General features: G+C 50.9%; 4 protein-coding genes, 3 long non-coding RNA genes and 2 pseudogenes across 21 annotated transcripts; 3 read left to right on the top strand and 6 right to left on the bottom strand.

Annotated features, from left to right (window-relative positions):
- Window positions 1–541: 541 nt before the first annotated feature.
- Window positions 542–14383, bottom strand: serinc4 (serine incorporator 4). The gene is made up of 11 exons (XM_085907943.1): window positions 14264–14383; window positions 9484–9651; window positions 7786–7964; window positions 5528–5607; window positions 5268–5361; window positions 4146–4357; window positions 3575–3670; window positions 1510–1636; window positions 1283–1395; window positions 953–1106; window positions 542–827 (listed from the first exon to the last, which is right to left on the bottom strand). The coding sequence occupies exons 1-11, from the start codon at window positions 14381–14383 to the stop codon at window positions 620–622; spliced, it is 1551 nt and encodes a 516-aa protein (XP_085764069.1). The 3' UTR covers window positions 542–619.
- A 5334-nt stretch (window positions 14384–19717) lies between these two features.
- On the top strand, window positions 19718–21436 carry hypk (huntingtin interacting protein K). Its single transcript, XM_085908173.1, has 4 exons — window positions 19718–19930; window positions 20293–20348; window positions 20635–20686; window positions 21224–21436. The coding sequence occupies exons 1-4, from the start codon at window positions 19769–19771 to the stop codon at window positions 21317–21319; spliced, it is 366 nt and encodes a 121-aa protein (XP_085764299.1). The 5' UTR covers window positions 19718–19768; the 3' UTR covers window positions 21320–21436.
- A 54-nt stretch (window positions 21437–21490) lies between these two features.
- On the bottom strand, window positions 21491–25602 carry mfap1 (microfibril associated protein 1). The gene is made up of 8 exons (XM_085908172.1): window positions 25364–25602; window positions 24456–24672; window positions 24224–24368; window positions 23754–23941; window positions 22785–23054; window positions 22460–22619; window positions 22229–22318; window positions 21491–22015 (listed from the first exon to the last, which is right to left on the bottom strand). Exons 1-8 carry the CDS (start codon window positions 25443–25445, stop codon window positions 21836–21838), a joined length of 1332 nt encoding a protein of 443 aa, XP_085764298.1. The 5' UTR covers window positions 25446–25602; the 3' UTR covers window positions 21491–21835.
- Window positions 25603–27702: 2100 nt separating this feature from the next.
- Window positions 27703–48536, bottom strand: hddc3 (HD domain containing 3). Of its 5 annotated transcripts, none has more exons than XM_085907773.1 (6): window positions 48423–48536; window positions 48119–48197; window positions 29261–29371; window positions 28437–28492; window positions 28092–28332; window positions 27703–27847 (listed from the first exon to the last, which is right to left on the bottom strand). In XM_085907773.1, the coding sequence occupies exons 3-6, from the start codon at window positions 29325–29327 to the stop codon at window positions 27717–27719; spliced, it is 495 nt and encodes a 164-aa protein (XP_085763899.1). In that variant the 5' UTR covers window positions 29328–29371; window positions 48119–48197; window positions 48423–48536; the 3' UTR covers window positions 27703–27716. The 5 variants fall into 5 exon arrangements, with proteins under 5 accessions (XP_085763899.1, XP_085763896.1, XP_085763897.1 ...); XM_085907770.1 differs by having other exon boundaries at window positions 29085–29371; window positions 48423–48535; XM_085907771.1 differs by having other exon boundaries at window positions 29085–29371; window positions 48119–48200; window positions 48423–48534.
- LOC147058788 (5.8S ribosomal RNA) lies at window positions 34545–34734 on the bottom strand (annotated as a pseudogene).
- On the bottom strand, window positions 35822–37118 carry LOC147058787 (18S ribosomal RNA; annotated as a pseudogene).
- A 98-nt stretch (window positions 48537–48634) lies between the features above and the next one.
- LOC147058785 (uncharacterized) lies at window positions 48635–53970 on the top strand. Of its 5 annotated transcripts, none has more exons than XR_015065661.1 (8): window positions 48635–48783; window positions 48881–48950; window positions 49377–49556; window positions 49658–49755; window positions 49892–49978; window positions 50224–50348; window positions 50497–50764; window positions 51097–51571. It is a non-coding gene; the product is annotated as an uncharacterized LOC147058785 (long non-coding RNA). The 5 variants fall into 5 exon arrangements; XR_015065663.1 differs by having other exon boundaries at window positions 48636–48783; window positions 49503–49556; XR_015065660.1 differs by adding an exon at window positions 51624–53970 and having other exon boundaries at window positions 48736–48950; window positions 51097–51390.
- LOC147058784 (uncharacterized) lies at window positions 50894–56595 on the bottom strand. 6 transcript variants are annotated; one of them, XR_015065658.1, is made up of 9 exons: window positions 56411–56595; window positions 55805–55984; window positions 55606–55703; window positions 55383–55469; window positions 55013–55137; window positions 54597–54864; window positions 54184–54273; window positions 53862–54007; window positions 50894–53672 (listed from the first exon to the last, which is right to left on the bottom strand). It is a non-coding gene; the product is annotated as an uncharacterized LOC147058784 (long non-coding RNA). The 6 variants fall into 6 exon arrangements; XR_015065655.1 differs by having other exon boundaries at window positions 50895–53672; window positions 53862–54273; window positions 54597–54743; window positions 54801–54864; XR_015065656.1 differs by having other exon boundaries at window positions 50895–53672; window positions 53862–54273; window positions 54597–54728; window positions 54801–54864.
- A 240-nt stretch (window positions 56596–56835) lies between these two features.
- Window positions 56836–60140, top strand: LOC147058783 (uncharacterized). Of its 2 annotated transcripts, none has more exons than XR_015065758.1 (2): window positions 56836–56944; window positions 57170–60140. It is a non-coding gene; the product is annotated as an uncharacterized LOC147058783 (long non-coding RNA). The 2 variants fall into 2 exon arrangements; XR_015065759.1 differs by having other exon boundaries at window positions 56855–56944; window positions 57167–60140.
- The last annotated feature ends 61920 nt before the right edge of the window (window positions 60141–122060 follow it).

The raw sequence follows: 122060 nt of genomic DNA, 5'->3' as shown, positions 1-122060 counted from the left end.
CAAGAATAAAACATTTAAGATGCAGCTGTTTTTATGTCAAGCACATGAGCAAAAATATTGCCAATCGTGTCAAGTGTATAAAACGTTTCATCGAAAACATGATGATCAGTTGTCTTAATTTTTTTTTTAAATAAACAGGTGTTCATATTGTACATCATATAAGCATGATAATATGTTATCACCAACATCAGCTTGGACCAATATCTAGCTCAAAGCAAAAATGTGACGCTATTGTCTTTTTAAAAAGGATAAAAGAAGACAGGTCGTGCGACAGTGGCCAAGTCTTGTGTTGCATTTCTACAATGATCTGGAATTTCTCTTTAAGTGACAAAATGTGTGTATTCTAGTCATCAATTCACTGTATTTTCTATCACCATATGGAGTAACAGTTCACCACTTCTGTTCACTTTGGCAATTTGTACAGTCAAGTCTTTCTTCATTAAGTTTCTGACATCAGGCATTAACATGAAGTCATATTGGTCCACTGATTAAACCATCTCACAGCAATGTGAGTCTTTGACCTGTGAACCATGTGACCTCCATCCCGTGATACCTCGACGGGGCATCCCTGAAGAGGAATGGACTCATGTGACCGACCTCGCGTCCGCTGTGCTGTTTATCAGACGCTGACCGTGACGTGACGGGAGGATGGGGAACGTCGTTTGATTCGGGATCGGCGAGGTCTGGAATCATTTTGGCAGCTGCACAAGGGGGCCAGCAGCAGCCAGAGGTAGAGGATCACACAGGCCCAGCACGATGACATTTTCACCCAAAAAGTAGACCAGCTCCCGTGGGTGAAGGTGGTCTCTAGCACTGCCGACTCATAGCTGGAGGAGGAAAGACACTTGAAAGCTACATAGCAGCTCAAAACCCACATTTTGCTTTGTATATGACGAAGCAGTGGGGCTCAATAAAGGTTTTTCACACATTATAGTAATTACAATTGACTAACCTGAACCAATTGGTGAGGGTCATCATAACATAGAGCGAGGCCAAGAAAAAGACAAAATGGAAGAAGAAGTAGCTGTAGGCCACTCTCTGCGTCTCATTATGAATAACCTTCTGACAGCCTTTGTGGTCATCATCAACCACAAACTCTTCCTCAACTGAAAAAGGATAGACAGAAAAGGACCAAGTTGCAAAGCAGAAAAGAGCAAAATAGGACAGTGTGATCTATAGTTGGCAACTTCAACAATATGTTTGCACTAAAATGTATAGCTAGTGCAATTAACAGGATTCTGTGAAAGTGAGGTATGAATAGCAATGCTGCCCCAATACAAACCTTCCTCCTCTTCGGGGCAGCAAAAACAGCAGGTGGCTTTCTGGAACTCATAACGGTAAACTTTGATCATCCAAAATGGACCAAACACCTCTGCAAGGTAGGACGCTTCGTTGCTGAGGAAACAGAGTGAATTCATTTCCCGTGACTTATCTTCCTAAAGAAATGCTGAACGTGTACTAAATTGTGCAGTGTTGCATGATGTCACGTATGTTTGATTGTGTCCTCACCATGCGAAAAGAACACAGCAGTACATGATTGCCGCGCCGATGATGGCCACAGCATTGCCCTCATTCTGGATGCCATCTTGTCCCACACTGGGGTAGCATACCGTCATGTTCATGCCCTGATAAACAACTAACACAAAGATAAACACACAGCATGGTGAACGCTTAGTATGGTGTCTCAAAAAAGGCAGATTTGTCTTTGGTCACTTTTTAGAGTCTGGGGAATATCAGATTACAATATACTGTTATGAAATGTAGCTTAAAGAAATAAATGTTTCTAGCTGTATATTTCAGAATAGTAGTCGTTCAAAACATTCTGGCACCACTTGATATGCATGTGAAAAACTCATCTGTTGTCAGTCCAGTATTTTTGCATGCATTGCACAAAATTTGACCTTTGCATTTTACATGATACAGAGTTGTCAGGACAGGGAGAGCACGTCTTTACTTTCTGAGTTGTCTTTTCCAATTCACCTCAGATGCATTGTCAGATAAATGTGTCTGTGTGTGTGCGTGTGCTTGTGGTTGTAAAGCACAATAAGCCTTCCAGGGACAGATGGGCGAACAAAGAACAGAGTGTGTGATAGTGCACATACTTACAGACATACTTCTATCAATAGGCATGGGCACACACACACACACACACACATACACACACACATACACACACACATACACACACACATACACACACACACACACACACACACACATCTTCACTGCAGCTTAAGTAAAAATCGTGAAAATGTCAATTTTGGACCATGAGTGCAGCTAAATGTAATAAAAAATAAGTACAGAAATGTGTTCCTCGACAGCCTTGTGTTGAAGCTGAGCTTTCTTCACTCGCATGGAGCTGACTAATTGCAGTTTTTATACGGCATGTAATGAGTTTTTTGCCTATGTTATTATGTTGTCAATGGATTCAAATGGAATGCGAAACAAATATCCGTCAGTCTAGTCTCGCCGCAGGCCACCAGCTCAGCATGCATGTCAGAGCACATCTCATCTCAGATTATCTGTATGTGCGTGTGTGAATGCTTGTGTGTTAACACCTAGGTGCATGCCACCTTGGTAAAGGGGCCCATGAGAAGAAGTTTTCCTCGTGTCTCAAATCTATACACTGACCGAGAGTCGTACAAACTAGTGTGAAAGCACACAATGGAAGTACGTATTGTGGGTTCTTTCCACTGACAACTAATTGAGAGAGAAGTGCCAACTTTAATGTAAAATGTCCGATCGTGTTGACACTTCATTGACAAAGGTATCTGAATATGATCCTAGGTATTATATCTCCAGCAACCTTTCGGCAACTCTACGCTTCCAATTTCTACGGAACACTTTGGAGAAGGTCCAATGTCACAGTCAGACCTCACATCGTCACAGCCAGAATTTTTATTGTACTGCACTGACTAAACTATTACAACTGCATTAGTTGAATAATCCCCCAAACTTCACCTTCTTTCACGATTGAAATTAGCTTCTTTATGTCTTTTACATATTTTATTTAATTACAGGGAGACTAGTAAAGCAATAATTTGATTGCTCAGTGCTACCAGTGTGTTCTTACCAGGGTGTGTGACAAATTTGAATCTTGAAGCAATCAATAATATAAAGGACTGGTCAAAGTCTGTGACTACTCGCTAGTCAATTGCAGAACCGAATCAAGACTCCTAATTGATATTTGATCCAAAACTGGTCAATGGTCTAATTGTTTATTGCTACACTATGATCACTTCTTTGTACTCACTATACACTAACGTTTTGTTTTTCTTCTTGTGTCTGTTGTGAGGTGCAAAGCAAGTTTGTTTTTTTGTACGCCGGTGATATGTTTAGGTCATGAAGGGGAGAAAGTATTGTTTGACTAACAGAGGCCCAAGAAAATGATGTTTTCAAGGCAGTGTGTGTGTTTTTGTGTGTGTGCACGCGTGTGTGCCTACGTGCGTGCGCGTGTGTTTTTGTTCTATTACTAGCCGAATATGATGGGTTCAACACAGAAGACAATGCAGTTGGTAAACGCTTGACAAATATAAATGATTCTTCTTCTCTCCTTCAGTTTAGTTGAGCTCACCTTTTTCAGGAGGGCGACTAGACAATGCAGAAAAAGTGAGATACATGACATAACAGCTGATGATGGAGGCCTGAAGGAGCCCCGATCGAGGTTGTTCTGTAATGGCAGACAGCATTTGGTCAGAATTATGTATGATTACAAAGAATTCAAATATAAAATCTGTGTCCTGACTTGACAGATGTAAGCAGACATATATCAATGCTACTGAAAAAAGATATACTTTATATCCAATTTAAAATAAATACTTAGATTACACTGTTCACCATAGTCACCATGATCACCAAATCATCAAATCACCAGATCATGATAGATCACCATGCCGCCTAAACACCAAATTATTGCAGATAAATGTTTTGGGCAGCTGATGTTTAAATCCAACATGTTGTGGCACAACAGGCCTGCTGTGTTTTTCAACAAAGAAACTGCTAATATTAGCCTGCGTCTAATTCATATTATCTACAACCGCAGTCGTTCCAGCGGGGGAGTATGTTTGCATAGCTGGAGATGGCCAAAGTGTTATTTAGCGACTGTGAGTTGATGACAGACGTCAAAGCGCATTTCATGAACTCACTCTGTTTTACGCATGGTGTGACAGCAATGAAGGACATGAGGCAGCAGAGTCCCACGTTGATCCACAGCAGGGCTTTGTTGAACGGGCAAGCGATGGGGTGTGTGTAGTATTTGTACATGAAGGTGAAGGCCATCGTGGCGATGGTGTAAAAGAAAAGGGTGGCGCACATCACTGCCAAATACCAACGTTTATTTTCTGCTGCTCCAGTAAGCCTAAAAGCAGGACAGAGTACAGTTGAGGTAAAAGATGGCTTTAAATACAGATCCTTCCGTTCACATCACAAAACCTATAAATCAATATCAACTTTTTATTACAAATACATGTGCATATTCAATAAACTATTATTTAACCCCTACATTCACTCACTTCCTTTGAAAAATAGTGTCTCTTTTGTAACTATAGTCATCCCAGATTGCCAGATTACTTTTCACCTTTAACCTTTAATGACCGGATTGGTGTGCAGTGCCTTTTTTAATAGCTTAGTTTGAATCAGGGGAAAAACTGTGTGTATTTGAGGATTTGCCTTGGGAAAAGTCCTGAATGAATAAATCCTCTTAGGTCTCGTAGCGATGACGCCATGTCACTGCAGAAGTGACTAAGGGTGAAGGACAGAAAGACGGGAAGAGTGGAATACAATAAATAGCATCTGAGACAATGGATGCCAACTGAACTGAATGAAGAACAAAAGAGACATGCCCTTCTAAACCAAGCATTGGAAGATGATTTCTTTGTTGCAGCACCAGATCTTTTTTTGCGAATGACCCCTGTTTGATGTTTGGTGTACACAAAAGTTTGTTTAATAATCAGGTGCTTTGAAAAGTCAAATCTGTGTCAAATCTTGTGACCATTACAGGATGGGCCGTGCCTCTTTCTCAAAGTCATCTGAGATAGGCACCTGCTAATTCTCCACCAACAGGCAAAATGAGGCAAAAGCAATTAACTGTAGGCAAGGTTGAAAAACACAATCCAGATAGTCTGAATGTGCTCAAAAAAATTATTCAGATTCAAACACTGCCATATTGGGTGCATAAAATGTTTGCAACTGTAATAAAGATAGTGTAATTATATTTTTCTAACTTTATTCACAGCCCACACTTTCACAATAAACCACGCCACACTCACCAGTTTTTGTTCCAGGTGTGTGCAAAAGCTGTGATGAGGATAAGTTGAATGAGGATGAAGGCAAATCCTCCCACCACGCCAACGTAATGCCAAGCTGAGTATTAAGGCAAAAGAGAAAATGATCATCCATGAGAATTTTTGACAAGGCCTTGGAGGCTGTTGCTATGCTCCACATGGCAGCGTGATGCATCAATTTACGACTAAGGCTTTGCTGGCCTCTAGCAGGATTCAAAAAGAGGTACGACGCATTTAGTTCTCACCATGGAGGAATGACTCTGTTGGAATGAAGAAGGCAGCAGCACACATTCCAAGCAAGGTGATAAGTTTCAGGAACCAGAAACTGGGTAATAAAATAAAGAAAATGATCCAATAAAGTAAAATTAACAACAGAAATGTGTTGGGTGCATGACATTGCAAAGTTCCGCACCAGAATTATGGGTCCCAGCATGCAATAATGGAGTCTTTTGATTATTTGATTAATTACTATTTTAAAAGACCTAAAAATCTGACATTTTCTGAGAACATAGTAACCTATTTGCTTACCCACCTTTAGCTTTACTGTTTTTTTTTTATTTCGAATGATAATTAGAATACTGTACCAGTAGCCAGCCTATAGTAGCTTTATTTTGTTATTGTTGTCAGTAGTAGTTTTTTTTTTTTTTTTAAAGACTAAAGTTATCCCTTTAGAAATAGTAAAAACTCAAGGTGGCTTTATCTTTCATCAAAGAGAACAAAACTGTTCAGAACAGAACATGGTGAGGCTGGTTAGTGAAGCTCCATTTATACTAATGTAATTATGTCAAAAATATATATACTACAGTTGACTAATGATTTCTATGATAATAAATATATATGCATATATAACATAAATAATAGGAATAATAAGAATAATATATATAATAATTTACATATAATATAAAAATATGGCTTCATTATAAACTTTGTGATAAACTATTTAAAAAATCCTTCATTAAGACACGCCAATATTATTGTAAAAATATGGCCTCATTATAAACTTTATGATAAACAATGTATACAATACTTTGTATAAGGGCACTCTAATATTAGTAAAACAATCCCTAAATATGGTATGTGTGTGCCCGACTTGATTTTCATGAAGTACAGTTTTTTGTTTCTTCATGCACTGGAAATTTGCATCTGAATCAATTTCTATGCCGTAAACAAAAATTTGTTAGATGTCAGCTTATACGAAGAGTTGGTAAACCAAATTATATTATTGAATTCTTTATTAGTACATATTTTCTTCGATCACATAATTGCAGATTGAACCTTCGTTTTATTCACAAATGGTGTGCTTATGAAAATACAACACCTTTTACCTGTGACCTTTTTTTTCCCTGTTGATAAGTTACCATCAGGGCACTAGGTCATTACCCTCTGTGCTAAATAACTTTGCCAAAGAAACTGAAATATTTCATCATGGCCCAGATAAGACAACTCTGAGCAGATTAACGGCACAGACGGCCGGCAACCTAGCATGTCAAAACCTAATCCGAAGCACGTCACAGCTCTAATCGACCGAGGGGGTGCAGAGAGTGTGACAACAAAGAGTTTAAAATAGACCAAGTGGAGGTCAGGTGAGTCGGGACAAACACTTTCCCCTTATAGACTGTAGTAGAACATACCTTTTCCAGCTAACCAGCTTACGTTGTGAGACCTGATTAAGAGGAATGGCACAGAAAACAAGACCAAAGTCCAACAGAGACTGCTGTTAAAATTCATAAAAGAATGGAAACTTCCTCAATTCCTAATTTGCTATTTTACCTGCTTAACGAGCTACATTTTTTACTTCATTACTTTATTTTCTCCTTTATCATACGACGTTATTTATCAACAGTATTATATCAAAAGTGTTTGGCTTTGTTCAAAAAGACTGTGGCAAACCAAGCTCTCTGCGATGGTTTTATAGCGGTGATGAAAAGGTGTTTGAGCCATGAATCGACCAATATATTTCTAAGGACGTTCACTTCTGTGACTTTTCCGGTTTCTCTGTGTCACTTTTGCAACCTGTTGTTGACACTCTGTGACACTGGTGCCACTTCCATCTGTGTCAAGCCAAGTCAAGTCAAGTCAAGTTTATTTCTATAGCCCTAAATCACAGGCAAGTCTCAAAGGGCTTTACATATACAAAAAAATAACAATTATTCTCGAACATCCCCTTATCTTAAACTGCTAGGAGGGCAAGGAAAAACTCAAAGCACCAATGGCGAAGCTGTATTGATAAGTGGTCAAGTCTCCTGATGTCAAAATCTGGCCAGCTTTGACAAAGAGGACTGTTCGGCAATTCTAATTGAACGAGCAAATTATTTGGTTGATTCAACGATCATGCACCGGCTGTGAATTTTGCTGCTTAGTTCTGTGATGGAGAACAGCAAATTAAACACATTGACATGGTCATTCAAAAGTTTAGAGAAAGTCCAATTATAAGTTGTCTATTTATTGCTTTTTTTGTACATTTTGAGGAGCCATACAGTATTTGAAGAACAGCATCACTGACCCATTGTGTATGAGTGCTCTGAAGTCCTGACTCGACTTCACATCTACGAGGAAGATGGCCATCATTAGGTAGAAACAAGAAGTGCCAAAGCAGACTCTGTAGACTGCTGAGTAGCCTACGAGCATTTCACAATGACCTCCACCATGTGCCTGATCACACACCACGTTGAAGAAAGGCACCTGAAACAAACACAAAGAGTGCATCCCTTTCCACATTAGCTCGTTGCCACAGTCTTGCATGTGTTGGAAGCTGATTCTAAAGGAAGCCACCCTGAATGAAACAAAAAAAACCTTGTGCAGTTGTTGGTCAAGGGCTTAACTGTAATTAGCATTCTGTTCCATCTTCTGTTTCTTGCCCTCCTTTTTCTTGAGGCCAACGTCAATGCGAAAACAAAACATGTAGGGATTCCCAATGAGGCTTTCTTTTCAGTCATAGTCAAATAATGTGACACTCAAAATGTTCCTGTACCTCATTTATTGGAAACATGATTATTTAAAGTGTCAGACTAATTATATGAGCTTTTTAATATGAGACACTGTTGAATGCTATGCAGTGTTACTCTCTTGCTGCTTTATGAAGCCAGTCACAGGCTATCATTGAGGTAATATTGTACTCATAAAAAAAAAAAAAAATACAGTGTTTAGTTACTCCTGCGTAATTCTACAAGAACAAGAGCTTTGAAGAGATCATAAAAGTCATCTTTGGCTGACAAAAATGTATTAAATTTATGTTGTACAGAAGGAGCGGCTCTGTGATGCACTGGTTAGCATGTCCGCCTCACAGTTAGGAGGGTTCCTCCCTGTGTGGAGTTTGCATGTTCTCCCCGTCCCTGCGTGGGTTTTCTCCGTGCCATCTGGTTTTCTCCCACATCCCAAAACATATTTGGTAGGGCACTCCAAATTGGCCCTGGCCACCGTGTGAGTGCGAGTCCGAATGGTTGTTTGTCTCTGTTTGCCCTGCGATTGGCTGGCAACCGGTTCAGGGTGTCCCCCGCCTACTGCCCGATGACGACTGGGATAGGCTCCAGCACGCCCATGACCCCCGTGGGGACAAGTGGTACAGAAAATGGATAGATGGATCGTTAAGAAAGTGTTCAAATCATTAGAAATGGACCACTTCAATGCAATTGTAAATTACAATGATCGCAGTATGCAAAAAAGCATGTGCCATCTGTGACAACTGATCACTCTGATTGGCTGTTAGCTAGCAAATCATTGCATGGGTTACAACTACGTATGAGATACACACATAAGCAAAGCAAGAGAAAAGTAAATGACATTAGTAAATTAAGATAAGCATAATGTTGCTATTTACACAGATGAGATCTTTTTTGTATTATAATGAATGTGTTTTGCAAGGTTCTATAAACAATTTATTTGTATGTGATGCAGGACTATCTAGTGAATTAAGGGTTAGGGGATCAGGGTGGACGTTGGGACACAGACCAAGAATCCTTTCCTCGTGAATGGCCCAAGAGCATCGCGTTTAGAAGGAGGTAACTCAATCACGTTTACAAGCCGAGATATTCGAGTTAAAAGAGAGACTGTGAATGCTAACATGGACTTTAAAACTTGAATACTGCCAATGTTTGGGTTTTAAAAGGATTATTGACAGCCTGTAAATATAATAGTGATCTGAGAATAGCTCGCATGTGAAACAATTGGTAAACAACACACCAAAGTCACACCCAATACTCACATTTTCCCTTACGAGTTCAGAGACGGTGCGTGACAGCATGAGACAGGACACAGCACAGCTCATGATATGAAAGATGGTGTACATGACCCGTGTGCTAGTGGACGATTTGACTGGAGGACAAAAGGCACAGCAGAGCGAGCAGGGAGCGGGCCCACAGCAGCAGCATATCTGGGGAGGAGAGACCACACACAAATGATCTATCACCCGCAAGATACTGATCTTCAATAACTAAAAACGACAGAAATTGTAACATAAATGAATATGAATACTGGATTTTTTTTCCCCTTGCCCTTACGTGGGTACCTACCCTCACATACGGTAATGAGAAAAAGATCCCCAAGTGGCCCTCCCATAGAGATCAGGTGAGAATCTCGGTCACCCAGAGTCTCAGAGTCGAGCCGCTGTTCCTCTGCATTGAGAGGAGCCAAATGAGATGGTGGGCATCCATCCTGTCAGGATGCCTCCTGGACACCTCCCTAGTGAAGTGTTCCAAGCATCTGAGGACGACCCAGGGCACACCGGAGAGACGATGTCTCCCGCATGATTTTTCAGAATACTTTAGGATCCCCCCAGGACGAGCTGGACCAAGTGGCTGGGGAGAGGGAAGTCAAGTCTGGGCTTCCATGTTTAAGTTGATGCTGATGGTAATATGCTAACTCTGTTATGTAGCAGTCTTCTTTCTATTGGGTCATCCTTGTGCCTAACACTCAAGATGAATCAACACATACTTGATCCAAATAAATTAATCAATTAGTCATATCTAATAGAGTGGGGCGCCTTCCTGAGTTTCCCTGGGAAATGAAGCCTCAGACAATTCAACTCCTTAGGATTATTAGGACACACGCTCCACCAACGCAACAAAGTGATGGCTCAGAGACAGAACGAGTTAATCTATGTTTAAATACAAATCTGTGCTAATCTGTGCATGCTACTAAGAAAATAGATGACAATAAGACACTTGCTATGCGTTCATCTACAGTTCATCTGTACCGATACCAGTTATGATCAGAATAAAATGTACAGAATATTTGTATGTAACCTTTAAATTATTAGAATTCCTTTTCCTTATGTTATTGACACTGCTATATAATGCCCAAAATTGTTATAACTTGTTTACATTACAGTTTACTTCAGTCTGATGTATAAAAAGGTTAAAATGAAAGTAGTAGCAACACCAACCTCAAACAAGTGTGTGGACCAAATTACCCATCAAGATCAATAAAGGCAGGCTAGTACAATGAGGCCAGATACACAAATCACGTGTCAGTCAGAATCTAATGGAAAAGGCAGAGAACATTATCCATCCATCCATCCATCCATCCATCCATCCATCCATCCATCCATCCATCCATCCATCCATCCATCCATCCATCCATCCATCCATCCATCCATCCATCCATGTATCTACCCATCCATCCATCCATCCATCCATCCATCTTCTTTCGCTTATCCGGGGTCGGGTCGCGGGGGCAGCAGCTTTAGGAGGGACTCCCAGACCTCCCTCTCCCCAGCCACTTCATCCAGCTCAACCCGGGGGATCCCAAGGCGTTCCCAGGCCAGCCGAGAGACGTAGTCTCTCCAGCGCGTCCTGGGTCGTCCCCGGGGTCTCCTACCGGTGGGACATGCCCGGAACACCTCCCCAGGGAGGCATCCAGGAGGCATCCTGATGAGATGCCCGAGCCACCTCATCAACATTATCCATTACCTTATCTCAGAAAGGAGGACTGCATTGAAACAGAGTTCTGATTGATTACTGGTTGAAAATTATTGGATTATGAAAACATATAAACAAACATCACTTAGAGCTGCCTTTATATTTTGCAAAGCAAATATTAACACAACAGTCAATTATCTTTTGCTGCGCTCTTTAATCCAGTCAGCCTAAATCATTTGACTGTATTTGACAATTTGCCAATCCACCAGATCTAACTACTGTCAGAACATTCACAAACAGTACTTGATGTTTTGATTCTTCAACAGTATGACTTGCAGAGTAAATATGGAAGGGTGGTTGGTTTTTTTTTTTGTTATTTTGCTGTCTTTGAAATGATTTGTCTGCGAAAAGCACCACATTCTAATCATAACAACAATTAAATGTGGCATTAAAGAGGAATCAAACTGTTTTGAACGCAAGAATACATTATATGGATTATACTATGCACCATACTACCATTTTAATCAATAATAGCATGGTTGAAAGCAAATTTTTTTACCATGTTAAATCAGCAATCAAATATAATTGTGTTATAGTGTTATACGGAATGTGGTGTGCAACAATGTATGATACCCATAAAATACCAATTTAAATGATGCAATGTATGGAAACTCAAACAAGATGGTGTATTTTGAGTTCCTAAAAAGTCAGGATTTTGAGGTAAGAATTTCATCTGACATGTAGCTTGTCTATTCTTAATATTTACAAACTAACTCTGTATGGGCCTTTTAGTAAATAAAGTTGCGTAATAAGGCAGAGCTGCAGAATAAATACCCCACACATGTAGAAATATGATGAAGAAAGTCTGCACATTTAAAATACAAAGTTTGGATATTTTGGGTTGAGTGTTGCTTTACGATAATTAACTTCGTCCCAGGCCAAACGTTCATCAAGTAACGGAATTAAAATCCAATTGTGCCTAAACCAGTCATCTCTGACAGACATGAGTACAATAATGGAAACATTATTTTTTTATATCTTCAACTTTTTCTTCAACAAAGTACCTGTCATTTTCTATGCTGCCTATCTTATTCGGGGTCACAGATAAGCAGCAACCCTTGCCATGAGGATAAAATGTGAGGTACCCATCCTGGACACATAAAAGCCTGACAAACATGATTGGAATGAAGTTATTTGGGCACTGTACTAAAATTGCCGTGTCGTCACTTTCAACTGCTTTAGTTGACCATAGAGTTGCAGCTTGACATAGTTAAATCGGTCACCCGTGTAGTGTTCTGTTATTGGATTTATACGTCCGTCACAGATTGTCAGTGGTTACGTTTACATGGACAACATTTCTTTAATCCGTTCGGAGTTTGGATTAAATTTATGAACGGGTACACTGTTTTCATCAAAACTAAAAATACTGATCCGGTTAGGACTAGCGTTTTCAAGCAGCACACTTTCGTTTGAAATAAATCACTTTGACATGCGCAGATATACAGGAAATAGTGAAAGACGAATATGACATGCGTGTTAAATACGACTTGTTCCAAAATGTCGCGGTAAGTCTTCTCATTTGTGCAGTTTGGATAATCAATCCACATAAACGACAAATAAAATCTCGATCAGAATGGGCTTGATCCGGTCAGAATATTCTGAATGGGGTGTGCACATAAAGCATTTTTTTTCAAATCAGGATTTTAATCCAATTAAATGCGTCCATGTGAACATAGCCAGATATTCTGGTCCACCATTCGACGTCTCAGAAGGACAAAGCGGTGTACCATGAACCCTGGGTGTACGAGTGGCGATTGGGCGCTCCTAACCACAACTCAAGAAGGAGAAGGCTTTGTAGGAAGCTCAAATCTCAGATTCGGGAGAAGCAGAGTGGTTTTTGTCCTGGCAGTGGAACTGTTAGAATAGGCCTCTTTGGCACAGGTGGTTAGCTAGGTAGCTTGAGCTCTGCCACGATCTGGCTGTGAACCTCTTGGCCTTACCTTCTCTATGATATTCTTTGCACATTCGTATTAGTTGATCTCAGTTAAGACCGCAAGGTCACACATTATCACACAGGCTAGTCACGCCCTTGCAGGAGGGCGGGCAAGAGGGGTTAGGCCTTCTTCCGCAATCTCACAGAAAAGGCTCCATGTCTGTGTCTCAATCTTTCTGGCATATAGTAAATATAGTTAAACTGAGAAGGCAGCCTCCTAGTAATTAGTGTTAGCACAGCGAGCATTAAATATAAAGAACTGGGTAAAAGTAACAGAACGGTAGACCAGCTATACAATCTCGGCATGGTCCTCAAAGGTGCATTGGAGTTCACCCAAGCGGGCCAAATGTGTTTTGTGGACTAGGAGAATGCGTTCATCCATGTTCCTCGTGAGTTCTATGTGGGTGTATGAACTTGATATATTTGGTCCCTGTACTACTGCTGGCACAATTTGGTCCGTATTGCTCGCAGTAAATCTGATTTGTTTACAGTGAGAGTTGGACTCCTTCATAGATGCCCTTTGTCACTCATTTTTTTCATAACCTTTATGGACAAAATTTATAGACGCAGGAAAGATGGTTTGGCGGCCTCAGTATTGCATCCCTGCTTTTTGAAGATGATGTGATACTGTTGACTTCATCAGACTCATATCTTCTTTTCAAGTTATTTTTTAACTGCATCGCTCATTATTCTCAAAATGATTGTTCTCTCTTGTCTACAAGTTTCACATTTTTTCTTGACAGCCTCAAACAGTAGTTGAAAAGTGAATACTGTATATGATCTGAAAAAGATAAGAAATCTAGAAAAGTATTTGTTGAAAGTCTGTCAAATATAGCCAACTATGTTTAATGGTCATGATAATAAACATTTGTAATAATCCCAATGAAACATTGTCACAAAACAGACAGCCTTTGGTGCTTTACATTGCATTACATACTGTAGCGTAAAGATATAGGGTACTGATGGAAAATATTTAAGTATTTCATGGATAAGAAAATATACTCGTATACTGTCAATCAATTAAGAATGTAGTAAGACAATATTTTGAGTGCATCACATTCTGTCCTTGATCAAACTTTCACAGACTCCAGCGACATTCCCTGCCAGTATTGCTGCTTCTCGCCAGCTCTCACCTGATAGGCCACCATGTTGAGGAAGTAATTGTAGACGCTGCGACGGTTCATGCTCTGGTTGGCAGACATTGTGCCTCCAAATTGCTTTTGGTCACCCACTACGACTCTGCATTTTGCCATGAATCTCCACCAAAACCTGTCTTGCCCAGAGTGTCTCCAAAGTTTGCACTGTCATATCCTTAAAGTAGGCAGCAATTAAAACAGGCCTGAAGCTCTTGATAAGAAAAAAATAATAATAGATAAAAAAAAGAAAGAAAGAAAGAAAGAACAAACATGCAGCTCTGTCCTGCAGCAGGTTTTGCCTGCGCTCTCCTTATGATGGATTAGCAATAAATCTAATTGGGCTACATTCTCTGCAAGTGAAAACCTCAGCATGAGTGCCACTTCAGATCACATCAGCACCTCTCTCAGGACAGCCCCACTTGGGAAGAAGTCCTTCCCCCCCCCCCCCCCACATCCTGCGTGCTTTGGCATTACGGCTCTGTTGGGTGTTGCCAGAAAAGAGAGAGAGATGGTGCCCAGTGCCCCTCCCCCATCCTCTCACTCGATTCTATCCAGTCAGATTAAATAGAATCTGCGAGGGGAGGGGTCTGAGAAAAGGAGGCTGACAGGGACCACGTGTCAGTCCCATCTGTCCCTTGCTTCCCTTCCCCCAGTGTCCACCTCCCCTCCCTTTGACAACCAAACTGAAAGAGTGAATGGGAATACTTCACCTTTTATCAAAATCAAATGACAGCCTCATTTTAAAATGCTAATGATGGACAGCTATTTACTCTGTGGGTTTGCTCCACAAGAATGAATGTCACTCAGATAAAGAGGATGCGCCCGTAATCCCACGTTTTCCGGTGCATTACGACCCACAAACGCTGAAGCGAACACCACTGATGGTCTATGTCATCACAAAATGAACAGTGAAGGCATGCATTAAGCAGAATGTTTGCAAAATAGGCCAATGACTCTCTGGGACACTTGTTGATTACACTCGTTAACAAATTTTCATCAGAGATGCCAGGAAACTTTCCTGGATACATTTTTTTTTTACATTCTTCTGACCCTGCCCTCATTGGTAGGTTTTATTATCCGCTTATCCTCACAAGGGTAGGGCGGTAGCGGGGTACACCCTAATCTGGTTGATAGCCAATCTATATTTAGTCATATTTATGATTCAAAGGCTAGATTCAGTAAGAGGTGGATTTTTTTCAGAAACTAAGTTACAATGCATGCTAAAATCCGTATTGCGGAAAATCTTTTATTTGGCAAACCTAAAAAGAAAATATTTAAAAAACCTGATGGGCTTGGAACAAAGGGTAAAGACATATTTTTTAAATCACCATCAAAATATTTTAGGAACACATAAAGCCCAACTTTTTTAGCTATATTTGCTGTGACCAATTGCCAGATTTTACATTGACAATTTAATACCATTTCGCTTGAGCATTATTGACCATTTTTACTGCATTGTCAATTTTATACTGTGCTATTGTTTGCAGCACACTGTCTGTCATGACGCTAAATTTGTGTACTGCTGTCTACAAGCAGACCACACATCAATTTTATTTTTTTTACCGCTGAGTTAATTTAAAAAGGCACTCTTTATTGTATCTAATTGAATGCACACTTTACGGTGGCACACTGGGTAGCACGTCCGCCTCACAGTTAGGAGGGTGTGGGTTCGATTCCACCGCCGACCCTCCCTGTGTGGAGTTTGCATGTTCTCCCCGAGCCCGTGTGGGTTTTCTCCGGGCACTCCGGTTTCCTCCCACATCCCAAAAACATGCTTGGTAGGCCGATTGAGCACTCTAAATTGCCCCTAGGTGTGAGTGCGAGTGCGGATGGTTGTTCGTCTCTGTGTGCCCTGCCTTTGGCTGGCAACCAGTTCAGGGTGTCCCCTGCCTGCTGCCCGATGACGGCTGGGATAGGCTCCAGCACGCCCGCGACCCCCGTGGGGACTAAGCGGTTCAGAAGATGGATGGATGGATAAATAAAGAAGTAAATCAATAAATAACTTCCCTTTTTGAACATGCACTCTATTAATAACATACTGAATCAGAACAATTTGAGGTCTTATGATAACATTTGATAGAACAGAATAGGAAGAACCTCGGTTCCAAAGTAGGCTACAGCTCAATTGATGGAGACCATGTATGGTGGAGGCATGGCGTTTTCTGCAACTTAATAGAGAACAGGGCAGTTTGGTTCAGATGGAACTTGGGTGACTAAATTCGTGGCATTAACAAATCTTTGAGACTTTCAATGACAATTACTCTGAACGTATGGCAATAAATAGCTATAAGAGGAATGTTAATGTTATATTGTTGATTTTATGACAAAATATAGTTTGGAAACGCCATCTTCAAATTTTTTCTGCATACTTCACTTACAGTATGTGTCATCCCACCATAAGTGGTTGTAAGCGATTTTGTCCCAGTGACTAACACATGTTGCTCTGAAAGATCCAATCACCGCTCATGGTCCAGCATTCCTGGGGGCCTCTTTCACTGTCAGATAATTACTTCTGCCTTGTGGGAGAGGAGCTAGTGCCAGCGACAAACAAAAGCAAATTAGAGGCAGCAAATCATTGTTCAATCTGTGGTTTCAATAGAATTGGGCAATAACTATTGACTTAAATCCAATCTTTGACCAGAAAAACAATCTTTTCATCAGCCATCTGTCATAATGACTATTTTACTCTATGGTATAAGAGTTTCTCCATAGTCCTTTTGGAACTGTGTTAATTGAAACGGTTTCATTGGAGCTGAGAGCAGAGAGTTGATCTGACATAGAAACACAATGTACCCATTTATAAGAGTGCCATGACGGAGTGCAAAGGAATTACACTGATGGGATAGGGATTATTCATAGAAGATAGGACAATGGTTAATCTTTGTGACATTCTACCTGTTGAATGCATTTGTTTGTATTCATACTAAGTGTGTAAAATGATTCTACTGAACAACAAGATGACATACGACTGGACTACAACTACGCCAGTTTAGTTTTGTATATTGGGTGTATCAGTTTGTCAACAATATCTATGCTATAACACAAAGCAAATTGTGGTGTAATCAATAAAACAACTCTGAAAGTCAACCCCAATAATAATGAATAATGGTAATGTCTTTGATTTACTAGGCCTTTACACTCCTAAAACCGCTATGTCAAAAGTATCCCAAATTAGTCAAAAATACAGCAAGTGCAGGTTATTGGGTTGAGGATTTCATCCATAACATTGGATCAAGATTTTAATTTGTAATGGCTAACCATACTAATGACTTCAACTTTAATGTTAAGCTTCAACTGTTACAGCTACTAATCTGTCGTAAAGTATGTTTTTTTTGTTATGGAGGTTCTGATTGGTTTTAGTTTGATTGTGTTTTCCTTGTGTCTTCTATTATTAGGTTTAAATGTCCACATGTTCTCGTGTCTAGCAGTCGGCTCCGTCAGCCACTTGCGTCTTCCTCATTGTCTCATCAGTCTGCTTGTATTTTGCTTCCTGTGTACTTTCAGTCTATGTCGGATTATTGCTTTTCCTGAGTCCCTGTCAAATTCTGATTTTTATTTTCAATTATGAGTCTTGGTCTTTGAATTTGTATTACTTTGATTCCATATACCTTGTTTGCATTTTGTTTCATTGTTGGAAGACAAATGTTTTTTTTAGTACATCCTTCACTCCTGCCTTCCCCGCTTATTAACCCTCCCACATCATGACACAATAAATGGGTTACCAGATTATCTGTGCGCTGTTTTTTAAAATAAATTCATTGTCTAAAACCATGAATTCGCCAATTTCCATGTCTGGGGTTGCCACAGCAAACCACTTGTAGGAGATGTTTGGCACACAAAAGTGGCACAAATGGCGACCCTGAAGCTGGTCAACCCACCCAAATCCAATCTTTAACCCAGCCTTATTTAAAAGTAACAATCTGATCAAAATCCACAGCTACCTGGTGAGTTGGTTAGGAGAATAACCAAAGCTGAAGTATTTTTTAGCCTTCAAACATACTTTTGAATGAACACTTGTCTTCATAGTGCAAAACACCATCCAGATATTACACAGATGTTCAGTCTCTGAGCTTCATGTAACCTTCCACACCTTATCGAATGACAATGCAGAAAACAAGTCTTACCTGTGCTTCTATAATGTGACCAGACATTGCGTGCCTAACGCCTGGCATGAGATGACCCTTTAAAATCCACCGTTTGACTCAGTCATAAAGAAGCATAAAAGGGTTGGTGTGATCAAGGCATTGTTTTACTGGCCACAGTGACATTCTTCCAGTTGTAAACCAAGACACACATTGCCCAAGGACAAAGAATCCCAAGAGCACTGGTGTGATTTTTAGTCCTTCTCGGAAGCCGTTTTATTTTTCCGTAATCTGATTATGCTCGGTACACTGAAAAGTCTACACCCATAAAACAGCAGGTAATGTCTGGAGAAAGCTAATGTACCACAGTGGTTGAAAGGTTATTTTGATTCAAGGTCAAGCAAACCTCTTATAAGAGACAGGAAAACAACAACAACCATGAAGTGACCGAGTAATCCGGACTATTGAAAAACTGCATAATCCAATTATTGGTTTTTACTCAACAACTTGTCCATTTGGAATTTGCTATTATTACAATAAGAACTGCTCATTTATTTTATTCACATTTCACTTTATAGTCAAATTAATCTTTGCTAAGAAGCTACACCAGCACACAAAGGAACAATTTATACAGTACAACATTTTAATCCCAGAAGGATGGAAGTGATACAGACAGATGTCCGTCTGTCCGTGGGACGGCTCTAATCTGCAAATAAAACTGAAATATCCATCCATTTTCTATACCGCTTGTCCCCACGGGGGTGGTGGGCGTGCTGGTCTATCCCAGCAGTCATCGGGCAGTAGGGGGGGGGGGGGGGGGGGCACCCTGAACCGATTGCCAGCCAATCACAGGGAACACAGAGACAAACAACCATCCGCACTTCCACCTACAGGCAATTAGGAGTACTCGATCAGTCTATCATGCTTATATTTGGAATGTGGGAGGAAACCGGAATGCCCAAAGAAAACCCAAGCAGGCACGTGGAGAGCATGCAAACTCCACACAGGGAGGGCTGGAAGTGGATTCGAACCCACACCCTCCAAACTGTGAGGCGGGTGTGCTAACCAGTGCGCTACCTAGCCACCCTTTCAGCTGAAATGAGAAATACATTTTAAAAAACTAAACTATAATGAAAAATGTATTGTCGGACAAACTAAGCTCCATGAAACGCGTGATATTTTACTCCTTTAGAAATATAATACAGTACATTTCCGTTACACTAGCGTTTATCTTTAAAGAAAGATTACTATCTAGAGGCGTAACAAATTTGTCACAAATTTGACAGACTAGTAGGATAAAAACGGACGTGTGGTGGGTGAAGTTGCAATTACAAAAAACACCTGTAGAGGTCGGTAAATCACAGCATAGCTAATATACCCGAAAAGGAAGAAGAGTTTCCCAGCGTCCCTCCTTGCAAACATGGCGACTGAGGGAGATGTCGATTTGGACCTGGAAGCTGACGAAAACTGCACTGGGAAGCCGGCAGAAAAGCCTCGTAAACATGACAGCGGTGCCGCCGATTTGGAGAGAGTCACTGATTATGCGGAGGAGAAGGAAATATCCAGTTCCGATCTACAAACGGTAAAAGAACCTGCTCCTGTTGACGACTCCTAACAAACATGCGGCTACTGCTGACTACATTGTGATTGTCGCGGTCCTAGGACTAAAATGAATGTTTTCTTAACAACGCCTACCTCTGTGGGATAAACGTGTCATATACATTGAACACAAGATTGTACCAATTATTGAAAATGAACAGGAAGCGTGTCTGGGTTTCATAACTATATCTTGAAATTGTACTGCAAAATGTGCTGTATTTTTAATATCACGCTCTCCAAATTGGTAGTATTCAACTTATTTCAGATCCGCAGCCCTTGTTTTTGTCAGTGGAAAATGTATGTTCATATATAATTCTTTAGTCCGCGTATGGTGTTTTTCCCCAGGCCATGACAGTAATTGGAGACAGAAGATCACGAGAACAGAAAGCTAAAATTGAGAGGTAAGGTCTTAGATATAAAAAAAATTCGGAACTTTCATTGTATCATTTAAGGATTTACAAAAACACCAAGTTTATTATTGTGTAGATACTTTTCGGATTCATCATATCAGAAGCAACAGAGTTTGGGGTGTAGTAACAGTTGCCATAGAAATAAATAGCTAGTTTCTCTATCCTGGAAGTGCCTCCCTCATTTCTCACAAAGGACTAATAGAGCGTATGAATTAAATGAACATAAATGTTTTCTTTTTTAAATGAGTAGGTGATTTTATTTTTCAAAATATTTCAGAGAAAAGGAGTTGGCCAAAGTCACTATCAAGAAAGAGGATGTGGAGTTAATTGTAAGTATGTTGGTATTTCCAGTATGTATTCCAAATTGTCTTTGTGCTGTTAAGATTTACTCATGTAAGTGTTGAGATCTTATCTAACACACATAAAACTGTCATGAATTAGATCATTTAACCAGTGTTAATAAAAGGAGCCTAATTGACTCCAGCACTGTTTTTGGTTTGAAAGAGTTTGGTGACATGTTTCCTGTAAAAGTAAGAGGGTGAAAAGTTTTTCCAAACGCCTTCAGGAATATATACAAATTCCAATCAATTGTAAAGCAATGATGCAAATGGAGGGCTCTTTAGGTATGAAAATTACATGGTTGTTAAATTGTAATTGTTAATCCTAATGGATATAAAAATTGACATTTCAAAGACCAATCTTAGTACTTGGGAATAAACATCTGAAATGTAGAGAGTGCAAAAAAAATGATTTCAAAACAAGTTTGAACGGGTGATGTTCTGAGCACTCGTATGTTTGAATTTTCCAAATAGTTGATCCCTTGTTACTAAAGCAGTGTGTTTGGCAATGTTTGTGCTTTGACTCAGATGTCAGAGATGGAAATTTCAAGGGTCTCAGCAGAGCGCAGTCTGAGGGAGCACATGGGCAACGTGGTGGAAGCGCTTGTGGCTCTGACCAGCTGAACACGTGCATGCATGCAGAGAACTCCCATCATCGTTGTTCTGACCAATTTCACTAAAATTAATGTTGAGGTATCATGAGGGGGCAAACTTTTTACAATAAAGTATTTTGAAAACCTATTGTCTGTGTGCTTGTTAACATTTAGAGAATACTATACTTTTGCATTCTTAAAATTTTGAAAATACAAGTTTTATTATACAAAAAGAAATCAACCTGTCACAAATATGGGAGAGCATACCATGGTGAATATGTACAAAATTACCTTACATCTTGACAATAACTAGCCCCCAAAGAACTTTGAGAAATGGATTACATGTTTTGTTGCTGTCCCACCATGTATCTCATCTGGGACCATAAACATGTCATTGGTCAAAATACAGGAGAGAGCAAAGATGACATCCATTTTCAAACCTCTCAAATTATGTCTGCAATCTTTTAAGTGGACTGAAACAATCCAAACATAATCTGTTTTCTATTTCAAAGTCCAAGCAAGGATTGAGTGCACTGATGACACAAATTTATGTCTTCTTCCTCTTTACCGTGGGTCTGTCAAACACATCTCTTACTCCCGCTGCCTTCTGCTTAAAGAACTTGTTGTTCTGAGCACTTTCCTGAGCCCACGCAGAATCAAACGACGTGGTGTCCTGATCCACCAGGTGAGTATACTTGGTACGTCCAGACCGTCCAAAGTTTTTAACCTTTTTGGGATGAAAAAAGTGTAAACAAAAAAAAAAAAAAGGAAACATTTGACTGCACGTGTGATTGTTAATATTATTACAACATAGTTGTACATTCTTCATAGGCCAAATTTGACTTGGGTGGAGTCTTTGTTTTGGATGCCGCAGTAACATGTTCCCTGCATCACAAACACTTTTCAACTTAACTAAGGAAGTGTACATATTGTTTCTGACCTGCATGACTTTGGGCAGGATGGTTTTATTGAAGTGATCCTCCAGCGTGGGTGCACTGAAGTCTCGCTTGTACACTTCATCCTCCTCATTCTGCAACACAAATCATCACATTTACAGTTATATCACCTGCTATTTATATGACCAACAAACTACAAAAATCAACTCAATGCCCCCATACCAGATTGCAGTGACTTTAAACGTGTCCAACAGTGCACCCGTGTAGCAACTCACCAAGAAAAAGGCGCCTCTATGGTAGTACTTCTGAAGGAACTTGTATTTGCCTTTGGATGCTTTGTTGGTGATGACTTTGCCATTGTTGCGAAGCTCTGCCCTGCGCTCCTCATCCTTCATGTTACGGAATCTCTCAATTTCAAATTTTTCCTTCTCCATGCTGCCAACACAAACCATTTGTATTACCAAATTAGTCAAGGATCTGGTACTGTTCTTCAAGCGATGTTTCAGAAGTTTAAAAAAAAAAAAAATAATTGTTGCAATACCCTTCCCTAAATTGCCAAATTCAAACACTTTTATAAATAAAATGTCAGCTTCTACTCACGCTTCTCGAGCTTCTCTGTCCTTCTTAATTCGTTTCAGTTCCCGAACTTTCCAGGCTTCATACTCCTCCTCCTCGTTTTCACCATCTGTGTCGAGGGCTTCCAGTGCAGCCAGGGAGCGCCGATTCTCCTCAAACTCCTTCTTGGCCTCCTCTTCTACTATCTTCAGTGTGTAGCGTCGGCGCTCCTCCTGCTGCCTCTTGGCTTCAGCCTCCAGCTCTCTTTGCTTTTGCTGCTCCGCTTCCCGCTCTGCCACGGTAACTCTGTCTTTTCTGAGATGCAAAAATATTCAGGGCACAACAAATGAATTGTGAGAAGCTAATAAACCTGATAGAATTGCTTAGATGACAAAATTCTACACTAACCAACTAAATAAAGTCCCAAAAGTCATCGTCACACACACATCTGGGTGTGGTGAAATGTGTCCTCTGCATTTAACCCATCCCCATGTGATTTTGATCCACCCCCTGGGGGAGAGGGGAGCAGTGAGCAGCAGTAGTGAGCAGCAGTAGTGAGCAGCAGTAGTGAGCAGCAGTAGTGAGCAGCAGTAGTGAGCAGCAGCAGTGAGCAGCAGCAGTGAGCAGCAGCAGTGAGCAGCAGCAGTGAGCAGCAGCAGTGAGCAGCAGCAGTGAGCAGCAGCAGCAGTGAGCAGCAGCAGTGAGCAGTAGCAGTGAGCAGCAGTGCCGCGCTTGGGAATCATTTGGTGATCTAACCCCCCCAATTCCAACCCTTAATGCCGAGTGCCAAGCAGGGAGGTAATGGGTCCCATTTTTATAGTCTTTGGTATGACCCGGCCGGGGTTTGAACCCACAACCTTCCAGTCTCGGGGTGGACACTGAGCTGGTTCAATAACAATAACAAAACATTTCTGGCTTGAGAGTCAGCTGCGAACATTTAAGTTGACCAAAAAAGGTTCTCACAGAAGAGAATGTGGCACAAAGTCGTACACACATGATCAAAGCAGCTCTTACTTGCGAATGAAGACTGGTTTGAGTCTGGGCTCGGCTTCATCTTCACTATCGGTATATTCTTCATACTCAGACTCTGACTCAGATTCCTCCCCTGATTTGCCTTCCTCCTCCACCTCTAGGACCTCCATCTCTTCAGTCTTGCGTTCCAAAGCCCGTTGACGCATCATTCCTCGACGCCTCTCAATTTCCTGCACAAAGAATATACAGTGAAAAAGTATAATTACAGGTGATACATGCATGACTAAAACACTTTAAGGCCGTAAATATAAGACAATGTAACTCAGTGTGCCTTCTTCCACTTGATAACGTACTTTTACATTGTTGGTTGGGTAGAATAGTGCAAGGCAAGCAGTTTATAACATCAACACATCATATGTTTATACTGCTGTAAAACGAGAACACCACAATGAAAATTACAATGTATTGATATTATGCCCTCGAATTGTATAAAATTCTATTTTGATGCAAACCTCATCATCAATTTCTTCCTCTTCCTCTTCTTCATCCTCGCTGCTTTCCTCACGCTCACGTTGTGGATGCCACGTCCCTTCATCAGAGTCTTCGCTGCTCTCAGCAACAACTTCAGGCTCTACAATTTGTCTATGTCTGGCGAGCCTGATCAACGACAGAAACAAAGAGGTCAAACTTTCATGCGCAACTGTCAAGAAACCAGATTGTCAAAAGCACGGAGACAGTTGATACCTCTCCTCAACATCTTCAGAGACACGGTTGAGCAAACGCTTTAAACGTGGGTCAGACACATCCTCTTCCTCCTGTTCCATCTCAGGCTCAATTTCCTTTCCCTTTTTAACAAATTGAAAATCCTCCTCTTCCTCATCTGATGACTCCATCGGGGCATAGTCTGGACGTTTGCCTGACACGTATCTCTTCACCTTCACTTTTTCCATTGAGAGCTCACCTGGAAATTGACATACAAAATGGATTACAAACTGTACAAAGTCCAAAGTTTTCCAAATATATTTTTACGGTAATATAAACTGATAAAAAAAAGGTAGCAGCACAATGACAATATGCAAAGTGCAGTGCTTTAAATGCACAACCTAAATCGTCTTAGTGTACACGTAAATTTATTTAAAACAACTGTCAAATGATGAGATGCTATTCAAAACTAAAATTACACTGGTCAACAGCAAAATTTTCACAAGAAATAGTTTTATTTGTCCCTCAAAGTATTATTGATGGCATGGCAAGGCAGACCCATTAGCATTGAAAAACAACCTAGGCAAATTAGCAATCAGCGCAAAAAGAAACATAATGAAAAGAAAACTTGGAACTCAGATTTTTTTTTTATGTTAATCTGTGTTTTGTTAAAGTTATACATGACATTATGATTAAATTCACTGTCCAGGGAATGCATTGGTGCTGTAACGATGTAATAAGTTCTAAACAATTAATCTCGATTCTTTTTGCTTTTACACTAAACCGACAATAAGCAAAATTGTTATCAGATTGAACAAAAGTGATCTCGACACTAAATTTAACAATAAAAAGTAAATTGGTTATCAGAATGAACACGACTGATGTTTTGCCTTGTCGTTGGCGTTACATTGCTAAGCTAGTAAGCTTTTAGCTAGTTATTTACGTCTAACCTTTCTCATTCCGGACCGGTACGGCTCCAGCCGTGGACTGTATAGGTGGAAGCTTCATGTTGGCTGAATCGTGGTTAGACATGGCTGCCTCGTGGACTAACCAAACTCAGAGAATTGTAGTATTTCGTATAAAAAGGAACGCGCTACTACTTCAAATAATGAACATCCGAATGTACACCAGAGTGCGGCTGCACAAAACAGGCGGAGCCAGTTTCTTCTTCGTCTAATGCTTTTTCTTCGTTTGCTTCTTCTTCTGCTGCCGCTTCAAATGTTGAAACAGGGTCACACAATCATTTTTCCAGCCAGTTGCTCTCCACTTGATAGTCCATTTATATTTTCTGTTAGTCCTTTTTCGGCCAAGCTGTCAAATCAGCATACCATTTTAGTTTTCTTGCTGTATCATAATGTTAAGTAAAACTTAACCCTGGAGTCACAACACAATGTGGCCCCCTTGGTATATACATAATTGAACCCGAATATTAGAAACACAGTGAAAAATGCAGTCCACTGCTATGGAAGCATTGATGGTGATTACATACATAAAAACCTTATCTGGAGTGCATGTACATTTAATTATCATTCTTTACTAATGTCCAAGGTGACATTATATTAAAGGTGACTTTGAAATTCGAGGAACGTGGGGTTTGGCACTGATTCTTGTTCAGTGGCACTTTAAAACAACGACAATAATAATAATACCGTAATTTTCGGACTATAGGTCGCGGTTTTTTTCATAGTTTGGGTGGGGGGGGCGACTTATATGTGTTTTTTTTTTCAAAAAAATTTACTTGATCATTATAATAATAATAATAATAATAAAAAATTATATTTATAACGCACTTTATATTCGGAGGAATCTCAAAGTGCTACATGGCAAGTAAAAACAAGAATAAAAAGCAAGGACAAGTATAAAAACTGGACGACAACCTGGATATAAAAACAGGAATTACAGAAATGCCAAATTAAAGAAGTGAGTTTTAAGTCCGGTTTTGAAAGAGTCAGTGGATTGGGGTGCTCTTAGGTGGTCGGGGAGGGAGTTCCACAGTGTGGGGGCTGCATGGCAGAAGGCCCGGTCGCCCATGGTACGCAGCTTGGTGTTGGGGACATGGAGAAGGTGAGAATTGGATGAGCGGAGGTTTCGGGTGGCAGATTTGGGGGCAAGCAGTTCTTTGAGGTATGGGGGAGCATGTCCGAGGATGCACTGGTGAGTGAGGAGGGCGATCTTATAATTTATTCGGAATTTGATGGGGAGCCAGTGCAGAGAACAGAGGATGGGTGTGATGTGGTCGCTTTTCCGCACCCTCATCAGGATCCTAGCAGCGCAGTTTTGAATGTACTGGAGCCTCTGGAGGCTCTTGCTAGGGATCCCGATGAGGAGTGCGTTACAGTAGTCTAGCCATTAACACATTACTTACTAGTACAGTTGATCACCTCACATATTATTTTTAATACACTGAAAAAACGAATAAAGCAGTTCACACTTTAAAGCACAATATTCAAGTTCATGAAACAAATAAAACAAAAAAAAAACCAACCGAAAAAGAAAAATAGTTATTTTCAAACTAAACTGAACGAGGGTGATTTAAATTTCACCATTGGCCGTGACGCAACAACTGGGAGGGGAAAGCGCTGTTTTTTTGTTTTTATAAAGCACAGGTCTGATGAAGAGAATTTAGTGTGGTGATGTAAAAAAAAAAAAAAAAAAAAAAAAAAAAAACAGTAGGGGCAGCAATGCAATTTAGGATGCAAGCTCTGCTTGTGATGGATAGCATGCAAATCACGAGTCCGACGGCGTGCGTACGCGGCATTGTTTGCACGATCGATGATTGATGTATTTTATGATTTGGAGTGACAGATGGTTTGGTAATATTGTTGCTATATGATAGTTATTTGAAATATACTTTATATATCGTTATATGGGTCTGTGGAATAATTAGACATGCAAATCACGAGTCCGACGGCGCGCGTACGCGGCATTGTTTACACGATCGATGATCGATGTATTTTATGATTTGGAGTGACACAGATGGTTTGATAAACGTGTTATTTATGTAATAATCATTTGAATAACTCTGAATGTTACCTTAGGCCCGTTCTCAGCCTCTCGTTTGTGTATGTCACGTTTAGCCTGTTGTTGCTGGTTCGTGTCTGTTTTTGGTGTTGGATTTTGACAAATACATTTGCCCCAAAAGTGCGACTTATACTCCGGAGCGACTTATATATGTTTTTTTTCACGTTATTGTGCATTTTATGGGTGGTGCGACTTATACTCCGGAGCGACTAATAGTCCGAAAATTACGGTAATAATAAAGACATACTACAGTATAGGATATAAATCAATTTATTTCAGAATTTACTCTTTCAAACATCTCTGTCTGAACAACTCCTCCAGCTTCCCCTCCAAAGCTGAGTTGGTACCTTTCAGGCCTTTTACAACATCACAGGCCCACACAAAATACTCCTGGACCTGCTCTGACGTCCAACCTAAAAAAATCACAAACAAGATGATCAGGTTGTATTTAGTGGCTTCTTAAATCTTTGTTTTTGTGTGGTAGTTTATCTATTATTCATTTTTGGGGTATTTTTTTGTTGTGAGAAAACCAATCTACCTAAGACATGCGAATAAATTATGTAATTGCCTCAATTCGGATTGAAATTATATTCAATTCAAATTTATCCTAAATTTAAAAAAAGGACATGAAAAATACATAGACATGAAAATGATTACCGACAGGTGTGCAGCGATTCAAATCCCTGAGGTTGTACAGTTTGTCTGCCAGTTTGACCAGTTTGGCTTGGTGGCTACAGTGGGGCGCATGTTCCACCTGTAGACGCTTCCGCTCCTGCTTGGGGAGACTCTTATCGTCAGTCACCTCCTGAACAATGCGAGTAACAATCGGTCCAAACTTTGTTTCTAGCTCTTCGGGCTTTGTGTCTGTGTCTTCCAACGTGTCATGAAGAAGAGCAGCCTTACAAGAAAGAAGGGTACAAAAAAACACATACACAAAATAAATTGATAAGTGGGCACAACAGAGGAGATTTACATAAATGCGTAAATTTAAAGTGGACATACTTGTAATACCACAATGTCAGTGATGCCACCTTCATCGCTGAGAATCCTTGCTACTCCTTAAGAGTGGAAACACAGAGCAAAGTACAGCAATGGGGGAGGGATATATATGTTATGTGTTATCAATGTTTTGTTATTCTAATAGATTTGACTGAGAATGGACTTTTTATTTCAATCTCTCAAAGTGCTACGGATGGTAATTAACATAACATAACATAACATGACATAACATAATATAACATAACAAATGTGTTGGAATAGAAAAATAGAGGCATAAACTGGTAACAGTAAAACAGTTAGTATATGTTCACCAAGGACTGATCATAATCACAGAATAAACCGGGCATAGGGAATTAACTGTCAAATTACGGAATTCCTATACAGTGTTTTTGCAAGATGTATTTGATTGAGTCGGTATGTTTATAAGATCCAACATTAATTTCAAATGAATTATTCATTGATGCTGATGCACTGGAAATAAGAAAACGTATTATAAAAATGACAAGAAAAAAGGTTTTCATTCAATTTGGCCTGTAATATTTAGGCTACTTTACTTTCACTGGTTATATAAACATGCAAGTAAGGAACCATGTTCTGTTGTCATCACAGTATTTACGATTGTTCCTTATTGCAGAGCAAAGCGCAACTTACCAATCGGGTGATTAATATAGGGAGTTTGTTCTGGGTCTTTACGACGCTGTTTTCGATGCTTTTCAGCGGCGAAATTAACCGTCTCTAACAACAACACGGCGTCGACATTCATGACGTACCGTTTATGCAATGTAAATCACGCGCGTCTAGACACTCCTAAATATTTGAGTTCGCACCTTCTGTTTGAGTTTGTACGCCGGTGCAACTGTTCGTTTTCTTCGGTATCCGATGGGAAACACCCATTAGGAGGATGTGTTCCTTCAGGTTGATACTTGTTTTTCCATCCTCTGTAACAACATGTTGTGTTCAAGTTATGTGCAGTATTATTCAAATGCAAAGTTGGAAATGAATGAATTTGTCTCAACATTTCAAATACTACTATAAAGTGTAGCGTGCCAACTTGTTGTTTACGTTGTTCACAATAATAATAATCCATCTATTTTCTATACCGCTTCTACGTACGCTTGTCGCAGGCGTGCTGGAATCTCTCCCAGCAGTCAATGGGCAATAGGCGGGGGACACCCTAAACTGGTTGCCAGCCAATCGCATGGCACACAGAGACGAACACCCATCCGCACTCGCACTCAATTTAGTGTGCTCGATCAGCCTACCAAGCATGTTTTTGGGATGAAACCAGAATGTCCGGAGAAAGCCCACGCGGGCACAGGGACAACGTGTAAACTCCACACAGGGAGGACTGGAGGTGGAATCGAACCCACAACCTCCTAACTGTGAGGCGGACGTGCTAACCAGTGCGTCGCCGTCCGGCTTAATAATACTAGTAATAATAACTAGAATTTGCAATTTCTGGAGAAATTGCGTGTGAAGGCGAAGACACTTCACACTATTGTGGGACTCGAAATAATGATTAAATGAAATAAAAATGGTAAATTAATTATGATGAAGATGTTGAATAAAATAAATTATTAAAATATGTGTTAAAATTAAATGAATAAATGAATGAATAAGAAACAAGAAATAAAATAAATATTTTTATATAAATATTTTTTAAATTTTTATATTTAAATAAAAATAGGCAGATGAGGTTGCTGGTAATGATTTTCAACATCCACGAGGTGTCAGTGTTGAGCGACACAAGCAACAGATTGGGAATGTATTCGCAATAATTTCATAAAACGGGTCACCAAAATCCACGGATGATTTTGCTGGTAATGACTTCATACAGCCACTAGGTGTCCGTGTTGAGTGACGGAATCAAGATAGGGAACGTATTTGCAATAGAAATATCATAAACTGGGTCACCTAAATACGCGGATGACTTTGCTGGTAAGGATTTTCAACATCCACCAGGTGCTGAGCGACAGAATCAACAGATAGGGAATGCACTGCTTATCACCCAATATATTGAACATTTAGTAAAGTTTAGTAAAGACCTAGTTACTTTTTTTGTTTCAGCTTATGTGGTTATCAAGACAACCCATGAAAGGAAAACTAAACATGTCCGAAGAAGTTGTATTTTGCTGTAGGAATAGTTAATAATAATTTATCATAATTAAAAAAAATATTTGATGAATATGGGACAAAAAAAAATTAAAGCATCTAATTGAATTGATACAACTAATACATTTAATATATGAAATATATTATTATAATTTAGATTAAATTAATTCAATTTAATAAAAAAAAACAATGACTATTTAGTGCATTTAACTTTAAACTTTAATAAGTTTGAACACAACAACAAACAAGTAACAAGAATAACAAGAATAGAACAAAACATAAAACACAATTACCATTTAAACCCCTCTGGGGGGAAATTGGGTCCATCAGGGAATCTTTCGTTCCACTGAGTCAATGGAACCCTTTTCATGGCGTGTTCGCCTGTAATTTTAAATGCCACAGCGTGAAATAACTCTTGGTCCAGTTCCTGCGTAAAGAAATTTCATGACAATGAATTATGTGTTTAAAACACCACAAGAAAACATGATGGATGGATGGATGGAAAAAAGAGCAATCTCCATGGCTGGAGGTATGGAAGTTCCACCTCCATGGAGGTATGGAAGTGCCACCTTCGTGGCTGGAGGAATGGAAGTGCCTGCCACCTCCGTGGCTGGAGGTATGGAAGTGCCAGCCAGCCATCTCCGTGGCTGGAAGTATGGACGTGCCTGCCACCTCCGTTGCTGGAAGTCAGAGCCACCTCCGTGGCTGGAAGTAAGTGCCACCTCCGTGCCTGGAAGCAAGTGCCACCTCCGTGGCTGGAAGGATGGATGGAAGAAAGAGCCACCTCCGTGGCTTGAAGTGTGGAAGTGCCAGCATGCTCCGTGCCTGGAACTCAGTGCCACCTCAGTGGCTGGATGGATGGATGGATTGATGGAAAAAAGTGCCACCTCTGTGGAGGTATGGAAGTGCCTGCCACCTCCGTGGCTGGAGGTATGGAAGTGCCTGCCACCTCCGTGGCAGGAGGTATGGAAGTGCCTGCCACCTCCGTGGCTGGAGGTATGGAAGTGCCACCTCCGTGGAGGTATGGAAGTGCCTAACACTTCCGTGGCTAGAGGTATGAAAGTGCCACCTCCGTGGAGGTTATCGAAGTGCCTGCCACCTCCGTGGCTGGAACTGTGGAAGTGCCTGCCAGCCACCTCAGTGGCTTGAAGTATGGAAGTTCCAGCCACCTCCGTGGCTGGAAGTATGGAAGTGCCAGCTCCGTGGCTGGAGGTATTGAAGTGCCACCTCCGTAGCTGTAAATGGGCAAGTGCCAGCCACCTCCGTGGCTGGAAGTGTGGAAGTGCAAGCCAGCCACCTTTGGGCTGGAAGTATAAAAGTCCCGCCACCTCCGTGGCTGGAGGTATGGAAGTATGGAAGTGCCACCTCCGTGGCTGGAGGTATGGAAGTGCCAGCCAGCCACCTCCGTGGCTGGAAATATGGAAGTGCCAACTCTGTGTCTGGAGGTATGGAAGTATGGAAGTGCCTGCAACCTCCGTAGCTGGAGGTATGAAAGTGCCAGCCAGCCACTTCCATGGCTGGAAGTATGGAAGTGCCACCGCCGTGGCTGGAGGTATGGAAGTATGGAAGTGCCACCTCCGTGGCTGGAGGTATGGTAGTGCCAGCTAGCCACCTCCGTGGCTGGAAGTATGGAAGTGCCAGCCACCTCCGTGGCTGGAAGTGTGGAAGTGCCACCTCCGTGGGCCTGCCGCTCAACCACGCCGGCCCAGAGTTCCAGCCGATCGGCTTCACTCACTCACAGGCCCCGCCTGGAGGTCCCCAGGCCACCCCTGGTACCTCAACTACCGAGGCAGGCCGCTCGACCACGCCGGCGCAGAGTTCCAGCCGCTCGGATGCGCTCTGTCACCCTCCCGCCGCGCAGCCAGCGGTAACGGGGAAATGTCGCCGCCTTGCGGACACGCCGTTGTAAATGAATGGGCTTTCGCATTTAGTGCAATTTTTGCCAGCGCCGTGGCTGGAAGTATGCAAGTGCGGGCCAGCCACCTCCGTGGCTGGAAGTATGGAAGTGCCACCTCCGTGGCTAAAGGTATGGAAGTACCAGCCAGCCACCTCCGTGGCTGGAAGTATGGAAGTGCCACCTCCGTGGCTGAAAGTGCCACCTCTGTGGCTGGAGGTATGGAAGTATGGAGGTACCAGCCAGCCACCTCCGTGGCTGGTGGTATGGAAGTGCCACCTCCATGGCTGGAGGTCTGGAAGTGCCACCTCCGTGGCTGGAGGTATGGAAGTGTGGAAGTGCCACCTCCGTGGCTGGAACTATGGAAGTATGGAAGTGCCACCTCCGTGGCTGGAGCTATGGAAGTATAAAAGTACCAGCCACCTCCGTGGCTGGAGCTATGGAAGTATGGAAGTGCCACCTCCATGGCTGGAGCTATGGAAGTATGGAAGTGCCAGCCACCTCCGTGGCTGGAGGTATGGAAGTGCCAGCCACCTCCGTGGCTGGAGGTATGGAAGTATGGAAGTGCCACCTCCGTGGCTGGAGCTATGGAAGTCTGGATGTGCAGCCACCTCCGTGGCTGGTGGTATGGAAGTGCCACCTCCGTGGCTGGAGCTATGGAAGTATGGAAGTGCCACCTCCGTGGCTGGAGCTATGGAAGTATGGAAGGAGCTATGGAAGTATGGAAGTGCCACCTCCGTGGCTGGAGCTATGGAAGTATGGAAGTGCCACCTCCGTGGCTGAAGCTATGGAAGTGTGGAAGAGCCACCACCGTGGCTGGATGTATGGAAGTGCCACCTCCGTGGCTGGAGCTATGGAAGTCTGGAAGTGCCACCTCCGTGGCTGGAACTATGGAAGTATGGAAGAGCCACCACCGTGGCTGGATGTATGGAAGTGCTACCTCCGTGGCTGGAGCTATGGAAGTATGGAAGAGCCACCACCGTGGCTGGAGCTATGGAAGTGCCACCTCCGTGGCTGGAGCTATGGAAGTCTGGAAGTGCAGCCACCTCCGTGGCTAGTAGATCCACCCAAAGTGCCGAGGCCAGCCGCTCGACCACGCCGGCGCAGAGTTCCAGCCGCTCAGATGCGCTCTGTCACTCTCCCGCCGCGCAGCCACCGGTAACGGGGAAATGTCGCCGCCGGGCGGACACGCCGTTGTAAATGAATGGGCTTTTGCACAGAGTGCAATTTTCGCCAGCGCCGTGGCTGCAAGTATGAAAGTACCGTCCAGCCACCTCCGTGGCTGGAAGTATGCAAGTGTGGAGGTACCAGCCAGCCACCTCCGTGGCTGGAGCTATGGAAGAGCCACCTCCGTGGCTGGAAGTGTGGAAGAGCCACCTCCGTGGCTGGATGTATGGAAGTGCTGGAGGTGACCGCTGTCTTCCGCCGCGGCGGATATTCTTCAGAGTCGGACGACTCCCCTGGTAGCAGCCTACCCCGGCGGGAGGGATGCCGAACCGGCCCCCGGAGGTGACACCGGCCGACAAAAGGTTGGATCGAGGGCTGACTCTCAATAGATCGCAGCGATGTAGCTGCTCTGCTACTTACGAGACCCTGACCCAGAATCAGGTCGTATGCAAGTCATTTAGCACCAGGCTCTTCTCAAACATGCTATATCGTTTACCGGGAGTGGGATGCCCCACAGTCATCACGGAGCACCCGGGCCAGTATGCCACGCCGTGGGTTGGGTGAGGGGGTACTCGCAGGCCCGCCGAGAGCAGACGGACGACCGGGGATGGGGGGGGCGTACGCGGGCGGGCGCCGGGAGAAGACGGCCCGTCCGGGGCGAAACTCGGCCTGTGTTTAAGGAGCCGGCCCTCACGCTCCTTCCTTGGATGGCCCCCATTCGCAGTTGACACTTTGTCATTTTTTTGCCCGTGTTTAAGGAGGCGGCCGTTGCGCTCCTTCCTTGGATGGACAAAGTTCGCAGTTGACACTTGGTCATTTTTCAACCTGTGTTTAAGGAGGCGGCCGTCCTCCACTTGGTCTGTGTTTAGGGCGAAACTTGGTCTGTGTTTAAGGAGGCGGCCGTCACGCTCCTTCCTTGGATGGACAAAGTTCGCAGTTGACACTTGGTCATTCTTCGGCCCGTGTTTAAGGAGGCGGCCGTTACGCTCCTTCCTTGGATGGACACCATTCGCAGTTGACACTTTGTTGAAGTGTCGATGATCAATGTGTCTTGCAATTCACATTAGTTCTCGCAGCTAGCTGCGTCCTTCATCGACGCACGAGCCGAGTGATCCACCGCTAAGAGTTGTTGTCTGTGGGTTGCGGCGGCGCGGGTCGGCCGGGGTCCCACTTCTGCCGCCGCGCCCCGCGAGTTGCCATGTTCCGATGAAAAATAGGTTTGATCTGGCCGACGGCGACGGGCGCCGCCCGTCCGCGTCTTCCGACGCGTCGAGCGGACATTAAACCCCCGACGGTCCGCCGAAGGAGGGCCGTTAGTTGGGTGCCCGCCGCGCTGATTGGGGTAAGTTCCGAGCGAGCGGTGTCGCGATGGCACCGGGCCGACCCTTCCCGGCCGCGTGCCGCCCTAGACCAATTCGATGGCGAGCGAAACTCCGCCGCCGGCTGAGTGGAGCGCGCGCTGGTGAGGGCGGGGTGTGGTGGGGGCGGGCGGCGAAGCAGGGCGGACGGTGACGTCGCGAGACGGTGGAAGGGGGGCAGAGGCCGGCCTGTCGACTGGACCTCCCCCGCACGTTACGCACGCTCGCGGGCCACATACCGCTTCTGCATCGCCTGAACCTTCGTGAGCGGACAGTAACGTCGCGCGACGGTGGGCGGGGGGCAGAGGCCGGCGTGTCGACCGGACCTCCCCCGAACGCTACGCACGCGCGCGGGCCACATACCGCTCGTGTCTTGGGTGGACGGTGACGTCGCGAGACGGTGGAAGGGGGGCAGAGGCCGGCCTGTCGACCGGACCTCCCCCGCACGCTACGCACGCTCGCAGGCCACATACCGCTTGCGCCTCTCCTGAACCTTTGTGAGCGGACGGTAACGTCGCGAGACGGTGGAAGGGGGGCAGAGGCCGGCCTGTCGACCGGACCTCCCCCGCACGCTACGCACGCTCGCGGGCCACATACCGCTTGCGCCTCAAGCCCGACCCTTGCCTCCTTCCTTCCTTGGGCGCGCGCCGACCGCCGGCGCCGCGGGATCGCTTTTGCTCGCTAGGTTACGGCAGGTTGGGGGGCCGGTTCCGACCCCTTCATCCCTGCGCGTCAGTCGCTCCGGGCGACGGGGGCCGTAGTTCCGCCGCGCGCCCGCCCCGAGAGATCACGCGTGCGTGAGCCGCGGCGGGGTCCGTCCGCGCCGTCGCCCTCGGCCGAGTCCGATTTTCCTCCGGTAATGATCCTTCCGCAGGTTCACCTACGGAAACTTTGTTACGACTTTTACTTCCTCTAGATAGTCAAGTTTGATCATCTTCTCGACGCGGCCCATCCGAGGACCTCACTAAGCCATCCAATCGGTAGTAGCGACGGGCGGTGTGTACAAAGGGCAGGGACCTAATCAATGCGGGCTTATGACCCGCGCTTACTGGGAATTCCTCGTTGGTGGGAAATAATTGCAGTCCCCAGTCCCCATCACGAGCGGGGTTCACATGGTTACCCGCTGTCAATCTGTCAATCCTGTCCGTGTCCGGGCCGGGTGAGGTTTCCCGTGTTGAGTCAAATTAAGCCGCAGGCTCCACTCCTGGTGGTGCCCTTCCGTCAATTCCTTTAAGTTTCAGCTTTGCAACCATACTCCCCCCGGAACCCAAAGACTTGGTGGTTTCCCGGGCGCTGCCCGGCGGGTCATGGGAATAACGCCGCCGGAACGCGGGTCGGCATCGTTTATGGTCGGAACTACGACGGTATCTGATCGTCTTCGAACCTCCGACTTTCGTTCTTGATTAATGAAAACATTCTTGCCAAATGCTTTCGCCCTGGTCCGTCTTGCGCCGGTCAAAGAATTTCACCTCTAGCGGCGCAATACGAATGCCCCCGGCCGTCCCTCTCAATCATGGCCCCAGTTCAGGAGGGAAAACCCACAAAATAGAACCGGGGTCCTATTCCATCATTCCTAGCTGCGGTTTGGACTGTGCTCATTCCAATTACAGGGCCTCGAAAGAGTCCTGTATTGTTATTTTTCGTCACTACGTCCCCGTGTCGGGAGTGGGTAATTTGCGCGCCTGCTGCCTTCCTTGGATGTGGTAGCCGTTTCTCAGGCTCCCTCTCCGGAATCGAACCCTGATTCCCCGTTACCCGTTGTCACCATGGTAGGCGCAGAAAGTACCATCGAAAGTTGATAGGGCAGACATTCGAATGAGACGTCGCCGCCGCGGAGGGCCGGCGATCGGCTGGAAGTTATCGAGGATCACCAAGGGAGGCCGGGCCGGACGCGGCGCGACCCCTGGCCCCGCGCGCCCAGGCACTGCGTGGGTTTTGGGTCTGATAAATGCGCGCGTCCCCGGAGGTCGGCGCCCGTTTGCATGTATTAGCTCTAGAATTGCCACAGTTATCCAAGTAACTATGGAGCGATCAAAGGAACCATAACTGATTTAATGAGCCATTCGCAGTTTCGCTGTACGGGCCGTGTGCACTTAGATTTGCATGGCTTAATCTTTGAGACAAGCATATGCTACTGGCAGGATCAACCAGGTAGATAGAGGAGGGTGGCTGGGGAGCACCTCTCGCTCGCCGGGGGCTCGTGCGACTGTTTTCCAGACGCCGGACGCGGTTCGCGGGGGCTCCAGGTAGTCTGAGGCTGCCGCGGGGTAAGATGGATCGGGCTGGACCCGGCGCGCCGAAGCCGAGGACGCGGAACCTTGAATGCGACCCGTGCGGACCCCTAAACGAGAGGAGCGGCGCCCGGCCTCGTAAGACACCTCTTCTCCGGTGCTGGTCGACCCCGACGCCGCTGGCCGCCGCCGCCGCCTTGCCACTATCCCGCCGCACGTTTGGGGCCGGAAGGCGACCCGTACGAGGGCCGGCAACTCGTTCGTTTGGCAGAGCGACAAGGTCGGGCGGACGGGCGGTAACTCAGGTTGGTCGGGGGGACTTCGCGGTGGACAGGGTGGTGCAAATCCGGCGGGACGGCCCTTCGATGGAGCCTGGTGCAGGGAGCATAGCATAGGATGACCCGCGCTCGCCGCGGAACCTTCAAGCACCGCTACTGAGCACGTAAACGAGAGGGAGCTGCGCCCGGCCTCGTAAGACACCTCTTCTCCGGGGCTCGTTCACCCGGACGCCGCCGCCTTGCCACTGTCCCGCCGCACGTTTGGGGCCGGAAGGCGACCCGTAGGACGGCCGGCAACTCGTTCGTTTGGCAGAGCGACAAGGTCGGGCGGGCGTTAACTCGGGTTGGTCGGGGGACTCGCGGTGGACAGGGGGTGCGAATCCGGCGGGGCGGCCCCATCGATTAAGCATTGGTAGGGAGCAGAGGATGACCCGGGCAAAGTGGCCTCGGAGGCTGTCCGTGGGGGCGAAAGGGGGGGACGGGCGTCGGCCCTCCGGCCCAAGCGGGGAACGTTCGGTCACCCAGGCGGGAATCTGCGCCCCGGCCCGAGTCAGACTCGGGCGGTGCGGCCCGCTGAGGCCCTCAACTATTCCCGTAAGCAGGGGTCGGGAGCTCAGCGCTGCGCCGGCGACTTACCCGCGCGAGGCACACGAGCGGAAGGCCCGGGCGACCTGCGCCCCCGGTCGGCGCGGCCACCCGGTCTCGCCCTGTGCGGCCAGGATGCGGAGTTGGATCGGCGCTGGTTTGGAGCCCTCGGGGAACGAAGGCGGACGGCGGCCAGCGCTCCGCGCCGCGGCTGTCACCCAGACGGGACTCTGCGCCCCGGCCGGGTCAGACCCGGTCGGTGCGGCCCGCTGTGGCCAGCTGCAAGGCGTCGCGCGCGCGGCCTGGCGTTTCGTCGGGGAGGGAGCTGGTGGCAGGCGCGATCGGCACTGTTGCTGACGGCCGGGAGGGAAGCTGCGCCCCGGCCGAGTCAGACTCAGCCGTTGCTGCCCCTCCGAGCCCGCAGCGCGTAGCGCGGAAGCCATACGCCCCCCCGATGCGGAGCGACAAACGCCCCCGCGACCGCGGTTGGTCGGGAAGGCTTTTCGGATAGAGGTCGGACGATGTGGACGGCTTCCCGTGGTGCCGCCGCTATCAAGCCGGAGGGTTTGAGAAACGACATACGCGGAAGGACCGGCGCGGCCGGCGGACGCTCGCACGCGCGGCGCCCGACACTCGGCCCGCTCGCTCGGCATCCGTGGATCGTTGCTAGGTGGGATGCTTTTTCTGGGTCGTCACGGTCTCGCCGCAGTACGGTCGCGCCGGGGCCTGCGGGGGCGGCGTGAGGAGCGCACGCTCGCGCGGCGGCCGCGGCGCCTGAGTGCGACCCGCAGTGGGTAGGAACCGTCCAACCAAGGCCGACGGCCGACGCCCGTCCCCCCCTACCAAGACCTACCTACCGCCCTACCAAGACGGGTCATGAGTGCCAGTCGGTCAGTTGGGTGAGGGGGTACTCGGAGACCCGCCGGGAGCAGACGGGTGACCGGGGATGGGGGGCGTACGCGGGCAGGCGCCGGGAGAAGACGGCCCATCCGGGGCGAAACTCGGCCTGTGTTTAAGGAGCCGGCCCTCACGCTCCTTCCTTGGATGGACAAAGTTCGCAGTTGACACTTGGTCATTTTTCGGCCCGTGTTTAAGGAGGCGGCCGTTACGCTCCTTCCTTGGATGGACAAAGTTTGCAGTTGACACTTGGTCATTTTTCGGCCTGTGTTTAAGGATGCGGCCGTCCTCCACTTGGTCTGTGTTTAGGGCGAAACTTGGTCTGTGTTTAAGGAGCCGGCCCTCACACTCCTTCCTTGGATGGACAAAGTTCGCAGTTGACACTCGGTCATTTTTCGGCCCGTGTTTAAGGAGGCGGCCGTTACGCTCCTTCCTTGGATGGACAAAGTTCGCAGTTGACACGGTCATTTTTCGGCCTGTGTTTAAGGAGGCGGCCGTCCTCCACTTGCTTGCATGCACCATATTCGCAAACTATACTTTTGTTTCTTCGCAGAGGTCTTCGCGCACCGGGAACGCACGCTCGCGCGGCGGCCGCGGCGCCTGAGTGCGAGCCGCAGTGGGTAGGAACCGTCCACCTGCTGTCGGCAAGCCGAGGCCGATGGGGGCCCTACCAAGACGGATCATGAGTGCCAGTCGGTCAGTTGGGTGAGGGGATACTCGGAGGCCCGCCGGGAGCAGATGGGCGACCGGGGATGGGGGGCGTACGCGGGCAGGCACCGGGAGAAGACGGCCTGTCCGGGGCGAAACTCGGCCTGTGTTTAAGGAGCCAGCCCTCACGCTCCTTCCTTGGATGGACAAAGTTCGCAGTTGACTTTTGGTCATTTTTCGGCCCGTGTTTAAGGAGGCGGCCGTTACGCTCCTTCCTTGGATGGACAAAGTTCGCAGTTGACACTTGGTCATTTTTCGGCCCGTGTTTAAGGAGGCGGCCGTTACGCTCCTTCCTTGGATGGACAAAGTTCGCAGTTGACACTTGGTCATTTTTCGGCCCGTGTTTAAGGAGATGGCCGTCACGCTCCATCCTTGGATGAACAACATTCGCAGTTGACACTGTCATTTTTCGGCCTGCGTTTAAGGAGGCGTCCATCCTCCACGGAACTTTCCTTGGATGCGGAGCGTTCGCTCTCAGCCTGTGTTTAAGGAGGCGGCCGTCCTCCACGGAGCTTTCCTTGGACGCAGAACATTGGCTCTCGGCCTGTGTTTAAGAGGCGGCCATCCTCCACGGAGCTTTCCTTGGATGCGGAGCATTCGCTCTCGGCCTGTGTTTAAGGAGGCGGCCGTCCTCCACTTCTTTGGAGGCACCACATTCGCAGGTGACACTTTTCGGAGAGGTGGCATTTTGTCATTTTTTCGGAGGCGACACTTTGCCATTTTTTCCGAGAGGCGACACTTTGCCATTTTTTCGAGATATGGCACTTTGTCATTTTTTCGAAAGGTGACAGTGGTTTTTTCGAGAGGTGGCACTTAGTAACTTTTTTGCCAAAGTGACACTTTGCATCTTTTTCGAAGTGCCCACCTCCAGCGCGTGCCACGGCGCTTTCCAGGTCGCTATCAAACCTTCGGGCTGTCGAGGACAGGGTTTTCACCGCCGTAGAGGAGACCACCGTGTTTTGGAAAACAGGGGGAAAGTCGATGAGTACACTGACTAGTAGGACCATTTTATTGTACTCTGGCGCACCTGAAGACCACAAAAGGTACTGCATCTTAGCCCGGGTACCCCATCCCCTGGTATCTCGAGTGGAACTTAGAAAAATTTAGCCAAATTGGCGGTGAGCTCGAGAGGCTGATTTTGCGCTATTTGAGGCCGACTGCCGAACCGGCGTTGGGCGGACGCCATAGCCACGCAGAGCCGGTGGCACTTAGAAAATATTCGCCGAGTTAGCGGGGACCTCCAGGCGGAGACCGTTATTTTTTGTCATTCGAGGCCGGCTGCAGAACTGGCGCTGGGCGGACGCCTTAGCCACGCAGAGCCGGTGGCACTTAGAAAATATTCGCCGAGTTGGCTGGGAGCTCTGGGCGGAGACCGACATTTTTCGTCATCCGGGTTCGACCCGAGAACCGGCGTTGGGCGGACGCCGTAGCCACGCAGAGCCGGTGGCACTTAGAAAATATTCGCCAAGTTGGTTGTGAGCTCCAGGCGGAGACCGACATTTTTCGTCATCCGGGTTCGACCCGGGGACCGGCGTTGGGCAGACGCTGTAGCCACGCAGAGCCGGTGGCACTTATAATATATTCGCCAAGTTGACTGTGAGCTCCAGGCGGAGACCGACATTTTCCGTCATCCGGGTTCGACCCGGGAACCGGCGTTGGGCAGACGCCGTAGCCACGCAGAGCCGGTGGCACTTAGAAAATATTCGTTTGTCATGACCTCCGGGCGGAGACCGGCATTTTTCGTCATTCGTGGCCGACGGGGGAACCAGCGCGGAGCGGACACTTTTGCTCGGAAGAGCCGGTGGCACTTAGAAAAATGTTCGTGTCTCGTGAGCTCCAGGGGGGACAGGCTGGTTTTATTCAGCCGTAGCCGACTTGGGAACCAGCGCAGAGCGGATTGGTGTTGCGCTGGCATATACCTAAGGGGTCCCCTCCATACTCGTTCTGATGGTGTTTTGGAAAATGGGGGGAAAGTGGATGAGTACACTGACTAGTGGGACCAAATCAGGGGGACCAGGGGGAGAGGCTGATTTTGCGTCATTTGAGGCCGGCTGCAGATCCGGCGAGGGGTGGACGCACAAGCCCGGCAGAGCCTTAGGCACTTAGAAAATTTTCGCCAAGTTGGCGTTGACCTCCAGGGGGAGAGGCTGGTTTTGCGTCATTTGAGGCCGGCTGCAGAACCGGCGCGGGTCGGACGCACAAGCCCGGCAGAGCCGTGGGCACTTAGAACATTTTCGCCAAGTTGGTGGGGACTTTCAGGCGAAGACTGTTATTTTTCGTCATTTGAGGCCGGCTGCAGAACCGGCGCGGGTCGGACGCAAAAGCCCGGAGAGCCGTGGGCACTTAGAACATTTTCGCCAAGATGGCTTTGAGCTCCAGGCGGAGACCGACATTTTTCGTCATCCGGGTTCGACCCGGGAACCGGCGTTGGGCAGACGCCGTAGCCACGCAGAGCCGGTGGCACTTAGAAAATATTCGCCAAGTTGGTGGGGACTTTCAGGCGAAAACCGACATTTTTCATCATCCTGGTTCGACCCGGTAACCGGCGTTGGACGGACGCCGTAACCACGCAGAGCCGGTGGCACTTAGAAAATATTCGCCAAGTTGGCTGTGAGCTCCAGGCGGAGACCGTTCGTTTTCGTCATTCGAAGCCGGCTGCAGAACCGGTGCGGGTCGGACGCACAAGCCCGGCAGAGCCGGTGGCACTTAGAAAATATTCGCCAAGTTGGTGGGGACTTCCAGGCGAAGACCGACATTTTTCATCATCCGGGTTCGACCCGGGAACCGGCGTTGGACGGACGCCGTAGCCACGCAGAGCCGGTGGCACTGAGAAATTTTTCGCCAATTTGGCTGTGAGCTCCAGGCGGAGACCGTTCGTTTTCGTCATTTGAGGCCGGCTGCAGAACCGGCGCGGGTCGGACGCACAAGCCCGGCAGAGCCGTGGGCACTTAGAAAATATTCGCCAAGTTGGTGGGGACTTCCAGGCGAAGACCGTCATTTTTCGTCATCCGGGTTCGACCCGGGAACCGGCGTTGGACGGACGTCGTAGCCACGCAGAGCCGGTGGCACTTAGAAAATATTCGCCAAGTTGGCTGTGAGCTCCAGGCGGAGACCGACAATTTTCGTCATCCGGGTTCGACCCGGGAACCGGCGTTGGGCAGACGCCGTAGCCACGCAGAGCCGGTGGCACTTAGAAAATATTCGCCAAGTTGGCTGTGAGCTCCAGGCAGACCGACATTTTTCGTTATCCGGGTTCGACCCGGGAACCGGCGTTGGGCAGACGTTGTAGCCACGCAGAGCCTGTGGCACTTAGAAACTTTTCGCCAAGTTGGCTGTGAGCTCCAGGTCGAGAGCGTTCGTTTTTGTCATTCGAGGCCGGCTGCAGAACCGGCACGCGTCGGACGCACAAGCCCGGCAAAGCCGTGGGCACTTAGAAAATATTCGCCAAGTTGGTGGGGACTTCCAGGCGAAGACCGACATTTTTCATCATCCGGGTTCGACCCGGGAACCGGCGTTGGACGGACGCAGTAGCCACGCAAAGCCGGTGGCACTTAGAAACTTTTCGCCAAGTTGGCTGTGAGCTCCAGGCGGAGACCGACATTTTTCGTCATTCGAGGCCGGCTGCAGAACCGGCGCGGGTCGGACGCACAAGCCCGGCAGAGCCGTGTGCACTTAGAAAATATTCTCCAAGTGTGCTGTGAGCTCCAGGCGGAGACCAACATTTTTCGTCATCCGGGTTCGACCCGGGAACCGGCGTTGGGCAGACGCCGTAGCCACGCAGACCCGGTGGCACTTAGAAACTTTTCGCCAAGTTGGCTGTGAGCTCCAGGCGGACACCGACATTTTTCGTCATTCGAGGCCGGCTGCAGAACTGGCGCGGGTCGGACGCACAAGCCCGGCAGAGCCGTGGGCACTTAGAATGTATTCGCCAAGTTGGCTGTGAGCTCCAGGCGGAGACCGACATTTTTCGTCATCCGGGTTCAACCTGGGAACCGGCGTTGGGCAGACGCCGTAGCCACGCAGAGCCGGTGGCACTTAGAAAATATTCGCCAATTTGGTGGGGACTTCCAGGCGAAGACCGACAATTTTCATCATCCGGGTTCGACCCGGGAACCGGCGTTGGACGGACGCTGTAGCCATGCAGAGACGGAGGCACTTACAAAATATTCGCCAAGTTGGCTGTAAGCTCCAGGCGGAGACCGACATTTTTTCGTCATCCGGGTTTGACCCGGGAACCGGCGTTGGGCAGACGCCGTAGCCACGCAGAGCCGGTGGCACTTAGAAACTTTTCGCCAAGTTGGCTGTGAGCTCCAGGCCTGTGTTTAAGGAGGCGGCCGTCCTCCACTTGGTCTGTGTTTAGGGCGAAACTTGGTCTGTGTTTAAGGAGCCGGCCCTCACCCTCCTTCCTTGGATGGACAAAGATCGCAGTTGACACTTGGTCATTTTTCGGCCTGTGTTTAAGGAGGCGGCCGTCATCCACTTCCTTGCATGCACCACATTCGCAAACTATAATTTCGTTTCTTCGCAGAGGTCTTCGCGCACCGGGAACGCACGCTCGCGCGGCGGCCGCGCCGCCTGAGTGCGACCCGCAGTGGGAAGGAACCGTCCGCCCGACGTCGGCAAGCCGAGGCCGATGGGGGCCCTACTAAGACGGGTCATGAGTGCCAGTCGGTCAGTTAAGTGAGGGGGTACTCGGAGGCCTGCCGGGAGCCGACGGGCGACCGGGGATGGGGGGCGTACGCGGGCGGGCGCCGGGAGAAGACCGGGGCGAAACTCGGCCTGTGTTTAAGGAGCCGGCCCTCACGCTCCTTCCTTGGATGGACAACATTCGCAGTTGACACTTGGTCATTTTTCGGCCCGTGTTTAAGGAGGCGGCCGTCACGCTCCATCCTTGGATGTACAACATTTGCAGTTGACACTTGGTCATTTTTCGGCCCGTGTTTAAGGAGGCGGCCGTCACGCTCCATCCTTGGATGCACCCCATTTGCAGTTGACACTTGGTCATTTTTCGGCCCGTGTTTAAGGAGGCGGGCGTCACGCTCCATCCTTGGATGTATAACATTCGCAGTTGACACTTTGTCATTTTTCGGCCTGTGTTTAAGGAGGCTGCCGTCCTCCACGGAGCTTTCCTTGGATGCGGAGCGTTCGCTCTCGGCCTGTGTTTAAGGAGGCGGCCGTCCTCCACGGAACTTTCCTTGGATGCGGAGCGTTCGCTCTCGGCCTGCGTTTAAGGAGGCGGCCGTCCTCCACGGAGCTTTCCTTGGATGCGGAGCGTTCGCTCTCGGCCTGTGTTTAAGGAGGCGGCCGTCCTCCACGGAGCTTTCCTTGGATGCGGAGCATTCGCTCTCGGCCTGTGTTTAAGGAGGCGGCCGTCCTCCACGGAGCTTTCCTTGGATGCGGAGCATTCGCTCTCGGCCTGTGTTTAAGGAGGCGGCCGTCCTCCACGGAGCTTTCCTTGGATGTGGAGCATTCGCTCTCGGCCTGTGTTTAAGGAGGCGGCCGTCCTCCACTTCCTTGGAGGCACCACATTCGCAGGTGACACTTTGTCATTTTTTCGCAGAGGTGACACTGTCATTTTTTCGAGATGTGGCACTTTGTCATTTTTTCGAGATGTGGCACTTAGTCGTTTTTTCAAAAGGTGACAGTGGTTTTTTCGAGAGGTGACAGTCATTTTTTCGAGAGGTGGCACTTAGTCACTTTTTCGCCAAAGTGACACTTTGCCAATTTTTCGAAGTGCCCACCTCCAGCGCGTGCCACGGCGCTTTCCAGGTCGCTATCAAACCTTCGGGTTGTCGAGGACGGGGTTTTCACCGCCGTAGAGGAGACCAGCCCCATCTCCTCCATACTCGTTCTGGTGGTGTTTTGGAAAACGGGGGGAAATTCGATGAGTACACTGACTAGTGGGACCATTTTATTGTACTCTGGCGCACCTGAAGACCAAAAAAGGTACTGCACCCCATCCCCTGGTATCTTGAGTAGAACTTAGAAAAATCGGGAGAGAGGCTGATTTTGCGCTATTTGAGGCCGACCGCCGAACCGGCGTTGGGCGGACGCCATAGCCACGCAGAGCCGGTGGTACTTAGAAAATATTCGCCGAGTTGGCGGGGACCTCCAGGCGGAGACCGTTATTTTTTGTCATTCGAAGCCGGCTGCAGAACCGGCGCTGGGCGGACGCCTTAGCCACGCAGAGCCGGTGGCACTTAGAAAATATTCGCCGAGTTGGCTGGGAGCTCCGAGCGGAGGCCGACATTTTTCGTCATCCGGGTTCGACCCGGGAACCGGCGTTGGGCGGACGCCATAGCCACGCAGAGCCGGTGGCACTTAGAAAATATTCGCCGAGTTGGCGGGGACCTCCAGGCGGAGACCGTTATTTTTTGTCATTCGAGGCCGGCTGCAGAACCGGCGCTGGGCGGACGCCTTAGCCACGCAGAGCCGGTGGCACTTAGAAAATATTCGCCGAGTTGGCTGGGAGCTCCGGGCGGAGACCGACATTTTTCGTCATACGGGTTCGACCCGGGAACCGGCGTTGGGCGGACGCCATAGCCACGCAGAGCCGGTGGCACTTAGAAAATATTCGCCGTGTTGGCTGGGAGCTCCGGGCGGAGACCGAGAGTTTTCGTCATCCGGGTTCGACACGGGGAACTGGCATTGGGCGGACGCCATAGCCACGCAGAGCCGGTGGCACTTAGAAAATATTCGCTAAAAGTTTGTCATGACCTCCAGACGGAGACCGGCAGTTTTCGCCATTCGGGGCCGACAGGGGAACCAGCGCGGAGCGGACACATTTGCTCAGAAGAGCCGGTGGCACTTAGAAAATATTATGTGTCTCGTGAGCTCCAGGGGCAGACCGACATGTTTCGTCATGCGTGGCCGACAGGGGAACCAGCGCGGAAAGGACTTTTGTTGCGCTGGCATGGCTGTGAGGGGTCCGCCCCCATACTCGTTCTGATTGTGTTTTGGAAAACAGGGGTAAAGTTAATGAGTACACTAACTATGGGGACCAACACATTGTACTCTGGCGCACCTAAAGACCAAAGTTGGTACTGCACCCCTGTGACTGGTGGCACTTAGAAAATATTGGCCGAGTTGGCGGGGACCTCCAGGCGGAGACCGTTATTTTTCGTCATTCGAGGCCGGCTGCAGAACCGGCGCTGGTCGGACGCCGAAGCTCGGCAGGGCCGGTGGCACTTAGAGACCTATTCTGAATTACACCTAACACAACTTTAGATCTATTGAATGAATAAATGAATGAAGTCGTTTAAATAATGATTTTGGTTAAATACTAGGTATATACAGAAATCCTACAGCACAAAATGGGCAGAGTTTACTTATGTGAAAAGGAGTGGGAAGAGGATTTATTGAATTTATTTAATCTATTTTAATTCCCAGGAAAATTTGGATTTGCTCTAAATCCTGATTTAACCAAAGGACGGTGCCAAATTTTCACATACGTCTTAATAGAACGTATTAAACACTTAGTTAAGTTAATAGAAGTTGTTAATAAGAGCGAGTGGAGTAACATGAGACCTTGTTTGAAAAGGAGTGGGAAGACGACCTATTTAATTTATTTAATGGGAAAAAGTAAGACTTATTTAGCTTATTTAATCTATTTTTATTCCCAGGCAAAATTGGATGTGCTGCAATTCAAAATTTCACCTCATGATGGTGCCAAATCTTGACTATAGTTCTGATAGGACGTACTAAACGCTTAGTTAAATTGATAGAAGTTGGTCATATGAGCGAGTGGAGTAACGAGATCTATTCTGAATTACACATAGCGCACACAACTTTGGATCTTTTGAATGAGACCTGAGGATGTATTAAACGCTTAGTTAAATTGATAGAAGTTGATAAGAGCGAGTAGAGTAACACGAGATATGTTCTGAATTACACATTGGTACACACAACTTTGGATCTTTTGAATGGATGAATATTTGATAATGATAATTTAAATTATGACGTATAAATACTAGGTATAAACAGAAAATCTACTACACAAAATAGGCAGAGTTTACTTGTTTGAAAAGGAGTGGGAAAAATACTTATTTAATTTATTTTGACATGAGACTTGTTGTGAATTACACAACACAACTTTGGATCGTTTGAATAAATAAATGAATGAGTAAAGTCATTTAAATTTTGATTTTGTATAAATACTAGGTATAGACGCAAAAACTACTACACAAAAAGGGCAGGCTTTACTTGTTTGAAAAGGAATGGGAAGACGACCTACTTAATTTATTTAATGTGAACAAGTAAGACTTATTTAATTTATTTGATCTATTTTTGTTCTCAGGCAAATTTGGATTTGCTACCATTCTATATTAATGAGAAGGACACTAGGAGTTAATTGCAAGTTGCAATACTGTTGGTGGATCAAACACGGCTGTATGCAGCCAGTGGAAGTTTTAATAGGAGGTGTTTAACATAAATAGAGGAAGAAAGGGGTACTCACTTGAGAAATCTTCGCCAACGTCCAACCATTGTGGCTCCTGGTGAATGATGCGAGCCTCCAACTGATTTGTATTTTTATTCTTCTTACAGTGGAAAACACAGCCAACAAACACCGTCGAATGTAAAGGAATAAAATAGAAGATTAGCATTCAGCCTGACCCAACATTCACAGATACAACTACGTTTCAGCTAGGGTTAGCTACACAGCTACACATTGCTATTGCTATGTGAACGCTAGCTACATCGACAACTTTAGTCAAACTACACAAAAGTAAATCTCTTTAAACACAATGAGTCGTATTTACCGTGTACGCTCTAGACGTTCCAGTTATAAGCAGAAAATAAAGATATTTCGGGCATTAGTGGCAGGCAGCAGACGCCGAATTCGACGTAACCCCCCCCACCCCGCGCCCACGGATTTGAATCTAGGCGGAAGTTCCGCCTAGTGACGTAATTTCCGCGGCACGTGACTGGGGACGTAATATTATCTAAAAGGGTAAATTATAGTTAAATAAAGTTCTTTTTTAAACAACGCAATCATTTACAGCCGTTGACCAGGAAAAACTGTCAAAATTTGGGCATTTGTGGCTGGCAGCAGACGCCGAATTCGACGTCTCGCGATGACGTCACCCAGCCCCACCTTTTTCTCCAAATGGACCCAAAATGGTACCGTTCGTTTGTGCTTTGTTTGTGCTGGTTTGTGCAGCAAAAATTTTCGTTTGTGCCGCTTGTTTTTTTTAGTTATTACACATTTAATTTATAGCGATGATGTCACCGTATGTCGTCGCGAATGTCAATCTCTTTGAATGCTCCCGATGCAAGACGAATACAAGGTAAATATGTTCTTAGCCCTTTTTTTTCTTTTTAGCTTACAGAAAACTTTCACTGCGGGAAATGGCTTTTAGTGATTTTAGTGTTATCGTGCTCATTGATTAATTTTCTTGTTATCAATAAGCCTATATGATAACTTATTTCAATTACATCTGACGTGAAAAAGGTTCACCGCAACCTAAATTACCTGGTGAGTCTATATCTGTTCCAAAACATTAATTAATGCAACAATTAATACATGTATGTGAAGTTGATGACAGCGAGAAAAATACACTTGAAAACGTGAAAAAATAACTTTATTTTTCAAAGGGAACCTTATCAACACTTTTTTTTTCAACAAATCAAACAATGCATCACTGCACTGTGTAGAACACAGCATGTGGGAAGATCTTAGTATTTACTGATGCTGCTTTCACTCCACTTCCCAGGTCATTATAGATCTCCCAGGCATATGCAGTCCTCCTGCAGTATGCCACATAATGCCCAAGAGAATCCTGGGTCGGTCCTGGTTCAAAACCAATGACTGCTCTCAAAGTAAAAGTCTTTTCTTTTAGCTCCAGACTGGAGGGAAATTCAAGTAAGGTAACTTCCTTGCAACTGCTACCAAGGTCAGTGTCAAACCACACAGACTCTCCCAGTTTGTAGCTGTGAGTAACATTACCTGAACACACAACCTTGCCTGTACTGTTGTCCTGTGTTTTGAATGAAGATGGACACTGGGAAGGATTTTCAATTGGCCTGAGGCAGAGAGAGTCCGAAAGGCTGAGTTCCTTTTCAGCAGCAGTCTGAAGATGAGCCATGCCGCAGGTCTGCAGGACAGCAATGTTTACACAAACAAGTGAAACTTGCCTTATTACTTGTTGGCCTAATTTGCAGTACTGTGAGGAGCATTGTCTTATCAAATAAACACTTGGGATATTCCTCATTGCGCTCTCAATTACAGTGGAGACGTGGCATTGTGCATCAGTTTGGAGAGCACCAGAGGTCAGGAGGACAGGTTTGAATATTTCTCCCAGCAGTTCTGCCCTCAGTGAGTATACCTGTGGGTTCACATCCTGTGTTGTGATGGTTTTCACCAGGTGGAGGAATTGGTTCCCACGTTCATAGTTCAGAACAGTCTTTTCAAATATAGAACTTTCACAGAAAGAACAGCATAAGCATTGACAGACAGCATCAAATGCACAAATATTGAGCACAGACACTTTTGATGTGCGAAGTTTAACAGGCTGTTGATGGTTCCCGTTTTTCAACAATGGTACCTTGACTTTTTTCCAGCCCACTTGTGTATCAATATGCAGCCATTCAGGACAAGGAGAGAGATATGAAGTTGTCTTTCTTTTTTTCGGTGGGACCGCTAAACCTCTCCAGTTTTCAACTGCATTGTCATCCATTGGAAGACTGTGAGTAGATGCATCTGGCTCCCCTCCAGTATGAGATTTTTTTTCCCTTTTGTTTACTACTTCAGTTTGAGAAGTAGTGCAGACATTGTCAGGCTCTTTGACAGTCGTGGCATCACACGCATCTTTTTCACTTTTTTGTTTTGCACAGCAAATCCGCATGTTTCCCTCAATGAAGGAAAGATGACGAGCAACAAACCGGTCCACACGAATGGGTAGGCTTTCATGCTTGAAAAGGCCTTTTTTTATGTTTTTGAACTCTGCTTCAACAGCCGCGGAACTTGCAGTGATGCTGGTGCTTTTAAAGAGAGGGACCATTATTGCTGTCCAGAGTGGCAAGTAACTTCCAAGTCTTGTTATGTGGGGAACGATCTCAGGGAGGAAGTGGATGTTGTCCCGATCCCCATCAGCCATGGCAAGTGACCTGCTCTCCTCACATATTTCTGTCACCCACTGTCGGACATTAGTCTGGATGTGCTGATTTAATGCATCACCTGATTCTTGTCCCTCAACGTCCTCATTCTCGACAAATTCTTCTGCAATTTGCGCTCTCAAGTATTTCTTGGACTTTTCTGATGGGATAGGGGCTCCAGAATTGTCATTACCCTCTGTCTCACTCAGTGCCACAATGGTGATAGTACGAAGAAGTTCTTCAACAACTTTTGCATGTTGCAAACATTGTGACTTAAGAAGCTGTGCTATTGACCTGACAAAGAAATCCTTAACACGAGGTATTTTGTTTTTCAGGCAGTCCCATCGGCAGATCATCTTAATACAGTGTGCTACATCTACCCTGACAAAACATGGGGGTAGATGTCCAGGTTGATTCCCACATGAAATGTTAAAGCACTCATTGATGTAGCTCTTCAGGTCAGGATGAGGGGTAAAAGCTTTGACGAGAGCTCCAAGAATCGCCAGAGAAAAGTCACTCACTGCTTCTTTAGGAACAGATGCACCTGCATGGATCCATTCCTTCAGCCACTGTGTGATAGCATTAACATCATGCTTCTCTGACAGCATCTGCACAACTGGGACACTGGAACTGGTATGCCCTGTCATAACACCCTGATACAGGAAGATATGACCCTAACCCGCTACCACATTGCATACATTCTTTCAATCTCACTCCATTCATTCCTCTCAGCACACGCACTCCTCTCATCTCACACACACACACACACACACACACACACACACACACACACACACACACACACACACACACACTCCCCCTAATTTGATTCATTTTGGATTATTTAGCGGTCTGATCTCTCACAGGAGGAACTGTTACCACCGGATGTTTTTGGGAGGCTTCACTTCTCCCAGGATCTCAAAAAACCTGGCTATTTGAATACGCTCGTCAACGTACCCTTGTCCACCACGACGAAGCTAGGTCCCGGACCTATCCGTAATACGCGCAAGTCCCTGACTTTACCGTACACGTCACACACGTAAGTTCCAAACTTATTCACTGTATGTATCTCTTGCACACTTTATTTGATCTGAACAACAGTCTCCTCTTAAATTTCCTCTTTCAATTTGCAGAATTTTGACTTATAGTAACAGGTATTCTGCTTACCTTATCAGTGACGAGCGCTCAGGGTTGAAGAGACGTTGTACCAGCTCAACGTTGTGCACTTTATTCCAAACGGTTCGCCGACCGAGAGACAGCGTCCCAGACGCTGTCCGGTGTCCTGGATACAGACCACGAGTTGCCAATTACCCTTCTCTTGACATCACGTCAGGGTCACCAAGAAATTGTTAGGATACGGATTTTTAGCTATTGATCTGACTCCAAATTGCGATCAACATTTAACACAAGTTTCTATGTCCCAATCCACACACTGGCGCACCTAACAATTTTGCGAGTTCGTTCTGTCAAAGAGAAGACCAATAGATCAATCAGACCAAATTTACCAATTGTTTATTCCTAACAAAGCGCACTAATACAGGCCTGGGTCCCGGGTCCCTCACACTAAAACTCGTGCGTTTTTGTGACCACCAAAAGACGACACATTCTTCCGGGTTGCCCAGTTTTAAAGAAACACAATATGAATATTAAAGCATGCAAAATATTGTGTGATGATTGGTCGATGGTCATCTCCTCCCCGTCGAGGTGTCATCACTGTGGTCAGGAGTTGGGGATTTTCCTCTCAAAGCCCGACCACCTGGACGTGGTGTTGTTCTTTGTTCTCGTTCCTCACCGACCTTGAGGTGTTATCGTCCGGTACTCCTCGTCTGGGCCTGTTTTGCTACACTTCGCAGAAAACAAGTTCATGCAGTGTGCCTGCACATTCCTCACCCCCCACCAATCCACACAAGCACTCCAACACTAGATATTATATTGATATGATTATGTTTCACACAACCTTAAAAAATATGTTTGCAAACCGCTGAAAGCACATTTCCCTTTATTTTTGATGTCAAAATAAATTTCCCTTTATATCATTTTTCCATCCATGCATAGCAATTATAATTAACGCGCATGTGTAATTTTAATTATTCAAGCAATGAATCCTGATTATATTTATTTGTCCTTCAACTAGATGCCAAAACAACCAGCAGTAGACAATGATTTAATTGTTACAGTTCTCTGCTCATCAAAAGAGGCCATATTTGAAAATGCCAACATAGCCACTCCAAGCGCTACTGTGTGGACAGATCTGAGTGACCAGTTGGAAAAGATGTCTGCAAAGGCTCTGTACACCTTTGTAAAAACAAACCGACACAATATCTGGTCAGCTCTGGGATTCAGTCATGATGAACCTGATCCTGAAACTAGCAGTGAAGCAAGCTCGGAATCAGGTCCTGAACTGCCATTTCAGCTTCATATTCCTTTTGACAAGTGGATGGAATTTATTCCGAAAAAGGCTGAATACAAAGATAAGAACCGTCGAACCCAAAAAAAGAAACTATACCATTTTCAAGCCTGGCACCTAGACCCACATCATAAATGAACACATCTGGAAAACAGTCAAAATTCCTTGCACATTTGTTTTTAAAAGAGCCAAGGTCTATCCATCGGTCTCAAATAATTATATTGAAATCAGAGGATACTGCAAGGAGTGTCATGGCCTTCTCAACATTAATTGTGGCGGAGAGCCAGAAATTAACAGCCCAATAATATTGAACTGTTTCATTAAGAACCGTAATGACTCCCTTCACACTGGTAGCTCAAAGCGGTTTCTATCTGGACAGTTGCGTGAGCAGGTAGCCAAGGAACTTTGTGAGGGCAGGATTGAACCACATGTATGGCGAGCATCACAGGCAAATAAACTGATGGACTTCGGAGACTCTGAGCCAAGCCACCTGCCAAATTTGGCCACCCTGCGCAAGGCAAAGCAAGAGAAAAATGATTTGGCATTAGGTGACAAAAATCCAATTTTCTCATTGCAGATGTTGAAATATAGTTCACCTCACAGTGACAGCATCAAAAACATTGGACTTGACAAGTTTTTCTGTCACCATTGGAGTCAAACACAAATGCATGTGTACAAGAGCTTAAAGAAATCTCACCCAATATTATGTGTTGATGCAACTGGCTCAATAGTTAAAAAACTGATGAGACCGAATGGCACGTCTGGCCACATCAAAGTCAAAGTCCGCTGTATCAGGGTGTTATGACAGGGCATACCAGTTCCAGTGTCCCAGTTGTGCAGATGCTGTCAGAGAAGCATGATGTTAATGCTATCACACAGTGGCTGAAGGAGTGGATCCATGCAGGTGCATCTGTTCCTAAAGAAGCAGTGAGTGACTTTTCTCTGGCGATTCTTGGAGCTCTCGTCAAAGCTTTTACCCCTCATCCTGACCTGAAGAGCTACATCAATGAGTGCTTTACCATTTCATGTGGGAATCAACCTGGACATCTACCCCCATGTTTTGTCAGGGTAGATGTAGCACACTGTATTAAGATGATCTGCCGATGGGACTGCCTGAAAAACAAAATACCTCGTGCTAAGGATTTCTTTGTCAGGTCAATAGCACAGCTTCTTAAGTCACAATGTTTGCAACATGCAAAAGAACTTCTTCGTACTATCACCATTGTGGCACTGAGTGAGACAGAGGGTAATGACAATTCTGGAGCCCCTATCCCATCAGAAAAGTCCAAGAAATACTTGAGAGCGCAAATTGCAGAAGAATTTGTCGAGAATGAGGACGTTGAGGGACAAGAACCAGGTGATGCATTAAATCAGCACATCCAGACTAATGTCCGACAGTGGGTGACAGAAATATGTGAGGAGAGCAGGTCACTTGCCATGGCTGATGGGGATCGGGACAACATCCACTTCCTCCCTGAGATCATTCCCCACATAACAAGACTTGGAAGTTACTTGCCACTCTGGACAGCAATAATGGTCTCTCTCTTTAAAAGCACCAGCATCACTGCAAGTTCCGCGGCTGTTGAAGCAGAGTTCAAAAACATAAAAAAAGGCCTTTTCAAGCATGAAAGCCTACCCATTCGTGTGGACCGGTTTGTTGCTCGTCATCTTTCCTTCATTGAGTGAAACATGCGGATTTGCTGTGCAAAACAAAAAAGTGAAAAAGATGCGTGTGATGCCACGACTGTCAAAGAGCCTGACAATGTCTGCACTACTTCTCAAACTGAAGTAGTAAACAAAAGGGAAAAAAAATCTCATACTGGAGGGGAGCCAGATGCATCTACTCACAGTCTTCCAATGGATGACAATGCAGTTGAAAACTGGAGAGGTTTAGCGGTCCCACCGAAAAAAAGAAAGACAACTTCATATCTCTCTCCTTGTCCTGAATGGCTGCATATTGATACACAAGTGGGCTGGAAAAAAGTCAAGGTACCATTGTTGAAAAACGGGAACCATCAACAGCCTGTTAAACTTCGCACATCAAAAGTGTCTGTGCTCAATACTTGTGCATTTGATGCTGTCTGTCAATGCTTATGCTGTTCTTTCTGTGAAAGTTCTATATTTGAAAAGACTGTTCTGAACTATGAACGTGGGAACCAATTCCTCCACCTGGTGAAAACCATCACAACACAGGGTGTGAACCCACAGGTATACTCACTGAGGGCAGAACTGCTGGGAGAAATATTCAAACCTGTCCTCCTGACCTCTGGTGCTCTCCAAACTGATGCACAATGCCACGTCTCCACTGTAATTGAGAGCGCAATGAGGAATATCCCAAGTGTTTATTTGATAAGACAATGCTCCTCACAGTACTGCAAATTAGGCCAACAAGTAATAAGGCAAGTTTCACTTGTTTGTGTAAACATTGCTGTCCTGCAGACCTGCGGCATGGCTCATCTTCAGACTGCTGCTGAAAAGGAACTCAGCCTTTCGGACTCTCTCTGCCTCAGGCCAATTGAAAATCCTTCCCAGTGTCCGTCTTCATTCAAAACACAGGACAACAGTACAGGCAAGGTTGTGTGTTCAGGTAATGTTACTCACAGCTACAAACTGGGAGAGTCTGTGTGGTTTGACACTGACCTTGGTAGCAGTTGCAAGGAAGTTACCTTACTTGAATTTCCCTCCAGTCTGGAGCTAAAAGAAAATACTTTTACTTTGAGAGCAGTCATTGGCTTTGAACCAGGACCGACCCAGGATTCTCTTGGGCATTATGTGGCATACTGCAGGAGGACTGCATATGCCTGGGAGATCTATAATGACCTGGGAAGTGGAGTGAAAGCAGCATCAGTAAATACTAAGATCTTCCCACATGCTGTGTTCTACACAGTGCAGTGATGCATTGTTTGATTTGTTGAAAAAAAAAGTGTTGATAAGGTTCCCTTTGAAAAATAAAGTTATTTTTTCACGTTTTCAAGTTTATTTTTCTCGCTGTCATCAACTTCACATACATGTATTAATTGTTGCATTAATTAATGTTTTGGAACAGACATAGACTCACCAGGTAATTTAGGTTGCGGTGAACCTTTTTCACGTCAGATGTAATTGAAATAAATTATCATATAGGCTTATTGATAACAAGAAAATTAATCAATGAGCACGATAACACTAAAATCACTAAAAGCCATTTCCCGCAGTGAAAGTTTTCTGTAAGCTAAAAAGAAAAAAAAAGGCTAAGAACATATTTACCTTGTATTCGTCTTGCATCGGGAGCATTCAAAGAGATTGACATTCGCGACGACATACGGTGACATCATCGCTATAAATTAAATGTGTAATAACTAAAAAAAACAAGCAGCACAAACGAAAATTTTTGCTGCACAAACCAGCACAAACAAAGCACAAACGAACGGTACCATTTTGGGTTCATTTGGAGAAAAAGGTGGGGCTGGGTGACGTCATCGCGAGACGTCGAATTCGGCGTCTGCTGCCAGCCACAAATGCCCAAATTTTGACAATTTTTCCTGGTCAACGGCTGTAAATGATTGCGTTGTTTAAAAAAGAACTTTATTTAACTCTAATTTACCCTTTTAGATAATATTACGTCCCCAGTCACGTGCCGCGGAAATTACGTCACTAGGCGGAACTTCCGCCTAGATTCAAATCCGTGGGCGCGCGGTAGGGGGGGGGTGGGTTACGTCGAATTCGGCGTCTGCTGCCTGCCACTAATGCCCGAAATATCTTTATTTTCTGCTTATAACTGGAACGTCTAGAGCGTACACGGTAAATACGACTCATTGTGTTTAAAGAGATTTACTTTTTTGTAGTTTGACTAAACTTGTCGATGTAGCTAGCGTTCACATAGCAATAGCAATGTGTAGCTGTGTAGCTAACCCTAGCTGAAACGTAGTTGTATCTGTGAATGTTGGGTCAGGCTAAATGCTAATCTTCTATTTTATTCCTTTACATTCCACGGTGTTTGTTGGCTGTGTTTTCCACTGTAAGAAGAATAAAAATACAAATCAGTTGGAGGCTCGCATCATTCACCAGGAGCCACAATGGTTGGACATTGGCGAAGATTTCTCAAGTGAGTACCCCTTTCTTCCTCTATTTATGTTAAACACCTCCTATTAAAACTTCCACTGGCTGCAGACAGCCGTGTTTGATCCACCAACAGTATTGCAACTTGCAATTAACTCCTAGTGTCCTTCTCATTAATATGGAATGGTAGCAAATCCAAATTTGCCTGAGAACAAAAATAGATGAAATAAATTAAATAAGTCTTACTTGTTCCCATTAAATAAATTAAGTAGGTCGTCTTCCCATTCCTTTTCAAACAAGTAAAGCCTGCCCTTTTTGTGTAGTAGTTTTTGCGCCTATGCCTAGTATTTATACAAAATCAAAATTTAAATGACTTTACTCATTCATTTATTTATTCAAACGATCCAAAGTTGTGTTGTGTAATTCACAACAAATCTCATGTCAAAATAAATTAAATAAGTATTTTTCCCACTCCTTTTCAAACAAGTAAACTCTGTCTATTTTGTGTAGTAGATTTTCTGTTTATACCTAGTATTTATACGTCATAATTTAAATTATCATTATCAAATATTCATCCATTCAAAAGATCCAAAGTTGTGTGTACCTATGTGTAATTCAGAACATATCTCGTGTTACTCTACTCGCTCTTATCAACTTCTATCAATTTAACTAAGCGTTTAATACGTCCTCAGGTCTCATTCAAAAGATCCAAAGTTGTGTGCGCTATGTGTAATTCAGAATAGATCTCGTTACTCCACTCGCTCATATGACCAACTTCTATCAATTTAACTAAGCGTTTAGTACGTCCTATCAGAACTATAGTCAAGATTTGGCACCATCATGTGGTGAAATTTTGAATTGCAGCACATCCAATTTTGCCTGGGAATAAAAATAGATTAAATAAGCTAAATAAGTCTTACTTTTTCCCATTAAATAAATTAAATAGGTCTTCCCACTCCTTTTCAAACAAGGTTTCATGTTACTCCACTCGCTCTTATTAACAACTTCTATCAACTTAACTAAGTGTTTAATATGTTCTATTAAGACGTATGTGAAAATTTGGCACCATCCTTTGGTTAAATCAGGATTTAGAGCAAATCCAAATTTTCCTGGGAATTAAAATAGATTAAATAAATTCAATAAATCCTCTTCCCACTCCTTTTCATATAAGTAAACTCTGCCCATTTTGTGCTGTAGTATTTCTGTATATACCTAGTATTTAACCAAAATCATTATTTAAACGACTTCATTCATTTATTCATTCAATAGATCTAAAGTTGTGTTAGGTGTAATTCAGAATAGGTCTCTAAGTGCCACCGGCCCTGCCGAGCTTCGGCGTCCGACCAGCGCCGGTTCTGCAGCCGGCCTCGAATGACGAAAAATAACGGTCTCCGCCTGGAGGTCCCCGCCAACTCGGCGAATATTTTCTAAGTGCCACCGGCTCTGCGTGGCTATGGCGTCCGCCCAACGCCGGTTCCCGGGTCGAACCCGGATGACGAAAAATGTCGGTCTCCGCCCGGAGCTCCCAGCCAACTCGGCCACCAGTCACAGGGGTGCAGTACCAACTTTGGTCTTTAGGTGCGCCAGAGTACAATGTGTTGGTCCCCATAGTTAGTGTACTCATTAACTTTACCCCTGTTTTCCAAAACACAATCAGAACGAGTATGGGGGCGGACCCCTCACAGCCATGCCAGCGCAACAAAAGTCCTTTCCGCGCTGGTTCCCCTGTCGGCCACGCATGACGAAACATGTCGGTCTGCCCCTGGAGCTCACGAGACACATAATATTTTCTAAGTGCCACCGGCTCTTCCGAGCAAATGTGTCCGCTCCGCGCTGGTTCCCCTGTCGGCCCCGAATGGCGAAAACTGCCGGTCTCCGTCTGGAGGTCATGACAAACTTTTGGCGAATATTTTCTAAGTGCCACCGGCTCTGCGTGGCTATGGCGTCCGCCCAATGCCAGTTCCCGGGTCGAACCCGGATGACGAAAACTCTGTCTCCGCCCGGAGCTCCCAGCCAACACGGCGAATATTTTCTAAGTGCCACCGGCTATGCGTGGCTATGGCGTCCGCCCAACGCCGGTTCCCGGGTCGAACCCGGATGACGAAAAATGTCGGTTTCCGCCCGGAGCGCCCAGCCAACTCGGCGAATATTTTCTAAGTGCCACCGGCTCTGCGTGGCTAGGGCGTCCGCCCAGCGCCGGTTCTGCAGCCGACCTCGAATGACAAAAAATAACGGTCTCCGCCTGGAGGTCCCCGCCAACTCGGCGAATATTTTCTAAGTGCCACCGGCCCTGCGTGGCTATGGCGTCTGCCCAACGCCGGTTCCCGGGTCGAACCCGGATGACCAAAAATGTCTGTCTCCGCCCGGAGCTCCCAGCCAACTCGGCGAATATTTTCTAAGTGCCACCGGCTCTGCGTGGCTAAGGCGTCCGCCCAGCGCCGGTTCTGCAGCCGGCCTCGAATGACAAAAAATAACGGTCTCCGCCTGGAGGTCCCCGCCAACTCGGCGAATATTTTCTAAGTGCCACCGGCTCTGCGTGGCTATGGCGTCCGCCCAACGCCGGTTCGGCGGTCAACCTCAAATAGCGCAAAATCAGCCTCTCTCCCAATTTTTCTAAGTTCTACTCGAGATACCAGGGGATGGGGTGCAGTACATTTTTTGGTCTTAAGGTGCGCCAGAGTACAATAAAATGGTCCCACTAGTCAGTGTACTCATCGAATTTCCCCCCGTTTTCCAAAACACCACCAGAACGAGTATGGAGGAGATGGGGCTGGTCTCCTCTACGGCGGTGAAAACCCCGTCCTCGACAGCCCGAATGTTTGATAGCGACCTGGAAAGCGCCGTGGCACGCGCTGGAGGTGGGCACTTCGAAAAATTGGCAAAGTGTCACTTTGGCGAAAAAGTGACTAAGTGCCACCTCTCGAAAAAATGACTGTCACCTCTTGAAAAAACCACTGTCACCTTTTGAAAAAATGACAAAGTGCCACATCTCGAAAAAATGACAAAGTGCCACATCTCGAAAAAATGACAAAGTGCCACATCTCGAAAAAATGACAGTGTCGCCTCTCGGTAAAAATGGCAAAGTGTTGCCTCTCCGAAAAAATAACAAAATGCCACCTCTCCGAAAAAATGACAGAGTGCCACCTCTGCGAAAAAATGACAAAGTGTCACCTGCGAATGTGGTGCCTCCAAGGAAGTGGAGGACGGCCGCCTCCTTAAACACAGGCCGAGAGCGAATGCTCCACATCCAAGGAAAGCTCCGTGGAGGACGGCCGCCTCCTTAAACACAGGCCGAGAGCGAATGCTCCGCATCCAAGAAAAGCTCTGTGGAGGACGGCCGCCTCCTTAAACACAGGCCGAGAGCGAACGCTCCGCATCCAAGGAAAGCTCCATGGAGGACGGCCGCCTCCTTAAACACAGGCCGAAAAATGACAAAGTGTCAACTGCGAATGTTATACATCCAAGGATGGAGCGTGACGACCGCCTCCTTAAACACGGGCTGAAAAAATGACCAAGTGTCAACTGCAAATGGGGTGCATCCAAGGATGGAGCGTGACGGCCGCCTCCTTAAACACGGGCCGAAAAATGACCAAGTGTCAACTGCAAATGTTGTACATCCAAGGTTGGAGCGTGACGGCCGCCTCCTTAAACACGGGCCGAAAAATGACCAAGTGTCAACTGCGAATGTTGTCCATCCAAGGAAGGAGCGTGAGGGCCGGCTCCTTAAACACAGGCCGAGTTTCGCCCCGGACGGGCCGTCTTCTCCCGGCGCCCGCCCGCGTACGCCCCCCATCCCCGGTCGCCCGTCTGCTCCCGGCAGGCCTCCGAGTACCCCCTCACTTAACTGACCGACTGGCACTCATGACTCGTCTTGGTAGGGCCCCCATCGGCCTCGGCTTGCTGACGTCGGGCGGACGGTTCCTTCCCACTGCGGGTCGCAATCAGGCGGCGCGGCCGCCGCGCGAGCGTGCGTTCCCGGTGCGCGAAGACCTCTGCGAAGAAACGAAATTATAGTTTGCGAATGTGGTGCATGCAAGGAAGTGGAGGACGGCCGCCTCCTTAAACACAGGCCGAAAAATGACCAAGTGTCAACTGCAAACTTTGTCCATCCAAGGATGGAGCGTAACGCCCGCCTCCTTAAACACGGGCCGAAAAATGACAGAGTGTCAACTGCGAACTTTGTCCATCCAAGGAAGGAGCGTGAGGGCCGGCTCCTTAAACACAGACCAAGTTTCGCTCTAAACACAGACAAGGTGGAGGACGGCCGCCTCCTTAAACACAGGCCGAAAAATGACCAAGTGTCAACTGCGAACTTTGTCCATCCAAGGAAGGAGGGTGAGGGCCGGCTCCTTAAACACAGACCAAGTTTCGCCCTAAACACAGACCAAGTGGAGGACGGCCGCCTCCTTAAACACAGGCCTGGAGCTCACAGCCAACTTGGCGAAAAGTTTCTAAGTGCCACCGGCTCTGCGTGGCTACGGCGTCTGCCCAACGCCGGTTCCCGGGTCAAACCCGGATGACGAAAAATGTCGGTCTCCGCCTGGAGCTCACAGCCAACTTGGCGATTATTTTCTAAGTGCCACCGTCTCTGCATGGCTACGGCGTCCGTCCAACGCCGGTTCCCGGGTCGAACCTGGATGATGAAAAATGTCGGTCTTCGACTGGAAGTCCCCACCAACTTGGCGAATATTTTCTAAGTGCCCACGGCTCTGCCGGGCTTGTGCCTCCGACCTGCGCCGGTTCTGCAGCCGGCCTCGAATGACGAAAAATGTCGGTCTCCGCCTTGAGTTCACAGCCAACTTGGCGAAAAGTTTCTAAGTGCCACCAGCTCTGCGTGGCTACGGCGTCCGTCCAACGCCGGTTCCCGGGTCGAACCCAGATGATGAAAAATGTCGGTCTTCGCCTGGAAGTTCCCACCAACTTGGCGAATATTTTCTAAGTGCCCACGGCTCTGCCGGGCTTGTGCGTCCGACCCGCGCCGGTTCTGCAGCCGGCCTCGAATGACGAAAACGAACGGTCTCCGCCTGGAGCTCACAGCCAACTTGACGAAAAGTTTCTAAGTGCCACCGGCTCTGCGTGGCTACGGCGTCCGTCCAACGCCGGTTCCCGGGTCGAACCTGGATGATGAAAAATGTCGGTCTTCGCCTGGAAGTCCCCACCAACTTGGCGAATATTTTCTAAGTGCCACCGGCTCTGCGTGGCTACGGCTTCTGCCCAACGCCGGTTCCCGGGTCGAACCCGGATGACGAAAAATGTCGGTCTCCGCCTGGAGCTCACAGCCAACTTGGCGAATATTTTCTAAGTGCCCACGGCTCTGCCGGGCTTGTGCGTCTGACCCGCGCCGGTTGCGCAGCCGGCCCCGAATGCCGAAAAATGTCGGTCTCCGCCTGGAGCTCACAGCCAACTTGGCGAAAAGTTTCTAAGTGCCACCGGCTCTGCGTGGCTACGGCGTCCGTCCAACGCCGGTTCCCGGGTCGAACCCGGATGATGAAAAATGTCGGTCTTCGCCTGGAAGTCCCCACCAACTTGGCGAATATTTTCTAAGTTCCACCGGCTCTGCGTGGCTATGGCTTCTGCCCAACGGCGGTTCCCGGGTCGAACCTGGATGACGAAAAATGTCGGTCTCCGCCTGGACCTCACAGCCAACTTGGCGAATATTTTCTAAGTGCCTACGGCTCTGCCGGGCTTGTGCGTCCGACCCGCGCCGGTTCCGCAGCCGGCCCCGCAGCCGGCCCTGAATGCCGAAAAATGTCGGTCTCCGCCTGGAGCTCACAGCCAACTTGGCGAAAAGTTTCTAAGTGCCACCGGCTCTGCGTGGCTACGGCGTCCGTCCAACGCCGGTTCCCGGGTCGAACCCGGATGATGAAAAATGTCAGTCTTCGCCTGGAAGTCCCCACCAACTTGGGGAATATTTTCTAAGTTCCCACGGCTCTGCCGGGCTTGTGCGTCCGACCCGCGCCGGTTCTGCAGCCGGCCTCGAATGACGAAAACAGCATGCTCCGTGGCTGGAAGTGTGCAAGTGCCAGCCACCTCCGTGGCTGGAAGTGTGCAAGTGCCAGCATGCTCCGTGGCTGGAAGTGTGGAAGTGCCAGCATGCTCCGTGGCTGGAAGTGTGGATGTGCCAGCATGCTCCATGGCTGGAAGTGTGCAAGTGCCAGCCACCTCCGTGGCTGGAAGTGTGCAAGTGCCAGCATGCTCCGTGGCTGGAAGTTTGGAAGTGCCAGCATGCTCCGTGGCTGGAAGCGTGGAAGTGCCAGCATGTTCCGTGGCTAAAAGTGTGCAAATGCCAGCCACCTCCGTGGCTGGAAGTGTGCAAGTGCCACCTCCGTGGCTGGAAGTGCCACCTCCCCGGCTGGAGCTATGGAAGTGTGTAAGTGCCACCTCCGTGGCTGGAGGTATGGAAGTATGGAAGAGTAACAACCGTGGCTGGAGCTATGGAAGTGCAGCCACCTCAGTGGCTGGAGCTATGGAAGTGTGGAAGAGCCACCACCGTGGCTGGAGCTATGGAAGTGCAGCCACCTCTGTGGCTGGAGCTATGGAAGTATGGAAGTGCCACCTCCGTGGCTGGAGCTATGGAAGTGCAGCCACCTCCGTGGCTGGAGCTATGGAAGTGTGGAAGGGCCACCTCCGTGGCTGGAGCTATGGAAGTATGGAAGAGCCACCACCGTGGCTGGAGCTATGGAAGTGCCACCTCCGTGGCTGGAGCTATGGAAGTGTGGAAGTGCCACCTCCGTGGCTGGAGCTATGGAAGTATGGAAGAGCCACCACCGTGGCTGGAGCTATGGAAGTATGGAAGAGCAACCACCCTGGCTGGAGCTATGGAAGTGCCACCTCCGTGGCTGGAGCTATGGAAGTGTGGAAGTGCCACCTCCGTGGCTGGAGCTATGGAAGTATGGAAGAGCCACCACCGTGGCTGGGGCTATGGAAGTGCCACCTCCGTGCCTGGAGCTATGGAAGTGTGGAAGTGCCACCTCCGTGGCTGGAGCTATGGAAGTATGGAAGAGCCACCACCGTGGCTGGAGCTATGGAAGTGCCACCCCCGTGGCTGGAGCTATGGAAGTATGGAAGAGCCACCTCCGTGGCTGGAGCTATGGAAGAGCCACCTCTGCAGGCATGCTGCTCAACCACGCCGGCCCAGAGTTCCAGCCGCTCTGCTTCACTCTCTCACAAGCCCCGCCTGGAGGTCCCCAGGCCACCCCTGGTACCTCAACTACCGAGGCCAGCCGCTCGACCACGCCGGCGCAGAGTTCCAGGCGCTCGGATGCGCTCGGATCATCTCCCGCCGACGCAGCCAGCGGTAACGGGGAAATGTCGCCGCCTTGCGGACACACCGTTGTAAATGAATGGGCTTTTCGCACATTTTCGCCAGCGCCGTGGCTGCAAGTATGGAAGTACCGGCCAGCCACCTCCGTGGCTGGAGCTATTGAAGTATGGAAGAGCAACCACCCTGGCTGGAGCTATGGAAGAGCCACCTCCGTGGCTGGAAGTGTAGAAGAGCGACCTCCGTGGCTGGATGTATGGAAGTGCTGGAGGTGACCGCTGTCTTCCGCCGCGGCGGATATTCTTCAGAGTCGGACGACTCCCCTGGTAGCAGCCTACCCCGGCGGGAGGGATGCCAAACCGGCCCCCGGAGGTGACACCGGCCGACAAAAGGTTGGATCGAGGGCTGACTCTCAATAGATCGCAGCGATGTATCTGCTGTGCTACTTACGAGACCCTGACCCTGAATCAGGTCGTATGCAAGTCATTTAGCACCAGGCTCTTCTCAAACATGCTATATCGTTTACCGGGAGTGGGATGCCCCACAGTCATCATGGAGCAGTATCGTACGGCTCCGCGCACCGGGGCGTAGGACGCCGGCTATCGCTGGACCAACCGGAGTGAGTGCCGTGGGTTGGGTGAGGGGGTACTCGGAGGCCCGCCGGGAGCAGACGGACGACCGGGGATGGGGGGGCGTATGCGGGCGGGCGCCGGGAGAAGACGGCCCGTCCGGGGCGATACTCGGCCTGTGTTTAAGGAGCCGGCCCTCACGCTCCTTCCTTGGATGGACACCATTCGCAGTTGACACTTTGTCATTTTTTCGCAGTTGACACTTTGTCATTTTTTCGCAGAGGTGGCACTTTGCCATTTTTTCAGAGAGGCAACACTTTGCCATTTTTTCAGAGAGGTGACACTTTGCCATTTTTTCAGAGAGGCGACACTTTGCCATTTTTTCAGAGAGGCGGTACTTTGTCATTTTTTCAGAGAGGCGACACTTTGTCATTTTTTCGAGATGTGGCACTTTGTCATTTTTTCGAGATGTGGCACTTAGTCGTTTATTCCAAAGGTGACACTCTGACTTCACCACCAGCTCTGCCTCTGACTTCAGCTCCACCTCTGCCTTCAGCACCGCCTCCAGCTCTGCCTCTGACTTCAGCTCCGCCTCCAGCTCTGCCTCTGACTTCAGCCCCACTTCCGCCTTCAACTCTGCCTCCAGCTCCAGACCTGCTCTGCCTCTAACTTCAGCTCCGTCTCCAGCTCCACACCAGTCTCTGACTTCAGCTCCACCTCCAACCCTGACTTCAGCCCCACCTCTGACTCCAGCTCCACACCAGTTTCTGACTTCAGCTCCACCTCTGACTCCAGCTCCACACCAGCTCTGCCTCCAACTCCTGCCCCACACCAGCTTTGCATCTGACTTCAACTTCATCTCCACCTCCGACCCTGACTCCAGCTCCGCCTCTGACTCCAGCTCCACACCAGTTCTGCATCTGACTTCAACTTCAGCTCCACCTCTAACTACAACTCCTCCTCCAACTCCAGCTCCACACTATCTCTGCCACTGACTTCAGCTCCGCCTCTGTTTCCGGCGCCACACCAAATCTGCCTCTGATTTCAGCTCCGCCCCTGACTTCAGCTCCGCCTCCAGCTCCAGATCCGGCTCTGACTTCCGTTCCGCCTCCAACTCCAGCTCCACACCAGCTCCCCCTCCAACGCCTTTTCCATGATGACATATTTTCTTTGGTCCCACCGGGATTTGAACTCGGGTCGCTGGGGTGAGAATCCAGATCACTATCCACTATACCATGAAGACTTCACTAGTGTTGCAGGGAAGGAATGTACACTATATGATTTAATGGAGCAGTCTCTGACTTGACCACCAGCTCTGCCTCTGACTTCAGCTCCACCTCTGACTTCAGCACCGCCTCCAGCTCTGCCTCTGACTTCAGCTCCGCCTCCAGCTCTGCCTCTGACTTCAGCCCCACTTCCGCCTTCAACTCTGCCTCCAGCTCCAGAGCTGCTCTGCCTCTGCCTTCAGCTCCGTCTCCAGCTCCACACCAGTCTCTGACTTCAGCTCCACCTCCAACCCTGACTTCAGCTCCACCTCAGACTCCAGCTCCACACCAGTCTCTGACTTCAGCTCCACCTCTGACTCCAGCTCCACACCAGCTCCGCCTCCAACTCCAGCCCAACACCAGCTTTGCATCTGACTCCAACTTAATCTCCACCTCCGACCCTGACTCCGGCTCCACACCAGCTTTGCATCTGACTTCAACTTCAGCTCCACCTCTGACTACAACTCCTCCTCCAACTCCAGCTCCACACCATCTCTGCCACTGACTTCAGCTCCGCCTCCGATTCCGGCCCCACACCAAATCTGCCTCTGACTTCAGCTCCGCCTCTGACTTCAGCTCCGCCTCCAGCCCCAGCTCCGGCATTAACTTCCGTTCCGCCTCCAACTCCAGCTCCACACCAGCTCCGCCTCAAACGCCTTTTCCATGATGACATTTTTTTTTTGGTCCCACCGGGATTTGAACTCAGGTCGCTGGGGTGAGAGTCCAGAGCACTATCCACTATACCATGAAGACTTCACTAGTGTTGCAGGGAAGCAATGTACACTATATGGTTTAATGGAGCAGTCTCTGACTCCACCACCAGCTCTGCCTGTGACTTCAGCTCCACCTCTGACTTCAGCACCGCTTCCAGGTCTGCCTCTGACTTCAGCTCCGCCTCCAGCTCTGCCTCCAGCTCCAGACCTGCTCTACCTCTGCCTTCAGCTCCGTCTCCAGACCAATCTCTGACTTCAGCTCCACCTCCAACCCTGACTTCAGCTCCACCTCTAACTCCAGCTCCACACCAGTCTCTGACTTCAGCTCCACCTCTGACTCCAGCTCCAGCCCCACACCAGCTTTGCATCTGACTCCAACTTCATCTCCACCTCCGACCCTGACTCCAGCTCCGCCTCTGACTCCAGCTCCACACCAGTTCTGCATCTGACTTCAACTCCTCCTCGAACTCCAGCTCCACACCATCTCTGCCACTGACTTCAGCTCCGCCTCCGATTCCGGCGCCACACCAAATCTGCCTCTGACTTCAGCTCCGCCCCTGACTTCAGCTCCGCCTCCAGCCCCAGCTCCGGCTCTAACTTCGGTTCCGCCTCCAACTCCAGCTCCACACCAGCTCCGCCTCCAACACCTTTTCCATGATGACATATTTTTTTTGGTCCCACCGGGATTTGAACTCGGGTCGCTGGGGTGAGAGTCCAGAGCACTATCCACTATTCCATGAAGACTTCACTAGTGTTGCAGGGAAGGAATGTACACTATATGGTTTAATGGAGCAGTCTCTGACTTCACCACCAGCTCTGCCTCTGACTTCAGCTCCACCTCTGACTTCAGCTCTGCCACTGACTTCAGCTCCGCCTCCAGCTCTGCCTCTGACTTCAGCCCCACTTCCGCCTTCAACTCTGCCTCCAGCTCCAGACCTGCCTCTGCCTTCAGCTCCGTCTCCAGCTCCACACCAGTCTCTGACTTCAGCTCTACCTCCAACCCTGACTTCAGCTCCACCTCTGACTCCAGCTCCACACCAGTCTCTGACTTCAGCTCCACCTCTGACTCCAGCTCCACACCAGCTCTGCCTCCAACTCCAGCCCCACACCAGCTTTGCATCTGAATCCAGCTTCTTCTCCACCTCCTACTTCGACTCCAGCTCCGCCTCTGACTCCAGCTTCAGCTCCACCTCTGACCCCCGTTCCGCCTCCAACTCCAGTTCCACACCAGTCTCTGACTTCAGCTCCACCTCCACCTCTGACTTCAGCTCCACCTCTGACTCCAGCTCCACACCAGCTCTGCCTCCAACTCCAGCCCCACACCAGCTTTGCATCTGACTTCAACTTCATCTCCACCTCCGACCCTGACTCCAGCTCCACCCCTGACTCCAGCTTCACACTAGTTCTGCATCTGACTTCAATTTCAGCTCCACTTCTAACTACAACTCCTCGTCCAACTCCAGCTCCACACCATCTCTGCCACTGACTTCAGCTCCGCCTCCATTTCCGGCGCCACACCAAATCTGCCTCTGATTTCAGCTCCGCCCCTGACTTCAGCTCCGCCTCCAGATCCGGCTCTGACTTCCGTTCCGCCTCCAACTCCAGCTCCACACCAGCTCCGCCTCCAACACCTTTTCCATGATGACATATTTTCTTTGGTCCCACCGGGATTTGAACTCGGGTCGCTGGGGTGGGAGTCCAGATCACTATCCACTCTACCATGAAGACTTCACTAGTGTTGCAGGGAAGGAATGTACATTATATGGTTTAATGGAGCAGTCTCTGACTTCACCACCAGCTCTGCCTCTGACTTCAGCTCCACCTCTGACTTCAGCACTGCCTCCAGTTCCACCTTTGACTTCAGCACCGCCTCCAGCTCTGCCTCTGGCTTCAGCTCCCCCTCCAGCTCTGCCTCCAGCTCCAGACCTGCTCTGCCTCTGCCTTCAGCTCCGTCTCCAGCTCCACACCAGTCTCTGACTTCAGCTCCACCTCCAACCCTGACTTCAGCTCCACCTCAGACTCCAGCTCCACACCAGTCTCTGACTTCAGCTCCACCTCTGACTCCAGCTCCACACCAGCTCTGCCTCCAACTCCAGCCCCACACCAGCTTTGCATCTGACTCCAGCTTCATCTCCACCTCCGACCCTGACTCCAGCTCTGCCGCTGACTCCAGCTTCAGCTCCTCCTCCAACTCCAGCTCCACCTCTGACTTCAGCACCGCCTCTGACTTCAGGCACACTTCCGCCTTCAACTCTGCCTCCAGCTCCAGACCTGCTCTGCCTCTGCCTTCAGCTCCGTCTCCAGCTCCACAGCAGTCTCTGACTTCAGCTCCACCTCTGACTCCAGCTCCACACCATTCTCTGACTTCAGCTCCACACCAGTCTCTGACTCCAGCTCCAGCCCCACACCAGCTTTGCATCTGACTCCAACTTCATCACCTCCGACCCTGACTCCAGTTCCCCCTCTGACTCCAGTTCCACACCAGTTCTGCATCTGACTTCAACTCCACCTCTGACTACAACTCCTCCTCCAACTCCAGCTCCACACCATCTCTGCCACTGACTTCAGCTCCGCCTCCGATTCCGGCGCCAAACCAAATCTGCCACTGACTTCAGCTCCGCCCCTGACTTCAGCTCCGCCTCCAGCTCCAGCTCCGGCTCTGACTTCCGTTCCGCCTCAAACTCCAGCTCCACACCAGCTCCGCCTCCAACGCCTTTTCCATGATGACATATTTTCTTTGGTCCCACCGGGATTTGAACTCGGGTCGCTGGGGTGAGAGTCCAGATCACTATCCACTATACCATGAAGACTTCACTAGTGTTGCAGGGAAGGAATGTACACTATATAGTTTAATGGAGCATTCTCTGACTCCACCACCAGCTCTGCCTCTGACTTCAGCTCCACCTCTGACTTCAGCACCGCCTCCAGCTCTGCCTCTGACTTCAGCTCCGCCTCCAGCTCTGCCTCTGACTTCAGCCCTACTTCCGCCTTCAACTCTGCCTCCAGTTTCAGACCTGCTCTGCCTCTGCCTTCAGCTCCGTCTCCTGCTCCACACCAGTCTCTGACTTCAGCTCCACCTCCAACCCTGACTTTAGCTCCACCTCTAACTCCAGCTCCACACCAGTCTCTGACTTCAGCTCCACCTCTGACTCCAGCTCCACACCAGGTCTGCCTCCAACTCCAGCCCCACACCAGCTTTGCATCTGACTCCAGCTTCATCTCCACCTCCGACCCTGACTCCAGCTCCGCCTCTGACTCCAGCTTCAGCTCCACCTCTGACTATAGCTCCTCCTCCGACTCCAGCTCCACCTCTGACTTCAGCACCGCCTCCAGCTCTGCCTCTGACTTCAGCTCCGCCTCCAGCTCTGCCTCTGACTTCAGCCCCACTTCCGCCTTCAACTCTGCCTCCAGCTCCAGACCTGCTCTGCCTCTGCCTTCAGCTCCGTCTCCAGCTCCACACCAGTCTCTGACTTAAGTTCCACCTCAGACTCCAGCTCCACACCAGTCTCTGACTTCAGCTCCACCTCTGACTCCAGCTCCACACCAGCTCTGCCACCAACTCCAGCCCCACACCAGCTTTGCATCTGACTCCAGCTTCATCTCCACCTCCGACCCTGACTCCAGCTCCGCCTCTGACTCCAGCTTCAGCTCCACCTCTGACTACAGCTCCTCTTCCAACTTCAGCACCGCCTCCAGCTATGCCTCTGACTTCAGCTCCGCCTCCAGCTCTGCCTCTGACTTCAGCCCCACTTCCGCCTTCAACTCTGCCTTCAGCTCCGTCTCCAGCTCCACACCAGTCTCTGACTTCAGTTCCACCTCCAACACTGACTTCAGCTCCACACCAGTCTCTGACTTCAGCTCAGCCTCTGACTCCAGCTCCACACCAGATCTGCCTCCAACTCCAGCCCCACACCAGCTTTACATCTGACTTCAACTTCATCTCCACCTCCGGCCCTGACTGCAGCTTCGCCTCTGACTCCAGCTCCACACCAGTTCTGCATCTGACTTCAACTCCACCTCTGACTACAACTCCTCCTCCAACTCCAGCTCCACACCATCTCTGCCACTGACTTCAGCTCCGCCTCCGATTCCGGCGCCAAACCAAATCTGCCTCTGACTTCAGCTCCGCCCCTGACTTCAGCTCCGCCTCCAGCTCCAGCTCCGGCTCTGACTTCCGTTCCGCCTCAAACTCCAGCTCCACACCAGCTCCGCCTCCAACGCCTTTTCCATGATGACATATTTTCTTTGGTCCCACCGGGATTTGAACTCAGGTCGCTGGGGTGAGAGTCCAGATCACTATCCACTATACCATGAAGACTTCACTAGTGTTGCAGGGAAGGAATGTACACTATATGGTTTAATGGAACAGCCTCTGACTCCACTTCCACACCAGCTCTGGTGGGAGTTGGAGGTGGAGCTGAAGTCAGAGGCAGCGCTGGTGAGCAGCTGGAGTCAGAGGCGGAGCTGGTGTCGGAGTCAGAGGCAGAGCTGAAGTCAGAGAAAGATTTGGTATGGCGCCGGAATCGGAGGCGGAGCTGAAGTCAGTGACAGAGATGGTGTGGAGCTGGAGTTGGAGGAGCTGTAGTCAGAGGTGGAGCTGAAGTTGAAGTCAGATGCAGAACTGGTGTGGAGCTGGAATCAGAGGCGGAGCTGAAGTCAGGGTCGGAGGTAGAGCTGAAGTCAGAAACTGGTGTGGAGCTGGAGGCGGAGCTGGAGGCGGAAGTGGGGCTGAAGTCAGAGGCAGAGATGGTGTAGAGCTAAAGTCAGATGTGGAGCTGAAGTTGGAATATAGTGTACATTCCTTCCCTGCAACACTAATGAAGTCTTCATGGTATAGTGGATAGTACTCTGGACTCTCACCCCAGCGACCCGAGTTCAAATCCCGGTGGGACCATTGAAAATATGTCATCATGGAAAAGGCGTTGGAGGCGGAGCTTGTGTGGAGCTGGAGTCAGAGGCGGAGCTGGAGGCGGAGCTGAAGTCAGAGGCAGATTTGGTATGGCGCCGGAATCGTAGGAGGAGCTGAAGTCAGTGACAGAGATGGTATTTAGCTGGAGTTGGAGGAGCTGTAGTCAGAGGTGGAGCTGAAGTTGAAGTCAGATGCAGAACTGGTGTGGAGCTGGAGTTGGAGGCAGAGCTGAAGTCAGGGTCGGAGCTAAAGTCAAAGGCAGATCTGGTGTGGAGCCGGGACCGGAGGCAAAGATGGTGTGGAGCTGGAGTTGGAGGAGGAGCTGAAGTCAGAGGCAGAGCTGGTGAGGAGCTGGAGTCAGAGGCGGAGCTGATGTCGGAGTCAGAGGTAGAGCTGAAGTCAGAGGGAGAGCTGGAGGTGGTGCTGAAGTCAGAGGTGGAGCTGAAGTCAGAGGCAGAGCTGGTGGTGGTCAGAGACTGCTCCATTAAACCATATAGTGTACATTCTCCCTGCAACACTAGTGAAGTCTTCATGGTATAGTGGATAGGGCTCTGGACTCTCACCCCAGCAACCCGAGTTCAAATCCTGGTGGGACCAAAAAAAAAATGTCATCATGGAAAAGGCGTTGGAGGCGAAGCTGGTGTGGAGCTGGAGTTGGGGGCGGAACCGAAGTCAGAGGCAGAGCTGAAGACGGTGCTAAAGTCGAAGGTGGAGCAGGTGTGGAGCTAAAATCAGAGGCGAAGCAAAAGTCAGAGGCAGAGATGGTGTGGAGCTGGAGCTGGAGCAGGCACTGAAGTCAGAGGTGGAGCTGAAGTCAGAGGCAGAGCTGGTGTGGAGCTGGTATCGGAGGTGGAGCTGAAGTCGGAGGCGAAGCTGATGTGGACCTGAAGTCAGAGGCGGAGCTGAAGTTGGAGTCAGATGCAAAGCTGAGGTGGGGCTGGAGTTGGAGGTGGAGCTGAAGTCAGAGGCAGCGCTGGTGAGCAGCTGGAGTCAGAGGCGGAGCTGGTGTCGGAGTCAGAGGCAGAGCTGAAGTCAGAGGCAGAGCTGGTGTGGACCTGGAGTCGGAATCTGAGCTGAAGTCAGAGGCAGAGCTGGTGTGGAAGTGGAGTCAGAGGCTGTTCCATTAAACCATATAGTGTACATTCCTTCCCTGCAACACTAGTGAAGTCTTCATGGTATAGTGGATAGTGCTCTGGACTCTCACCCCAGCGACCCGAGTTCAAATCCCGGTGGGACCAAAGAAAATATGTCATCATGGAAAAGGCGTTGGAGGCGGACCTTGTGTGGAGCTGGAGTCAGAGGCGGAGCTGGAGCTGGAGGCGGAGCTGAAGTCAGAGGCGGAGCTGAAGTCAGAGGCAGATTTGGTATGGCGCCGGAATCGGAGACGGAGCTGAAGTCAGTGACAGCGATTGTTTGGAGCTGGAGTTGGAGGACCTGTAGTCAGATGTGGAGCTGAAGTTGAAGTCAGATGCAGAACTGGTGTCGAGCTGGAATCAGAGGCGGAGCTGAAGTCAGGGTCGGAGGTAGAGCTGGAGTCAGAAACTGGTGTGGAGCTGGAGGCGGAAGTGGGGCTGAAGTCAGAGGCAGAGATGGTGTAGAGCTGGAGTCAGAGGTAGAACTAGTGTGGAGCCGAAGTCAGACGCGGAGCTGAAGTTGGAGTATAGTGTACATTCCTTCCCTGCAACACTAGTGAAGTCTTCATGGTATAGTGGATAGTGCTCTGAACTCTCACCCCAGCGGCCCGAGTTCAAATCCCGGTGGGACCAAAAAAAAAACATGTCATCATGGAAAAGGCGTTGGAGACGGAGCTGGTGTGGAGCTGGAGTTGGAGGCGGAACGGAAGTCAGAGGCGGAGCTGAAGTCAGAGGAAGATCTGGTGTGGAGCTGGAATCAGAGGCAGAGATGGTGTGGAGCAGGAGTTGGAGGAGAAGTTGGAGTCAGATGAAGAGCTGATGTGGAGCTGGAGTCAGAGGCAGAGCAGAAGTCAAGGTCGGAGGTGGAGCAGAAGTCAGAGACTGGTGTGGAGCTGGAGGCGGAACCGAAGTCAGAGGCAGAGCTGAAGGCGGTGCTGAAGTCAGAGGTGGAGCAGGTGTAGAGCTGAAATCAGAGGCGGAGTTGAAGTCAGAGGCAGAGCTGGTGTGGAGCTGGTATCGGAGGTGGAGCTGAAGTCGGAGGCGAAGCTGATGTGGACCTGAAGTCAGAGGCGGAGCTGAAGTTGGAGTCAGATGCAAAGCTGAGGTGGGGCTGGAGTTGGAGGTGGAGCTGAAGTCAGAGGCATCGCTGGTGAGCAGCTGGAGTCAGAGGCAGAGCTGAAGTCAGAGGCAGAGCTGGTGTGGACCTGGAGTCGGAATCTAAGCTGAAGTCAGAGGCAGAGCTGGTGTGGAAGTGGAGTCAGAGGCTGTTCCATTAAACCATATAGTGTACATTCCTTCCCTGCAACACTAGTGAAGTCTTCATGGTATAGTGGATAGTGCTCTGGACTCTCACCCCAGCGACCCGAGTTCAAATCCCGGTGGGACCAAAGAAAATATGTCATCATGGAAAAGGCGTTGGAGGCGGACCTTGTGTGGAGCTGGAGTCAGAGGCGGAGCTGGAGCTGGAGGCGGAGCTGAAGTCAGAGGCGGAGCTGAAGTCAGAGGCAGATTTGGTATGGCGCCGGAATCGGAGACGGAGTTGAAGTCAGTGACAGAGATGGTGTGGAGCTGGAGTTGGAGGACCTATAGTCAGATGTGGAGCTGAAGTTGAAGTCAGATGCAGAACTGGTGTGGAGCTGGAATCAGGGGCGGAGCTGAAGTCAGGGTCGGAGGTAGAGCTGGAGTCAGAAACTGGTGTGGAGCTGGAGGCGGAAGTGGGGCTGAAGTCAGAGGCAGAGATGGTGTAGAGCTGGAGTCAGAGGTAGAACTAGTGTGGAGCTGAAGTCAGAGGCGGAGCTGAAGTTGGAGTATAGTGTACATTCCTTCCCTGCAACACTAGTGAAGTCTTCATGGTATAGTGGATAGTGCTCTGGACTGTCACCCCAGCGGCCCGAGTTCAAATCCCTGTGGGACCAAAAAAAAAATGTCATCATGGAAAAGGCGTTGGAGACGGAGCTGGTGTGAAGCTGGAGTTGGAGGCGGAACAGAAGTCAGAGGCGGAGCTGGAGGCGGAGCTGAAGTCAAAGGCAGAGCTGAAGTCAGAGGCAGATCTGGTGTGGAGCTGGAATCAGAGGCAGAGATGGTGTGGAGCAGGAGTTGGAGGAGAAGTTGGAGTCAGATGAAGAGCTGGTGTGGAGCTGGAGTCAGAGGCGGAGCTGAAGTCAGGGTCGGAGGTGGAGCAGAAGTCAGAGACTGGTGTGGAGCTGGAGGCGGAACCGAAGTCAGAGGCGGTGCTGAAGTCAGAGGTGGAGCAGGTGTGGAGCTGAAATCAGAGGCGGAGCTGAAGTCAGAGGCAGATCTGGTGTGGAGCCGGGACCGGAGGCAGAGATGGTGTGGAGCTGGAGTTGGAGAAGGAGCTGGAGTCAGATGCGGAGCTGGTGTCGGAGTCAGAGGAAGAGCTGAAGTCAGAGGCAGAGCTGGAGGTGGTGCTGAAGTCAGAGGTGGAGCTGAAGTCAGAGGCAGAGCTGGTGGTGGAGTCAGAGACTGCTCCATTAAACCATATAGTGTACATTCTCCCTGCAACACTAGTGAAGTCTTCATGGTATAGTGGATAGTGCTCTGGACTCTCACCCCAGCGACCCGAGTTCAAATCCCGGTGGGACCAAAAAAAATATGTCATCATGGAAAAGGCGTTGGAGGCGAAGCTGGTGTGGAGCTGGAGTTGGGGGCGGAACGGAAGTCAGAGGTGGAGCTGGAGGCGGAGCTGAAGTCAGAGGCAGAGCTGAAGTCAGAGGCAGATCTGGTGTGGAGCTGGAATCAGAGGCAGAGATGGTGTGGAGCAGGAGTTGGAGTCAGATGCAGAGCTGGTGTGGAGCTGGAGTCAGAGGCGGAGCTGAAGTCAGAGGCAGAGCTGGTGTGGAAGTGGAGTCAGAGGCTGTTCGATTAAACCATATAGTGTACATTCCTTCCCTGCAACACTAGTGAAGTATTCATGGTATAGTGGATAGTGCTCTGGACTCTCACCCCTGCGACCCGAGTTCAAATCCCGGTGGGACCAAAGAAAATATGTCATCATGGAAAAGGCGTTGGAGGCGGAGCTTGTGTGGAGCTGGAGTCAGAGGCGGAGCTGGAGCTGGAGGCGGAGCTGAAGTCAGAGGCGGAGCTGAAGTCAGAGGCAGATTTGGTATGGCGCTGGAATCGGAGACGGAGCTGAAGTCAGTGACAGAGATGGTGTGGAGCTGTAGTCAGATGTGGAGCTGAAGTTGAAGTCAGATGCAGAACTGGTGTGGAGCTGGAATCAGAGGCGGAGCCGAAGTCAGGGTCGGAGGTAGAGCTGAAGTCAGAAACTGGCGTGGAGCTGGAGGCGGAAGTGGGGCTGAAGTCAGAGGCAGAGATGGTGTAGAGCTGGAGTCAGAGGTAGAACTAGTGTGGAGCTGAACTCAGAGGCGGAGCTGAAAGTGGAGTATAGTGTACATTCCTTCCCTGCAACACTAGTGAAGTCTTCATTGTATAGTGGAAAGTGCTCTGGACTCTCACCCCAGCGGCCCGAGTTCAAATCCCGGTGGGACCAAAAAAAATATGTCATCATGGAAAAGGCGTTGGAGACGGAGCTGGTGTGGAGCTGGAGTTGGAGGCGGAACGGAAGTCAGAGGCGGAGCTGAAGTCAGAGGCAGATCTGGTGTGGAGCCGGGACCGGAGGCAGAGATGGTGTGGAGCTGGAGTCAGAGGCGGAGCTGGTGTCGGAGTCAGAGGTAGAGCTGAAGTCAGAGGCAGAGCTGGAGGTGGTGCTGAAGTCAGAGGTGGAGCTGAAGTCAGAGGCAGAGCTGGTGGTGGAGTCAGAGACTGCTCCATTAAACCATATAGTTTACATTCTCCCTGCAACACTAGTGAAGTCTTCATGGTATAGTGGATAGTGCTCTGGACTCTCACCCCAGCGACCCAAGTTCGAATCCCGGTGGGACCAAAAAAAATATGTCATCATGGAAAGGGCGTTGGAGGCGAAGCTGGTGTGGAGCTGGAGTTGGGGGCGGAACGGAAGTCAGAGGCGGAGCTGGAGGCGGAGCTGGAGGCGGAGCTGAAGTCAGAGGCAGAGCTGAAGTCAGAGGCAGATCTGGTGTGGAGCTGGAATCAGAGGCAGAGATGGTGTGGAGCAGGAGTTGGAGGAGAAGTTGGAGTCAGATGCAGAGCTGGTTTGGAGCTGGAGTCAGAGGCGGAGCTGAAGTCAGGGTCGGAGGTGGAGCAGAAGTCAGAGGCAGAGCTGAAGTCAGAGGTGGAGCAGGTGTGGAGCTGAAATCAGAGGCGAAGCAAAAGTCAGAGGCAGAGATGCTGTGGAGCTGGAGCTGGAGCCGGCGCTGAAGTCAGAGGTGGAGCTGAAGTCAAAGGCAGAGCTGGTGTGGAGCTGGTATCGGTGGTGGAGCTGAAGTCGGAGGCGAAGCTGATGTGGACCTGAAGTCAGAGGCGGAGCTGAAGTTGGAGTCAGATGCAAAGCTGAGGTGGGGCTGGAGTTGGAGGTGGAGCTGAAGTCAGAGGCAGCGCTGGTGAGCAGCTGGAGTCAGAGGCGGAGCTGGTGTCGGAGTCAGAGGCAGAGCTGAAGTCAGAGGCAGAGCTGGTGTGGACCTGGAGTCGGAATCTGAGCTGAAGTCAGAGGCAGAGCTGGTGTGGAAGTGGAGTCAGAGGCTGTTCCATTAAACCATATAGTGTACATTCCTTCCCTGCAACACTAGTGAAGTCTTCATGGTATAGTGGATAGTGCTCTGGACTCTCACCCCAGCGACCCGAGTTCAAATCCCGGTGGGACCAAAGAAAATATGTCATCATGGAAAAGGCGTTGGAGGCGGAGCTTGTGTGGAGCTGGAGTCAGAGGCAGAGCTGGAGCTGGAGGCGGAGCTGAAGTCAGAGGCGGAGCTGAAGTCAGAGGCAGATTTGGTATGGCGCCGGAATCGGAGACGGAGCTGAAGTCAGTGACAGCGATGGTGTGGAGTTGGAGTTGGAGGAGCTGTAGTCAGATGTGGAGCTGAAGTTGAAGTCAGATGCAGAACTGGTGTGGAGCTGGAATCAGAGGCGGAGCTGAAGTCAGGGTCGGAGGTAGAGCTGGAGTCAGAAACTGGTGTGGAGCTGGAGGCGGAAGAGGGGCTGAAGTCAGAGGCAGAGATGGTGTAGAGCTGGAGTCAGAGGTAGAACTAGTGTGGAGCTGAAGTCAGAGGCGGAGCTGAAGTTGGAGTATAGTGTACATTCCTTCCCTGCAACACTAGTGAAGTCTTCATGGTATAGTGGATAGTGCTCTGGACTCTCACCCCAGCGGCCCGAGTTCAAATCTCGGTGGGACCAAAAAAAAAATGTCATCATGGAAAAGGCGTTGGAGACGGACGGAGCTGGTGTGGAGCTGGAGTTGGAGGCGGAACGGAAGTCAGAGGCGGAGCTGAAGTCAGAGGCAGATCTGGTGTGGAGCCGGGACCGGAGTCAGAAATGGTGTGGAGCTGGAGTTGGAGGAGGAGCTGAAGTCAGAGGAAGAGCTGGTGAGGAGCTGGAGTCAGAGGTAGAGCTGAAGTCAGAGGCAGAGCTGGAGGTGGTGCTGAATTCAGAGGTGGAGCTGAAGTCAGAGGCAGAGCTGGTGGTGGAGTCAGAGACTGCTCCATTAAACCATATAGTGTACATTCTCCCTGCAACACTAGTGAAGTCTTCATGGTATAGTGGATAGTGCTCTGGACTCTCACCCCAGCGACCCGAGTTCAAATCCCGGTGGGACCAAAAAAAATATGTCATAATGGAAAAGGCGTTGGAGGCGAAGCTGGTGTGGAGCTGGAGTTGGGGGCGGAACGGAAGTCAGAGGCGGAGCTGGAGGCGGAGCTGAAGTCAGAGGCAGAGCTGAAGTCAGAGGCAGATCTGGTGTGGAGCTGGAATCAGAGGCAGAGATGGTGTGGAGCAGGAGTTGGAGTCAGATGCAGAGCTGGTGTGGAGCTGGAGTCAAAGGCGGAGCCGAAGTCAGGGTCGGAGGTGGAGCAGAAGTCAGAGACTGGTGTGGAGCTGGAGGCGGAACCGAAGTCAGAGGCAGAGCTGAAGGCGGTGCTGAAGTCAGAGGTGGAGCAGGTGTGGAGCTGAAATCAGAGGCGAAGCAAAAGTCAGAGGCAGAGATGCTGTGGAGCTGGAGCTGGAGCCGGCGCTGAAGTCAGAGGTGGAGCTGAAGTCAGAGGCAGCGCTGGTGAGCAGCTGGAGTCAGAGGCGGAGCTGGTGTCGGAGTCAGAGGCAGAGCTGAAGTCAGAGGCGGAGCTGGTGTTGGAGTCAGAGGCAGAGCTGAAGTCAGAGGCAGAGCTGGTGTGGACCTGGAGTCGGAATCTGAGCTGAAGTCAGAGGCAGAGCTGGTGTGGAAGTGGTCAGAGGCTGTTCCATTAAACCATATAGTGTACATTCCTTCCCTGCAACACTAGTGAAGTCTTCATGGTATAGTGGATAGTGCTCTGGACTCTCACCCCAGCGACCCGAGTTCAAATCCCGGCTGAAGTCAGAGGCAGAGATGGTGTAGAGCTGGAGTCAGAGGCAGAAATGAAGTCAGAGGTAGAGCTGGTGTGGAGCTGAAGTCAGAGGCGGAGATGAAGTAGGAGTCAGATGCAAAGCTGGTGTGGGGCTGGAGTTGGAGGCAGAGCTAGTGTGGAGGTGAAGTCAGAGGTGGAGCTGAAGTCAGAGACTGGTGTGGAACTGGAGTCAGAGGTAGAGCTGAAGTCAGGGTTGGAGGTGGAGCTGTTGTCAGAGACTGGTGTGGAGCTGGAGGCGGAGCTGGAGGCGGAGCTGAAGGCAGAGGCAGAGCAGGTTTGGAGCTGGAGGCAGAGTCAAAGGCGGAAGTGGGGCTGAAGTCAGAGGCAGAGCTGGAGGCGGAGCTGAAGTCAGAGGCAGAACTGGAGGCAGTGCTGAAGTCAGAGGTGGAGCTGAAGTCAGAGGCAGAGCTGGTGGTGGAGTCAGAGAATGCTCCATTAAACCATATAGTGTACATTCCTTCCCTGCAACACTAGTGAAGTCTTCATGGTATAGTGGATAGTGCTCTGGACTCTCACCCCAGCGACCCGAGTTCAAATCCCGGTGGGACCAAAGAAAATATGTCATCATGGAAAAGGTGTTGGAGGCGGAGCTGGAGCTGTAGGCGGAGCTGAAGTCAGAGGCGGACCTGAAGTCAGAGGCAGATTTGGTGTGGCGCCGGAATTGGAAGCGGAGCTGAAGTCAGTGGCAGAGATGGTGTGGAACTGGAGTTGGAGGAGGAGCTGTAGTGTGAGATGGAGTTGGGGGCGGAACGGAAGTCAAAGGTGGAGCTGGAGGCGGAGCTGAAGTCAGAGGCAGAGCTGAAGTCAGAGGCAGAGCTGAAGTCAGAGGCAGAGCTGAAGTCAGAGGCAGATCTGATGTGGAGCTGGAATCATAGGCAGAGATGGTGTGGAGCAGGAGTTAGAGGAGAAGCTGTAGTCAGGGTTGGTAGTGGAGCTGAAGTCAGAGACTGGTGTGGAGCTGGAGGCGGAGCTGAAGGAAGAGGCAGAGCAGGTCTTGAGCTGGAGGCAGAGTTGAAGGCGGAAGTGGGGCTGAAGTCAGAGGCAGAGCTGGAGGCGGTGCTGAAGTCAGAGGTGGAGCTGAAGTCAGAGGCAGAGCTGAAGTTGGAGTCAGATGCAAAGCTGGTGTGGAGCTGGAGTTGCAGGCAGAGCTGGTATGGAGCTGGAGTCGGAGGAGGAGCTGTAGTCAGAGGCGGAGCTGAAGTTAAAGTCAGAGGCAAAGCTGGTGTGGAGCTGTAGTCGGAGTCGGAACTGAAGTCAGAGGCAGAGTTGGTGTGGAAGTGGAGTTAGAAGCTGCTCCATTAAACCATATAGTGTACATTCCTTCCCTGCAACACTAGTGAAGTCTTAATGGTATAGTGGATAGTGATCTGGACTCTCACCCCAGCGACCCGAGTTCAAATCCCGGTGGGACCAAAGAAAATATGTCATCATGGAAAAGGCGTTGGAGGCGGAGCTGGAGCTGTAGGCGGAGCTGAAGTCAGAGGCGGAGCTGAAGTCAGAGGCAGATTTGGTGTGGCGCCGGAATTGGAGGCGGAGCTGAAGTCAGTGGCAGAGATGGTGTGGAGCTGGAGTTGGAGCAGGAGCTGTAGTCAGAGATGGAACCGAAGTAGAAGTCAGATGCAGAACTGGTGTGGAGCTGGAGTCAGAGGCGGAGCTGAAGTCAGAAACTGGTGTGGAGCTGGCGGCGGAGTTGGAGGCGGAAGTGGGGCTGAAGTCAGAGGCAGAGATGTTGTAGAGCTGGAGTCAGAGGCAGAAATGAAGTCAGAGGTAGAGCTGGTGTGGAGCTGAATCAGAGGCGGAGATGAAGTTGGAGTCAGATGCAAAGCTGGTGTGGGGCTGGAGTTGGAGGCAGAGCTGGTGTGGAGCTGGAGTCAGAGGTGGAGCTGAAGTGAGACTGGTGTGGAGCTGGAGTCAGAGGTAGAGCTGAAGTCAGCGTTGGAGGTGGAGCTGAAGTCGAAGACTGGTGTGGAGCTGGAGGCGGAGGCAGAGCAGGTCTGGAGCTGGAGGCAGAGTCAAAGGCGGAAGTGGGGCTGAAGTCAGAGGCAGAGCTGGAGGCGGAGCTGAAGTCAGAGGCAGAGCTGGAGGCGGTGCTGAAGTCAGAGGTGGAGCTGAAGTCAGAGGTAGAGCTGGTGTGAAGCTGAAGTCAGAGGCGGAGATGAAGTAGGAGTCAGATGCAAAGCTGGTGTGGGGCTGGAGTTGGAGGCAGAGCTGGTGTGAAGCTGAAGTCAGAGGTGGAGCTGAAGTCAGAGACTGGTGTGGAGCTGGAGTCAGAGGTAGAGCTGAAGTCAGGGTTGGAGGTGGAGCTGAAGTCAGAGACTGGTGTGGAGCTGGAGGCGGAGCTGAAGGCAGAGGCAGAGCAGGTCTGGAGCTGGAGGCACAGTCAAAGGCGGAAGTGGGGCTGAAGTCAGAGGCAGAGCTGGAGGCGGAGCTGAAGTCAGAGGCAGAGCTGGAGGCGGTGCTGAAGTCAGAGGTGGAGCTGAAGTCAGAGGCAGAGCTGGTGGTGGAGTCAGAGAATGCTCCATTAAACCATATAGTGTACATTCCTTCCCTGCAACACTAGTGAAGTCTTCATGGTATAGTGGATAGTGCTCTGGACTCTCACCCCAGCGACCCGAGTTCAAATCCCGGCTGAAGTCAGAGGCAGAGATGGTGTAGAGCTGGAGTCAGAGGCAGAAATGAAGTCAGAGGTAGAGCTGGTATGGAGCTGAAGTCAGAGGCGGAGATGAAGTAGGAGTCAGATGCAAAGCTGGTGTGGGGCTGGAGTTGGAAGCAGAGCTGGTGTGGAGCTGAAGTCAGAGGTGGAGCTGAAGTCAGGGACTGGTGTGGAGCTGGAGTCAGAGGTAGAGCTGAAGTCAGGGTTGGAGGTGGAGCTGATGTCAGAGACTGGTGTGGAGCTGGAGTTGGGGGCGGAACGGAGGTCAGAGGCGAAGCTGGAGGCGGAGCTGGAATCAGAGGCAGAGATGGTGTGGAGCAGGAGTTGGAGGAGAAGTTGGAGTCAGATGCAGAGCTGGTGTGGAGCTGGAGTCAGAGGCGGAGCTGAAGTCAGGGTCGGAGGTGGAGCAGAAGTCAGAGACTGGTGTGGAGCTGGAGTCAGAGGTAGAGCTGAAGTCAGGGTTGGAGGTGGAGCTGAAGTCAGAGACTGGTGTGGAGCTGGAGGCGGAGCTGAAGGCAGAGGCAGAGCAGGTCTGGAGCTGGAGGCAGAGTCAAAGGCGGAAGTGGGGCTGAAGTCAGAGGCAGAGCTGGAGGCGGAGCTGAAGTCAGAGGCAGAGCTGGAGGCGGTGCTGAAGTCAGAGGTGGAGCTGAAGTCAGAGGCAGAGCTGGTGGTGGAGTCAGAGAATGCTCCATTAAACCATATAGTGTACATTCCTTCCCTGCAACACTAGTGAAGTCTTAATGGTATAGTGGATAGTGCTCTGGACTCTCACCCCAGCGACCCGAGTTCAAATCCCGGCTGAAGTCAGAGGCAGAGATGGTGTAGAGCTGGAGTCAGAGGCAGAAATGAAGTCAGAGGTAGAGCTGGTGTGGAGCTGAAGTCAGAGGCGGAGATGAAGTAGGAGTCAGATGCAAAGCTGGTGTGGGGCTGGAGCTGGAGTTGGAGGCAGAGCTAGTGTGGAGGTGAAGTCAGAGGTGGAGCTGAAGTCAGAGACTGGTGTGGAGCTGGTTCAAATCCCGGTGGGACCAAAGAAAATATGTCATCATGGAAAAGGCGTTGGAGGCGGAGCTTGTGTGGAGCTGGAGTCAGAGGCAGAGCTGGAGCTGGAGGCGGAGCTGAAGTCAGAGGCGGAGCTGAAGTCAGAGGCAGATTTGGTATGGCGCCGGAATCGGAGACGGAGCTGAAGTCAGTGACAGCGATGGTGTGGAGCTGGAGTTGGAGGAGCTGTAGTCAGATGTGGAGCTGAAGTTGAAGTCAGATGCAGAACTGGTGTGGAGCTGGAATCAGAGGCGGAGCTGAAGTCAGGGTCGGAGGTAGAGCTGGAGTCAGAAACTGGTGTGGAGCTGGAGGCGGAAGAGGGGCTGAAGTCAGAGGCAGAGATGGTGTAGAGCTGGAGTCAGAGGTAGAACTAGTGTGGAGCTGAAGTCAGAGGCGGAGCTGAAGTTGGAGTATAGTGTACATTCCTTCCCTGCAACACTAGTGAAGTCTTCATGGTATAGTGGATAGTGCTCTGGACTCTCACCCCAGCGGCCCGAGTTCAAATCTCGGTGGGACCAAAAAAAAAATGTCATCATGGAAAAGGCGTTGGAGACGGACGGAGCTGGTGTGGAGCTGGAGTTGGAGGCGGAACGGAAGTCAGAGGCGGAGCTGAAGTCAGAGGCAGATCTGGTGTGGAGCCGGGACCGGAGTCAGAAATGGTGTGGAGCTGGAGTTGGAGGAGGAGCTGAAGTCAGAGGAAGAGCTGGTGAGGAGCTGGAGTCAGAGGTAGAGCTGAAGTCAGAGGCAGAGCTGGAGGTGGTGCTGAATTCAGAGGTGGAGCTGAAGTCAGAGGCAGAGCTGGTGGTGGAGTCAGAGACTGCTCCATTAAACCATATAGTGTACATTCTCCCTGCAACACTAGTGAAGTCTTCATGGTATAGTGGATAGTGCTCTGGACTCTCACCCCAGCGACCCGAGTTCAAATCCCGGTGGGACCAAAAAAAATATGTCATAATGGAAAAGGCGTTGGAGGCGAAGCTGGTGTGGAGCTGGAGTTGGGGGCGGAACGGAAGTCAGAGGCGGAGCTGGAGGCGGAGCTGAAGTCAGAGGCAGAGCTGAAGTCAGAGGCAGATCTGGTGTGGAGCTGGAATCAGAGGCAGAGATGGTGTGGAGCAGGAGTTGGAGTCAGATGCAGAGCTGGTGTGGAGCTGGAGTCAAAGGCGGAGCCGAAGTCAGGGTCGGAGGTGGAGCAGAAGTCAGAGACTGGTGTGGAGCTGGAGGCGGAACCGAAGTCAGAGGCAGAGCTGAAGGCGGTGCTGAAGTCAGAGGTGGAGCAGGTGTGGAGCTGAAATCAGAGGCGAAGCAAAAGTCAGAGGCAGAGATGCTGTGGAGCTGGAGCTGGAGCCGGCGCTGAAGTCAGAGGTGGAGCTGAAGTCAGAGGCAGCGCTGGTGAGCAGCTGGAGTCAGAGGCGGAGCTGGTGTCGGAGTCAGAGGCAGAGCTGAAGTCAGAGGCGGAGCTGGTGTTGGAGTCAGAGGCAGAGCTGAAGTCAGAGGCAGAGCTGGTGTGGACCTGGAGTCGGAATCTGAGCTGAAGTCAGAGGCAGAGCTGGTGTGGAAGTGGTCAGAGGCTGTTCCATTAAACCATATAGTGTACATTCCTTCCCTGCAACACTAGTGAAGTCTTCATGGTATAGTGGATAGTGCTCTGGACTCTCACCCCAGCGACCCGAGTTCAAATCCCGGCTGAAGTCAGAGGCAGAGATGGTGTAGAGCTGGAGTCAGAGGCAGAAATGAAGTCAGAGGTAGAGCTGGTGTGGAGCTGAAGTCAGAGGCGGAGATGAAGTAGGAGTCAGATGCAAAGCTGGTGTGGGGCTGGAGTTGGAGGCAGAGCTAGTGTGGAGGTGAAGTCAGAGGTGGAGCTGAAGTCAGAGACTGGTGTGGAACTGGAGTCAGAGGTAGAGCTGAAGTCAGGGTTGGAGGTGGAGCTGTTGTCAGAGACTGGTGTGGAGCTGGAGGCGGAGCTGAAGGCAGAGGCAGAGCAGGTTTGGAGCTGGAGGCAGAGTCAAAGGCGGAAGTGGGGCTGAAGTCAGAGGCAGAGCTGGAGGCGGAGCTGAAGTCAGAGGCAGAACTGGAGGCAGTGCTGAAGTCAGAGGTGGAGCTGAAGTCAGAGGCAGAGCTGGTGGTGGAGTCAGAGAATGCTCCATTAAACCATATAGTGTACATTCCTTCCCTGCAACACTAGTGAAGTCTTCATGGTATAGTGGATAGTGCTCTGGACTCTCACCCCAGCGACCCGAGTTCAAATCCCGGTGGGACCAAAGAAAATATGTCATCATGGAAAAGGTGTTGGAGGCGGAGCTGGAGCTGTAGGCGGAGCTGAAGTCAGAGGCGGACCTGAAGTCAGAGGCAGATTTGGTGTGGCGCCGGAATTGGAAGCGGAGCTGAAGTCAGTGGCAGAGATGGTGTGGAACTGGAGTTGGAGGAGGAGCTGTAGTGTGAGATGGAGTTGGGGGCGGAACGGAAGTCAAAGGTGGAGCTGGAGGCGGAGCTGAAGTCAGAGGCAGAGCTGAAGTCAGAGGCAGAGCTGAAGTCAGAGGCAGATCTGATGTGGAGCTGGAATCATAGGCAGAGATGGTGTGGAGCAGGAGTTAGAGGAGAAGCTGTAGTCAGGGTTGGTAGTGGAGCTGAAGTCAGAGACTGGTGTGGAGCTGGAGGCGGAGCTGAAGGAAGAGGCAGAGCAGGTCTTGAGCTGGAGGCAGAGTTGAAGGCGGAAGTGGGGCTGAAGTCAGAGGCAGAGCTGGAGGCGGTGCTGAAGTCAGAGGTGGAGCTGAAGTCAGAGGCAGAGCTGAAGTTGGAGTCAGATGCAAAGCTGGTGTGGAGCTGGAGTTGCAGGCAGAGCTGGTATGGAGCTGGAGTCGGAGGAGGAGCTGTAGTCAGAGGCGGAGCTGAAGTTAAAGTCAGAGGCAAAGCTGGTGTGGAGCTGTAGTCGGAGTCGGAACTGAAGTCAGAGGCAGAGTTGGTGTGGAAGTGGAGTTAGAAGCTGCTCCATTAAACCATATAGTGTACATTCCTTCCCTGCAACACTAGTGAAGTCTTAATGGTATAGTGGATAGTGATCTGGACTCTCACCCCAGCGACCCGAGTTCAAATCCCGGTGGGACCAAAGAAAATATGTCATCATGGAAAAGGCGTTGGAGGCGGAGCTGGAGCTGTAGGCGGAGCTGAAGTCAGAGGCGGAGCTGAAGTCAGAGGCAGATTTGGTGTGGCGCCGGAATTGGAGGCGGAGCTGAAGTCAGTGGCAGAGATGGTGTGGAGCTGGAGTTGGAGCAGGAGCTGTAGTCAGAGATGGAACCGAAGTAGAAGTCAGATGCAGAACTGGTGTGGAGCTGGAGTCAGAGGCGGAGCTGAAGTCAGAAACTGGTGTGGAGCTGGCGGCGGAGTTGGAGGCGGAAGTGGGGCTGAAGTCAGAGGCAGAGATGTTGTAGAGCTGGAGTCAGAGGCAGAAATGAAGTCAGAGGTAGAGCTGGTGTGGAGCTGAATCAGAGGCGGAGATGAAGTTGGAGTCAGATGCAAAGCTGGTGTGGGGCTGGAGTTGGAGGCAGAGCTGGTGTGGAGCTGGAGTCAGAGGTGGAGCTGAAGTGAGACTGGTGTGGAGCTGGAGTCAGAGGTAGAGCTGAAGTCAGCGTTGGAGGTGGAGCTGAAGTCGAAGACTGGTGTGGAGCTGGAGGCGGAGGCAGAGCAGGTCTGGAGCTGGAGGCAGAGTCAAAGGCGGAAGTGGGGCTGAAGTCAGAGGCAGAGCTGGAGGCGGAGCTGAAGTCAGAGGCAGAGCTGGAGGCGGTGCTGAAGTCAGAGGTGGAGCTGAAGTCAGAGGTAGAGCTGGTGTGAAGCTGAAGTCAGAGGCGGAGATGAAGTAGGAGTCAGATGCAAAGCTGGTGTGGGGCTGGAGTTGGAGGCAGAGCTGGTGTGAAGCTGAAGTCAGAGGTGGAGCTGAAGTCAGAGACTGGTGTGGAGCTGGAGTCAGAGGTAGAGCTGAAGTCAGGGTTGGAGGTGGAGCTGAAGTCAGAGACTGGTGTGGAGCTGGAGGCGGAGCTGAAGGCAGAGGCAGAGCAGGTCTGGAGCTGGAGGCACAGTCAAAGGCGGAAGTGGGGCTGAAGTCAGAGGCAGAGCTGGAGGCGGAGCTGAAGTCAGAGGCAGAGCTGGAGGCGGTGCTGAAGTCAGAGGTGGAGCTGAAGTCAGAGGCAGAGCTGGTGGTGGAGTCAGAGAATGCTCCATTAAACCATATAGTGTACATTCCTTCCCTGCAACACTAGTGAAGTCTTCATGGTATAGTGGATAGTGCTCTGGACTCTCACCCCAGCGACCCGAGTTCAAATCCCGGCTGAAGTCAGAGGCAGAGATGGTGTAGAGCTGGAGTCAGAGGCAGAAATGAAGTCAGAGGTAGAGCTGGTATGGAGCTGAAGTCAGAGGCGGAGATGAAGTAGGAGTCAGATGCAAAGCTGGTGTGGGGCTGGAGTTGGAAGCAGAGCTGGTGTGGAGCTGAAGTCAGAGGTGGAGCTGAAGTCAGGGACTGGTGTGGAGCTGGAGTCAGAGGTAGAGCTGAAGTCAGGGTTGGAGGTGGAGCTGATGTCAGAGACTGGTGTGGAGCTGGAGTTGGGGGCGGAACGGAGGTCAGAGGCGAAGCTGGAGGCGGAGCTGGAATCAGAGGCAGAGATGGTGTGGAGCAGGAGTTGGAGGAGAAGTTGGAGTCAGATGCAGAGCTGGTGTGGAGCTGGAGTCAGAGGCGGAGCTGAAGTCAGGGTCGGAGGTGGAGCAGAAGTCAGAGACTGGTGTGGAGCTGGAGTCAGAGGTAGAGCTGAAGTCAGGGTTGGAGGTGGAGCTGAAGTCAGAGACTGGTGTGGAGCTGGAGGCGGAGCTGAAGGCAGAGGCAGAGCAGGTCTGGAGCTGGAGGCAGAGTCAAAGGCGGAAGTGGGGCTGAAGTCAGAGGCAGAGCTGGAGGCGGAGCTGAAGTCAGAGGCAGAGCTGGAGGCGGTGCTGAAGTCAGAGGTGGAGCTGAAGTCAGAGGCAGAGCTGGTGGTGGAGTCAGAGAATGCTCCATTAAACCATATAGTGTACATTCCTTCCCTGCAACACTAGTGAAGTCTTAATGGTATAGTGGATAGTGCTCTGGACTCTCACCCCAGCGACCCGAGTTCAAATCCCGGCTGAAGTCAGAGGCAGAGATGGTGTAGAGCTGGAGTCAGAGGCAGAAATGAAGTCAGAGGTAGAGCTGGTGTGGAGCTGAAGTCAGAGGCGGAGATGAAGTAGGAGTCAGATGCAAAGCTGGTGTGGGGCTGGAGCTGGAGTTGGAGGCAGAGCTAGTGTGGAGGTGAAGTCAGAGGTGGAGCTGAAGTCAGAGACTGGTGTGGAGCTGGAGTCAGAGGTAGAGCTGAAGTCAGGGTTGGAGGTGGAGCTGTTGTCAGAGACTGGTGTGGAGCTGGAGGCGGAGCTGAAGGCAGAGGCAGAGCAGGTTTGGAGCTGGAGGCAGAGTCAAAGGCGGAAGTGGGGCTGAAGTCAGAGGCAGAGCTGGAGGCGGAGCTGAAGTCAGAGGCAGAACTGGAGGCAGTGCTGAAGTCAGAGGTGGAGCTGAAGTCAGAGGCAGAGCTGGTGGTGGAGTCAGAGAATGCTCCATTAAACCATATAGTGTACATTCCTTCCCTGCAACACTAGTGAAGTCTTCATGGTATAGTGGATAGTGCTCTGGACTCTCACCCCAGCGACCCGAGTTCAAATCCCGGTGGGACCAAAGAAAATATGTCATCATGGAAAAGGTGTTGGAGGCGGAGCTGGAGCTGTAGGCGGAGCTGAAGTCAGAGGCGGACCTGAAGTCAGAGGCAGATTTGGTGTGGCGCCGGAATTGGAAGCGGAGCTGAAGTCAGTGGCAGAGATGGTGTGGAACTGGAGTTGGAGGAGGAGCTGTAGTGTGAGATGGAGTTGGGGGCGGAACGGAAGTCAAAGGTGGAGCTGGAGGCGGAGCTGAAGTCAGAGGCAGAGCTGAAGTCAGAGGCAGAGCTGAAGTCAGAGGCAGATCTGATGTGGAGCTGGAATCATAGGCAGAGATGGTGTGGAGCAGGAGTTAGAGGAGAAGCTGTAGTCAGGGTTGGTAGTGGAGCTGAAGTCAGAGACTGGTGTGGAGCTGGAGGCGGAGCTGAAGGAAGAGGCAGAGCAGGTCTTGAGCTAGAGGCAGAGTTGAAGGCGGAAGTGGGGCTGAAGTCAGAGGCAGAGCTGGAGGCGGTGCTGAAGTCAGAGGTGGAGCTGAAGTCAGAGGCAGAGCTGAAGTTGGAGTCAGATGCAAAGCTGGTGTGGAGCTGGAGTTGCAGGCAGAGCTGGTATGGAGCTGGAGTCGGAGGAGGAGCTGTAGTCAGAGGCGGAGCTGAAGTTAAAGTCAGAGGCAAAGCTGGTGTGGAGCTGTAGTCGGAGTCGGAACTGAAGTCAGAGGCAGAGTTGGTGTGGAAGTGGAGTTAGAAGCTGCTCCATTAAACCATATAGTGTACATTACTTCCCTGCAACACTAGTGAAGTCTTAATGGTATAGTGGATAGTGATCTGGACTCTCACCCCAGCGACCCGAGTTCAAATCCCGGTGGGACCAAAGAAAATATGTCATCATGGAAAAGGCGTTGGAGGCGGAGCTGGAGCTGTAGGCGGAGCTGAAGTCAGAGGCGGAGCTGAAGTCAGAGGCAGATTTGGTGTGGCGCCGGAATTGGAGGCGGAGCTGAAGTCAGTGGCAGAGATGGTGTGGAGCTGGAGTTGGAGGAGGAGCTGTAGTCAGAGATGGAACTGAAGTTGAAGTCAGATGCAGAACTGGTGTGGAGCTGGAGTGAGAGGCGGAGCTGAAGTCAGAAACTGGTGTGGAGCTGGCGGCGGAGTTGGAGGCGGAAGTGGGGCTGAAGTCAGAGGCAGAGATGGTGTAGAGCTGGAGTCAGAGGCAGAAATGAAGTCAGAGGTAGAGCTGGTGTGGAGCTGAATCAGAGGCGGAGATGAAGTTGGAGTCAGATGCAAAGCTGGTGTGGGGCTGGAGTTGGAGGCAGAGCTGGTGTGGAGCTGAAGTCAGAGGTGGAGCTGAAGTGAGACTGGTGTGGAGCTGGAGTCAGAGGTAGAGCTGAAGTCAGGGTTGGAGGTGGAGCTGAAGTCGAAGACTGGTGTGGAGCTGGAGGCGGAGGCAGAGCAGGTCTGGAGCTGGAGGCAGAGTCAAAGGCGGAAGTGGGGCTGAAGTCAGAGGCAGAGCTGGAGGCGGAGCTGAAGTCAGAGGCAGACCTGGAGGCGGTGCTGAAGTCAGAGGTGGAGCTGAAGTCAGAGGTAGAGCTGGTGTGAAGCTGAAGTCAGAGGCGGAGATGAAGTAGGAGTCAGATGCAAAGCTGGTGTGGGGCTGGAGTTGGAGGCAGAGCTGGTGTGAAGCTGAAGTCAGAGGTGGAGCTGAAGTCAGAGACTGGTGTGGAGCTGGAGTCAGGGGTAGAGCTGAAGTCAGGGTTGGAGTTGGAGCTGATGTCAGAGACTGGTGTGGAGCTGGAGGCGGAGCTGAAGGCAGAGGCAGAGCAGGTCTGGAGCTGGAGGCAGAGTCAAAGGTGGAAGTGGGGCTGAAGTCAGAGGCAGAGCTGGAGGCGGAGCTGAAGTCAGAGGCAGAGCTGGAGGCGGTGCTGAAGTCAGAGGTGGAGCTGAAGTCAGAGGCAGAGCTGGTGGTGGAGTCAGAGAATGCTCCATTAAACCATATAGTGTACATTCCTTCCCTGCAACACTAGTGAAGTCTTCATGGTATAGTGGATAGTGCTCTGGACTCTCACCCCAGCGACCCGAGTTCAAATCCCGGCTGAAGTCAGAGGCAGAGATGGTGTAGAGCTGGAGTCAGAGGCAGAAATGAAGTCAGAGGTAGAGCTGGTGTGGAGCTGAAGTAAGAGGCGAAGATGAAGTAGGAGTCAGATGCAAAGCTGGTGTGGGGCTGGAGTTGGAGGCAGAGCTGGTGTGGAGCTGAAGTCAGAGGTGGAGCTGAAGTCAGAGACTGGTGTGGAGCTGGAGTCAGAGGTACAGCTGAAGTCAGGGTTGGAGGTGGAGCTGATGTCAGAGACTGGTGTGGAGCTGGAGGCGGAGCTGAAGGCAGAGGCAGAGCAGGTCTGGAGCTGGAGGCAGAGTCAAAGGCGGAAGTGGGGCTGAAGTCAGAGGCAGAGCTGAAGGCGGAGCTGAAGTCAGAGGCAGAGCTGGAGGCGGTGCTGAAGTCAGAGGTGGAACTGAAGTTGTGGAGTCAGAGGCAGAAATGAAGTCAGAGGAAGAGCTGGTGTGGAGCTGAAGTCAGAGGCGGAGATGAAGTTGGAGTCAGATGCAAAGCTGGTGTGGGGCTGGAGTCAGAGGTGGAGCTGAAGTCAGAGACTGGTGTGGAGCTGGAGTCAGAGGTGGAGCTGAAGTCAGAAACTGGTGTGGAGCTGGCGGCGGAGTTGGAGGCGGAAGTGGGGCTGAAGTAAGAGGCAGAGATGGTGTAGAGCTGGAGTCAGAGGCAGAAATGAAGTCAGAGGTAGAGCTGGTGTGGAGCTGAAGTCAGAGGCGGAGATGAAGTTGGAGTCAGATGCAAAGCTGGTGTGGGGCTGGAGTCAGAGGTGGAGCTGAAGTGAGACTGGTGTGGAGCTGGAGTCAGAGGTAGAGCTGAAGTCAGGGTTGGAGGTGGGGCTGAAGTCGGAGATTGGTGTGGAGCTGGAGGCGGAGCTGAAGGCAGAGCAGGTCTGGAGCTGGAAGCAGAGTCAAAGGCGGAAGTGGGGCTGAAGTCAGAGGCAGAGCTGGAGGCGGAGCTGAAGTCAGAGGCAGAGCTGGAGGCGGTGCTGAAGTCAGAGGTGGAGCTGAAGTCAGAGGCAGAGCTGGTGGTGGAGTCAGAGAATGCTCCATTAAACCATATAGTGTACATTCCTTCCCTGCAACACTAGTGAAGTCTTCATGGTATAGTGGATAGTGCTCTGGACTCTCACCCCAGCGACCCGAGTTTAAATCCCGGCTGAAGTCAGAGGCAGAGATGGTGTAGAGCTGGAGTCAGAGGCAGAAATGAAGTCAGAGGTAGAGCTGGTGTGGAGCTGAAGTAAGAGGCGAAGATGAAGTAGGAGTCAGATGCAAAGCTGGTGTGGGGCTGGAGTTGGAGGCAGAGCTGGTGTGGAGCTGAAGTCAGAGGTGGAGCTGAAGTCAGAGACTGGTGTGGAGCTGGAGTCAGAGGTACAGCTGAAGTCAGGGTTGGAGGTGGAGCCGATGTTAGAGACTGGTGTGGAGCTGGAGGCGGAGCTGAAGGCAGAGGCAGAGCAGGTCTGGAGCTGGAGGCAGAGTCAAAGGCGGAAGTGGGGCTGAAGTCAGAGGCAGAGCTGGAGGCGGAGCTGAAGTCAGAGGCAGAGCTGGAGGCGGTGCTGAAGTCAGAGGTGGAGCTGAAGTCAGAGGCAGATCTGGTGGTGGAGTCAGAGAATGCTCCATTAAACCATATAGTGTACATTCCTTCCCTGCAACACTAGTGAAGTCTTCATGGTATAGTGGATAGTGCTCTGGACTCTCACCCCAGCGACCCGAGTTCAAATCCCGGTGGGACCAAAGAAAATATGTCATCATGGAAAAGGTGTTGGAGGCGGAGCTGGAGCTGTAGGCGGACCTGAAGTCAGAGGCAGATTTGGTGTGGCGCCGGAATTGGAAGCGGAGCTGAAGTCAGTGGCAGAGATGGTGTGGAACTGGAGTTGGAGGAGGAGCTGTAGTGTGAGATGGAACTGAAGGTGGAGCTGGAGTCAGAGGTGGAGCTGAAGTCAGAAACTGGTGTTGAGCTGGCGGCGGAGTTGGAGACGGAAGTGGGGCTGAAGTCAGAGGCAGAGATGGTGTAGAGCTGGAGTCAGAGGCAGAAATGAAGTCAGAGGTAGAGCTGGTGTGGAGCTGAAGTCAGAGGCGGAGATGAAGTTGGAGTCAGATGCAAAGCTGGTGTGGGGCTGGAGTCAGAGGCGGAGCTGAAGTGAGACTGGTGTGGAGCTGGAGTCAGAGGTAGAGCTGAAGTCAGGGTTGGAGGTGGAGCTGAAGTCGGAGACTGGTGTGGAGCTGGAGGCGGAGCTGAAGGCAGAGGCAGAGCAGGTCTGGAGCTGGAGGCAGAGTCAAAGGCGGAAGTGGGGTTGAAGTCAGAGGCAGAGCTGGAGGCGGAGCTGAAGTCAGAGGCAGAGCTGGAGGCGGTGCTGAAGTCAGAGGTGGAGCTAAAGTCAGAGGTAGAGCTGGTGGTGGAGTCAGAGAATGCTCCATTAAACCATATAGTGTACATTCCTTCCCTGCAACACTAGTGAAGTCTTCATGGTATAGTGGATAGTGCTCTGGACTCTCACCCCAGCGACCCGAGTTCAAATCCCGGCTGAAGTCAGAGGCAGAGATGGTGTAGAGCTGGAGTCAGAGGCAGAAATGAAGTCAGAGGTAAAGCTGGTGTGGAGCTGAAGTAAGAGGCGAAGATGAAGTAGGAGTCAGATGCAAAGCTGGTGTGGGGCTGGAGTTGGAGGCAGAGCTGGTGTGGAGCTGAAGTCAGAGGTGGAGCTGAAGTCAGAGACTGGTGTGGAGCTGGAGTCAGAGGTACAGCTGAAGTCAGGGTTGGAGGTGGAGCTGATGTCAGAGACTGGTGTGGAGCTGGAGGCGGAGCTGAAGGCAGAGGCAGAGCTGGTCTGGAGCTGGAGGCAGAGTCAAAGGCGGAAGTGGGGCTGAAGTCAGAGGCAGAGCTGGAGGCAGAGCTGAAGTCAGAGGCAGAGCTGGAGGCGGTGCTGAAGTCAGAGGTGGAGCTGAAGTCAGAGGCAGATCTGGTGGTGGAGTCAGAGAATGCTCCATTAAACCATATAGTGTACATTCCTTCCCTGCAACACTAGTGAAGTCTTAATGGTATAGTGGATAGTGCTCTGGACTCTCACCCCAGCGACCCGAGTTCAAATCCCGGTGGGACCAAAGAAAATATGTCATCATGGAAAAGGTGTTGGAGGCGGAGCTGGAGCTGTAGGCGGAGCTGAAGTCAGAGGCGGACCTGAACTCAGAGGCAGATTTGGTGTGGCGCCGGATTTGGAAGCGGAGCTGAAGTCAGTGGCAGAGAAGGTGTGGAACTGGAGTTGGAGGAGGAGCTGTAGTGTCAGATGGAACTGAAGTTGTAGTCAGATGCAGAACTGGTGTGGAGCTGGAGTCAGAGGTGGAGCTGAAGTCAGAAACTGGTGTGGAGCTGGCGGGCGGAGTGTGAGGCGGAAGTGGGGCTGAAGTCAGAGGCAGAGATGGTGTAGAGCTGGAGTCAGAGGCAGAAATGAAGTCAGAGGTAGAGCTGGTGTGGAGCTGAAGTCAGAGGCGGAGATGAAGTTGGAGTCAGATGCAAAGCTGGTGTGGGGCTGGAGTCAGAGGTGGAGCTGAAGTCAGAGACTGGTGTGGAGCTGGAGTCAGAGGTAGAGCTGAAGTCAGGGTTGGAGGTGGAGCTGAAGTCGGAGATTGGTGTGAAGCTGGAGGCGGAGCTGAAGGCAGAGGCAGAGCAGGTCTGGAGCTGGAGGCAGAGTCAAAGGCGGAAGTGGGGCTGAAGTCAGAGGCAGAGCTGGAGGCGGAGCTGAAGTCAGAGGCAGAGCTGGTGGTGGAGTCAGAGAATGCTCCATTAAACCATATAGTGTACATTCCTTCCCTGCAACACTAGTGAAGTCTTCATGGTATAGTGGATAGTACTCTGGACTCTCATCCCAGCGACCCGAGTTCAAATCCCGGTGGGACCAAAGAAAATATGTCATCATGGAAAAGGCGTTGGTGGCGGAGCTGGAGCTGTAGGCGGAGCTGAAGTCAGAGGCGGAGCTGAAGTCAGAGGCAGATTTGGTGTGGTGCCGAAATTGGAGGCGGAGCTGAAGTCAGTGGCAGAGATGGTGTGGAGCTGGAGTTGGAGGAGAAGCTGTAGTCAGAGATGAAACTGAAGTTGTGGTCAGATGCAGAACTGGTGTGGAGCTGGAGTCAGAGGCGGAGCTGAAGTCAGAAACTGGTGTGGAGCTGGCGGCGGAGTTGGAGGCAGAAGTGGGGCTGAAGTCAGAGGCAGAGATGGTGTAGAGCTGGAGTCAGAGGCAGAAATGAAGTCAGAGGTAGAGCTGGTGTGGAGCTGAAGTCAGAGGCGGAGATGAAGTTGGAGTCAGATGCAAAGCTGGTGTGGGGCTGGAGTCAGAGGTGGAGCTGAAGTCAGAGACTGGTGTGGAGCTGGAGTCAGAGGTAGAGCTGAAGTCAGGGTTGGAGGTGGAGCTGAAGTCAGAGACTGGTGTGGAGCTGGAGGCGGAACTGAAGGCAGAGGCAGAGCAGATCTGGAGCTGGAGGCACAGTCAAAGGCGGAAGTGGGGCTGAAGTCAGAGGCAGAGCTGGAGGCGGAGCTGAAGTCAGAGGCAGAGCTGGAGGCGGTGCTGAAGTCAGAGGTAGAGCTGAAGTCAGAGGCAGAGCTGGTGGTGGAGTCAGAGAATGCTCCATTAAACCATATAGTGTACATTCCTTCCCTGCAACACTAGTGAAGTCTTCATGGTATAGTGGATAGTGCTCTGGACTCTCACCCCAGCGACCCGAGTTCAAATCCCGGCTGAAGTCAGAGGCAGAGATTGTGTAGAGCTGGAGTCAGAGGCAGAAATGAAGTCAGAGGTAGAGCTGGTGTGGAGCTGAAGTCAGAGGCGGAGATGAAGTAGGAGTCAGATGCAAAGCTGGTGTGGGGCTGGAGTTGGAGGCAGAGCTGGTGTGGAGCTGAAGTCAGAGGTGGAGCTGAAGTCAGAGACTGGTGTGGAGCTGGAGTCAGAGGTACAGCTGAAGTCAGGGTTGGAGGTGGAGCTGATGTCAGAGACTGGTGTGGAGCTGGAGGCGGAGCTGAAGGCAGAGGCAGAGCAGGTCTGGAGCTGGAGGCAGAGTCAAAGGCGGAAGTGGGGCTGAAGTCAGAGGCAGAGCTGGAGGCGGAGCTGAAGTCAGAGGCAGAGCTGGAGGCGGTGTTGAAGTCAGAGGTGGAGCTGAAGTCAGAGGCAGAGCTGGTGGTGGATTCAGAGAATGCTCCATTAAACCATATAGTGTACATTCCTTCCCTGCAACACTAGTGAAGTCTTAATGGTATAGTGGATAGTGCTCTGGACTCTCACCCCAGCGACCCGAGTTCAAATCCCGGTGGGACCAAAGAAAATATGTCATCATGGAAAAGGTGTTGGAGGCGGAGCTGGAGCTGTAGGCGGAGCTGAAGTCAGAGGCGGACCTGAAGTCAGAGGCAGATTTGGTGTGGCGCCGGAAGTGGAAGCGGAGCTGAAGTCAGTGGCAGAGATGGTGTGGAACTGGAGTTGGAGGAGGAGCTGTAGTGTCAGATGGAACTGAAGTTGAAGTCAGATGCAGAACTGGTGTGGAGCTGGAGTCAGAGGTGGAGCTTAAGTCAGAAACTGGTGTGGAGCTGGCGGCGGAGTTGGAGGCGGAAGTGGGGCTGAAGTCAGAGGCAGAGATGGTGTAGAGCTGGAGTCAGAGGCAGAAATGAAGTCAGAGGTAGAGCTGGTGTGGAGCTGAAGTCAGAGGCGGAGATGAAGTTGGAGTCAGATGCAAAGCTGGTGTGGGGCTGGAGTCAGAGGTGGAGCTGAAGTGAGACTGGTGTGGAGCTGGAGTCAGAGGTAGAGTTGAAGTCAGGGTTGGAGGTGGAGCTGAAGTCGGAGACTGGTGTGGAGCCGGAGGCGGAGCTGAAGGCAGAGGCAGAGCAGGTCTGGAGCTGGAGGCAGAGTCAAAGGCGGAAGTGGGGTTGAAGTCAGAGGCAGAGCTGGAGGCGGAGCTGAAGTCAGAGGCAGAGCTGGAGGCGGTGCTGAAGTCAGAGGTGGAGCTAAAGTCAGAGGCAGAGCTGGTGGTGGAGTCAGAGAATGCTCCATTAAACCATATAGTGTACAATCCTTCCCTGCAACACTAGTGAAGTCTTCATGGTATAGTGGATAGTGCTCTGGACTCTCACCCCAGCGACCTGAGTTCAAATCCCGGTGGGACCAAAGAAAATATGTCATCATGGAAAAGGCGTTGGTGGCGGAGCTGGAGCTGTAGGCGGAGCTGAAGTCAGAGGCGGAGCTGAAGTCAGAGGCAGATTTGGTGTGGTGCCGAAATTGGAGGCGGAGCTGAAATCAGTGGCAGAGATGGTGTGGAGCTGGAGTTGGAGGAGGAGCTGTAGTCAGAGATGAAACTGAAGTTGAAGTCAGATGCAGAACTGGTGTGGAGCTGGAGTCAGAGGTGGAGCTGAAGTCAGAAACTGGTGTGGAGCTGGCGGCGGAGTTGGAGGCGGAAGTAAGAGGCAGAGATGGTGTAGAGCTGGAGTCAGAGGCAGAAATGAAGTCAGAGGTAGAGCTGGTGTGGAGCTGAAGTCAGAGGCGGAGATGAAGTTGGAGTCAGATGCAAAGCTGGTGTGGGGCTGGAGTCAGAGGTGGAGCTGAAGTGAGACTGGTGTGGAGCTGGAGTCAGAGGTAGAGCTGAAGTCAGGGTTGGAGGTGGGGCTGAAGTCGGAGATTGGTGTGGAGCTGGAGGCGGAGCTGAAGGCAGAGCAGGTCTGGAGCTGGAGGCAGAGTCAAAGGCGGAAGTGGGGCTGAAGTCAGAGGCAGAGCTGGAGGCGGAGCTGAAGTCAGAGGCAGAGCTGGAGGCGGTGCTGAAGTCAGAGGTGGAGCTGAAGTCAGAGGCAGATCTGGTGGTGGAGTCAGAGAATGCTCCATTAAACCATATAGTGTACATTCCTTCCCTGCAACACTAGTGAAGTCTTAATGGTATAGTGGATAGTGCTCTGGACTCTCACCCCAGCGACCCGAGTTCAAATCCCGGTGGGACCAAAGAATATATATCATCATGGAAAAGGCGTTGGTGGCGGAGCTGGAGCTGTAGGCGGAGCTGAAGTCAGAGGCGGAGCTGAAGTCAGAGGCAGATTTGGTGTGGTGCCGAAATTGAAGGCGGAGCTGAAGTCAGTGGCAGAGATGGTGTGGCGCTGGAGTTGGAGGAGAAGCTGTAGTCAGAGATGGAACTAAAGTTGTGGTCAGATGCAGAACTGGTGTGGAGCTGGAGTCAGAGGCGGAGCTGAAGTCAGAAACTGGTGTGGAGCTGGCGTCGGAGTTGGAGGCGGAAGTGGGGCTGAAGTCAGAGGCAGAGATGGTGTAGAGCTGGAGTCAGAGGCAGAAATGAAGTCATAGGTAGAGCTGGTGTGGAACTGAAGTCAGAGGCGGAGATGAAGTTGGAGTCAGATGCAAAGCTGGTGTGGGGCTGGAGTCAGAGGTGGAGCTGAAGTCAGAGACTGGTGTGGAGCTGGAGTCAGAGGTAGAGCTGAAGTCAGGGTTGGAGGTGGAGCTGAAGTCAGAGACTGGTGTGGAGCTGGAGGCGGAGCTGAAGGCAGAGGCAGAGCAGGTCTGGAGCTGGAGGCAGAGTCAAAGGCGGAAGTGGGGCTGAAGTCAGAGGCAGAGCTGGAGGCGGAGCTGAAGTCAGAGGCAGAGCTGGAGGCGGTGCTGAAGTCAGAGGTGGAGCTGAAGTCAGAGGCAGAGCTGGTGGTGGAGTCAGAGAATGCTCCATTAAACCATATAGTGTACATTCCTTCCCTGCAACACTAGTGAAGTCTTCATGGTATAGTGGATAGTGCTCTGGACTCTCACCCCAGCGACCCGAGTTCAAATCCCGGCTGAAGTCAGAGGCAGAGATTGTGTAGAGCTGGAGTCAGAGGCAGAAATGAAGTCAGAGGTAGAGCTGGTGTGGAGCTGAAGTCAGAGGCGGAGATGAAGTAGGAGTCAGATGCAAAGCTGGTGTGGGGCTGGAGTTGGAAGCAGAGCTGGTGTGGAGCTGAAGTCAGAGGTGAGGCTGAAGTCAGGGACTGGTGTGGAGCTGGAGTCAGAGGTAGAGCTGAAGTAAGGGTTGGAGGTGGAGCTGATGTCAGAGACTGGTGTGGAGCTGGAGGCGGAGCTGAAGGCAGAGGCAGAGCAGGTCTGGAGCTGGAGGCAGAGTCAAAGGCGGAAGTGGGGCTGAAGTCAGAGGCAGAGCTGGAGGCGGAGCTGAAGTCAGAGGCAGAGCTGGAGGCGGTGCTGAAGTCAAAAGTGGAGCTGAAGTCAGAGGCAGAGCTGGTGGTGGAGTCAGAGAATGCTCCATTAAACCATATAGTGTACATTCCTTCCCTGCAACACTAGTGAAGTCTTAATGGTATAGTGGATAGTGCTCTGGACTCTCACCCCAGCGACCCGACTTCAAATCCCGGTGGGACCAAAGAAAATATGTCATCATGGAAAAGGTGTTGGAGGCGGAGCTGGAACTGTAGGCGGAGCTGAAGTCAGAGGCGGACCTGAAGTCAGAGGCAGATTTGGTGTGGCGCCGGAATTGGAAGCGGAGCTGAAGTCAGTGGCAGAGATGGTGTGGAACTGGAGTTGGAGGAGGAGCTGTAGTGTGAGATGGAACTGAAGTTGAAGTCAGATGCAGAACTGGTGTGGAGCTGGAGTCAGAGGTGGAGCTGAAGTCAGAAACTGGTGTGGAGCTGGGGGCGGAGTTGGAGGCGGAAGTGGGGCTGAAGTCAGAGGCAGAGATGGTGTAGAGCTGGAGTCAGAGGCAGAAATGAAGTCAGAGGTAGAGCTGGTGTGGAGCTGAAGTCAGAGGCGGAGATGAAGTTGGAGTCAGATGCAAAGCTGGTGTGGGGCTGGAGTCAGAGGTGGAGCTGAAGTCAGAGACTGGTGTGGAGCTGGAGTCAGAGGTAGAGCTGAAGTCAGGGTTGGAGGTGGAGCTGAAGTCAGAGACTGGTGTGGAGCTGGAGGCGGAACTGAAGGCAGAGGCAGAGCAGATCTGGAGCTGGAGGCACAGTCAAAGGCGGAAGTGGGGCTGAAGTCAGAGGCAGAGCTGGAGGCGGAGCTGAAGTCAGAGGCAGAGCTGGAGGCGGTGCTGAAGTCAGAGGTGGAGCTGAAGTCAGAGGCAGAGCTGGTGGTGGAGTCAGAGAATGCTCCATTAAACCATATAGTGTACATTCCTTCCCTGCAACACTAGTGAAGTCTTCATGGTATAGTGGATAGTGCTCTGGACTCTCACCCCAGCGACCCGAGTTCAAATCCCGGCTGAAGTCAGAGGCAGAGATTGTGTAGAGCTGGAGTCAGAGGCAGAAATGAAGTCAGAGGTAGAGCTGGTGTGGAGCTGAAGTCAGAGGCGGAGATGAAGTAGGAGTCAGATGCAAAGCTGGTGTGGGGCTGGAGTTGGAGGCAGAGCTGGTGTGGAGCTGAAGTCAGAGGTGGAGCTGAAGTCAGAGACTGGTGTGGAGCTGGAGTCAGAGGTACAGCTGAAGTCAGGGTTGGAGGTGGAGCTGATGTCAGAGACTGGTGTGGAGCTGGAGGCGGAGCTGAAGGCAGAGGCAGAGCAGGTCTGGAGCTGGAGGCAGAGTCAAAGGCGGAAGTGGGGCTGAAGTCAGAGGCAGAGCTGGAGGCGGAGCTGAAGTCAGAGGCAGAGCTGGAGGCGGTGTTGAAGTCAGAGGTGGAGCTGAAGTCAGAGGCAGAGCTGGTGGTGGATTCAGAGAATGCTCCATTAAACCATATAGTGTACATTCCTTCCCTGCAACACTAGTGAAGTCTTAATGGTATAGTGGATAGTGCTCTGGACTCTCACCCCAGCGACCCGAGTTCAAATCCCGGTGGGACCAAAGAAAATATGTCATCATGGAAAAGGTGTTGGAGGCGGAGCTGGAGCTGTAGGCGGAGCTGAAGTCAGAGGCGGACCTGAAGTCAGAGGCAGATTTGGTGTGGCGCCGGAAGTGGAAGCGGAGCTGAAGTCAGTGGCAGAGATGGTGTGGAACTGGAGTTGGAGGAGGAGCTGTAGTGTGAGATGGAGTTGGGGGCGGAACGGAAGTCAAAGGTGGAGCTGGAGGCGGAGCTGAAGTCAGAGGCAGAGCTGAAGTCAGAGGCAGAGCTGAAGTCAGAGGCAGAGCTGAAGTCAGAGGCAGAGCTGAAGTCAGAGGCAGATCTGATGTGGAGCTGGAATCATAGGCAGAGATGGTGTGGAGCAGGAGTTAGAGGAGAAGCTGTAGTCAGGGTTGGTAGTGGAGCTGAAGTCAGAGACTGGTGTGGAGCTGGAGGCGGAGCTGAAGGAAGAGGCAGAGCAGGTCTTGAGCTGGAGGCAGAGTTGAAGGCGGAAGTGGGGCTGAAGTCAGAGGCAGAGCTGGAGGCGGTGCTGAAGTCAGAGGTGGAGCTGAAGTCAGAGGCAGAGCTGAAGTTGGAGTCAGATGCAAAGCTGGTGTGGAGCTGGAGTTGCAGGCAGAGCTGGTATGGAGCTGGAGTCGGAGGAGGAGCTGTAGTCAGAGGCGGAGCTGAAGTTAAAGTCAGAGGCAAAGCTGGTGTGGAGCTGTAGTCGGAGTCGGAACTGAAGTCAGAGGCAGAGTTGGTGTGGAAGTGGAGTTAGAAGCTGCTCCATTAAACCATATAGTGTACATTCCTTCCCTGCAACACTAGTGAAGTCTTAATGGTATAGTGGATAGTGATCTGGACTCTCACCCCAGCGACCCGAGTTCAAATCCCGGTGGGACCAAAGAAAATATGTCATCATGGAAAAGGCGTTGGAGGCGGAGCTGGAGCTGTAGGCGGAGCTGAAGTCAGAGGCGGAGCTGAAGTCAGAGGCAGATTTGGTGTGGCGCCGGAATTGGAGGCGGAGCTGAAGTCAGTGGCAGAGATGGTGTGGAGCTGGAGTTGGAGCAGGAGCTGTAGTCAGAGATGGAACCGAAGTAGAAGTCAGATGCAGAACTGGTGTGGAGCTGGAGTCAGAGGCGGAGCTGAAGTCAGAAACTGGTGTGGAGCTGGCGGCGGAGTTGGAGGCGGAAGTGGGGCTGAAGTCAGAGGCAGAGATGTTGTAGAGCTGGAGTCAGAGGCAGAAATGAAGTCAGAGGTAGAGCTGGTGTGGAGCTGAATCAGAGGCGGAGATGAAGTTGGAGTCAGATGCAAAGCTGGTGTGGGGCTGGAGTTGGAGGCAGAGCTGGTGTGGAGCTGGAGTCAGAGGTGGAGCTGAAGTGAGACTGGTGTGGAGCTGGAGTCAGAGGTAGAGCTGAAGTCAGCGTTGGAGGTGGAGCTGAAGTCGAAGACTGGTGTGGAGCTGGAGGCGGAGGCAGAGCAGGTCTGGAGCTGGAGGCAGAGTCAAAGGCGGAAGTGGGGCTGAAGTCAGAGGCAGAGCTGGAGGCGGAGCTGAAGTCAGAGGCAGAGCTGGAGGCGGTGCTGAAGTCAGAGGTGGAGCTGAAGTCAGAGGTAGAGCTGGTGTGAAGCTGAAGTCAGAGGCGGAGATGAAGTAGGAGTCAGATGCAAAGCTGGTGTGGGGCTGGAGTTGGAGGCAGAGCTGGTGTGAAGCTGAAGTCAGAGGTGGAGCTGAAGTCAGAGACTGGTGTGGAGCTGGAGTCAGAGGTAGAGCTGAAGTCAGGGTTGGAGGTGGAGCTGAAGTCAGAGACTGGTGTGGAGCTGGAGGCGGAGCTGAAGGCAGAGGCAGAGCAGGTCTGGAGCTGGAGGCACAGTCAAAGGCGGAAGTGGGGCTGAAGTCAGAGGCAGAGCTGGAGGCGGAGCTGAAGTCAGAGGCAGAGCTGGAGGCGGTGCTGAAGTCAGAAGTGGAGCTGAAGTCAGAGGCAGAGCTGGTGGTGGAGTCAGAGAATGCTCCATTAAACCATATAGTGTACATTCCTTCCCTGCAACACTAGTGAAGTCTTCATGGTATAGTGGATAGTGCTCTGGACTCTCACCCCAGCGACCCGAGTTCAAATCCCGGCTGAAGTCAGAGGCAGAGATGGTGTAGAGCTGGAGTCAGAGGCAGAAATGAAGTCAGAGGTAGAGCTGGTATGGAGCTGAAGTCAGAGGCGGAGATGAAGTAGGAGTCAGATGCAAAGCTGGTGTGGGGCTGGAGTTGGAAGCAGAGCTGGTGTGGAGCTGAAGTCAGAGGTGGAGCTGAAGTCAGGGACTGGTGTGGAGCTGGAGTCAGAGGTAGAGCTGAAGTCAGGGTTGGAGGTGGAGCTGATGTCAGAGACTGGTGTGGAGCTGGAGTTGGGGGCGGAACGGAGGTCAGAGGCGAAGCTGGAGGCGGAGCTGGAATCAGAGGCAGAGATGGTGTGGAGCAGGAGTTGGAGGAGAAGTTGGAGTCAGATGCAGAGCTGGTGTGGAGCTGGAGTCAGAGGCGGAGCTGAAGTCAGGGTCGGAGGTGGAGCAGAAGTCAGAGACTGGTGTGGAGCTGGAGTCAGAGGTAGAGCTGAAGTCAGGGTTGGAGGTGGAGCTGAAGTCAGAGACTGGTGTGGAGCTGGAGGCGGAGCTGAAGGCAGAGGCAGAGCAGGTCTGGAGCTGGAGGCAGAGTCAAAGGCGGAAGTGGGGCTGAAGTCAGAGGCAGAGCTGGAGGCGGAGCTGAAGTCAGAGGCAGAGCTGGAGGCGGTGCTGAAGTCAGAGGTGGAGCTGAAGTCAGAGGCAGAGCTGGTGGTGGAGTCAGAGAATGCTCCATTAAACCATATAGTGTACATTCCTTCCCTGCAACACTAGTGAAGTCTTAATGGTATAGTGGATAGTGCTCTGGACTCTCACCCCAGCGACCCGAGTTCAAATCCCGGCTGAAGTCAGAGGCAGAGATGGTGTAGAGCTGGAGTCAGAGGCAGAAATGAAGTCAGAGGTAGAGCTGGTGTGGAGCTGAAGTCAGAGGCGGAGATGAAGTAGGAGTCAGATGCAAAGCTGGTGTGGGGCTGGAGCTGGAGTTGGAGGCAGAGCTAGTGTGGAGGTGAAGTCAGAGGTGGAGCTGAAGTCAGAGACTGGTGTGGAGCTGGAGTCAGAGGTAGAGCTGAAGTCAGGGTTGGAGGTGGAGCTGTTGTCAGAGACTGGTGTGGAGCTGGAGGCGGAGCTGAAGGCAGAGGCAGAGCAGGTTTGGAGCTGGAGGCAGAGTCAAAGGCGGAAGTGGGGCTGAAGTCAGAGGCAGAGCTGGAGGCGGAGCTGAAGTCAGAGGCAGAACTGGAGGCAGTGCTGAAGTCAGAGGTGGAGCTGAAGTCAGAGGCAGAGCTGGTGGTGGAGTCAGAGAATGCTCCATTAAACCATATAGTGTACATTCCTTCCCTGCAACACTAGTGAAGTCTTCATGGTATAGTGGATAGTGCTCTGGACTCTCACCCCAGCGACCCGAGTTCAAATCCCGGTGGGACCAAAGAAAATATGTCATCATGGAAAAGGTGTTGGAGGCGGAGCTGGAGCTGTAGGCGGAGCTGAAGTCAGAGGCGGACCTGAAGTCAGAGGCAGATTTGGTGTGGCGCCGGAATTGGAAGCGGAGCTGAAGTCAGTGGCAGAGATGGTGTGGAACTGGAGTTGGAGGAGGAGCTGTAGTGTGAGATGGAGTTGGGGGCGGAACGGAAGTCAAAGGTGGAGCTGGAGGCGGAGCTGAAGTCAGAGGCAGAGCTGAAGTCAGAGGCAGAGCTGAAGTCAGAGGCAGATCTGATGTGGAGCTGGAATCATAGGCAGAGATGGTGTGGAGCAGGAGTTAGAGGAGAAGCTGTAGTCAGGGTTGGTAGTGGAGCTGAAGTCAGAGACTGGTGTGGAGCTGGAGGCGGAGCTGAAGGAAGAGGCAGAGCAGGTCTTGAGCTAGAGGCAGAGTTGAAGGCGGAAGTGGGGCTGAAGTCAGAGGCAGAGCTGGAGGCGGTGCTGAAGTCAGAGGTGGAGCTGAAGTCAGAGGCAGAGCTGAAGTTGGAGTCAGATGCAAAGCTGGTGTGGAGCTGGAGTTGCAGGCAGAGCTGGTATGGAGCTGGAGTCGGAGGAGGAGCTGTAGTCAGAGGCGGAGCTGAAGTTAAAGTCAGAGGCAAAGCTGGTGTGGAGCTGTAGTCGGAGTCGGAACTGAAGTCAGAGGCAGAGTTGGTGTGGAAGTGGAGTTAGAAGCTGCTCCATTAAACCATATAGTGTACATTCCTTCCCTGCAACACTAGTGAAGTCTTAATGGTATAGTGGATAGTGATCTGGACTCTCACCCCAGCGACCCGAGTTCAAATCCCGGTGGGACCAAAGAAAATATGTCATCATGGAAAAGGCGTTGGAGGCGGAGCTGGAGCTGTAGGCGGAGCTGAAGTCAGAGGCGGAGCTGAAGTCAGAGGCAGATTTGGTGTGGCGCCGGAATTGGAGGCGGAGCTGAAGTCAGTGGCAGAGATGGTGTGGAGCTGGAGTTGGAGGAGGAGCTGTAGTCAGAGATGGAACTGAAGTTGAAGTCAGATGCAGAACTGGTGTGGAGCTGGAGTGAGAGGCGGAGCTGAAGTCAGAAACTGGTGTGGAGCTGGCGGCGGAGTTGGAGGCGGAAGTGGGGCTGAAGTCAGAGGCAGAGATGGTGTAGAGCTGGAGTCAGAGGCAGAAATGAAGTCAGAGGTAGAGCTGGTGTGGAGCTGAATCAGAGGCGGAGATGAAGTTGGAGTCAGATGCAAAGCTGGTGTGGGGCTGGAGTTGGAGGCAGAGCTGGTGTGGAGCTGAAGTCAGAGGTGGAGCTGAAGTGAGACTGGTGTGGAGCTGGAGTCAGAGGTAGAGCTGAAGTCAGGGTTGGAGGTGGAGCTGAAGTCGAAGACTGGTGTGGAGCTGGAGGCGGAGGCAGAGCAGGTCTGGAGCTGGAGGCAGAGTCAAAGGCGGAAGTGGGGCTGAAGTCAGAGGCAGAGCTGGAGGCGGAGCTGAAGTCAGAGGCAGACCTGGAGGCGGTGCTGAAGTCAGAGGTGGAGCTGAAGTCAGAGGTAGAGCTGGTGTGAAGCTGAAGTCAGAGGCGGAGATGAAGTAGGAGTCAGATGCAAAGCTGGTGTGGGGCTGGAGTTGGAGGCAGAGCTGGTGTGAAGCTGAAGTCAGAGGTGGAGCTGAAGTCAGAGACTGGTGTGGAGCTGGAGTCAGGGGTAGAGCTGAAGTCAGGGTTGGAGTTGGAGCTGATGTCAGAGACTGGTGTGGAGCTGGAGGCGGAGCTGAAGGCAGAGGCAGAGCAGGTCTGGAGCTGGAGGCAGAGTCAAAGGTGGAAGTGGGGCTGAAGTCAGAGGCAGAGCTGGAGGCGGAGCTGAAGTCAGAGGCAGAGCTGGAGGCGGTGCTGAAGTCAGAGGTGGAGCTGAAGTCAGAGGCAGAGCTGGTGGTGGAGTCAGAGAATGCTCCATTAAACCATATAGTGTACATTCCTTCCCTGCAACACTAGTGAAGTCTTCATGGTATAGTGGATAGTGCTCTGGACTCTCACCCCAGCGACCCGAGTTCAAATCCCGGCTGAAGTCAGAGGCAGAGATGGTGTAGAGCTGGAGTCAGAGGCAGAAATGAAGTCAGAGGTAGAGCTGGTGTGGAGCTGAAGTAAGAGGCGAAGATGAAGTAGGAGTCAGATGCAAAGCTGGTGTGGGGCTGGAGTTGGAGGCAGAGCTGGTGTGGAGCTGAAGTCAGAGGTGGAGCTGAAGTCAGAGACTGGTGTGGAGCTGGAGTCAGAGGTACAGCTGAAGTCAGGGTTGGAGGTGGAGCTGATGTCAGAGACTGGTGTGGAGCTGGAGGCGGAGCTGAAGGCAGAGGCAGAGCAGGTCTGGAGCTGGAGGCAGAGTCAAAGGCGGAAGTGGGGCTGAAGTCAGAGGCAGAGCTGAAGGCGGAGCTGAAGTCAGAGGCAGAGCTGGAGGCGGTGCTGAAGTCAGAGGTGGAACTGAAGTTGTGGAGTCAGAGGCAGAAATGAAGTCAGAGGAAGAGCTGGTGTGGAGCTGAAGTCAGAGGCGGAGATGAAGTTGGAGTCAGATGCAAAGCTGGTGTGGGGCTGGAGTCAGAGGTGGAGCTGAAGTCAGAGACTGGTGTGGAGCTGGAGTCAGAGGTGGAGCTGAAGTCAGAAACTGGTGTGGAGCTGGCGGCGGAGTTGGAGGCGGAAGTGGGGCTGAAGTAAGAGGCAGAGATGGTGTAGAGCTGGAGTCAGAGGCAGAAATGAAGTCAGAGGTAGAGCTGGTGTGGAGCTGAAGTCAGAGGCGGAGATGAAGTTGGAGTCAGATGCAAAGCTGGTGTGGGGCTGGAGTCAGAGGTGGAGCTGAAGTGAGACTGGTGTGGAGCTGGAGTCAGAGGTAGAGCTGAAGTCAGGGTTGGAGGTGGGGCTGAAGTCGGAGATTGGTGTGGAGCTGGAGGCGGAGCTGAAGGCAGAGCAGGTCTGGAGCTGGAAGCAGAGTCAAAGGCGGAAGTGGGGCTGAAGTCAGAGGCAGAGCTGGAGGCGGAGCTGAAGTCAGAGGCAGAGCTGGAGGCGGTGCTGAAGTCAGAGGTGGAGCTGAAGTCAGAGGCAGAGCTGGTGGTGGAGTCAGAGAATGCTCCATTAAACCATATAGTGTACATTCCTTCCCTGCAACACTAGTGAAGTCTTCATGGTATAGTGGATAGTGCTCTGGACTCTCACCCCAGCGACCCGAGTTCAAATCCCGGCTGAAGTCAGAGGCAGAGATGGTGTAGAGCTGGAGTCAGAGGCAGAAATGAAGTCAGAGGTAGAGCTGGTGTGGAGCTGAAGTAAGAGGCGAAGATGAAGTAGGAGTCAGATGCAAAGCTGGTGTGGGGCTGGAGTTGGAGGCAGAGCTGGTGTGGAGCTGAAGTCAGAGGTGGAGCTGAAGTCAGAGACTGGTGTGGAGCTGGAGTCAGAGGTACAGCTGAAGTCAGGGTTGGAGGTGGAGCCGATGTTAGAGACTGGTGTGGAGCTGGAGGCGGAGCTGAAGGCAGAGGCAGAGCAGGTCTGGAGCTGGAGGCAGAGTCAAAGGCGGAAGTGGGGCTGAAGTCAGAGGCAGAGCTGGAGGCGGAGCTGAAGTCAGAGGCAGAGCTGGAGGCGGTGCTGAAGTCAGAGGTGGAGCTGAAGTCAGAGGCAGATCTGGTGGTGGAGTCAGAGAATGCTCCATTAAACCATATAGTGTACATTCCTTCCCTGCAACACTAGTGAAGTCTTCATGGTATAGTGGATAGTGCTCTGGACTCTCACCCCAGCGACCCGAGTTCAAATCCCGGTGGGACCAAAGAAAATATGTCATCATGGAAAAGGTGTTGGAGGCGGAGCTGGAGCTGTAGGCGGACCTGAAGTCAGAGGCAGATTTGGTGTGGCGCCGGAATTGGAAGCGGAGCTGAAGTCAGTGGCAGAGATGGTGTGGAACTGGAGTTGGAGGAGGAGCTGTAGTGTGAGATGGAACTGAAGGTGGAGCTGGAGTCAGAGGTGGAGCTGAAGTCAGAAACTGGTGTTGAGCTGGCGGCGGAGTTGGAGACGGAAGTGGGGCTGAAGTCAGAGGCAGAGATGGTGTAGAGCTGGAGTCAGAGGCAGAAATGAAGTCAGAGGTAGAGCTGGTGTGGAGCTGAAGTCAGAGGCGGAGATGAAGTTGGAGTCAGATGCAAAGCTGGTGTGGGGCTGGAGTCAGAGGCGGAGCTGAAGTGAGACTGGTGTGGAGCTGGAGTCAGAGGTAGAGCTGAAGTCAGGGTTGGAGGTGGAGCTGAAGTCGGAGACTGGTGTGGAGCTGGAGGCGGAGCTGAAGGCAGAGGCAGAGCAGGTCTGGAGCTGGAGGCAGAGTCAAAGGCGGAAGTGGGGTTGAAGTCAGAGGCAGAGCTGGAGGCGGAGCTGAAGTCAGAGGCAGAGCTGGAGGCGGTGCTGAAGTCAGAGGTGGAGCTAAAGTCAGAGGTAGAGCTGGTGGTGGAGTCAGAGAATGCTCCATTAAACCATATAGTGTACATTCCTTCCCTGCAACACTAGTGAAGTCTTCATGGTATAGTGGATAGTGCTCTGGACTCTCACCCCAGCGACCCGAGTTCAAATCCCGGCTGAAGTCAGAGGCAGAGATGGTGTAGAGCTGGAGTCAGAGGCAGAAATGAAGTCAGAGGTAAAGCTGGTGTGGAGCTGAAGTAAGAGGCGAAGATGAAGTAGGAGTCAGATGCAAAGCTGGTGTGGGGCTGGAGTTGGAGGCAGAGCTGGTGTGGAGCTGAAGTCAGAGGTGGAGCTGAAGTCAGAGACTGGTGTGGAGCTGGAGTCAGAGGTACAGCTGAAGTCAGGGTTGGAGGTGGAGCTGATGTCAGAGACTGGTGTGGAGCTGGAGGCGGAGCTGAAGGCAGAGGCAGAGCTGGTCTGGAGCTGGAGGCAGAGTCAAAGGCGGAAGTGGGGCTGAAGTCAGAGGCAGAGCTGGAGGCAGAGCTGAAGTCAGAGGCAGAGCTGGAGGCGGTGCTGAAGTCAGAGGTGGAGCTGAAGTCAGAGGCAGATCTGGTGGTGGAGTCAGAGAATGCTCCATTAAACCATATAGTGTACATTCCTTCCCTGCAACACTAGTGAAGTCTTAATGGTATAGTGGATAGTGCTCTGGACTCTCACCCCAGCGACCCGAGTTCAAATCCCGGTGGGACCAAAGAAAATATGTCATCATGGAAAAGGTGTTGGAGGCGGAGCTGGAGCTGTAGGCGGAGCTGAAGTCAGAGGCGGACCTGAACTCAGAGGCAGATTTGGTGTGGCGCCGGAATTGGAAGCGGAGCTGAAGTCAGTGGCAGAGAAGGTGTGGAACTGGAGTTGGAGGAGGAGCTGTAGTGTCAGATTAAACTGAAGTTGTAGTCAGATGCAGAACTGGTGTGGAGCTGGAGTCAGAGGTGGAGCTGAAGTCAGAAACTGGTGTGGAGCTGGCGGCGGAGTGTGAGGCGGAAGTGGGGCTGAAGTCAGAGGCAGAGATGGTGTAGAGCTGGAGTCAGAGGCAGAAATGAAGTCAGAGGTAGAGCTGGTGTGGAGCTGAAGTCAGAGGCGGAGATGAAGTTGGAGTCAGATGCAAAGCTGGTGTGGGGCTGGAGTCAGAGGTGGAGCTGAAGTCAGAGACTGGTGTGGAGCTGGAGTCAGAGGTAGAGCTGAAGTCAGGGTTGGAGGTGGAGCTGAAGTCGGAGATTGGTGTGAAGCTGGAGGCGGAGCTGAAGGCAGAGGCAGAGCAGGTCTGGAGCTGGAGGCAGAGTCAAAGGCGGAAGTGGGGCTGAAGTCAGAGGCAGAGTTGGAGGCGGAGCTGAAGTCAGAGGCAGAGCTGGTGGTGGAGTCAGAGAATGCTCCATTAAACCATATAGTGTACATTCCTTCCCTGCAACACTAGTGAAGTCTTCATGGTATAGTGGATAGTGCTCTGGACTCTCATCCCAGCGACCCGAGTTCAAATCCCGGTGGGACCAAAGAAAATATGTCATCATGGAAAAGGCGTTGGTGGCGGAGCTGGAGCTGTAGGCGGAGCTGAAGTCAGAGGCGGAGCTGAAGTCAGAGGCAGATTTGGTGTGGTGCCGAAATTGGAGGCGGAGCTGAAGTCAGTGGCAGAGATGGTGTGGAGCTGGAGTTGGAGGAGAAGCTGTAGTCAGAGATGAAACTGAAGTTGTGGTCAGATGCAGAACTGGTGTGGAGCTGGAGTCAGAGGCGGAGCTGAAGTCAGAAACTGGTGTGGAGCTGGCGGCGGAGTTGGAGGCAGAAGTGGGGCTGAAGTCAGAGGCAGAGATGGTGTAGAGCTGGAGTCAGAGGCAGAAATGAAGTCAGAGGTAGAGCTGGTGTGGAGCTGAAGTCAGAGGCGGAGATGAAGTTGGAGTCAGATGCAAAGCTGGTGTGGGGCTGGAGTCAGAGGTGGAGCTGAAGTCAGAGACTGGTGTGGAGCTGGAGTCAGAGGTAGAGCTGAAGTCAGGGTTGGAGGTGGAGCTGAAGTCAGAGACTGGTGTGGAGCTGGAGGCGGAACTGAAGGCAGAGGCAGAGCAGATCTGGAGCTGGAGGCACAGTCAAAGGCGGAAGTGGGGCTGAAGTCAGAGGCAGAGCTGGAGGCGGAGCTGAAGTCAGAGGCAGAGCTGGAGGCGGTGCTGAAGTCAGAGGTAGAGCTGAAGTCAGAGGCAGAGCTGGTGGTGGAGTCAGAGAATGCTCCATTAAACCATATAGTGTACATTCCTTCCCTGCAACACTAGTGAAGTCTTCATGGTATAGTGGATAGTGCTCTGGACTCTCACCCCAGCGACCCGAGTTCAAATCCCGGCTGAAGTCAGAGGCAGAGATTGTGTAGAGCTGGAGTCAGAGGCAGAAATGAAGTCAGAGGTAGAGCTGGTGTGGAGCTGAAGTCAGAGGCGGAGATGAAGTAGGAGTCAGATGCAAAGCTGGTGTGGGGCTGGAGTTGGAGGCAGAGCTGGTGTGGAGCTGAAGTCAGAGGTGGAGCTGAAGTCAGAGACTGGTGTGGAGCTGGAGTCAGAGGTACAGCTGAAGTCAGGGTTGGAGGTGGAGCTGATGTCAGAGACTGGTGTGGAGCTGGAGGCGGAGCTGAAGGCAGAGGCAGAGCAGGTCTGGAGCTGGAGGCAGAGTCAAAGGCGGAAGTGGGGCTGAAGTCAGAGGCAGAGCTGGAGGCGGAGCTGAAGTCAGAGGCAGAGCTGGAGGCGGTGTTGAAGTCAGAGGTGGAGCTGAAGTCAGAGGCAGAGCTGGTGGTGGATTCAGAGAATGCTCCATTAAACCATATAGTGTACATTCCTTCCCTGCAACACTAGTGAAGTCTTAATGGTATAGTGGATAGTGCTCTGGACTCTCACCCCAGCGACCCGAGTTCAAATCCCGGTGGGACCAAAGAAAATATGTCATCATGGAAAAGGTGTTGGAGGCGGAGCTGGAGCTGTAGGCGGAGCTGAAGTCAGAGGCGGACCTGAAGTCAGAGGCAGATTTGGTGTGGCGCCGGAAGTGGAAGCGGAGCTGAAGTCAGTGGCAGAGATGGTGTGGAACTGGAGTTGGAGGAGGAGCTGTAGTGTCAGATGGAACTGAAGTTGAAGTCAGATGCAGAACTGGTGTGGAGCTGGAGTCAGAGGTGGAGCTGAAGTCAGAAACTGGTGTGGAGCTGGCGGCGGAGTTGGAGGCGGAAGTGGGGCTGAAGTCAGAGGCAGAGATGGTGTAGAGCTGGAGTCAGAGGCAGAAATGAAGTCAGAGGTAGAGCTGGTGTGGAGCTGAAGTCAGAGGCGGAGATGAAGTTGGAGTCAGATGCAAAGCTGGTGTGGGGCTGGAGTCAGAGGTGGAGCTGAAGTGAGACTGGTGTGGAGCTGGAGTCAGAGGTAGAGCTGAAGTCAGGGTTGGAGGTGGAGCTGAAGTCGGAGACTGGTGTGGAGCCGGAGGCGGAGCTGAAGGCAGAGGCAGAGCAGGTCTGGAGCTGGAGGCAGAGTCAAAGGCGGAAGTGGGGTTGAAGTCAGAGGCAGAGCTGGAGGCGGAGCTGAAGTCAGAGGCAGAGCTGGAGGCGGTGCTGAAGTCAGAGGTGGAGCTAAAGTCAGAGGCAGAGCTGGTGGTGGAGTCAGAGAATGCTCCATTAAACCATATAGTGTACAATCCTTCCCTGCAACACTAGTGAAGTCTTCATGGTATAGTGGATAGTGCTCTGGACTCTCACCCCAGCGACCTGAGTTCAAATCCCGGTGGGACCAAAGAAAATATGTCATTATGGAAAAGGCGTTGGTGGCGGAGCTGGAGCTGTAGGCGGAGCTGAAGTCAGAGGCGGAGCTGAAGTCAGAGGCAGATTTGGTGTGGTGCCGAAATTGGAGGCGGAGCTGAAATCAGTGGCAGAGATGGTGTGGAGCTGGAGTTGGAGGAGGAGCTGTAGTCAGAGATGAAACTGAAGTTGAAGTCAGATGCAGAACTGGTGTGGAGCTGGAGTCAGAGGTGGAGCTGAAGTCAGAAACTGGTGTGGAGCTGGCGGCGGAGTTGGAGGCGGAAGTGGGGCTGAAGTAAGAGGCAGAGATGGTGTAGAGCTGGAGTCAGAGGCAGAAATGAAGTCAGAGGTAGAGCTGGTGTGGAGCTGAAGTCAGAGGCGGAGATGAAGTTGGAGTCAGATGCAAAGCTGGTGTGGGGCTGGAGTCAGAGGTGGAGCTGAAGTGAGACTGGTGTGGAGCTGGAGTCAGAGGTAGAGCTGAAGTCAGGGTTGGAGGTGGGGCTGAAGTCGGAGATTGGTGTGGAGCTGGAGGCGGAGCTGAAGGCAGAGCAGGTCTGGAGCTGGAGGCAGAGTCAAAGGCGGAAGTGGGGCTGAAGTCAGAGGCAGAGCTGGAGGCGGAGCTGAAGTCAGAGGCAGAGCTGGAGGCGGTGCTGAAGTCAGAGGTGGAGCTGAAGTCAGAGGCAGATCTGGTGGTGGAGTCAGAGAATGCTCCATTAAACCATATAGTGTACATTCCTTCCCTGCAACACTAGTGAAGTCTTAATGGTATAGTGGATAGTGCTCTGGACTCTCACCCCAGCGACCCGAGTTCAAATCCCGGTGGGACCAAAGAATATATATCATCATGGAAAAGGCGTTGGTGGCGGAGCTGGAGCTGTAGGCGGAGCTGAAGTCAGAGGCGGAGCTGAAGTCAGAGGCAGATTTGGTGTGGTGCCGAAATTGAAGGCGGAGCTGAAGTCAGTGGCAGAGATGGTGTGGCGCTGGAGTTGGAGGAGAAGCTGTAGTCAGAGATGGAACTAAAGTTGTGGTCAGATGCAGAACTGGTGTGGAGCTGGAGTCAGAGGCGGAGCTGAAGTCAGAAACTGGTGTGGAGCTGGCGTCGGAGTTGGAGGCGGAAGTGGGGCTGAAGTCAGAGGCAGAGATGGTGTAGAGCTGGAGTCAGAGGCAGAAATGAAGTCATAGGTAGAGCTGGTGTGGAACTGAAGTCAGAGGCGGAGATGAAGTTGGAGTCAGATGCAAAGCTGGTGTGGGGCTGGAGTCAGAGGTGGAGCTGAAGTCAGACTGGTGTGGAGCTGGAGTCAGAGGTAGAGCTGAAGTCAGGGTTGGAGGTGGAGCTGAAGTCAGAGACTGGTGTGGAGCTGGAGGCGGAGCTGAAGGCAGAGGCAGAGCAGGTCTGGAGCTGGAGGCAGAGTCAAAGGCGGAAGTGGGGCTGAAGTCAGAGGCAGAGCTGGAGGCGGAGCTGAAGTCAGAGGCAGAGCTGGAGGCGGTGCTGAAGTCAGAGGTGGAGCTGAAGTCAGAGGCAGAGCTGGTGGTGGAGTCAGAGAATGCTCCATTAAACCATATAGTGTACATTCCTTCCCTGCAACACTAGTGAAGTCTTCATGGTATAGTGGATAGTGCTCTGGACTCTCACCCCAGCGACCCGAGTTCAAATCCCGGCTGAAGTCAGAGGCAGAGATTGTGTAGAGCTGGAGTCAGAGGCAGAAATGAAGTCAGAGGTAGAGCTGGTGTGGAGCTGAAGTCAGAGGCGGAGATGAAGTAGGAGTCAGATGCAAAGCTGGTGTGGGGCTGGAGTTGGAAGCAGAGCTGGTGTGGAGCTGAAGTCAGAGGTGAGGCTGAAGTCAGGGACTGGTGTGGAGCTGGAGTCAGAGGTAGAGCTGAAGTAAGGGTTGGAGGTGGAGCTGATGTCAGAGACTGGTGTGGAGCTGGAGGCGGAGCTGAAGGCAGAGGCAGAGCAGGTCTGGAGCTGGAGGCAGAGTCAAAGGCGGAAGTGGGGCTGAAGTCAGAGGCAGAGCTGGAGGCGGAGCTGAAGTCAGAGGCAGAGCTGGAGGCGGTGCTGAAGTCAAAAGTGGAGCTGAAGTCAGAGGCAGAGCTGGTGGTGGAGTCAGAGAATGCTCCATTAAACCATATAGTGTACATTCCTTCCCTGCAACACTAGTGAAGTCTTAATGGTATAGTGGATAGTGCTCTGGACTCTCACCCCAGCGACCCGACTTCAAATCCCGGTGGGACCAAAGAAAATATGTCATCATGGAAAAGGTGTTGGAGGCGGAGCTGGAACTGTAGGCGGAGCTGAAGTCAGAGGCGGACCTGAAGTCAGAGGCAGATTTGGTGTGGCGCCGGAATTGGAAGCGGAGCTGAAGTCAGTGGCAGAGATGGTGTGGAACTGGAGTTGGAGGAGGAGCTGTAGTGTGAGATGGAACTGAAGTTGAAGTCAGATGCAGAACTGGTGTGGAGCTGGAGTCAGAGGTGGAGCTGAAGTCAGAAACTGGTGTGGAGCTGGGGGCGGAGTTGGAGGCGGAAGTGGGGCTGAAGTCAGAGGCAGAGATGGTGTAGAGCTGGAGTCAGAGGCAGAAATGAAGTCAGAGGTAGAGCTGGTGTGGAGCTGAAGTCAGAGGCGGAGATGAAGTTGGAGTCAGATGCAAAGCTGGTGTGGGGCTGGAGTCAGAGGTGGAGCTGAAGTCAGAGACTGGTGTGGAGCTGGAGTCAGAGGTAGAGCTGAAGTCAGGGTTGGAGGTGGAGCTGAAGTCAGAGACTGGTGTGGAGCTGGAGGCGGAACTGAAGGCAGAGGCAGAGCAGATCTGGAGCTGGAGGCACAGTCAAAGGCGGAAGTGGGGCTGAAGTCAGAGGCAGAGCTGGAGGCGGAGCTGAAGTCAGAGGCAGAGCTGGAGGCGGTGCTGAAGTCAGAGGTGGAGCTGAAGTCAGAGGCAGAGCTGGTGGTGGAGTCAGAGAATGCTCCATTAAACCATATAGTGTACATTCCTTCCCTGCAACACTAGTGAAGTCTTCATGGTATAGTGGATAGTGCTCTGGACTCTCACCCCAGCGACCCGAGTTCAAATCCCGGCTGAAGTCAGAGGCAGAGATTGTGTAGAGCTGGAGTCAGAGGCAGAAATGAAGTCAGAGGTAGAGCTGGTGTGGAGCTGAAGTCAGAGGCGGAGATGAAGTAGGAGTCAGATGCAAAGCTGGTGTGGGGCTGGAGTTGGAGGCAGAGCTGGTGTGGAGCTGAAGTCAGAGGTGGAGCTGAAGTCAGAGACTGGTGTGGAGCTGGAGTCAGAGGTACAGCTGAAGTCAGGGTTGGAGGTGGAGCTGATGTCAGAGACTGGTGTGGAGCTGGAGGCGGAGCTGAAGGCAGAGGCAGAGCAGGTCTGGAGCTGGAGGCAGAGTCAAAGGCGGAAGTGGGGCTGAAGTCAGAGGCAGAGCTGGAGGCGGAGCTGAAGTCAGAGGCAGAGCTGGAGGCGGTGTTGAAGTCAGAGGTGGAGCTGAAGTCAGAGGCAGAGCTGGTGGTGGATTCAGAGAATGTTCCATTAAACCATATAGTGTACATTCCTTCCCTGCAACACTAGTGAAGTCTTAATGGTATAGTGGATAGTGCTCTGGACTCTCACCCCAGCGACCCGAGTTCAAATCCCGGTGGGACCAAAGAAAATATGTCATCATGGAAAAGGTGTTGGAGGCGGAGCTGGAGCTGTAGGCGGAGCTGAAGTCAGAGGCGGACCTGAAGTCAGAGGCAGATTTGGTGTGGCGCCGGAAGTGGAAGCGGAGCTGAAGTCAGTGGCAGAGATGGTGTGGAACTGGAGTTGGAGGAGGAGCTGTAGTGTGAGATGGAACTGAAGTTGTAGTCAGATGCAGAACTGGTGTGGAGCTGGAGTCAGAGGTGGAGCTGAAGTCAGAAACTGGTGTGGAGCTGGCGGCGGAGTGTGAGGCGGAAGTGGGGCTGAAGTCAGAGGCAGAGATGGTGTAGAGCTGGAGTCAGAGGCAGAAATGAAGTCAGAGGTAGAGCAGGTGTGGAGCTGAAGTCAGAGGCGGAGATGAAGTTGGAGTCAGATGCAAAGCTGGTGTGGGGCTGGAGTCAGAGGTGGAGCTGAAGTCAGAGACTGGTGTGGAGCTGGAGTCAGAGGTAGAGCTGAAGTCAGGGTTGGAGGTGGAGCTGAAGTCGGAGATTGGTGTGAAGCTGGAGGCGGAGCTGAAGGCAGAGGCAGAGCAGGTCTGGAGCTGGAAGCAGAGTCAAAGGCGGAAGTGGGGCTGAAGTCAGAGGCAGAGCTGGAGGCGGAGCTGAAGTCAGAGGCAGAGCTGGTGGTGGAGTCAGAGAATGTTCCATTAAACCATATAGTGTACATTCCTTCCCTGCAACACTAGTGAAGTCTTCATGGTATAGTGGATAGTGCTCTGGACTCTCACCCCAGCGACCCGAGTTCAAATCCCGGTGGGACCAAAGAATATATATCATCATGGAAAAGGCGTTGGTGGCGGAGCTGGAGCTGTAGGCGGAGCTGAAGTCAGAGGCGGAGCTGAAGTCAGAGGCAGATTTGGTGTGGTGCCGAAATTGAAGGCGGAGCTGAAGTCAGTGGCAGAGATGGTGTGGAGCTGGAGTTGGAGGAGAAGCTGTAGTCAGAGATGGAACTGAAGTTGTGGTCAGATGCAGAACTGGTGTGGAGCTGGAGTCAGAGGCGGAGCTGAAGTCAGAAACTGGTGTGGAGCTGGCGGCGGAGTTGAAGGCGGAAGTGGGGCTGAAGTCAGAGGCAGAGATGGTGAAGAGCTGGAGTCAGAGGCAGAAATGAAGTCAGAGGTAGAGCTGGTGTGGAGCTGAAGTCAGAGGCGGAGATGAAGTTGGAGTCAGATGCAAAGCTGGTGTGGGGCTGGAGTCAGAGGAGGAGCTGAAGTCAGAGACTGGTGTGGAGCTGGAGTCAGAGGTAGAGCTGAAGTCAGGGTTGGAGGTGGACCTGAAGTCAGAGACTGGTGTGGAGCTGGAGGCGGAACTGAAGGCAGAGGCAGAGCAGATCTGGAGCTGGAGGCACAGTCAAAGGCGGAAGTGGGGCTGAAGTCAGAGGCAGAGCTGGAGGCGGAGCTGAAGTCAGAGGCAGAGCTGGAGGCGGTGCTGAAGTCAGAGGTGGAGCTGAAGTCAGAGGCAGAGCTGGTGGTGGAGTCAGAGAATGCTCCATTAAACCATATAGTGTACATTCCTTCCCTGCAACACTAGTGAAGTCTTCATGGTATAGTGGATAGTGCTCTGGACTCTCACCCCAGCGACCCGAGTTCAAATCCCGGCTGAAGTCAGAGGCAGAGATTGTGTAGAGCTGGAGTCAGAGGCAGAAATGAAGTCAGAGGTAGAGCTGGTGTGGAGCTGAAGTCAGAGGCGGAGATGAAGTAGGAGTCAGATGCAAAGCTGGTGTGGGGCTGGAGTTGGAGGCAGAGCTGGTGTGGAGCTGAAGTCAGAGGTGGAGCTGAAGTCAGAGACTGGTGTGGAGCTGGAGTCAGAGGTACAGCTGAAGTCAGGGTTGGAGGTGGAGCTGATGTCAGAGACTGGTGTGGAGCTGGAGGCGGAGCTGAAGGCAGAGGCAGAACAGGTCTGGAGCTGGAGGCAGAGTCAAAGGCGGAAGTGGGGCTGAAGTCAGAGGCAGAGCTGGAGGCGGAGCTGAAGTCAGAGGCAGAGCTGGAGGCGGTGTTGAAGTCAGAGGTGGAGCTGAAGTCAGAGGCAGAGCTGGTGGTGGATTCAGAGAATGCTCCATTGAACCATATAGTGTACATTCCTTCCCTGCAACACTAGTGAAGTCTTAATGGTATAGTGGATAGTGCTCTGGACTCTCACCCCAGCGACCCGAGTTCAAATCCCGGTGGGACCAAAGAATATATATCATCATGGAAAAGGCGTTGGTGGCGGAGCTGGAGCTGTAGGCGGAGCTGAAGTCAGAGGCGGAGCTGAAGTCAGAGGCAGATTTGGTGTGGTGCCGAAATTGAAGGCGGAGCTGAAGTCAGTGGCAGAGATGGTGTGGAGCTGGAGTTGGAGGAGAAGCTGTAGTCAGAGATGGAACTGAAGTTGTGGTCAGATGCAGAACTGGTGTGGAGCTGGAGTCAGAGGCGGAGCTGAAGTCAGAAACTGGTGTGGAGCTGGCGGCGGAGTTGAAGGCGGAAGTGGGGCTGAAGTCAGAGGCAGAGATGGTGAAGAGCTGGAGTCAGAGGCAGAAATGAAGTCAGAGGTAGAGCTGGTGTGGAGCTGAAGTCAGAGGCGGAGATGAAGTTGGAGTCAGATGCAAAGCTGGTGTGGGGCTGGAGTCAGAGGAGGAGCTGAAGTCAGAGACTGGTGTGGAGCTGGAGTCAGAGGTAGAGCTGAAGTCAGGGTTGGAGGTGGACCTGAAGTCAGAGACTGGTGTGGAGCTGGAGGCGGAACTGAAGGCAGAGGCAGAGCAGATCTGGAGCTGGAGGCACAGTCAAAGGCGGAAATGGGGCTGAAGTCAGAGGCAGAGTTGGAGGCGGAGCTGAAGTCAGAGGCAGAGCTGGAGGCGGTGCTGAAGTCAGAGGTGGAGCTGAAGTCAGAGGCAGAGCTGGTGGTGGAGTCAGAGAATGCTCCATTAAACCATATAGTGTACATTCCTTCCCTGCAACACTAGTGAAGTCTTCATGGTATAGTGGATAGTGCTCTGGACTCTCACCCCAGCGACCCGAGTTCAAATCCCGGCTGAAGTCAGAGGCAGAGATTGTGTAGAGCTGGAGTCAGAGGCAGAAATGAAGTCAGAGGTAGAGCTGGTGTGGAGCTGAAGTCAGAGGCGGAGATGAAGTAGGAGTCAGATGCAAAGCTGGTGTGGGGCTGGAGTTGGAGGCAGAGCTGGTGTGGAGCTGAAGTCAGAGGTGGAGCTGAAGTCAGAGACTGGTGTGGAGCTGGAGTCAGAGGTACAGCTGAAGTCAGGGTTGGAGGTGGAGCTGATGTCAGAGACTGGTGTGGAGCTGGAGGCGGAGCTGAAGGCAGAGGCAGAACAGGTCTGGAGCTGGAGGCAGAGTCAAAGGCGGAAGTGGGGCTGAAGTCAGAGGCAGAGCTGGAGGCGGAGCTGAAGTCAGAGGCAGAGCTGGAGGCGGTGTTGAAGTCAGAGGTGGAGCTGAAGTCAGAGGCAGAGCTGGTGGTGGATTCAGAGAATGCTCCATTGAACCATATAGTGTACATTCCTTCCCTGCAACACTAGTGAAGTCTTAATGGTATAGTGGATAGTGCTCTGGACTCTCACCCCAGCGACCCGAGTTCAAATCCCGGTGGGACCAAAGAAAATATGTCATCATGGAAAAGGTGTTGGAGGCGGAGCTGGAGCTGTAGGCGGAGCTGAAGTCAGAGGCGGACCTGAAGTCAGAGGCAGATTTGGTGTGGCGCCGGAAGTGGAAGCGGAGCTGAAGTCAGTGGCAGAGATGGTGTGGAACTGGAGTTGGAGGAGGAGCTGTAGTGTCAGATGGAACTGAAGTTGAAGTCAGATGCAGAACTGGTGTGGAGCTGGAGTCAGAGGTGGAGCTGAAGTCAGAAACTGGTGTGGAGCTGGGGGCGGAGTTGGAGGCGGAAGTGGGGCTGAAGTCAGAGGCAGAGATAGTGTAGAGCTGGAGTCAGAGGCAGAAATGAAGTCAGAGGTAGAGCTGGTGTGGAGCTGAAGTCAGAGGCGGAGATGAAATTGGAGTCAGATGCAAAGCTGGTGTGGGGCTGGAGTCAGAGGTGGAGCTGAAGTGAGACTGGTGTGGAGCTGGAGTCAGAGGTAGAGCTGAAGTCAGGGTTGGAGGTGGAGCTGAAGTCGGAGACTGGTGTGGAGCTGGAGGCGGAGCTGAAGGCAGAGGCAGAGCAGGTCTGGAGCTGGAAGCAGAGTCAAAGGCGGAAGTGGGGCTGAAGTCAGAGGCAGAACTGGAGGCGGAGCTGAAGTCAGAGGCAGAGCTGGAGGCGGTGCTGAAGTCAGAGGTGGAGCTGAAGTCAGAGCTGGTGGTGGAGTCAGAGAATGCTCCATTAAACCATATAGTGTACATTCCTTCCCTGCAACACTAGTGAAGTCTTCATGGTATAGTGGATAGTGCTCTGGACTCTCACCCCAGCGACCCGAGTTCAAATCCCGGTGGGACCAAAGAAAATATGTCATCATGGAAAAGGCGTTGGTGGCGGAGCTGGAGCTGTAGGCGGAGCTGAAGTCAGAGGCGGAGCTGAAGTCAGAGGCAGATTTGGTGTGGTGCCGAAATTGGAGGCGGAGCTGAAGTCAGTGGCAGAGATGGTGTGGAACTGGAGTTGGAGGAGGAGCTGTAGTGTGAGATGGAACTGAAGTTGAAGTCAGATGCAGAACTGGTGTGGAGCTGGAGTCAGAGGTGGAGCTGAAGTCAGAAACTGGTGTGGAGCTGAGGGCGGAGTTGGAGGCGGAAGTGGGGCTGAAGTCAGAGGCAGAGATAGTGTAGAGCTGGAGTCAGAGGCAGAAATGAAGTCAGAGGTAGAGCTGGTGTGGAGCTGAAGTCAGAGGCGGAGATGAAATTGGAGTCAGATGCAAAGCTGGTGTGGGGCTGGAGTCAGAGGTGGAGCTGAAGTGAGACTGGTGTGGAGCTGGAGTCAGAGGTAGAGCTGAAGTCAGGGTTGGAGGTGGAGCTGAAGTCGGAGACTGGTGTGGAGCTGGAGGCGGAGCTGAAGGCAGAGGCAGAGCAGGTCTGGAGCTGGAAGCAGAGTCAAAGGCGGAAGTGGGGCTGAAGTCAGAGGCAGAACTGGAGGCGGAGCTGAAGTCAGAGGCAGAGCTGGAGGCGGTGCTGAAGTCAGAGGTGGAGCTGAAGTCAGAGCTGGTGGTGGAGTCAGAGAATGCTCCATTAAACCATATAGTGTACATTCCTTCCCTGCAACACTAGTGAAGTCTTCATGGTATAGTGGATAGTGCTCTGGACTCTCACCCCAGCGACCCGAGTTCAAATCCCGGTGGGACCAAAGAAAATATGTCATCATGGAAAAGGCGTTGGTGGCGGAGCTGGAGCTGTAGGCGGAGCTGAAGTCAGAGGCGGAGCTGAAGTCAGAGGCAGATTTGGTGTGGTGCCGAAATTGGAGGCGGAGCTGAAGTCAGTGGCAGAGATGGTGTGGAGCTGGAGTTAGAGGAGAAGCTGTAGTCAGAGATGAAACTGAAGTTGTGGTCAGATGCAGAACTGGTGTGGAGCTGGAGTCAGAGGCGGAGCTGAAGTCAGAAACTGGTGTGGAGCTGGCGGCGGAGTTGGAGGCAGAAGTGGGGCTGAAGTCAGAGGCAGAGATGGTGTAGAGCTGGAGTCAGAGGCAGAAATGAAGTCAGAGGTAGAGCTGGTGTGGAGCTGAAGTCAGAGGCGGAGATGAAGTTGGAGTCAGATGCAAAGCTGGTGTGGGGCTGGAGTCAGAGGTGGAGCTGAAGTCAGAGACTGGTGTGGAGCTGGAGTCAGAGGTAGAGCTGAAGTCAGGGTTGGAGGTGGAGCTGAAGTCAGAGACTCGTGTGGAGCTGGAGGCGGAACTGAAGGCAGAGGCATAGCAGATCTGGAGCTGGAGGCACAGTCAAAGGCGGAAGTGGGGCTGAAGTCAGAGGCAGAGCTGGAGGCGGAGCTGAAGTCAGAGGCAGA

The sequence above is a fragment of the Syngnathus leptorhynchus genome, chromosome 3 (assembly GCF_054491065.1).
Source record: "Syngnathus leptorhynchus isolate UIUO chromosome 3, UIUO_Slep, whole genome shotgun sequence".
Lineage (NCBI taxonomy): Eukaryota > Metazoa > Chordata > Actinopteri > Syngnathiformes > Syngnathidae > Syngnathus > Syngnathus leptorhynchus.
The sequence above is the reverse complement of the archived record's forward strand: the minus strand, read 5'-3'. Positions and strand labels throughout refer to the sequence as shown.

Bases quoted from the DNA above. Each gene is read 5' to 3' on its own strand.
- serinc4 (XM_085907943.1), bottom strand. From the start codon at position 14,383: ATGGCAAAATGCAGAGTCGTAGTGGGTGACCAAAAGCAATTTGGAGGC. The intron at 3,671-4,145 runs GTGAGTTCATGA...CTGCCATTACAG, and splicing joins CACACCATGCGTAAAACAGA to AACAACCTCGATCGGGGCTC. The intron at 1,637-3,574 runs GTGAGCTCAACT...TCTTTGTGTTAG, and splicing joins TAGTCGCCCTCCTGAAAAAG to TTGTTTATCAGGGCATGAAC.
- hypk (XM_085908173.1), top strand. From the start codon at position 19,769: ATGGCGACTGAGGGAGATGTCGATTTGGACCTGGAAGCTGACGAAAAC. The intron at 19,931-20,292 runs GTAAAAGAACCT...GTTTTTCCCCAG, and splicing joins CCAGTTCCGATCTACAAACG to GCCATGACAGTAATTGGAGA. The intron at 20,687-21,223 runs GTAAGTATGTTG...GCTTTGACTCAG, and splicing joins AAGAGGATGTGGAGTTAATT to ATGTCAGAGATGGAAATTTC.
- mfap1 (XM_085908172.1), bottom strand. From the start codon at position 25,445: ATGTCTAACCACGATTCAGCCAACATGAAGCTTCCACCTATACAGTCC. The intron at 22,620-22,784 runs GTGAGTAGAAGC...TTGTGTTGGCAG, and splicing joins GACAGAGAAGCTCGAGAAGC to CATGGAGAAGGAAAAATTTG. The intron at 22,016-22,228 runs GTCAGAAACAAT...CATCCCAAAAAG, and splicing joins TCCTGCCCAAAGTCATGCAG to GTTAAAAACTTTGGACGGTC.
- hddc3 (XM_085907770.1), bottom strand. From the start codon at position 29,196: ATGAATGTCGACGCCGTGTTGTTGTTAGAGACGGTTAATTTCGCCGCT. The intron at 28,493-29,084 runs GTAAGTTGCGCT...TCCACTCTTAAG, and splicing joins CTATATTAATCACCCGATTG to GAGTAGCAAGGATTCTCAGC. The intron at 28,333-28,436 runs GTATGTCCACTT...CTTTCTTGTAAG, and splicing joins CTGACATTGTGGTATTACAA to GCTGCTCTTCTTCATGACAC.